Raw genomic sequence first — 144179 nt, forward strand, 5'->3', positions numbered from 1 at the left:
TGCCCTACTTTAGTTCTCTTTCAGGTAGTTGTAAAGGATTCCCAGATGGCTGGCCCCCATCCAAAATAATATGCTTTCAAATCGCATCATCTATATACTGTGATGAGGCAGGGTTGAGAAAGAATGTATCTGGAAAAGAAATACTGAACATGATGCTTTCTTTCTGCAGCTTGTAGTGTAGCTGGGAATGGTATTGTTTACACATGATTACAGTATTTGTAACTCATTATGCCTGATACACTTATCATTGAGGGATTGCAAAAGAAGTGCAGTTCCAGGGGGGAAAATATAACTAAATGGACACTGATGTTAAAAAAGTAACATTGTTTAGAAACAAGTATCTCTAATTTTGTTACTTATACTGCCATAGATTATTAAAAGGAAAAACATTTTTACAATCTAATTCACATTTTACATTTGTGCTCTTTGTTTACCTGTTGCATTTCAGTCCCCTTTGGACAATGAAATTAAGCTAGTCAGTTTCATGTTTGTATCTAGTCAATTTTAAATTTCTGGTTTTCAGAACTTTCCACAATGCTGTAATGCTTGCATTGTCAATGCTACAGAGAAAGGTTTTTTGCTTAGTTTTAATCCTGTTTTTGTTAAAAATAAAATGATTGAAAAGATAATGAAATCACTTCTATTAATATTAGGCTTGAACACAGTTCATCAACAGAGTAGAACAGTAGTGGTTCCACTGCTTTTTGGGCTTTGCATGTTTTGCAAAGGAGAGGGGTAGGATTAGGCTATTAGGACTCCCAACCCAGCAAACATTTATGCACGTGCTTAAATTTAACCATGTGCATAAGTATTTGCACAATTAGGGTCTCATGCTGTGAGGCTGAGGTTTTCAAAGGAGCCTAAAGGAATCCATTTGAGCCTAATTCCCTTAAGCACTTTTAAAAGATAAGTGCTGAATGGAACACTTATCTTAACATGTAAGGTCCTGATCTATCACTATGTGACCCATTCTGCTCCCATTGAACTCATTTGGAGAGCTGCTGTTAATTTCAGTGTTGTAGGACTGGGCTCTTAATAGTGGAAACTAATTTTATTTCTTATTCTTCTACCCTCTGCTTCTTATGAATATTAAGATCTCAGGCTTGTTGAAATAAACATTCACCACCAAATGCTCATGCACTAAGAAATTACTAAATACACCTCTACCCCGATATAACGCTGTCCTCGGGAGCCAAAAAATCTTACCGTGTTATAGGTGAAACTGCGTTATATCGAACTTGCTTTGATCCGCTGGAATGCGCAGCCCCGCCCCCGCCCCGGAGCACTACTTTACCATGTTATATCCGAATTCGTGTTATATTGGGTCGCGTTATATCGGGGTAGAGGTGTACTGCCATTGCAACACTGAGTTGATAAAATAACTGCTCCAGTCATCAACATGCCCAAAAAAATCACTTTGGAAATCAGCAGTGCACAGTCAGGTGATAGTTTTGTTTGCAAATTAGGAATTTAAAGAAATGCTGTGGTAAATTAGAAGCTCTTTGGGGGCAGGGTCCATCTTTTGTTCAGTGTTTCTAAAGTAACTAGCCCAATCAGGTTCTGGTTCTTGACTTGGACTCCTAGATACTACAGTAATGCAAATAAATTATTAATAATAAAATAATAAATAATAATTAGTACTACTAATAATAACAACATCCACAGCAAAACAAATGTTGGCAAGAAACTCTCCTCTCTCACAGAAACTAAAAATGAGCCTGAGTTAATGTAAGGTCACATAGCATTATTATTATTTTGATGGAAAAGAACCAAACTAAACATTTAAAGTCAGATTCTCATTTATAGTTGGGCCCTAAAGTGAGTGTGTAGTGGGGCACAGGGGCTGTAGTGAAAATGACAATCAGTCTTCAATTCAAAAGAATTCTGCCTTTCCAATGTCCAATGCAAGTTCCTCTCCATCATAGTAGTGAAAGGGTTTGACTCTTTCGGCACATGACCAATGGAACGTCTATGCAGTTGCACCAGAAAAAACTCCCTCTCCATGTAGTAGAGGCCTAGAATCCATGTGAGCTGTTGTAACTCATGGGATATAGTAGCAATTGGGGAACAGCTCTGTGTCATGATTCATTCCCCTGCCCCTTGTGAGATCAGGATTTGACTCACAATCCTTAGTTAGCCGGAACTCTTCTGAAAGGACTGGGAGTTTTTCCTGAGTAAAGAATGAGAATGGAGAGTGCAGTCAAAATCATCGTCCAAAAAGGACACACTAAGAACACATCAAGGCAGCAGAGGAGGAATCGCATTCCTATAGGAAACAGACTGCTACTTAACTGAAAAGGGATATTACAGATTATTTGTGGTTACAGCCACTAACAAGTATCTGGGTTGGCCTGAATAGACTCATGAACTTCTTTGCAATCTATGTTCCCAGCGAGAAGTCTGGAAGTAACAAAGATTCATTGATGTGAAAGAGAGGGAAATTTTTAATAGAAGAATCTCAGGAGCCAGCCAAAGAAGCATTATCTTGTATTTATTAAAAAAAAAATCTGCAAATGATGAAATTCAGAGGAGAGAGAGAGAAGCGAATTTTCTTCTTTGCCTGGCCCGTGAAACTAGTAACAAATAGAAGAAAAAACACATGTAAAAATGTTTGGAGACGAATCCAAATGGTGCTGCAGATTTTCAGTGCTCCTGAAAATCAAGCCGTCTCAGGACACTGAACTTTTCATCCTAGAATTCAGACACCCACACCGCTACTCAATAGATACAAGCGATCCCCTGCAAGAGAGCATATCAGGCATTCCGGTGTGATTCTAGAATTCCAGTATTTAGTGATACTAGGCACTAGACCACATAGCTGTTACAAATGGAGCAGGATTGTATAAACTTTGGACAGATCAGGTTAGCAAAAGTGGACTTTCCAATCTGGAAATGAAATTGAATAGCAAGATAACAGCTCAGCCATGAGCAAGAAGCAACAAAAAGACTGGCAGAAATGGGTGGGAGAAGAAACACTTTGGGCTTCTGTTTGTAGGAAGCAAGTACTGTATATGGGTTACTCAGGAAGGATAGCCATGCTCCCTTCCTGCCTAGTACCACCCATTTTGGGGACTGGGCTGGCCTTGTACATTCAGAAAGCTCCCCTGGGGTTTTCTGTCTGGGGTGTCCTTGTCCAGGGTTTATGCTAGTGTAGATACTGGGTGAATGTAACTGAGACATTGTGCCTTCTTTCTAGCCACCTTATGCTGAAGCATTTTTGGAAATTATACCAGTGTCTTATAAGTAAATTGCAATGATTGAGCTGTATCTTTGTGACTCCTGACGCTGAAGAGCCTTCAGTATATGGTGCAAATCAGTATTTAGGAAACGTGTTTTCAAAGTGGATCTTTGAACCTGCTGGACCGTGTGATTTCTCCTGTGCCATTTGGATCCATTGTATAAATACGGAGTTTGGCGTGTGCACGACACTATAAACCATATAATTGTTTTTATTAGAGTTCTGTGAGTTTGGAGGTACCTGTTCTTTAATTACACTTGGCAAGCTTCCAAGAAAACTCTGCTAAAATGTACTATTTGCAAAGCCTTAACGTGGACCACCCACAATGACAGCTTTTATTTTCCTCCTATTAGTGATGGACATTTTTATTTAATTTTTGTCTGCGTGTATGACAGAGCCCACGTGTACTGAAGCGCAGCTTCTCCCCTGTGCCTTTTCTGTCTATGGGTTGTGTCAGTATGCTACGGCAGCAACTTGTGATATTTGGCACTAGTCCAAATGAATGGTATTTGCCCACTTTCTAGGTTGTCTTTTTTGCTTCCTTGGTTTGGAATTCCCCTTTTAAAAAAAGGTGGTGACACTGGAAATGCAAGTCAGTTAATCTCTTCTAAAATCTAAGCATTAGCCTTCAGCAATCACTGAAAGAAAACTCCAGACGATTGCTTTGTGAAGATTCTGTTTATCAGCCACAAGTACCTAGAGGTACAGTCTTAGTTCTGGTCCTGAGCTCAGATCTCCTGTGTAGCAGGCCATAGCAAGTACAATACTAACATATCAGCAGGATGACTGGAACTTTTCTCTCAATGCCAGAAAGTGGGATATCCAACAAGCACAAATAAATGTGTAGAACTAATCAAATTAGGATGGACATGCTGTGCAATACAGTGAAATTCATGGAAGCAGAAAATTGCTTTTAATATTTGTAATCAAAAGCTTTTATTCTGGACAGTAACAGCCGAGTGCTACGTGCTAGTTAGACGAAGGAAAAATGTAAACACAATCTCTTTGATTCCACTGGGAGTTTGGGGTGCAGTGGGAATGCGGAATCAAGTCCCTTCCCCGATCACCATGATTCAAAAAATATGCAAAATTAATTTAGGGGTTTATTTACAGAAACTACTACAGTAAATGGTGGTGAAAGCCTATTCCACAGAGATTGCTCTTTGCTGCTTGGAGTTTGTCAGGATTCATAGGATGCAATCCTAGAATTGTGGGTTTAGAGCTCATTCGAGGAAATAGATTCACTTCTAACATGACATTTTTGAGACTTCTGCAGAGTGTAGAATTTAATACAGAGACTGGGGAAACGGTGGAATTTTATTCTAGGAATCTTCTGGCCCATCAGGCTCATAAATTAATAGAGGAACCATATTAATTCAACCAGTAGATGTTTTTGTTACTTATCTGGTTTCCGTGTCAGCTGAAATATAGTTATCTGTAAACAGAATAGCCAGTGGCATAGTGTAGCCCGTGCCATATGTCACTAAAGAATGCAATTAGCCATAATGCAAAAACAACATTAATACAGTGTCTCATGTTATAAATGGCACAATGGCAAGGACTCTTGAAATATGCTTTTTTTGTGCTTTTGTCAATACACCAGGCTATCTTTTCCCTTTCTCGAGACTTTCACAGATAGATTCAGACTTCATGAAAGTAAACAAACAAACTGAAAAAAGCATCGCTCTCACTAAGAAGTACCTCTCTTTTAAAATTCAGGGTGGGAATGCAGACTAGAAGTGGATGTGCTCATAACAAAGAGCAGTAGAACCGAGGGTAGAGGACGGGGTCTACTGCAACTTCTGTACTTTGGGATCATCTGGGGATCATTTGAGCTTGCCTGGTGGAAGTTAGAGCAACTTTAGTGTTAATCTGACCTTGGCTGGAGGTGTCCAAAGCCTCTGGGGATATGTCTACACTGCAGTTAAAAATCTGTGGCTGGCCTGTGCCAGCTGACTCAGGCTCGCAGGGCTCCGGCTGCGGGGCTGTTTAATTGCAGTGTAGACGTCTGGGCTTGGGCTGGAGCCCAGGCTCTAGGACCTTGCGAGGTGGGAGGGTCTCAGGGCTTGGGTTGCAACCCGAGCCAGAACGTCTGCACCGCAATTAAATAGCCCCACAGCCCAAGCCAGCTGACACAGGCCAGTGGCAGGCATCTAATTGCAGTGTAGACATACCCACTAAAGGCCATGGCAGCCAAGAATAGCCAAAATGCAGCATGCTCCAGCCACGCCCCCCTTCATATCTAGTGTATGCCTATGTCTGGGGCTGAGAGGTAGGCCAGCAACTCTCTCTCTCTCTGCTGGTGGGGGAACCCCCTTATTCTGGGGACATTCCCCAATGGAATATGCCTTAGGCCAGCTCCTCAGCGGGTATAAATCAGCACAACAATGGAGCTACATTGATTTATATCCATTGAGCATCTGGTCTCCTGCCTTTAAAGTGTGGTATGAAATGGCCTTAGGTAACACTGACTGTATTCCTGGCACTAGCGTTACATCACTGTGTAGCTTTCCTTTCACCTCTGTGCACCTCAGCTTACTCATCTGTTGCTGGAGTCGAATAATATTTACCTGCCTTGCAGCAGTTTTGTGTGAATAAACTACATAAAGTTTACAAATTGCCTTGAGATTCTTGGGTGAAGGGTGCTACAGAAGGGCAAAGGATTGTGATTAGCTGTAGTGTGTGTGACTGTGACTGTGTCTCTTCCAAGCTTGTGACACAATACTACAAGGACTCCGGAGGCAGCCCAGCAGAGGTTTATTGAGGGTGGTCATCCCTGTTGGTGGGGGAGTGGGGGGAAGAGCATTGACTGCAGTAATCCCATTCAGACCAGCAGCAAGTCCCAGGTAGAAAAAATACCCCAGGTCAAAAAAGGAACACAATAGTCTTAGGTAACAGAGTAAACACAATAATCCCACCTTCCCTCAGGGAGGCTCTGACATCTAGCACAGTGATTCTCAATCAAGGGTCTGGGGCTACCTGGAGGGCTGCAACCAGGTTTAATGGGGTCCGTCAAGCAGGGCTGACATTAGACTTGCTGGGGCCCAGGGCAGAAAGCCAAAGCCCAACCACATGGGACTGAAGCCCGTGGCTCCAAGGTCTGCCACCCAGTGCTGAAGCCGATACCTGAGCAGTTTAGCTTCACGGAGCCCCCTGTGGCATGGGACCCAGGGCAATTGCTCTGCTTGCTACCCCCTAATGCTGGCCCTGGCTTTGATTTGCAGGAAAAAAGAAAAAGGTTGAGAACCCTTGATCTAGCAGTCTTTGGTTGGGTCCTGGCCCCAGCCAGGCCTTCTTTCAGTGAGCTAGCACAAGAAATCTGCTCTCCCTCACAGCCTCCTCTCAACTGAGCTGTCTCTCTTCTTTTAATGCCCCCCTCCAAGCCTGACAGCTCTTGCAGATGAAACAGGATGGGGCTAATTGAGCCCAGAGCATCTCATTAACCCTTCCCTGGCCAGTGTGGGGTTTGTACACTCTTATATCACACACTTTCCCCCTCATAAAAGTTCCCAGGGTCAGTTCTCCTCCCCGCGCTCCTGGGTGAAATTCTCTGTCCTGTGTTATGCTGTAGGACAGACAAGATTATCAGAATGGTCCCTTCTGGCCTTAAAATCTATTAATCTATGAATTGATTATAAAGAGAATACTTTTCAAAGTCTTCACTTTCCAGGATGTCTAAGAGGGTCTTGACTAAGACGCTGCTCTGTGCAAAGGGCTTGATTCTGCAAGAGTCTGGAGCCAAAGAGTGCTTAGCACTTCATGAAAGTGCCCCGAGCCCTGAAGCATCAAGCTCAAAGAGCTCTTAGAGAAACAGCTGGGAGAATACCTCAAAAAGTTCTCCCAGTATATTGCCCTTTTGAATACAAAGCCCACTTGCTTTATCATTGCTCATGCCCTGGTTGTGTTTGACTACCAGGAATATTCCAGCCAATGTGTTTCCTAGTAGGAAATGATCATGGAAACAGCTGATTGTAAGTAAAATTTGCAGGAAACAAATGCTGAATTAGCAAATGCCAGTCTTTGCTCTGATTATAATAATTACAGTCCTACATTCAGGAAACAGAAACAATACTATGTGACTTATGTGTCCAATCATAAGTAGCCATCATTGCCCCATTTTCAAATTTCATCACATCAAACTAATCGCAAACAAGAAGAACAAAAATTAATGGTACAAGTAATCCAGATAGATTCTGAACAACAAATACACACATGAAAAAAAATCAAACTCCTAGATAAATTGCTGAAAGAGGAAGAGGCTAAGACTGTAAAATAATGTAGTGCTATGAATTATCACTCAGCTCCACTCAGTGGCAATGCATGTGTTGTATGATAAAGAATTTGCTCTAACAAAGAAGCCAAAGCAAACACAATGGCACAGAGTCAGGGCATATTTGTTCTGCATGCTTGTCAGTCCTGTTCCTGTTAATGTGAGTTCTGAATGTGTTTACAGCCCGTTATCATTACCCGACTGCTAGCACTCATGGATTCTTAGGGGAAGCGTTAAATAAGCAAAAAGTCAAGAAAAAGGAATATTTAAAAACGAGGAAAAAAGAACCAATCGTTTAAAACAAACCCAATGGACTAGATGGTGACTTGAACTTCCTTTGTACACTAGGAAATATTTATGAGTAAGAATCCCCTTACATCTCTGCATTGGCTACCCAAGGTATTGGGGGTGTGTGTGTGCAAGAGTAGACAGAAGAGTAATTTGGAAAATTTTCATCAAAACAGTTTTCTGTGGGAAAATTCCATTTTGACAAAACCAAAATTTTTCATGAAATTGCGCTGATTCTGATGAAATTGCATTTAGAAAAAATAACCTGTTTTGACATTTTCAGAATTAAAAGTTTTTTATTTTTTTAAATGACTTTTCATGGTAAAGCTTACTATATTTTATATTAGTGTGTATACATATAGATATAAAATTAAAAAGTAAAAAGGGTCAACTTGAAATATTTCACATTTATTGAAATGAAATGTTTTAATGTACACAAAATTATTTCTTTTAACTTTTTTGCACTTTTTTTTTTAACTTCAGCTTTTAATCTGGGACAATTGTTTTCCCCCCAATTTTTTTTTTTTTTTTTTTGGTGGGATGGAAAATCCGTTATCTGCCTACCTCTGGTACACGTAGGTAGGCACCCTCTTGCACCTGCCCAAAGCAAATAGATGGAGAGACCATGGGGAATTGGTGGAAGCTTGGCTCTACCTCCACAAGTTGCTGGCCAGAGCAGCTGAGGTGGGAGTGCGGTAGTCACTGACAGCTGGCATAGGCCATCAGTAAACTACTGCTCCCCAGAACCAGGGAGAATTGTGATTCACTGACTGAACTGTGGTATGTTCCAACAACACTCTTCATTATGGGCTGTATCCTTGTGACAAAATTTACCCCAAGGACAGTGTTTAATTTGTAATGAAAGAGGTACAGGCGCTCAAGCAATTTTTTACATTCATAACTGATGCAACAAGCCTAGAGATGCTGGGGCTCAGCCCTGGCACAAATTAAGCCTGGCCCAAGGACGATATTGTTATTTGTATTGTTGTAGTTCCTAGAGGTCATTGTACACACAGGCAACAAAAGATAGTTCCAGCCCCAAAAACACTTACAATCTAAATAAGAGACAAGAGACAACAGGTGAAGACAACAAATAGTCAGGGGGAAAGCAAGGTAATAATGAGACAAAACCAGGTAGCATGAAAAGTAGTGGTAACACCAGCTGCCTAAACAGAATAACAAGTTCAATAACTGATTATATCAGTATATATATTATATACACCGCATATAATTCAGATATGGGGAGGATATGGGTTGACGATATGAATTGAAAATTACTGAATAGTCACTGCAAAAGTGTAGTGAAGTGATCATCAAGGGGTTAACTGAGTTACGAAGTGTATTACATGTTGGACACATGCTCCACCCTTTCCTTATTTGAACTTCCTGTTTAGTTAGTGGATGTTTGTAGTTCAATAAAGCAGCATGTTCCCAACCTGCAGTAGTGTGCAATTCCTGTGCATTGGGCAGTCCCTTTACAAAATGAAACTGGTATGTGTCCTTAATTTCATGATCCCAGAAAGATGTAGGTTTAGCAAGGTGCATCATTTTGCTACCTTGAGTCACAGTGTGAAGTTTTTCTTCTCTACCTTATTATATGGTAATTCTGTTTGCCCTAATTCCTCCTAATATTTGGGAAAATTGTACATACAGTCACACAATGATTGAATCAGTTCTCTTCTTTTATTACTATTACAAACTGAATGTGCTAAATCCCCAAGGTGAAATCCTGTCACCATTTATATAAATGGCAAAACTTCAATGGGGCAAAGATCTTGTAGTGGTTATAGGTTTTTATCAATTCCCCTGCCTGCTGCAAAAATTGTATTTTTTAACTCTGTAAATAAAATGAATAAAATTCAAAGCAGCACAACCTACTGAAAACAACCAAACACACCTGTACAGCCAGAAGACACAGTAGGTAATGGACAGTTGTACATAACTGGTCAAATGTATATCTTCTTCTATAGGCCACAATTCTGCAAGGCACTTAAGCATGTTTTTTAAGTGAATTTCTGAACTGGGGCCATGGAAAACTTGCATCCAATGATTTCTTTTGAATGTTCCCAGCGGGAATCACAGAAAGATCTTGAAGGTTCAGACAGAAGAAAAGACTGTGTGGTAATATATTTAGCAAGGTGATAATGCAAACCACTGGGAAATATAGAGAGGTGAAGGGGAAATTACATTCCCTGGCTGGGGAGTTATGTAATGTTTATAGACAGGAAACAGTTGGGGATATCCCCCTGGTCTGTGTGTCCAACCTCCTGCCCCCAACCAATTACAAAGAAAGCTCTGGTGAAGAGGTAGATCAGGGGTCGGCAACGTTCGGCACGCGGCTCGCCAGGGTAAGCACCCTGGCGGGCCGGGCCAGTTTTATTTACCTGCTGACGCGGCAGGTTCGGCCGATCGCGGCCCCCACTGGCCGTGGTTCGCCGTCCCGGGCCAATGGGGGTGGCGAGAAGCCGCGGCCAGCACATCGCTCGCCCGCGCCGCTTCTCGCCGCCCCCATTGGCCCGGGACGGCGAACCGCGGCCAGTGGGGGCCGCGATCGGCCGAACCTGCCGCGTCAGCAGGTAAATAAAACTGGCCCGGCCCGCCAGGGTGCTTACCCTGGCGAGCCGCGTGCCGAACGTTGCCGACCCCTGAGGTAGATAAAAGGCATGTCTTCTCAGATATAAGTTTTCTCCTTACTATGTATTGGTGGTACTGCCAACACTCACCTCAGACTCCATGTTGCTCCCTAGCCTATGTGCCAACCTGAGCAGCTCTTCCTCTAGGATTGGCACAAACTACCAACTGTTTATTCTCACAATGTGATCTTTGAACAGGGCTTGAGTGAGATTTTGAATGTCCCAGTGAGATACACATTGGAAAACCATCCAGCACAAAAGGAAGGTCATGAGATAAGAGATGCAACTCAAAGTGCAGCCAAACACATCATAAACGAGTTTTGTATCAATGACGGAAGTCAGCTTCTTTATGGAAATCAGCATTCAACATTACAGTCCTCTCTTTCAATACTCCTGTTGTGGCTATATTTCTCTCTCCCTCTAACCCCCCCCCCCCCGCCATATAGTCGAATGAAAAATAAGGGTATTCGCTCTCCAAATGAAGGAGACTCAGAAAGCTGGATTGTTATTACTGTGCTCTTTCTCCTAAACCAGCCAGGTTAACCGTATGCTTGTGCACAATCCCAGCTCAATGATCTCCCCCATCCCCTGGCTTTTTTTTAAAATTTGGAAATAATTACAAATATTTGTGCTAATGCTGATAACGAATAGCCCAGTTACAAAACATAACTAACAATAAGGCAGAGACGGTTGTATTACCCTAGCCCAGGAGTCGGCAACGTTTGGCACGCGGCTCGCCAGGGTAAGCACCCTAGCGGGCTGGGCCAGTTTATTTACCTGCTGACGTGGCAGGTTCGGCCGATCGCGGCCCCCACTCGCCGCGGTTCGCCGTCCCGGGCCAATGGGGGCGGCGAGAAGCCGCGGCCAGCACATCCCTCTCCCGCGCCGCTTCCCGCCGCCCCCATTGGCCCGGGACGGCGAACCGCGGCCAGTGGGGGCCGCGATTGGCCGAACCTGCCACGTCAGCAGGTAAATAAACTGGCCCGGCCCGTTAGGGTGCTTACCCTGGCGAGCCGCGTGCCAAACGTTGCCGACCCCTGCCCTAGCCCCTGCGAGCCCAGTCAGGGACCCACATTGTGCTAGGTGCTGTACAAACACAGAACCAAAAGACAGTCTGGGATTTGCACTGGGTGTAGGGATAATCGTGCCTCGCACTTGTGTAGTCTCCTCTGCCTGAGGCTCTCAAGGTGGGTTTGGTGGGGGCACAGTGGGGTAAGCTGGCATGGCAAGGGTAAGGATCCAGGCTAGCTCCCACCCTCGGCCCCACTGAAAATCAATGGGGGGGGGGCTTCCTGTTTATGCCAGAGCTAAATTTTCCCACCCCCTCAGTGAGTTGCCGAAAGGGTCACCCAGCAGGTCAGTGCCAGACTCCAGCGGAACCCAGGTGTCGGGGCATCCCCCCGCCCCTCCCCCCTTATCCCGGCAGCTCGGAGCACACGCGGCTCCCGCAGCTGGGGAGGGAGGCTCGCGCAGCCGCTGCTGCCTCCGGATTGGCCCGCGCCCGCGCTCCCCCTCCCGCGTCCCCCAGGCCCGGGGGGGTGGGGGGCTGAGCGGAGCGGGGGCGCTGGAGCCGGGGCTGTCATTTGTCTGCAGCAATTTAAACCCTGCGCGCCGGCCGTGGCTACCTGCGAGCCTCTCCATGGGAGCCTCCGCCCCGGGGCACGCTGCGGGCGAGGCAGTGGCTCCGCAGTAAGCGATGCGGGGCTAAGAGCCCATGCGACCATGCGGGAGACCCGGCCGCTCCTGCTGGGTATCTGTGGGAGCAGGTAACATGCGAGGTGCCCGGAGGATCATGGACTGGCTCCTGCTCTTCGTGTGGACGTTACCTGTGGCGGTTCTCAACAGCAGCTCCATGCAATTCCTGACCATCCTGTGGCTTGGCGGCATTGCAAAGGCAGGTCGAGAGCACTTTCTTTTGCAGTCGCCTGGAGTGCGTACATGCCAGGTGGCGGAGCCGTTTCTGGTGCCTTCTCCCTCTCTGCCTTCCCTTGTCCAGTGACTCTCGCCCAATACCCCCTTTTCTCTTTTTTTCTCTCTCTTGCAGACCCTTCAGCTGTGCTGCCTCTGTTGCGTGTCTTTTGCAGCAGCTTTAACCAGTGACAGCAGCAGCAGCCTCAATGGACTGAATCATGGTTTGTGTCTATATCTATATCTATATTTTAAAAGTGCATGCAAGCGTCTTTGTGAAACGGAACATCCAACCTAACCCACAAATGTTGGTCCTTCTTTTCAATGAATATAAACGGAACCCAGGCATGCTGCTGTAAGCCTACATGCAGATTTAAGGTGCCACCAGACTCCTTGTTGTTTATGCAGATTTAGTATCTCTAGAGCATGGGCAAAATAAATAGGGCACAAGCTGAAAAATGAACAATAACAACAGAGACTATTTTTAAATGCCAGGAAAATAAAATAAAATGGCAAAGAAACAAAATTTCCATTCAATTATGGAAAAAAAAATAATAGAAAACCAGGGGGAAATAAACCATGCAACCCAGGCTAAGGGACTGTAGCAATCCAGGAAGGAAAAACAAAAAAACAAAAACAACCATCTTGTATAAACAGGATTATTTTGTTGTTGTTGTTGTTCCCACGTGGCAAAAAATAGTGTTTTGATGTTGTTACCTTTTGGAAGCTTGCAATATCTCTCTCTATATATTTGCACTTGCTGAGAGTGATAAGTACAGTGCAGTGCGCACAGGTTTCAGGAAGGGAAAATACTGCTGCAACCCATGTCTGCTGGGGGATTCCCTTCTTCCAGCAGCTGCTTGCATTTTTGGCTACCAGCCTGCTTAGTATCCTGAGCTTCTGCCATTGATTAACACCACTTAAGGAAAGTGAAAGCCCTTGATGTATTGTTTCCACTGTCTAGAGCAAAAAGAAACCTATCACTGGCTACGTTTTCAGTGTAATATGCACCCAATAAAATCAGTTCAAGGCAAGGAGATTAATAGTATGCAACATCGGCTACTATATAAGAACATATTTTTGTTCTTTATCAGGATGTATTTCAATTTAAGAAAAAAATTATTATCAAAGATATGGATATCTTTAGGCATTCTGACCAAGATACACATCAAAAGGTAAGCAGTGTTAGGAAGTAGGCTACTTAATATAGTGTTTTAATGTAAGCCATGCTGTCACTTGCAGGAGTATCTGCAGTCCTGATTCAGCAAAGAACTTAAGTATGTACCTAATTTCAAGAATGTAAGTAGTCATCACCCTGTGAGTAGATCAATGGGACTACTCATGTGTTTAAAGTTAGGCACATGCTTAAACACCTCACTGAATCAGGCTCTATATTCTTCTCTTCTCCAGATATTTTGAGTCGATCGTATTTTTCTTCTCCCAGATATGCACAGAATTTCTTTCACATAATTTAGCCAAAACAACTGAATGACTGAATAAAGGTTATGAGGTAGTATGTAATCTCTTTCTGCTGAAGGTCAGTTACGATTTGAAACCTAGTCTAATCAAGACACTACAAAGAGATGAGGTCTGACTCTGTTAAGGAATTAATAAATTAATCCTTTAATCCAGTTGAACAAATGGAACAATTCTACATAAGCCAATGTTAAGCCAATACGAAGGCTATAATTTTGCTACACTCTTGGAAAAAAATAACAACAACTACATACAAAACCCCACTCTTCCCATGTGACAGCAATTAATATAGGGGGAGGGGGAAAATCTATAGACTTGCTGGTGATGACAAATGTCTTCACAAGAGTGACTGTGGGAAAGTTCACAGCTATGATAGTCTGTCCCTCTCAGTGGGGCAGAAAGGAAATAAACACTGTATTAGAGTCTGTGTGACTTACACTGAACAGCTTGGAGTTGCTTTAGATGATTTTATGCATGCATTAGATACATGTAGCCCTTGGATCCTTGGTGCCATGCCCTAAATGAGGAAACTTCATGCCACTGTGAAAGTCTACTGCATAAATGAGCGCTATGTTAAAAAATGACATACGCTTTATTCATTGAGTACAAAGGCTGATGGTCAACATTTTGCCATTACAGATTACGTATTTGTGACACCTGTCGAAGTGGATTCCAGTGGATCATACATCTCACATGATGTTTTGCACAGCATTAGGAAAAAGAGATCAACTCAAAGTTCAAAGAGTTCCTTGCACTACAAATTTTCAGCATTTGGACAGGAACTGCACTTAGAACTTAAACCTTCTACCATATTTAGCAACAACTTTATTGTCCAGGTACTTGGGAAAGATGGAGTCACAGATTCTCAGGAACGTGAAGTTGAGCAGTGTTTCTATCAGGGATTTATAAGGAATGATAACACTTCTTCAGTAGCAATATCTACATGTGTAGGCTTGGTAAGTGTTTCGTTAAAGCAAATTTAGCATTAGATTTTCATATGCAGAAAATACCGATTTTGATTAAGTTATCAGATTCCTGAAACATACAGGATAGTTTTCATGCCATGGACCATTTTACAGATTTTCCTAACATCATTAGCTGAACTAGCATCATCATGTTTAACAAGAGAGCTTTAATGATAGATGATAAACTCTGTCTTTGTCTCACTACTGGTGTTTTTTTTTGGGGGGGTCACAATTTTTAAGAAAAAAACCCAGTTTGATGGCAGATGTGTGTAATAAATCCAGGAGAATTTTCATCCATTCTCAGAGCATGCATGATAGCTGTATACAGTGTCTAATTGCTCTGATAAGGTAAATGCCCTTCTTGCATTTGTGAGTAGTCTGTATTCTTGCTTCTGTGTTTGGACTACTTATGCAGTAAAATTTGCAAGATCAGGCCATAAAATTATGAGAAAAAAATAAACATTATTTCTAGGATTGTCAGGTGCTTGAGGGAGAAATCTGGCACCCAACTCTCATTGAAATCCAATAGGAGTTAGGTGCTTAGCTCCCTTATACTACTTTTGAAAGTTTCAGCCTTCATTGATTAAAAAGTCTTACACTCAGAACAGGGTTCACCAATTAAGTATTTTGCTTGCAGTATTTTCTGTTTACCACTGTGTTTTCCAAAATGATGAAAAAAATCTTACTAACAGAAACTTTTTTTAGACTACATTCTACATTGTTTTATCCCTAAGGAAGTCTTCATTGATTCATTGGTACAATGCAAAAGAACATCAACAGAGTTGAATAGCTCTTGTTATGTCCTAGGATAAAGGTCTTGCTTTCCATGCAATCCTCCTAGAAAAAATGGCTGGTGTGCACCATGGTAAATATTTGGATTGAAGCAATAACATTCATGGCATTAGAGTATCTGAGGGGATACATGGCTTATGAGGTCAGTTAAGATCTGAAATCCAGATGAGGTGTTGAGTGAATCTCCAATTCCTTCATTTCAAGGATACTTGGATATATGACAGTCACTAATGTGTGACAAGACAGAAGAAAGATGCATTGAAAACATTCATTTACTTTGAAAATAAATACAGTTTCATTTAGCATTTTCCTATTCAGCTCCCTGGAAATGGTTGGTCCATAAGGAAGAACTGTAGGATGTTGTTGAGTGCTGCTTGAAATGGGCTGGATTATACTTTGAATGCCATGTTGCTTTTTCTTTGTTAGTAACAACTACTAAAAGGAGTTAGCGTCATCTATTTCATCCAAGCAGTTGGGACGGGCTTTTGCAGCAGGTGCTGGGAGTTGGAATGAAGTTTTCTTTGTTTTTTGTTATGTTTGTAGTGCTGATGATATCAACAATGATTGAGGTGTTGGTTTTGTTCTATTAGAGTGGCTTCATTTCTACGATCACTAACTTTCTTTATATTTGTTTGTAAACCATTTTCACTTCCCGTCATGTTTGTGGTTCCTCTGAGGTAGATACCATATCACTGAGAAGTCTTACATTTTGTTATTACATTGTTACATTGGGTAGGCTTTGTATTTAACAAATGCATTATTAGAACTATGCGGAATAATGTTGAAATGTGTTGATTCTTGTCTGGAGAACCAGGGCTCAAGTCTGCCTTAGGTCACAGGGAAACTGAGTTAAGCAATTTTACCTTAGTCTGAGATAGACCTTTGGTCTTGTACCACTGTCTCGCTGTACAAAGTGTCATGACTGGCAGTCTTTGCTTAGGAGACACCCAGAATTTGAACAGAAGGGAGTGAATATTGTGATTGAATTGATTTTATTTTGGCAGAGCATGAGGTGCTTTCCAGTACCAGGCTGTCTCCAGTCCTGTCCATGACTTTTCTGAATTACAAGGCTCACTAGATTTGCCCTAATAATAGATATTTTAAACTGACAATTGTAATTCATCTTCACTCATAACCTACTCCTAACATGTTATAAAAACTGCAACCATGCTTTTTTCCCAACCATATAATAACTTCTACACAACAAATGAATAGTAAAAATAATCAACAAAATTCTCAGTTCCTGAGTTTACTGGGCTGCTTGGCTTAGAAATATGCCATCATCTGTCTGTAATGAAACCACCAAAATCTTTGATTGCAGTCCAAATTCAGTAATCATACATGAAGTCTGGACGCTGTGCTGTGATCAAGGCTACCTTGTGAATAGCCTCTATATCCTCTTTGCACCAACTACTTTTGTCACTTGGTTGCCCTTCTTTCCTATTTGCTTTGTTCACTGCAATTAAACCGAAAGTGGTGTTTCTTCTATATGGTTGGTAGCACTAATCTTTCCATTGTTCCTTTCATTAGCAGTAGCTTCCCTACAATAAAACTGCAGTGACCCATTCTTTCAAGCCTGGAACACCACAATGTGATTTGGAAGCAATTGCATTTCAATAGACTACAGGGACTCTTTGATCTAATTTTGTGGATGACCTACAGTATTCAGTCATTCAGTTGTCTGTTATATGCCACTGCCTGCGGAGTGGCAATGGACTGTTATGTTGAGTGACCCTAGTTGAACAGTAAAAAGGAGCAAGGATTTGTTGCTTTGCTGTAGACTTGCTAAGAGAAGTTTATATTGAACTATATGTACCTCAACAAAACCTTGGCATATAGCTTAGCAAGTAATAAAATAGCAAACCCACATATATTTTTTTCATGTTGTTTGTAGACTGTGACCAAATTTTGCCTGCTGTATTAAAGTCAACTCAGGTACATGGATGTGACGGAGGGCAGAATTTGGCCGATGACTTTTATTTGAGAAGATGGAAACTCCTATGTTCCTAATGTCTTCCTCTTTGACCTCCCTAATACCCACATTGCCCTCATCAACCTTATGTGTGCACGTGCACTCTCTCTCTCTCTCTCTCCAGCTTTGCCCAGCACTCTGATGACATCACCCTGTCTTTAATCCTCCCCCTTTGCTCCCCATTATGTATATACAGATTGTGTACTTGTCTGTAAGCTGGTTGGGACAGGGACTGTCTGCACTGTCTGAAGAACAGGGAGTTTAAGTGATTCATCTGAGGTCACCCAGTCAATCAGTGCAGAGTAGAAGAGAATCCAAGTGTTGTAACTCCCAGTCATGTTGTTCTTAGTAATCCTCTATATTTGTCACATGTGGGTTTACAGAGTAGGACACATTCCCCAGCTACGCCAGTCCCCTTTTCCCCTATAAAGTCAAACCACCATAGAAAGTTTACGCTGTTGTCCAATACACGAGGCATTGAAAGTAGGGAAGGTTGTGAATGGATTACTCATTTGTAATCACTTCTCATTTCTGTGGATGTTACTTTCTCTGTTGGGAGATACTGCGTAAGAAATGCAACGTAAATGCCTCTGGACGAGAAACCTGGAGAGAGAGATGATTTTATATTGGTGTCTGACTAATAGGAGTTCTCCCATGATTGGTCATTTTGGCTGTTTCCCACAGCTAGTTTAAGTTAGTGAAAAGACTGCCTTTGACTTCAGTGGGCTTTGGATCAGGACCCTATCCTTGGGCCAAATTCAGCACTAAGCAAGTGTGACATCACTGAGGCCAGAGGAGTTGCACCTGCTTACACCAGAGCTGAATGTATGCCTTTCTCTCCCTTTTATTTACGTACCTCAATTAGGGCAGTGAAGAGCCAACTTCATGCATTAGCCAGTGCCCTCCTTTGTTTTTGGTAAGATGTGATTGAATCTTTCATTACGAGGGGCCTCTTTCTCTTGTCTCAAGTTCTGTTGTGTTTGCTGGTGTCTAGTCAAGGGAAGAGAACAAGGAGGAAAGGATGAATCATGTTACAATCACTGAGCTGTCAGCAGAGTCTGTGAATAAAAGGGTGGTTGTAGCACTGAGAGATAAACAGGAGATGTATTAATTCAGTGGGAGTTGTGTGTGCATGTCTGAGGGCAGGACTTAGTTCACAGTATCAATGAAGCCACAAAATTAAAGCTTCTCAGTGCAGTCTGGCCACCAAAGAGGCTTGCAGGGAGAGTCATGCGCTTGTGCAACTGAATGACTGAGAAGAACCCCATATTAGCATTATTGAAGTGACTCCAACAACACCTGTTACTATAAAGGTTGTGTTTTATGTCCAATTAAATATACCGAGACATATCCCATGGTACTTACTCAGTCAAACTGCCAGTAAAATCAATTGGCCAAATTCTGCTCTCACTTACACTGGTGTACATTGAAATTAACTGTTGATTGCATGAAGTTGCTTTAGGCTTATACAGGTGCAAAAGGACAGAATTTAGTCCAGTAGGAGTTTTGGATGATTAGAAACTGAGGATTTGACTCATTCCCAATAGTATTATTAGTCTATCCACGAGTCAGTAGCAGATACTATAATTATTTCTCCATTATACCAGAGCAACATGAACAATTTGAACTGTGCTTGAAATGTACAATGTCCCCCTGAATTCACCCCATGCTATAATAGCATGAAAGAGGAGGAAAGAAATTTTCATTTGTCAGGGAAATCTTCCTGACCTTGAATAGAAGCCGCATCCTTGGAGACATTTAAAATTGCACTGGGCAGATCACTAGACAGTGCACTGCAGGGCTGAGGGGGCTGAGCTCGATGTCTGGGCCAGTAACTGGCCTTTTCCATCTGTGTGTGCTCGACCCTGCACCCATTGATTTCAACAGTCCAGGATAAGGCACTCTGATTCTTCTACTGCTTTCACGGTGCTTATAACAAAAGTAATTGAGACTTAGGGTTTGGTAGTGATCTGCCCTCAGTGGGCAGGAGGGAAAAATGTATACTGTGCCTTCACAGTTGGGGGCACAATGGCCGGGTTACTGCTGTCATTGTATATGAATATGGCCCAATTCTCCATGAAGTTCCAGTTGAGTAGGTGCAGACTCTACATAGGGCTCTACATGGACAGAGTGGTCCTTGAATGTGGCACACATTCAGAGGACTCATGCTTATAGGAACAATTTAGCCCTCTGGGCCATATCCTTTCTCCACTACCTTTGTACTGCAGAAATGGCCCAGAGAATGGAAATCTGCTGCAGCTTCTCCTACAGGGGTGTAGAGCAGGCATAACTAACTTCTGTGCCAATTCTCCTTAAGCTCCCCGAATGTAGGAGGTGTGTTGGGGCAGGGAGAGGCCACAGCTGGAGTGCACTGAGCTTCCAGCAGTCCCTGATCCATTGGGGGTAACCAGTGTAATTTAGAGAAACCCTTAGGCTGTTCTGAGTTACACCAGGGACACATTATAACCAGTTTCAGGACCAGGAAGCAGCACTGTTTTTGCCCACCGTCTCTACCTTCAAGAGTCTGGCCCTCAGTCTTGATTTATCATTACTTCAGAATATGTGAAGGGGGTTTATATGGATCAGTTTCTCTGTCTAGCCACAAAACAACAGTGTTTCGCTAGCTATATCAAAGACTTCCCATGCAACTTTGTTCCCACAGTTTTCCTAGCTAATTTCAAGGGAGATTACATTAAAATACCATACTAAAGGTCAGGAAAGGATGATATGTCTGGACAGAGACTTGACCTCCTAATGACGGGATGCCTTTGATGTAAATAAGGATTTTTATTTTAAACTGAATTTTTTTGACTTGGACTATAGCACTTATTATCCATTGCTCCTGAGACTTGGGAGATGTTTTTATCTGCTCTTATTGTAAAAGATTTTCAGAAAAAATTAAACACTGTTGCTTTTTTTTTTTTTTTTAAAGTGGCAATTTCTACAGCTCACACCAATAATTGACCTATACAGGATTTCATTTTTCCCACTTTCAAACAGTGAATTTAGTGCTTGAGAAGGAGCCAGATTAACAGAACCAGAGAATAAAGCTGTCTATTTCCTCAAAACACAATGACAGCCTGGGAAACAGTTGTTTAAGTTGCCCCGTCACCCATTCCCACCTCAAGGGCTGTGTAAATGACACACTGTGGTGCATTTTCTGCAGCAGCGTATTGGAATCATGACAGAGCATTGGTTCTGCTCCGTGCTCTATGACACAGTCCACTTAATTAAACAGATTTAGTAGTGTCTCGGGCCTGGCCTTGGAGGTAGCCCTTCCCAAAGCATAAGAGGGCAGTTCTTTCCCCAAAGGTATTCATTCCTTAACCTCTCTGTTAAGCCAGTTCATCAATTATGATGCTAGGTTTTTGTGATTTGGACACTTAATTGAATTGAGAACATGACTTGGTTTCATATATGCCACCCAAGGGAGGGCATGTCCAGTGTGTGCTGTGATTGACAGTTCATTACCAACTCCCCGAGTCATCCAGTCCTTTTGGGGACTTATTTCTTGTAGTCTTAGTCATAGTGTATGTTTAAGAAATATATACCGTTGCCATCAAATCTTTGGATACATCATTCAAAGCTATACATTGTGTAAGCTCTTTGGGACAGAAACTGTCTTGTTGTTGTTGTTGTGTGGACAACACTAAACATAGTGGGGCTCTGATTCATGATTGGGGCATCTAGACACTATCTAAATAGTGTTAAATGAATTATTATTATTATTATTTATTATTCATAAGATTTGTTTGAACTCTGCAATGTCTGGACATTGTCAGGATAAATCTTGGGACGGATGCCCAGCAGGTGTAAATCTGCATAGTCCCAAAGGTGCTGTAGATTTCCTTATCCGTGCTGCTAGTCGCACATCTGACTAGTCAAGCTGGCAGAATTTGAAACACCGGATTGATTTGCCATGGTTTAGGCTCATTGTTTACTGCTTCCACTGCGTTCAGTAGCAAGAGTAAACAACATACTAAGTCATTTCCACACCGTTTATATTTAATTTCACATTCTGGTTCTCATGGGTAAACTCAATGTTGCTGGCGTTTCCATTCACAACTTCTCAGGGGATTGTTTAAATTAAAAAAAATCTATTTTCAATTAATTTGTTTTTCATGATTGCAAGACAATATTTCTTTTTTTGTTGGGCCACATCCTTAGTTGGTGCAAATTGATATTGCTCCACTGAAGTGGAACTTGTGTTTGCTACAGAATTAACTTGAGTGGTGCCCCAACTTGAGTCCCATCCACACAAAGACCCTTAACTTGAGTATAGTGGCACTTTTCACTTGCATTGGCTGGCCCATCGGGGGGCATAGGCTCAACCTCAAGTTGGCACAACTCGTCAGGCGCTAACACAGCCACCCTGTGGAGCTCCAGTGAGGCCTGATGGAGCTCTGCCCATTGCCATCATATGAAGATCTGACCCATTATATTTTGGATTGGGAGAGCTCCATCTACTAGAGCCTCCCCTGGGATAGTGCTTGGGGTGTGCTAGATCACTGGGATCCAATCTGGATATGGATAGAGACCTCTTTAATGTTTTTAATGAAGTAAATACTAATGGGAATTGTGTGATCATGGGCAGGGGTGAAAGTAACTGAGGACACTTACCGGTATGGGGGGGGGGTGTCTCAGGTGGAAGGGGCAGGACTGGGGGTCAGCATCCCCCAGCCAGCCCTTGGCCTGTGCCGCCTGGGGCTCCCGTGTTGATTTAAAGAGCCCAGAGCTCCAGACGCCGCTGCTGCAGTAGTGGCATCCAGAGCCCCGGGCTCTTTTAAATTGCCGGCCCCAGGGTAGTTGCTCCCTTTGCCCCCCCCCCCGCCCGTCAGCAGCCGGGGGGGGCGGGGGGCAAAAGGGGCAGGGACGTTAAAACGCTGCAGGGCCCCCGACAGGGGAGGCAAAAGGGGCAGCGCTTTAATGTGGGCTGGGTATGGTAGTAATAATAGGGATCAGACTTTCCTGGATGCGATAGCTGATGGATTCCTTCACCAACTAGTTGCTGACCAACAAGAGGGGATGTCATTTTAGATTTGGTTTTAGTGAGTAGTGAGGCCCTCATAGAAGAAATGGTTGTAGGGGACAACCTTGGTTCGATCGATCATGAGCTAATTCAGTTCAAACTAAATGGAAGGCTAAACCAAACTAGATCTGTGACTAGGGTTTTTGATTTCAAAAGGGCTAACTTTAAAAAATTAAGGATATTAGTTAGGGAAGTCAGTTGGACTGAAGAACTTGTGGATCTAAAGGCAGAGGAGGCCTGGATTTACTTCAAGCTAGGGGTCGGCAACGTTTGGCATGCGGCTCGCCAGGGTAAGCACCCTAGCGGGCCGGGCCAGTTTATTTACCTGCTGACGCGGCAGGTTCGGCCGATCGCTGCCCCCACTCGCCGCGGTTCGCCGTCCCGGGCCAATGGGGGCGGCGAGAAGCGGCGCGGGCAAGGGATGTGCTGGCCGCGGCTTCCCACCGCCCCCATTGGCCCGGGATGGCAAACCGCGGCCAGTGGGGTCAGCAGTCGGCCGAACCTGCCGCGTCAGCAGGTAAATAAACTGGCCCGGCCCGCCAGGGTGCTTACCCTGGCGAGCTGGGTGCCAAACATTGCCGACCCCTGCTTCAAGCCAAGGTTGCAGAAACTATCAGAAGCCTGCATCCCAAGAAATGGGAAAAAACTCATAGGCAAGAGTTGTAGACCAAGCTGGATGGGCAAGCATCTTAGAGAGGTGATTAAGAAAAAGAAGAAGGCCTACAAGGAGTGGAAGATGGGAGGGATCAGCAAGGAAAGCTACCTTATTGAGGTCAGAACATGTAGGGATAAAGTGAGAAAGGCCAAAAGCCATGTAGAGTTGGATCTTGCAAAGGGAATTAAACCAATAGTAAAAGGTTCTATAGCCATATAAATAAGAAGAAAACAAAGAAAGAAGAAGTGGGACGCTAAACACTGAGGATGGAGTGGAGGTCAAGGATAATTTAGGCATGGCTCAATATCTAAACAAATACTTTGCCTCAGTCTTTAATGAGGCTAATGAGGAGCTATGGGATAATGGCAGGATGACAAATGGGAATGAGGATATGGAGGTAGATATTACCACATCCGAGGTAGAAGCCAAACTCGAATAGCTTAATGGGACTAAATCGGGGGGCCCAGATAATCTTCTTCCAAGAATATTAAAGGAACTGGCATATGAAATTGCAAGCCCATTAGCAAGAATTTTTAATGAATCTGTAAACTCAGGGGTTGTACCGTATGACTGGAGAATTGCTAACATAGTTGCTATTTTTAAGAAAGGAAAAAAATATGATCTGTGTAACTACAGGCGTGTTAGTTTGACATCTGTAGTATGCAAGGTCTTGGAAAATTTTTTGAAGGAGAAAGTAGTTAAGGACATTGAGGCCAATGGTAATTGGGACAAAAACCAAAATGGTTTTACAAAAGGTAGATCGTGCCAAACCAACTTGTTCTCCTTCTTTGAGAAGATAACAGATTTTTTAGACAAAGGAAACACAGTGGATCTAATTTACCTTGATTTCAGTAAGGCATTTGATACGGTTCCACGTGGGGAATTATTAGCTAAATTGGAAAAGATGGGGATCAATATGAAAATTGAAAGGTGGATAAGGAACTTGTTAAAGGGGAGACTACAATGGGTCGTACTGAAAGGTGAACTGTCAGGCTGAAAGGAGGTTACTAGTGGAGTTCCTCATGGATCGGTTTTGGGACCAGTCTTATTTAATCTTTGTATTACTGACCTTGGCACAAAAAGTGGGAATGTGCTAATAAAGTTTGCGGATGAAACGAAGCTGGGAGTTATTGCCAATACAGAGAGGGACCGAGATATCCTACAGGAAGATCTGGATGACCTTGTAAACTGGAGTAATAGTAGTAGGATGAAATTTAATAGTGAAAAGTGCAAGGTCATGAATTTAGGGATTAATAACAAGAATTTTTGTTATAAACTGGGGACGCATCACTTGGAAGTAACAGAGGAGGAGAAAGATCTCGGAGTATTGGTTGTTCACAGGATGACTATGAGCCGCCAATGTGATATGGCCGTGATAAAAGCTAATGCGGTCTTGGGATGCATTAGGCCAGGTATTTCCAAGTAGAGATAAGGAGGTGTTAGTACCGTTATACAAGGCACTGGTGGAATATTGTGTGCAGTTCTGGTCTCCCATGAATTCAAACTGGAACAGGTACAGAGAAGGGCTACTAGGATGATCCAAGGAATGGAAAACCTGTCTTATGAAAGGAGACTCAAAGAGCTTGGCTTGTTTAGCCTAACCAAAAGAAGGCTGAGGGGAGATATAATTGCTCTTTATAAATAAATCAAAGGGATAAATATCAGGGAGGGAGAGGAATTATTTAAGCTTAGTACCAATGTGGACACAAGAACAAATGGATATAAACTGGCCATCAGGAAGTTTAGACTTGAAATTAGACGAAGGTTTCTAACCATCAGAGAGTGAAGTTCTGGAATAGCCTTCCAAGGGGAGCAGTGGAGGCAAAAGACATATCTGGCTTCAAGACTAAGCTTGATACATTTATGGAGGGGATGGTATGATGGGATAGCCTAATTTTGGCAATTAATTGATCTCTGACTATTAGTGGTAAATATGCCCAATGGCCTGTGATGGGATGTTAGATGGGGATAGGATCTGAGTTACTACAGGTAATTTTTTCCTGGGTGTCTGGCTGGTGAGTCTTGCCCACATGCTCAGGGTTTAGCTGATCGCCATATTTGGGGTTGAGAAGGAATTTTCCTCCAGGGCAGATTGGCAGAGGCCCTGGGGGGTTTTCGCCTTCCTCTGCAGTGTGGGTCACTTGCTGGAGGATTCTCTGCACCTTGAAGTCTTCAAACCACAAGTTGAGGACTTCAATAGCTCAGACATAAGTTAGGGGTTTGTTACAGGAGGGGGTGGGTGAGATTCTGTGGCCTGTGTTGTGCAGGAGGTCAGACTAGAAGATCATAATGGTCCCTTCTGCCCTTAAAGTCCATGAGTCTAGTTGACAATACTCCTTTAAATAAAACCCTGAATCTGACTTGAACTTTTTTGGATAAATACATTACAAGCAAGGTTTTCCTCTGTCTTTCTGATTATGTCACTGGGAGCAGGAGCTTTGGTTCTTTCTTGCCTTTTCTTATCCCATTTCAATCCAAATTCTGTTGCGGCAGGTCTAGCATAAATTACGATGTGCTAAAGGCATTTTCCATTGATTTGCACTGACAGTGATTTGATCAGCTATGTGATGGGCTGATGAAAGCAAAATTATTTTTGTTTCAAACAGTAGAGCCTTTTTGAAAATTTAGATGTAGAATTTAAGGAAGCTTGAAATCATAATACTTGGCATTAATAGAGTGTTTGTTAAATGGAAATCTCACAGCAATTTATAAACAAATTAATTAAGCCTCAATACATGCCTATGAATTAGATGTGTTATCTAAGAAGGTAATCCTGGCATATTGTTGTTTGGAAAAAGTCATGTAACATATTGTGTGCAGTATTGTAGCTGTGTCGGTCCCAGGATATTAGAGAGACTAGGTGGATGAAGTAATACCTTTTATTCAACCAGCTCCTGTTGGTGAGAGAAACAAGCGTTCGAGCTTAGACAGAGCCGTTCTTCAGGTCTGGGAAACGTACACAGAGTGTCACAGCTAAATAGAAGATGGAACAGATTGTTTAGCACAGCGGTTCTCAAACTTTTGCACTGGTGACCCCTTTCACATAGCAAGCCTCTGAGCGCGATCCCCCCTTATAAATTAAAAACACTTTTTTTTATATATTTAACACCATTATAAATGCTGGAGGCAAAGTGGGGTTTGGGGTGGAGGCTGACAGCTCACAACCCCCCCATGTAATAACCTTGCGACCCCCTGAGGAGACCCAACCCCCAGTTTGAGAACTCCTGGTTTAGCATAAGTAGTTGTAACAAATATGTAACAAGTTAGTAACTCTCAATTTACCTCCTCAGAAGTCATTAATATTGAGGGCTGGAGAAATGCAAGCCAATCAGATCATATATTCAAAGAAGGGACTCTTGAATGGCTGCTGCTGGAAACAATTATTGCCCTATCTTGTGATTCACAATTGTTTTTCCTCATCCTGTAAGTTAATTTATCTTTTATAATATTCATCTATAAGGTGGGGAAATCTTTCCAGCAGTTTATACAGTAAGATGTAAATTCTAGTCTACCTGTTTGAATGATTACAACACTGAAATAAATATATATATAAAAACAATAATACTTCTTGTCCCTAAAGGGAAATATTGACCAAGGAGAATATCTGAGGTCAAGAAATATTAGTATTGACTTCTATAGAAGCCAGTATGTACTTATTATAAAACAAATGGAATGCTGCAAGTCAAGTGTAGTGTCTGAAATAGTCCACATCACACCAATTTTAATCAAAAAGTAGCTTGGCAACATGCCATTGGCTGCCCTTGCAGGGCTCTTGGCTATCTAAGCTGGCGGGATGTTGTTTTTTTACCCTTTTGTGGCATTAATGTTTCCTGATTCTCCAGCTCTGTCGTATGCACACAATTTTAGCACATGTGGCTTTATCCTTTGAGGTGTTGGGTCTCTTTGTTCACAATGGAACCACTTTAGTGCATCTGGTTGCCCTACATATGTTCAGTGAAGCTCTTCTGCATTGCAGCTGATTATTACTGTTCATAGAAATGTATTTATAAGACTTTTCAATGGATTTACACAAAACACACTAGACCTACACTAATGTTTTCCTTTTGTTTTTGCAAACCACTGCACAGTATGGCATCCAACTCATTTAAGAGAGTAATAATACATTCTGTGCATAGCAGATACGCAAACAAAATATGGATCACTCCTCAGACCTGTTATCTTTCTGCCATGAGAGAGAATTGTTTTATAAAACTGAAATAAAATTAGATTTTCAAAGACAAAATTAAAAACAGGTCTGATTTTTTTTTCTCTACATACATAATTATGTGAGTGAAAAATATGAGTTCTAGGCATTTAAAAATAACTATGTCTGGAACAGGCTTGTTTTATGTACCACATCTTCATTATTGCTGTGGTTGTTTTTTTTTTTTTTTTTTTTTTTTTTTTTGGTAGGAAGTCATTATCAGAACCATAAGTTTTAAATTAATCTAGTCAAAATCTCAGGAAACATTTAAAGTTAATATTGTAATCGGAAATGTAGTACTGTAGGTAAAAATGAAAATGGTCACAGTGAAGGAAATCTGTGAATGATGCAAAACTTCGAGACAGTAGAGTGGTGGGAAAGTTTGATTTAAAGGAGCAAATTTGGGTTCGCAACACTTGTTGTTTTCACTTTTGACATCTAGGAGTCCGGTGGCATTCACTGGTTCCAGTGAACATATGTATGGAGATTAGAGCTCCAGTTCTGGGATGTGGTGGAGCTGAGCTTTCTGTAGCTTAGTGGGGGTGGTAGAGGAGACAGAGGGGACTGCATACCTTTGCACTTCCCAGACTGTACTGTCTGCAATAGCTCCCTATGTCGTCCTCCTACAGCCCAGGCTAACCAGAGCACCCTCTTCCGCCATCTGGCTTCTCATTGTTAGGGACAGCAGAACATCCCTATGTTGCCCTCCTATGTCATCAGGGATATTGCCCAGTGTAGATAATTGCTGCCTTTCTGACTCCTGTATGCCCACAGAGCTTATACTGGGTTGCAGAAGACCCCAGAATCAGGGCACTAAATGTATCAGTAATCATAATTGAATTCCTGCTTGAAAGCTGTGCCATAGTGCATCTTCGTCCAGCAGACAGGTCATGATCTAAGACATCAGAAGATGTGGGTTGTATTCCTGGCTCAGGCACAATCTTGATGAGTAAACTTGGGCAACGTGCTTAAATCTTTATAAGCCTGATGTTCAGAGATTCTGAACACCCACGACTCCAGCTGAAGTCAGTGGGAGAGCTGCAGGCACGCTCCAAACTCAGACCCTAATCTGGCTCAGATTCTCATTTGTAACGTGGAGATAGTGATGTTTAATACTTAGACTGTTTTGAATGTGTAGCTCTCAAAGCACTTTATAAATGCACTATCATCAATGGGAATTTTTTGAAGTTTGCCATGAGATCTTGGATTCGACCAGTACTGTCAGTTTTTCCAAAAATAGGGCATTCTTATTGGGACAGTTCCTTAGATGGAAACCTCCACTAGTATGAGTTTAAGCGTAAAAATACATTAGGACACAACAAACAATTAAGCAAAGCAGTTATATTTTCTCTGCAGAACAAGCAAGCATGAATTACATTTCCAGAGATAGTTTAATAATTCTATTTGCAGTCATACTGCAACTATTGTAATTTGGAGGTGAATTTTTTTTTTAGCTTACTCCTGCACTGTACTTTAGGGAACAGTACTGCACTGACTATCTTTTCTTGAATTTTTAGAATTCTGTTTTTCTTGAGCAGGCTAATTCACGTACCAGTCACAGTTGTAAAAATATCAGTAATAAATACATTTCCAAGTTATATTATATGCTATGAAATCAACATTAGCAGGGAAAGTGTGTTGGGGATATTCAGTAAAAGGTAACTACAGCCCAGCTAAATTCCACACATAAGCCAGATCCTCAGCTGACATAAATCAGTGTAGCTCCATTGGCTATCAGACTATTTGTCCATTAAGTCTGATATCCTGCCTCCAGCAATACTAGCCAGTACTGATCACAAGAGAGGAAGGAAACGAAAAACAAAAAAACGCCAAACAAAAAAGTGCATCATTTTCAAAGACTAGGGTAGATACCTAAATAAGTGGTCTGATTTCTAGAGCTGCTGGACATCTACAGCTCTCATTGATGTCACCTGATCTATAGCCCTTTCAAGTCAGTAGCAAGACTCTTGTTGATGCCATTGGATTTTGGATCAGGTCCTACATAGGGAAGAGTTTCCTTCTGACCCTGCTGTGATCATGTTACACCTTGAAGCAAGAGATGTACCATTTCTGTAGCACCGATTATTACCTGTATTATTTGGTTTAGCAGAGAGACATTGTGCACAGCTGAAAAGATTGCTGACTCATCAAGAAGGTGTGGAATGCTGGTAGAAGGACCTGACACAGGAACCTCGTAAATAATCCAAGGTAGCACCTTATTTTCAAATTTCATTGAATCAGAAGTGAGACTCAGGAAAACAGCCTACTGAAGGACAAGGAAACCCATCTTGCAGGCTGACCCCGTCCTGTTCTCATGGACTGTCCTTACTGACTAACAATAGGGAGAAGTGAAACCAGGCAGGAGGTCAGACAGCCACCCTGAGAACCAGCTGCTGCTGCTACTATTGGTAGACTACACTGAAATGCTTGGCATTTGATGCCTGGCCTTGCCAGATACACTTCAGTGCATTACTGTCAATTGTATTGATGCTGCAGCCGGAGTATAGCGAGAGGGGGAGTGAAAGGAAATGCACTGAGAACCGCCAGAAACCCTAGGAAGGGAAGCCAAAGAGTAAGTATAATCGTTTACAGGGCCAGATTGTGCCCAGCTCCTGTTCAAATCCTATTGAAGTGAGCACTCCAATTCACTTCCTTGGCCTTTGGATCAAGCCACAAGTGTACCAGGGCAAGGAAGAGTTTTGCCTCTGGACAGTTGTACTCACATGAGTACAAGGACTGCACAAGGCTATTATGCCTAGCCAGCCTAATGGGAAAATGGAGGCTGCAGGACACAGCCTCAACATCTTCCTCACTGGGCAGGAGAGCTGGATGGCTGCAGAGGGGAGGGATGTTGCACCCTCTAAAGGAGTACTGCAGATCTGGCATTCCATGCCAGGGAGCTCTGGGTGGCTATTTTACAATCTGAGGCACAATCGCTCCTGCAGCTTTCTGTGTCCTGGGCTATTTCCTTCAGCACGGTGCCATTCACAAAGAGTGCAGAAGCATTCTTGGCCAAGTAGCACACATTCAGTGCAAGTGTCATTGAACATCATATTGTACCAATCAGATCGTGACAAAGGGCTGCTCTCTCCATAAGCCCGTGTGACAGAATAAATACCACTGTAAGGACAGTCTGGACTGAGTCAGCGAGAGAGGCTGACAGACTACAATGGTGAGCTGAATCTGGGGATCAATCAGACTTGGGACGTGATGCGCTTTACATTGCAACCCTTATATCAACATGTTTGTGGCCTTTGGGATGAGTCACCCTGACTACTGGTTTGGTTCTTTTTTTTTTTTTTTTTTGTAATTTCCCGGCCTTTTCTTGAAACCCTGTTTTATGGTATCCAAAATAATAACTTGACAGTAAACAGGATGGCAATGACTTTGGAGGAGTTGAATTTGGTTGTTGTGGCTGTTCAGATGTATCACTGAATAATTGTGAAGATTACCAAGTGAAAAAGTAAACATGACACTTTAATAAGTGGAGAGGAAAAACAGAAGGAAAGAGAATATTACTGCTACCTTAACACTCAGTATATGAGTGCCCCAGAGAGAAGGACTCTGCTATATAAACCAGCATATATTCATGATATAAATCAATATACTGTATTTCCTTTGCCCTGTTTCCAAACTGGGTTAAGTTTTGGGCACATTTGTGTGCAGACAGGCACAGGGCATTTGGCTGTGGTGTTAGATTTCATAATCATCTCCATATACAAAAGCACCTAGAAGTCCTGCAAGATGCTACATCCTCTTACATGGTTAACTAACTGCATTAGTGCCTCTGGATACCCTACATATATTCAGTAGAGGTTTAAATGCTAATCCATATATATATATATATATATATATATATAATATGACACACTGTGCATCTGGTATGCTAATTAATATGAATGGAGATATATATTTAAATGGCACCTAGTATACCAGATCAATGCTAATCCTTTACTTTTGCTTTTGCAAACCACAGCAAAGTGTTGGTATCCAACCCCTTTAAGACTCTAACATGGTCTGTAGATAACTCCCATGTAATGCTTCTCAGCACTGTTATCATTTTGCCATTCAACATAATTGGTATATCACCAGAATAAAATGAATAACGTTTTTAAAAATATTTTTTCTCTACACACATAATTATATCTCAGTTAAAACAGTGATTTGCTGGGCATAAAGTGCTCCTTGTAGTAATTGAATTGATGCATAGCCTGTGTGCATATAAAAAAAAATATTACAACTGCTATTACTACAAGGAATACTAAAAATGTATTATAAGGAACCATAAAATGTCCATTAATTAGTTTTATAGCACAGTTAATGGAATTTATGAAGAATTAGACATATATTTAGGAATGGCAAATTCATATGAATTCGTAGTGATAGAACACATTTTTAAAAAGAATGTGATTCTGTGGCCCACCCTAATCCTTTTGGTGAATTCAATGTATAAATACAAACTGGAGACAGTCAAATATGGTATCTCAGGGTGAAACTTTCAACAGGATGGGGAGTGTAGTTTAAACCCAGTCTTATCTCACTCTACTCCTACTGCATGATGGTTCTCAGCGAGGAAATTTTTGATTGATTCATAGCAACTGAAGTGCAGTTTAAAATTACACTGCTTTTAATTTCCTTGTTCCTGACAGATAAGGAGGGTGGGCATTTCCTGATTATATGGTATAAATTCAAAGCATTTCAGTTCCCCTGGGTGCTATTTGTGACTAATTTACTTCCATAGAACTTTCGCATTGCTGGTTTTATAGTGTGGGAGGAGTGTATGCTGTGAAGAGAGGAAATGTTTCACAACAAGTGGTCCTTCTGGATTTTCCTCTGTTTATGTTACCACCTGGAAAGAAGAAAAGGTGGAATAAATGACTGATGCTCCAGATGGACTGCCTGAACAGTCACATCTTTAGTCATGACACATTAAGTTGAGCAAATTCATGCTGTGAAGTGGCATGATGGAACAGAATTGCACTTTAACTTCTAGCAGCACGACTAAAGATCACAGACCAAAACACACAGGGGCAAACACTGCTTTGCCTCTCGAATGCCAGCAGTCCCATTGAAGTAAATGAGAATGGAATTCACTTTAGCCAGATAAAGACTGAATAATCTGCCTTTGGGTGGTGTGTTGGTTATTAGACTGAGGAGGTGAAATCCATCCAACCACCAACCTGGGACCTGGGCTGCAGGGCAGCTACCTTGTTGCTACTCCAGCCTATAGCTTGGAGTAGCAGTGGTAGCTTCCTTGTAGTGTGCAAACATGGATCCAGTGGCCTCTCTCCCACCTTGCTCCCAACCCACCTCCATTGATACCTGTTAGGCCAGTGCAGAGACCACCACTCTCCACATCCATTCTGCTGGCATATAGCCCCTTCCACATAGTGCCACTGCAGGGCTTAACTGGGGCATTGAATCTTGACTCACAGAGCCACTGAATTAACAGGACTGCCTGTTTGTCCACAATGATTCCAGTGCCATTGAACTACAATAGAAGGCTTGACATTGTTTTGTTACCTCAGCAATGTTGTGCAGGCACAAAGGCTGGTAGTTTCAAGGGTGCCTGAGGGACTCTACTCCTAGACTATTACTATGAACACAATAGGTTAAATAGTTATGTTATAATTAGAATATGTATTTGAGGTTAATATTCAGTTTCTCCAACAAGAAATGTTACGGAAGTGTAGTATTTAGTACACATCCAAAGAAGGATGCACAAATAAAAATGCTGGGGTAAATGTTCAGCTAGGCCTCTCCGAGGTCCCTATATTTGTGAAATTATGCGCACACATACTGGCATCCACATTTTGTAGGTGCATATACCCACTATAAATCCAAACTCTTGCACACTTTAAATATCCTAGCATTTGCACACATAGAAATGCTGGACTGACACCTGCAAAACACATGGATGGCAAAGGGTTTTGTGAGTACACATAGGTTATTAGTGGACTTAAAGTACACGTGAAAGTCTTAGACCCTGTCTATATAGAGTTTCTTGCACCACAGTTTGAAACCAGAATGAGCCACACCAATGCAAGTTCTTTTTAACACTAGTGTAGCACTCCCACCATGGGAGTTTGCATTGAAGCAGCTGGTTATGCAGATGTGAGTACATCAGTGCACAAAGCCTATGTACGGACAGAGCCTTAGTCGATGCAGATGTTGGAACCTGTAAAGGGTGGATGCAAATATGATGTTGTTCAAGTGATCTTTGCAGGTGAAAAGCTGAGCAGAGCCTTTTTCACCTTTAAACTTGGACGTGCAATGTTATGCATGCACATTTTTGACATTTTGTCTGCCATTCGTAAGGCCACTGGAGTGCTTTGGCACACTGACTTTTTTCCTTACTAGCACACCAAATACACCATGATTCACAGCCAAGTATTCCAGATGCTTCAGCAGCTAGGCCCTGCAGCACTTCTTCAACTGCCTTCAGCTCTCACAGTGCTCCAAAGCCTTCCAGACCTTGACCCCCATTCCCCAGCTGCATGGAACCTTATCCCTTCTCCTGACCTATGACTGTTCAGCAGATGGAAGGTTAGACACTTTGGAAATTTGGTCTCCAAAGTGTTTCTGCTGAAGATTTTTAATTCTCAAGTGTCCTTAAAAGATACGTTTTAATACATTTTCAGGGATGAGGAAGATATTGCGTACAGCAAAAGGTAGAATCTCTTCATAGACTTGCAGGAGAGAGGTAAAGTTACATGAATTCACATTTTCCCTGTTCCCCTCCATATTAAAGAGTGCAATCAAGATGCAGTGTTTGGATTTGTGATATTAAACAACAAATGAGGGCTTCAGAATTGGGCCCCAAATAATGACATGAGAGATGGGCCTAAACCCCGAGCCTCTGAATACCCACTGAATATTAAGGATGTTCAGTATCTAAACCTATGTCACAACTGTACAATTGGTAGAATACTGTAGGGAGTTTGAAATCTGGATCCTTCTCCAGATTTGACTATTTTGCCCTGAACCCATCTCTTTGTTACATCGGTTCTCACTGTGTTAAACTGTCCACAAATTCCACACAAAGTATAGATGGTGAGACTTCCATACATTTGTACTGAAGTTAGAAACCTTTCTAGTAGATCTCTCTTCTTTTTCTTTAGACCAAACTGTTATTAGAGCTGGGCAAATAACGAATGTCAGCTGACAATTCTGAAAAATTGTTAAACCCCCCCCCCCGCCAACAAAAAAAAATAACCAAACAACTTTTGAATTGAACCCAAACCAAAAATTTTTGGTGAAGCAAAACGTCTAAAAAATATGTAAGTCTGTTTTGCTCCACCTGTAAATGAAACGTTTTGATTTCGTGTATTTAACATTTTAAATTAAAATAAAATAAAATTAAAGGAAATTTTGAAATAAAAAGTTGTTTTGAATAAAAAAACAAAATGTTTAATTTCAAAAGTATCAACATGATTTTTCTCCCCTAAACAAACAATTTAGTGAAATTGACACAAATTTGTGAAACTTTTCAGTTTCACTGAATCTGCATTAGTGTTGGTAGAAAAATGTTGCCCATCTCTACCTATTAGAGAGAGAGAGAGAGATTCCCTTGGGAAAAAATATTGCTTCCCAACTTTTTCCATATCATTCTCTCTCCATGCACTGGGAGTCTCCTGCACCATTGCAGGTTCCACAGAGCACCGGTGGTCCATGTTTTGGGAACCCAATATACCAGACAATACATTTAGAAACAGTTTACTGTGTAAATGCTTTCATCAAGAAATGCAGTTTATGTGCTTGAACCAAACAATGTAACAAAGCTTTGCTAGATGCAATGGGAACTAAAGACTTCCCCTCTTGGACTGGCTTATGGACCTTTGTAGAAATGGGGACTTTTATCTTCACCAATCAGCTTCTTTTCCATCCTCTGTTCCTCCCATCTTCAAATCTCTATAGGATTCAATGTGGCTGATCTCTTCAACTCAGTGAAAGGAAATACATAAATGCTCCCACACAGTTTATCACACTTTTCATAACAACAATCCCAGCCAAACAGTGTGTTGTAAAAGTCGCAGAATGTCACAGACGTATACTCAGTACAATATGTTACACTGAACGTACCCTTTCATTACCATCTTAGTCTTATGGGGCATTTAAAAAAATAGGCTATTATATGGGTCTGAATCACAACCACATGTCTGAAACCTGTAAACTTTGAGTGTTAGGAATCCAGAGATGGCTTTAGATCTGAATGATGTGGTTTCAGCCTGTCTCTAGATACTCTGGGCCAGATTCTCAGCAGGGATAGACTCTGTGGTTCAGCTGATTTCAATGAGACTACCTTGATTTTCATCAGCTGCGAACCTGGGCAGCTGGTGAAATCTAATAATATTGTTCCAACAACACAGAGAGTTGCAGTGCAGTACTAAGCAGTTATAAATTCTTGGACAGTCACCATGTGATCAAACTTCTGCCTACTACAGAAGTTGTTCACTGGCACTTTATTGAAAATTATTTCATAGAGAGTTTTCTGGTACACTAATATTAATATTAAATACATCCTCAGAATAGGCCAAATTTACCCAGGGGGTAGCTTAATTGATTACAGCAAAGTTGCACCAGGGATATATTTGGCCCATGTCATCCTGCATTTCAATTATTATAGGTCAGTTTTTGCAGAGGGTGACCCGAAGTAGCATCTGTAATTTTGCACCTGTGTTTGAATTGTGGCAGCACATCTAATTACTTGCCAGTGGTAGCTACTCGATTCTGGGTAAAATAAGGTCGAGGTACAAGAACTCTTCTGTGTGCCCACAAATCATTTTGCTCACATAAAATTAGGAAGGCATATTTTAGGGGTGAAAATTGTTCTCTCAGAAATGAGGCTTGTTCATGACATAGAATCAAGATAAACATCTTATACATCCAGATTTTAATACAAAGCATGCACTGGAATAAGGGAGTTATTTGTTAAACTAAACTGGATACGTTTCATGTGGCTTACCATACATCTAAAAGATACAGCTGTCATTTTACAGGTTTCTCATTTTGAAAAGCCATGAGAAAGGGATGAAATCTTATTTTAAATTAGTGGATCTTCAGCAAAATAATGGTGCTGTGCCGTGCAGATTTAGCACAACTTGAATTGCATCCAAACAGAAATAAAGTTTTACCACTTTATCAGAATTCAAAATCAGAATGGGATTCAGCTGCATCTAGAGTTGTATGCTATTTCACATGGGTGATTACACGAAAACAGAGGGAGTGAAACTGAAGCCCCCTACACAGATACCAAGTAAGCAAGCTTTGTGTGGGGATATGAAGTGGAATAACCTATCTTAGGTACATATATGGTTCCCATCATTGTAGTACAGGGGTTGGCAACGTTTGCCACGCGGCTCGCCAGGGTAAGCACCCTGGCAGGCCGGGCCAGTTTATTTACCTGCTGACGCGGCAGGTTCGGCCGATCGCGGCTCCCACTGGCCGCGGTTCGCCGTCCCGAGCCAATGGGGGCGGCGGGAAGCGGCGCAGGCCGAGGGATGTGCTGGCCGCCGCCCCTATTGGCCCGGGACGGCGAACCGCGGCCAGTGGGGGCCGCGATCGGCCAAACCTGCCGCGTCAGCAGGTAAATAAATTGGCCCGGTCCGCCAGGGTGCTTACCCTGGTGAGCCACGTGCCAAATGTTGCCGACCCCTGTTGTAGTATCTGAGCTCCTCACAATACCCCTATGAGGTAGGGAAGTGCCTTTTTACAGGGGGGGAACTGAGCTACAGATAGGCTAAGTGACTAGCCCAAGTCACATAGACTTTCTATGGTAGAGCATGGAATTGAACGTGGTTCTCTTAAGACCCAGGCTAGTGCCCTAATTTCTGAACCATGCTTCCCTTCCACGTGTCCTCTGTTCCGGGGAGGCGGTGTGGTGGTAAACCAGATGTGCTTGTTTTATGGGTGATACTCCAGGCCTACCTGTTCTCCACAGAGTAGCTTGTGGCCATTGTCTGGTGTAACGAACTCATCGCAAGGGGTGTTTCAGCGACAACAAAAATTTAAAGGTTGGGAACCACTGATTTAATCTCTTAATAAGTAGTACACCCAGACACACACATAACCTGAATTCATAGTCTGGCCTCTTTGTTATTGGAGCTGGCTGAACTATTCATAGAAAAATAAAATTAGGTGAGTTTAGTTGGATGTGTTTCATTGCATGGAATAATTGCAGAGCAGACCCTGGCCCAGATTCTCTGACAACAGCTAGCAGAGTACCACTCTGGTGCTACACTGCCCACATCTTGCAGCCTTCAGTAAAGAGGATGTAGCTGAGGAAAAGAACACAAGGCCAAAGCACCCTTGTGCTCTGGCAATCTCAGCTGCAGGAACAGCCCCTTGGTGCCCTTGCAGCTGGTGCAGTTTAAAGCAGCCCTGGATTGAGAGCCCCCTTGTCTTCACAGACAGTGCACTGCCAGAAGCCACCTTTACGTTATATCCAGGGAGATCTAGTATGAGCACCTCTCCTGGTCGCATGTCATGGGGAGAGAGGAAGCCAAGTCACTTCCAGTTTTGCCAAATCTCACAATTTGATCATGAGTCTCATGACATTGGCTGTCTTTCTTAAACCCCCAACTGCTGCAATCATGTGTTTACTTGAGAATCTGAGCAGTCATTAAAAAACAAACCAAATACTAACAATAATAATTAATAATAATAAACAAGTACATTTCTAGTCCTCCTGGTTGTAGAGAAAAACTTGAAAAAGCCCCTAAAGGCTTGGGAACCAGAAGGGAAATATGAAGAACCACTATTTTTTATTTGTAAAACATTTCGTGATTTATAAGTCATGATTCTGCAGAGCCTGACTCCTGATTTTCAGTGTCTGGGGTTGTATTTCTGATGCAGAAACACATTCCTATTTGGAAACATTAAAGCAAGCATCTGATGAATGCTAAATAGGCATTATGTAAAAGTATTTGCAACTAAGGTCTTTAACAGCTGCCAGTAATTCTTTAGCCTAACTTGTTCATTTTCTATTTTATTATTTTCAAATAGTTTTTGTTACTTTTATGTCTGTAACAATTATAACAGGATAAAATTCACAAAGAAAATATAACATTCATAGCACACATCACAAAAACCATTAGGACAGATGTATTCCATCCATTTAAGAACAGTCAGCCATACACACCAAAGAAATATAATCCTAATAATACATTTTTGTTGCACCTATTCACTGGGGTGGACGGAATAATTCACAGCATATGCTTTATTGTGGGTGAAATTCAACCCTGTTCAGAGGTACAGCACAAGACCTACGCCTCATTTAAGTCCTGTTTGGAGGGCTTTAGTGGGACTTAAATGGTGCGCCAGCCCAGTGCTGGAACAGGGGTGAATTTTATAGTCTCTTGGAAGGTGGTGTTCTAATCATCCTGTTAGCACCACCTATAGGCCCTGATCCAGTAAACCACTCAAGCATATCCATAGCTTTAAGCACATGAATAGTCCCAATGATTTAGTAATGTACATCCTTAAATGGGCTGCTGGATCAGGGCTTTAGCTAACCTGCATCCTTATGTCTAGTTTTCTTGATGCACCATAAGTAATTAATCAGCTGTAAGACAACACATGACAAATACTGCACTGTCTCCAGGGCCGGCTCCAGGCACCAGCCGACCAAGCACGTGCTTGGGGCAGCACCTTGTAAGGGGTGGCCAATCTTGGAGTGGCGGGGGGCGCTCGGGTTTTTGTTTGTTTTGTTTTGGCGGGGCGGTGCTGGGGGGGTGGGTTGTTTTTGGTTCGGCGGGGCAGCGCTCAGGGTTTTTGTTTGTTGTTTTTGGTTCAGTGCGGTGGTGCTGGGGGGGGTTGTTTTTGGTTTGGCGGGGCGGCGCTCGGGGTTTTGTTGTTGTTTTTGGTTCGGCGGGGCGGCGCTCGGGGGGGTTGTTTTTGGTTCGGCGGGGCGGCACTGGGTTTTTTGTTTGTTTGTTTTTGGTTCGGCGGGGTGGCGCTGGGGGGTTGTTTTTGGTTTGGCGGGGTGGTGCTGGGTTTTTTGTTTGTTTTTGGTTCGGCGGGGTGGCGCTGGGGGGGTTGTTTTTGGTTCGGCGGGGCGGCGCTGGGTTTTTTTGTTTGTTTTGTTTGCTTTGTTCTTGGTTCGGCGCTGGGGGGCGGGGGGAGGGTTTGTTACGGCAGGGCGGTTTTTTTTTTTTTTTGCTTGGGGCGGCAAAAAAGTTAGAGCCGGCCCTGACTGTCTCCTTTCAGATAACGTAAGTGAAGCATTAGTACATTCATATAATAATCCCACTGCTTCCTGTTTGTTTTGTGATGGGTTTCAGAACTGTCATAATGAATAGAATATCTAGATTTTATCTTGTCGTCACTGGGGCCTTGCTTAAACAGTCCATCCCCAGCCACCTATATAACTGTCAAACCTAACTTGGATCTGTTGCTCATAGCTAATTGACTTCTGGATCCATTAGATTAGAACAAGCAAGAGAAACATAGGTTTCAGCGGGCAAGTTTGCTTGTGTTCATACTGCTGTGTTGGGCCAACTGTGATAGAATCACTAATGATCCATATAATCTAGGATGCAACCCGTCAGACTTTTTCACATTTATAGTACAATTTTTATTATATATATATATATATATATATAATGTCATTTCTAATGTTTAGTCTGCTTGTAAGGCATAAGAGGTGCAGATAGATATGAGCAGGAATCCTAATTTGCATTTGCTGCAAAGCAATAATCTTAGTATTATTTCTAGAATATGTCATCATTACCTTGCAATAAATGTCAGATTAATATATTTAAACACTGTTGAGGCAGGTCAATTACCTTAACCAGAAAAGCAAATTAGACTATTTCAGTATTTGCTACATGTTGATAGAAGCAGGATGGCACAAAGATGTTTTAAACAAGTTCAGTCAACTGCAAAAATACAAAGGCACTATTCAGAGATAACTTTGCCTTTGTTCATATAGGAATAATTAAAGGCAAGCAATTTTGTTACCTTGGTTCAACAATTGCCAAACGTTCTGAATAATACTCGTTTTGTGCAGTTTAACTGAACAGAGTAGTCTTTCATGATGAACTTAGAATGGGGGTTTTAAGGTCCCACTCTCCAGGGACCATTGATTTGGGATAGTAAAATGCTATTTTGTTAAAATATCTTAGCATTTTAAAGTTTAAAAATATAGGCAGTAAGTCAGCTATGTTATGCTTGAAGAGAGAGTTCAGTATTTTTATGATTCATCTGGATTTGAAAGAAAATTTGACTGCAGTCAACTCACAATCCAGAATCGGTGGCCAGTGGCTCTCATTTTAATTTCATGTTAAAAATATTTTAGTAAGGCACGTTGGACATTAAGTTAACCTAAATATTCAGAAGGAGGGGGCAGATCCCCCAAGCTACTGGAAATTAGCATAGCTCCACTGAGGTTATTTTCACCAGCTGAGGACCTGGCCCAAGAAAGTATCTTCTGGACTTTTTAATTTCCTAATTCTGGTATCATCATCAACAAATGCTACCCACAGTGCAAAAATCTCAACACTTTGTCTGAGGGATGGGTGAATTTGTTTGCATAACATAAAAACTCGGGCAAAGTTTAGTTAACTTACACTCTTTGTTTCTGTGTTTTTCAATGCCCACATGCCTTAGCATTACCTGGTTTGGCACGGGATCTAAATGGAAATGAAAATTCTGAGCATAACTCGTAGAATCTCTGACCTGAGTAAGACAAGTGTACTCTTGGAAATCTCATGAGAGTCCACTCCTACAAAACCCCGGGCCAGATTTCTTGAATAAATTGGTTTGAATACATTCTGAAAAATGACGTATGTGGAGAAGTCTGACTTTAGAGGGAGTTCCTGGGTGTTTGGTACTTTTAAAAGTAGCTCACTCATTTAGGAGCCTAAATATGGGTTTGGGAGCCTCACTTTAGTCAGCTATTTTTGAAAATCATGAGTTGTGTCCCTAAAATTTAAATTTGTAACCATGTTTCAAAGCCTACTGAAGTTTATCCTTCACTTCCTTTTCATGTCACTTAATTGCAAAGTTCAGTAGCAATGACCGCTTGTTATCAGCTTTGGTGAGCCACCCCTGCTGCTTTGCTCAGGCTGCTTTGCACTGGCTAAAACATGCTTCACCTAACCTACACTTTCAGCAGTTTAGGTTCCTACTTTCTGCTTTGCCAGATATGCTGCTTTTCATTTTCTTCCACACCCGAATTTGCTGATTTGATTAGGCTAGCTAAAATGTTCATCTGTGGGCCCAGACCTGACAGGTGCTTAGCGCCCCAGCCCTCATAATGCCATGTAAGGATTCCAGATCAGCTTAATCTATTTTTGTACTGTAATTTCATTAATTATTTCTCTTATGTCTGTAGTATCGTTTCAGTCATGCATATTTTATAGACTACCAATTCAGCCTAACCCAAAGCATATAGTAGGCGTGACAGTCAGCTTGATCACAAACTGTCTAAAGAGAGGAGAGTTTGTTACTGGATTGCACACGTGGTGTTGGGCTGCTTTAAAGACCTTTGTGTTAGGATGGAGTGGCCACATGTCTATGAGGGTCAAACCCAGAAGAGGAATGCTGGGTGACTCAGTGGGACTTAGCACCTCCCGGGGGCTTTCTGGGAGTGTGCATGCTCTAGTCATACCTTCATCCTTTAAGGGCTTGATCCAGAATCTGCTGAAGTCAATGGGAGTTTTTCCACTGACTTCAGTGAGCTTTTCAGGCCCCAAATGCATGCATAATGCAGTGCCGTCTTTGTATAGTCTTATTTCCTGGCCAGGGTCCTTCCCCATCTCTGTGAGGGGGATACCACACTCTGTGGCTATAGCTTGAAGCAATGGCTCTCCTCCATTTCACATTGTGGCTGACCCCTGCATAGAGGTACAAGTGTTATTTTGCAGAACTCTCCTTCTGTTTGCACACAGTCTAGCATATGGGGTAGGGGACAATGTTGGCCATAAGGCTAGTAAAAGTTGCTGGCAGGTAGCTTTAATTTGTGCAACTGGCTTAGGGTCCTATGGAGCTCCACCATGCCCCCATCCTTCCTCCCTCTTCCAGAGGGCAGACACAGGATCCAGACCTGTCATATCTGAGCCAGCAGGGAGTTCGCCTCTGACAAGGAAATTCTCTGATAAGCAGTTGAGGCCCTTTGTGCCTTCTGAGTGTGCCAAAGGGCCAGAAACTGAGTAGAGAATCAGGCCGTAAAACTACAACTTGAGTGACACTAGGATGAAGTGCAGCCAATAGCATTCCCTGAGCTTTCCCTCCAGTCTGAGTGAGAAAGCATGCGAGCATTCTGTGATGTGTCAGTGTCCAGATATTATTATGATGGGAATTCAAGGAATGCATGTACCTTCCCAGCTAGATTTCTGCTCATTTTGGATAAGAAAAACTATATTTTTTTAGATCATCTTTCCTCTCAGGAGGTTTCCATTGCAGGGAAGTTCTTCATTTATCTTTTCCTTTTGCTGTAAGCACAACAGAAAGTTGTACTTTTAAGTTCAGTCTGTTTCTGTTATGGGCTGTATCTCTTGTTATGGTTAATCTGTGTTTGTCTCGATATTATTTTGTAGGAACTGTACGTTGTGGGAAATAGCACAACAAAAGGCACTGGACTTATGCCCATTGAAGTCAATCGAAGTCTTTAGACTGACTTCAGCTGGCTGTGGATCAAGCCCCAAGTCAACTGCTTTTTGAAATAGTATGTGCAACATTGGAGAACATTTAATGGGTTCAAAAGAGCTCACACTTAACACTCCCTTAAGAAAGATTCTTCACGCTGATTGCATCCATCCCTATGCAATGTTAAATTGTTTATTCACTAAGTGCAGTGGTTGCTGTTAATATATCAGGATTTTCTAACTGTTAAAACAAAGTGGTTATAGGCTTTTTAATAGTTTCAGATGTGCATGCATAACGTAACATCAAATGAAGTGTTATAGGAAATAATTACTGTTGCTTAGAAAGTTTTTGTACATATATTTTAGTACTCTGGTACAGTCAAGGTGCTCCTGTTATCATGCAAAGAGTAATTGTACTTGACATAAGTCTGTGCTAGGTAGTTTTATTTGTTTAGCAGATATTGCAGCTGAGATGTTTGATTGTCCTCTGTCCTTAGTTTTGAATTTCACATTGTTTCATTTTTTACCACATTATCTGTGTCTGGATGATGAATCTGATGTAACTCTTAATGCATATGGATGAGCTGTTGCCTGTAATTTAATTAACACATAATGAAGGTGGCTTTATGGAAATATGAAATCCGTAGCCACAATGCTTTCCTCATGTGGGGAGGGGAACAGACTCCATCTCAAAATCTCAGTTTTTAAATATAGACAAGAAAACAAAAGTTCTGAGAAGTCCACTCCAGGACGATGCGTCTTTCAGCTGCCACTGCAGTGCATATCACTAAGGCCTGGCCTAGACCTAAATATTAGATGACCTAGCTATATCGCTCACCGCTGTGAAAAATTTTGCTCCTATGTCACATAGTTAGGATGACCTAACCTCCTCTGTGGATTCAGTTTGGTCAGTGGAAGAATTCTTCTGTCAACCTAGCTACCACCTCTTGGAACGGTGGATTAGCTACATCGATGGAATCCCCCTTCTGTCAATGCAGGAAGTATCGATGCTGCAACAGCTCAGCTGCAGTGCCCTAGCTGTGCTCCTGTAGCACATTCATACCATGGTCCTACGGCATCTGTGAGACGGTGACCATTCTCCACTCCCTCTGATGTCACAGTGGAAGTAGAGTATGTTTGTAACCTACTGGAAGTGTTCCATACCTTGCAACATCAGACATTAAGGGCGCAGTCCAGCTTCAATGGGAGTTGATTCAGATTCTAAGCACAGAGAATACAAGATGTCTTGCATGCTATTTCAATGAGATGCAAATCACCCATTCTTGGAGAGAAAACATTTTAGGATGTGATGTTCAAACACATTCAACTTCGGTCTAACTCTTCTACTGAAAACAGTGAAAGTTGTACCAATGACTTTAATAGGAGTGGAGTTAGACCAATGCTGAATGTTTTTGAAAATCCCACCCTTAATCCCTACATAGTAATATAATATGAGTGAAGAAATCCTAAAGCAGATTTGCTTTCTATAATCACCATCTCCAGCTTTCTTTATGAGGTTCTCCTTCCTTTACCAGGAAAATCTTGGACAAATGCCTCAGTGTTAATACCCCAACAATATAAAATTTTATTAAGAAACATCTCAAACTGAAAATTTCTTTAGCGGATCAAAGAACTAAGCAAACAATGAATAACAAATAATGTTGCCTTTTTTGTCTCGTAAATTATTTGCAAATAGACTGCAAGTTTCTGATTGACTGATTAAGAATTTGCTGAATAATTTCTATGAATGATTCTTGGTTTTAAGCTTGTTCACAAGCTAATACTGGATGCTTGAAATTTGAGCTGTTTTATTTAAAGACTTAGGCCAACCTTCCCGCCTTACATATTCCATCCTAAATCCTATAATCTACCTTTCCAAAGGTCTGGGAGAGAAGATAGTCCTTACAGTGTTTCCAGAAGGATAGCAAATTTAGGTTCCGGTGGACCAAGGTGGTAGCAAATTTCATTCAAAGACTTTTTCTGGGCCTTGCCTAGGTAAGCATTTTTCTTCAAACTTCTCAACTGGTGCCACTCCCCTTGTGACAGAAACAGTGAAAGTGTAGATTGTCTGCCGGGGACCGGGGACTTTTAACCACTGTGTTGTTTGGACTTGGTGAAAATGTCGACACTTGTAACTCTGCTTCCTCTGGTGGGGCTATGACAGTGAGAAATTTGAAGACAAACTGTAGTGTAGTCATAGGCATGTAGAATGCCCTGCCCCTTCTCGTCTTAAAGGGTTGGATCTAAAACACACTTAAGTAAATGGAAAGACTTCCCATTGACTTCAGTGAGCTATGGTTAAGCTAAGATTGGGTATGCACTTATATTAATGCTGGTCCTGGCAATACAAAGACCTAGCTTCCATTTATCCATGATAATTTTTACTAATTATACCCACACATCTGCTGAAGTTGCTAATGAGGAGAAACGAACTGGATTTAATTCATGACTTCACTTAAACGTCACAGTTCTTTTGAAAACGTTCCAAGCTAATAGAGAGATTGGGCTAGAGTCTCTCCCCTTGTTTCTGTCCCCATTGCACTGCTCTACCAGTGAAGGGTGGCTCTTAATTAGCCATCTGGGAATTATTCTGGCATGGGAGAGTCTCAGATGACATAAAGGTAGCATAGCTGGCTCCCCACCTTAAACCTGGCATAGGGGATCATGTCAACAGCGGGCACATCAGGGGAAGGCATCTGTGCTCATTTCTCAACTGGCATATACCCTTTGAGGACCATAACCTACTAACACAAGATTGAGCAGCCCATATGCTACTCTCCTTTACATCAGGTCTGAAGCTAAAGTAGTTGCTGCTTGAGAATCAAGGAGTTGTAACCACATACCTAACTGACCACTTGAAATCCAGTCCAGTTTGTGCATCTCCAAGAAGGAGAGATCGGGGCCAATATTTTGTGAATTATTAGAGATCAGTTAAATATGAATACTGGAAAGTTGCTCACAAATTGTAGAAATGAACCAGCAGCCTATCTTATAAAGACTGATCTGTGCCGCAAGACTGCATGAAACTAGATGTTGTGTCAGAAAAAAGAAAAAGTAGATATTATTCATCTTTCATAACACTTTCCAATTGGAATAATCCTTTCTGATTTACTTTAAAACCCAAAGGGAGTACATCTCATTTGAGGATTCAGCCCTGGTCTCTGCTGGAGAAAAATTTGCAAGGGCTGACTGAATAAGGTTTTTAGGTCACTCACCAGCTAGTTACAGCACATGAAAATCATGCAACAAAATGAATTCAGCACATGGGCCAGAATTCAATTCATCACACATTTCTGGAATTCTCAGTCCACCCTTGTGATGTTAAATATAGAAATTACATTTGGGACTAAAACTTGATGTACATTAGAGATAGTTTCTTACAAGGAAAATGTAGAAAATCCTCTATTCCATATGGTTTGAATAATTTATTAAATGAATCCTGTAGGGGTAATTTCAGACGTGGAAAGCTTTAAAATGGAGAAATAAAAAACAGATTTACTATGTTTCTGTTTTCCAATAGAAGCCTGTAAAATCAGTTAGCAGATGCCTAGCTATCAGTGCTGAATAACAGATGATTGCATGGAAGGTCTCTTCTTGCCCGAACTGCATTTGAATTGTGTCAGTTCTAAATATCTGATGACATAAATCATAAGGATTAAAATATCTGTTCTCTCCCCTATGCGGAAGTGCTTTGGCTTGTCCTCTTGTGATCTGACGATTGAAGATTGCCAGTCCATTGAATTGGGCAAGCAAACTAGCTAAATTCTATATGAGAAGTTCCTCAGTCCTGATCTTTCATTGACAGACATGTTATTGCCTCTTCCTTATAATATGTTGAGCAAATATAGGCTGAATGTTTGTTCAATGTATGTTGAATTAAGGAAAGAAAAAAATGTCTATCACAATATGATCTCTGTTTATGTTCAGAGCAACTTTTGGGAAGCAGAAGATTCTCACAATTAGTGTTATAGGGAAGAGTTATTGTTAAAATCCTGGTTGAGTTGTCCATCTATAATAATTGGTAATTGACCACAAAGGGGAAAACACTTATTTTCCCTCTATTTGGAAAAAGACAGTAATGAATGTCAATCAGAGGGCTGGTGTCTGATTGGTGAGCAGTAAGGACCTGTGTAACTAAAATTCCTGATAAATCTGTTTCTTGTGGATATATTTGATATCAGTGATAGCATTAACTTAGTAGCAAACACTACAGTTAAAGCAATGAGGATTTCATTTACAACTCCCTATTTTCTGAAAAATTCTCCTCCTGGAATGAAGCTGTGGAAGTGCAGAAAGGTCCACAAATCCCAAAGAAACCCTGGTGAAATCAGGTATTGGTTGAAGTCCCTCTTCCTCTTTATCCTCAAGTCCTAGCCAGTCTGCACATAGGAGCTCGTGTAAGAAAAAAAAATCAATTTCAAGATGGGTTAGATGGCGCATATCCAAAATGTGCAATGCTAGGAGCATAGCTCTATCATCTAACATCAGAAAGCATTCTTTTCAAGGAGAGGTGGTATCATGGGCTGAGAGAGCTAATATATCATACAGAGTGGTTGCACTTGCTTCTCTGCACATACTTCTGGAAGCTGTTCATAGAGCTGAGTGGTTCTCAGGGGGATGCCACTTTTGGCAAAAATGCCTCAGTGACCCAAAATAAACTTTGTAAGTAATATTACATATGTACTCATCTAATCAAACTTTTTCTTGCCCCACTTGGCTACACATTAATATTTGCTGCCTCCATCTCTTGGGTTTTTACTTGGTAAAAAAGAGTGTTTATTACAACAGCTTTTACAAAACAAGGGAATGAACAGCACAACTGGTTTATGAGTTGAATGTAAATACTTCCTCATTGCTACTCACATTTCTAATGCTGCCTCTGATCCTGGAAACACTTAAGCATATGTGTAGCTTTATTCATAGTTAATGTACAAAAAATACAGCGTATTTCTCCCCAACCTTATCTCTGCCCTCTAGTCACAATGAAAGGGGAAAAATGTGCTAAACACAAAATGTGTTGGTAAAAATCATTTTCATCTTCTCTGGGAGCACAGTACTAAAATGACCTAATCATAATCAAACTGTTACTGAGTAGCATTTCTTCAGGGTAGTGTTAAGATTGTTTAGCTGCTTTGCCTTTCCATTTCCATACCTGAATGTGCTCAGATTTCTTTAAAACATCACTATAAATTGGAATTTCCTGCGCTTGTAGTACTTTGGAATAATTACAAATACCTCTAGAAGTTTTTACTTTTAATTTACTAATATGTACCCTCAGCCTGAACACCATTTTAACATAGAGGGTTTTTTTGTTTTGTTGCCTTTGAAAATACATATATATCGGTATTCATTTTTACTATACGTTGTGTAGCAATCCTGGTTAATATTTAATGTGATGATAGTAGTTTAGTGCTGGTGAAAGGTGATGCACTGACAACCCTGCAGCCTGAAGTCTTCTATGTATTCCACAGAGCAAGAACTTTAGGGCTCGGGTTGCCCCAGTAACAGCTGTACAACATTGCCCCACTAATATGTCTACTCTATCTTGAAGGAACAGCCTGAAGGATGGAGAGGATATTCATTGGCCATACTGCTTTAATCCTGGGTTTCTGTGCTGAGGTTGAAAAAAAGGTGCCAATTAGTGGCAGAGACTTTTCATATTTTAGGACAAAATTCTCCTCTCTGATCCACCCTAGTGACTAAACTTCTACCATTAGAGACGAAGATTCTGAGATTCTTTGAGAGCAACTGCAGCATTGTCTTGGACTAGAGTCTTCTGGAACACAAGGAAATTGCTGGGGCATGGAGTTCCATGATTGGTTAGAATGCAGCACAGCAAGTGGAATGGAAGATTAGCTGCTAAGGAAATCTGTTGCTGTCAATTAGAATAGGGGGTTCAAAGATTTAATTTACCTGAATCTGATGTCACAGAGTGTTGTTTCCTATGGGAATCTGTTAATTGTATAGACCTCTTTTAAGAATCCAAATGGAATAATTTGCTTTGACAATGTTCTAAGCTATGCTATTTTTTTAAAAAAAAGTAACGCTGTGCTTCATAAAACCATCTGTAGAGGAGCGGACTCACCCCTGCGGCGCCTTCTGCTGGTCACTTCTGGGAATTAGCTCTTCCAGCCTCCGGAGTGCCCTCTGCAGCCCGGTGATCCACCTGTCCTCTTCTGGCCCCCGTGTCCCTCCCAGGACCCGGTGCCCCTATTACTGGGATGCTGCCCCCTGGCAGTACCCCACAGATCTGGGTCTCCCCTCCCTGGGGAACCCCCACCCACTATCCCTACCTCACCTCAGAATAAGGCCACTGCCAGCCACCAACTAGCCCCCGCTCCCTGGGACAGACTGCAGTATAGGCCGCTCATCACAGGCAAGGAGGGTTTGGACCTGCTGTCTTGGCCTAGCCCTGGGCTGCCCTCTGCAACCCCCAGTACCTCTTGGCCTTCTACTAGGCCGCAGCCTGGGGCTTTCCAGGCTGGAGCTCCCCAGCCCTGCTCCACTCAGGTACTCTGTCTCGAGCTTGCTGCAGCCAGGCCCTTCTCCCTCTGAAAGGTGAGAGAGACTCCTGAGCTCCTGGCTCCCAGCCTTTTTATACAGGCCTGTGGCTGTGGCTACTTCCCCAATCAGCCAGGGTTTTACCTTGCCCAGCCCCAGCCCTCTGCAGGGCTTTTCCAACCCCTCCAGGGCCGGAGCAGGTGTTCACCCCGCTACACCATCTTTGTTCCCTTCTTGTCTATGCAGCACAATCTCATTCTTCCTGGCCCTCTTCTACTGCTGATGATGACCATATATCCAGAAAACCAGCTTGCAAGCCTGACAATGTGCTAAAAGGCTTCTTTTTGTATAAGTGACTCTGCAATTAAGAGAATAGGATCAGCTACTTAGAAGGAACCCAGTGCTCGCAAGTGGACATAAATATATTGTTGTCAAACTGCAAAATATAATGTTCGTTTTTTTTAATTTGCCTTTTTTTTTTTTTAGTCAGGTTTGATAAGAATGCAGGAGAACGAATTCCTTATATCTCCATTACCTCAGCACCTAGCACAGGAACACAACTACGCATCACCTGCTGGACATCACCCTCATGTATTATACAAACGGACAGCAGAGGAGAAAGTGCACCGGTACAAAGTAGATTCCAATTCCAATCACTTTTCCCCGGGTCATCACAGAAATCACACACACCACAAGTATCATGATCAGGCGAATGATTACCACCATGGAAGGTTTCAAAAGCAGCATTTTTGTGGACGTCGAAAGAAATGTATGTAAGGAAACTTTCTCTCTTTGTTTGAGATAGTAGTTCTTAGAGACTTGTAGGTGCTTCTTTTAGTGTGGTTTGTAACCACTGCTCTGATGGGGGCTGAGTATTTTAAATAGTGCTGCTAACAGAGGAAATGGCCAAAATAGAGGGCAGATACAAGGAGCTGGATCATGCATTTAAGTTTATGGCACTGTCCATCACTATTATTACAGCTCCACCACAAGTCAGTGAGTGACTTTCTTAGGAATGTGCTGCTCAACTTAGAAGATCCCTTGCTCTGGTTTTCTTGAGACTGATTTATCTTTTAATGGGCCATTCCTTTTTTTGCTGGTACTTTAACACCACCTCTTCTGTACAATTATTAGTGCCAACTCCCTGCTCTATTTTCTCTTCATCTGAGATATGTGATTAGTCTGGAAGATGGAGGAAGGGCAGTAGGAATCATTGATTTGGCAAAGGAGGGGGAATAGGTCTTTCACAATCCACCATTTGATAATGAAGTCATCAGCAACTGAGATGATTCAACCAGAACCTCCCAAGTAAATTGTTTAATAAAATTCTGGAGTCACCTCTTAAAAATGTATTGAAACTACATTATCCTACCAAGGTCCATTGTGAGGCCTTCATTAGGCCCTCAACTTGAAGAATATTTAGGAGCTCCTCAAGAATCCTATCGCTATACTTCTTATGTTCACTTGATTCTGTTTGAAAGCTGATCTGCCTCTGGTTTGAGTTTCAGAGCCCCAACAATTGAAAACAGTAACTGAAAGGGTTGCATCAGCTAAAATATGTCCTCCCCAATTCCTACTTGAGTTCGGGGACAACAAGAGGGTTCCTTTTTGAAAGGGAAAATAAAAAGGGTCTGGGGAATGGAAGGAGAGGTACACACAGAAGGGAAGAGAAGAGGAGAAAATGGGAGGAGAAAAGTGAAGGAGGAAGGAGTGAAAGTCTCTGAGCGTTCTGCAGGAAAATACTGATCTGGTTGAGAATTACCCTTTTAAAGATTTAGAAGTCTTTATATTTTCAATCACTTCAAGTTTTTCTTCAATATTGCAGGTCTCTCTGCTACTTTCTTCCTCCTTCCTGCTAAATCTCCCCTAGTCTAAGAAGCCCCAGTACCTAATTTTTGTACAAACCCATGGTCATCCAGTTTCAATCCCCCCCTTTTTTTACTGCTATACAATGACTAATGTGAATTGCCGACAGCTTTACTTTAGAAAGTGAAGTGAGGAATATTTCATTAGCTCATGGTCTTCTCATTCTCCGTGACCATCATGGCATTTTTTGTAAAGGTTGTTTACTGATTACAAAACCCGTATGATATTGATGGCTTTGATAGAGAGAGTTCCAGGCTTTTCCACGTTGGCCATGTTATCTTATATGGTCCCTATTCTTGTAGTATCCTAGCCCCTCACAATAGTCAATACATTTATCCTCACAGCACCCAGTTGAGGTAGGAAAGTGCTGTTCTCCTCATTTTACCAGCGGTGCAGAGGGTAGGTGATAGCAGGCTAGGGAACTGAACCCAAGCCTCCCAGCCCCTATGCTAAAGTCCTAGTCAGTGGGCCTTTATCCCTTCATGTAAGGGACAGAAAGGACACACAACTCCCTGTACTTTCAAGGGGACAACACAGCAGGAGTAATTTGGACTTGTGGCTAATGCTCTTGCAATTAAAGTTAACAGGATTTTGAAAGTAAAAATGGTACTTTACTGAATCTGTATCCAAACATGGTACTTAAAGAGGAAAGGTGGTGCTGTACGGGGGTTGGTTACACTTTGAAGGTACGTAGTTGCTTATATTGCTGAATAAGTTTCACTGGCCTTTCTCCTGTTTGTTAAAGCACTGGTTTCTCTACTTTTTCATGTAGCTTGGATATAGCTACGGCTCCCTCCCATTTAGCAATATAGAAAGGGAAGGACGGCCATTGCTACTTGACATCTATTTGCGATCCCAGGTTGAGCACCCCTATGTTAAGTGCACAAAATTAAACTTTCAGTTATGTTGACATTTGTACTAGTGATTGAATTAAATTTAAGACTTTACAAGCACAATGACTTTAATAATGCTGCGTGCAGGAATAAGGCGGGTTACAGGAATCAGGAACAAGACCTTTATATAAATAACACCTGAAAACTATGTTAAAAGAACATTAAGGCTGCAAAGTCAAACACCCAGAAGTTAGGAAATGCTAGAACGATAGTTGCTCAAACAGCCGTAGTCCAGCCCCATTGTGCCATATGCATTATGATGCAGTCTTTAATTATATGATCACTTGCTGTTTTTTCCATCAGACCCCTGCCTCATTCAGTGCACATGATGGACAGTGCTCACTTAATGAGAAGCTATTCAATATTTTGTTTTCTCCTCATTGTTCAATCCAGGGCCCCATGCCTTGTTCACTGTACACTATTCAAACCCTGCTCTGAAGACAGAATTACTAATTTTCTCATGGGTTTTCTATGGTGTTCATTGCTATAGTAGCAAAGTGCTTCACAAATATTAATTAATCCTCACAACAGCCTTATGAAACTGTCCCCATTTTGAAGATGGAGAGCTGAGGTTAAAAAATGTCCACTAATTTTGGTTACCCAAGCTGATGCGCCCATGGCCTGATTTTTCAGAGTACTTGGCACTGTATCAAGCTTTTTATATTCAAAGCGCAACTTCCATTGACTTCAATAGGTGCTCAGCTCCATGGCCTCAAGATAGGTCTATGTAAAATGAGCAACACACAGTTAGTGACCACCTGTGAAAAGTTTGATGTAAGTGACTTTCCCAGTATCACACAGGAACTCTGTGGCAGAGCAGGGACAGGGGACTTCAGAGCAGGGACTGCAAGTCCACAGTTCTCCAGGGCAGCATCAACAGCCTTAAACACAAGACCTTCCTTTCTCCTCCTACCATCCCCTGCCTCATTCACTACAGATCTTCCAACTTCTGCAACAAATGAAGAGAGGGGTGCTACATACAACAGCCATCTTCATTATACATCCCCAGAACAGGTCCATCCAGGGCATTGAATGAGGCAGGGGTCCTGTGGAAAAAAATAGGATGTGATGATACAATTAGAGCCTGTAGCATAATACATATGCACAAGGGGGCTGAATTAAGGTAGCACAGGCAAAAGGTACGTGACGGGCAGAAGGGCCATATCCCTGCTCCAACCAATGGTGGTGGTGGCTCTAGAGTTTCTCAATGACATGGTTATACAATTTTTTTTTTATTATAGGCAAAACAATGTATTTTTCCTTTACCACATTCTTGGAAACAGGTGAACCATTTTAGCTGAAACTCTCCAAAACATTTCAGTCTCATGTAGACACCTGGCATGGATAATTTCAGCCCCAAAACAGGGTCTTCTAATGGGATGCACCAGGCAGCCTTAACTGTAGATGGCCTATAAAACAGGGTTAATTAATCCCTAATCCAGAATCAATCCATTTTTGCAGTATAGGAAAAGAGATTATTAGTATGGTGCTGCTTGCAGAGGTATATGCTTGAAGACTTAAAGCTTAACCCTTCTAACTTTCTTTAGTATCTATGTTGAGCGTGCAGTTTGTAAGCATGAGAGGAGCCGGTCAGCCATCTTTCAGATATGTCATCACAGGCTAAATAGTTTGGAGTACAAGAGCTGAACAGATCACGTTCCGTAAGTCATATTTGAGAAGAGCTGCTTCTTCTTAATAACTTTTAGTAGTAGTAAAGCAGGTGAAAAGGGGAGGAGAGTCTTGGCAGTGTTGCTGATGAGAGCCACGTACAGTACAGGCAAATATAAAAGAGACTTTTTGTGAATCAAGTGCAAGCCACTTGTACTGCCTCCTAAACACGGAATTGCTCTACATGGGAAATAAACTATGCATTTCGCTGGTAGGTGATGCATGTCTTTACATGCTTTCAAAAGAGGAAACTTCTCTACATTGTTAACAGGATAATAATTCCTGATTGATATTATAACTAAAACATCTTTCATTCATTCATTCGTGGTTTGAAATATAGTTCTGATTAAATGAATTCTCAGACGTAAAGCACTAGGGACATTGCATTGCTACAACTCATATCTGCTAAATACCAGCATATTGATGCCTACAGCTTGTTCACTTAGAATATTAAGGACCAGTCCAGCATTTATTACTATTATTTACTTTTTGTAATATCTGTAGTGCCTGGGAGCCCCAGTCATGGACCTGGACCCCATTGTGCTACTTGCTGTACAAACACAGACCACAGAGACACTCCCTGCCCCCAAGAATTTACAGTCTAAGTAGCAACTAAACAAGTATAACATTCCAAACACCACAAGCCCTGGGAGGCCATAGATCAAAGCTCCATCTGAGCATAACTTATTCAGCTTTGAGATGGCCTGCCTTAGAAGACTCTTAAATGAAACGGATTTTGGGATTGACAACTGATGCAAATAAGCTTCCCTGCTTACCATCCTGTTTCCCTTGGATTCCTGGTGTCCCCGTGTGATCAAGAAGGAGGTAGATACCAACCTAGCTCTGTTGTTGGAGTAACTGTCAGACACAGTCATAGGCAGGGCTTCTAGACAAAGGTTGTTGTTACATTTTTTAATTACCTGGGGCTTCATCACTCATATCATGTTTCATCCCTTTTGCCATAAAGATTTGCAAGGACAACTGTTGTTATCTAACTAGCATTTTCAAATAGTGACCAGTGGGCTGAATTCTGGTTGCCAGGGGCACATAGGCTTATGCGAGAACATCCATAAGCAGGAAGAGTATGGAACAAAGATTTTCTGCCCTAATTCAGGCTTCCTCAAAACCCAGAGAGAGGGTTGACTCTGCAGTCCTTCCCTACACAAGTAGAAGGCATGGCAAGCTTTATTTCTCAAGAAGTATGGACCGCATGTTTATGCACATGGCTTCTGATCCAGCAATGGTCATTATTTTTCACTCTCTGAATATCGTGCTCCAAGCAGGAGTAATCCGTGCGGAGCTGTTGCCAGTCAAAATACAGGCACACAGGAACTCTGCTTTTGCAGCATATCTAGTTTCTGTACCTATTTGGAGGCTTTTATTAAGGGAGGCAGAATCTGGCCCATACGCTATGTTTGCAGTCAATGCAGCAATGTGCAGGAAGGTGACAAAATGGTCAAATAGGATATAGCTATTCAGGCAGAAATACTAAGTATTTTCCCCTGCAGCACATGAAACTCATTTTACTAGATTATTTCTTTCCTCTGAATTGCTTATTGTATTCAGTTTTTTTTCTTAAAGAAGAATGAATCAGATCTTAATTAATAATGTATTAGAAGAACTCACCAGCTTACAGGCCATATTAATCAATACCTGGCTCTTGCACAATATTGTAAATTCATGTAGGGCTCTATTCCCCAGGCGCTTTACTATCTAACCAAACTGCTCATAAAAATGACCCGTTTTGAACCCTTTCCAAAACTGTGTTCTGTTTCTCTTTAGACACACCTAAGCCACCCACCGAGGATACATACATCCTATCAGATGAATATGGAAGTTCAGCAAGGTTCAAAAGATCAGCTGTTAAAACCCAGAAAAGTGGAAGTCTGAATGTTGAAACGCTTGTTGTGGCAGATAAAAAAATGTTGGAGAAGCATGGCAAGGACAATGTAACCACATATATCTTAACAGTTATGAACATGGTAAGAGCTGGTGTAACTGAAGTGCCATTGGTTTTGTACTCATCTACAGCTGTGGAAAACCTACAAGACAACCAGGAGCTGGGGCTTTAAGAAAAACACCCAACTTGGTGAGACTTGTGATAAAATCACAAAAGTTGGCAATACTAAAATCTCTGCTTGTTAAATCGATTTCTGCAAGTCCACATGTGCCAGCCTAGAAATCCCACCCTGGTTTTGTGGTGTGGGAGGAGTTGGGATTTATAATTATTCTGAATGTTTTTGTCAATTTTGCTAATGTAATTTCTTTTAGAATTAGTGGGGTTATATATTGCTCATCGTGTCTTTACTGGCCAGCTTGTAGCTTTACAACCTGCTCTGAATATAAGATAGTACATAGCAGATGGGGGCAGACTGGAAACTTCTATCTCAAAGCATCACAGTTTCTCCCTGACTCCCCACTTCCGCTGGAAGGAGAAGTGGGAGTAAGTAACTTCATCCCTACTTCGGCTGATGAGAAGGTGGGGTGAAGCCAGAGCTCCCCATACTCCTTCCCCCTGCCTATTTACTCCCCACTGTCTGCAGTGGGGAGTAAATAGGCAGGTAGCATGTCTTGAGTCACAATCTAAGCAGGGCCGAGCCGGGGACTCTACTCCCACTTACTTCCTTGCACGGCTGCCCTAGTGAGCAGAGTGGGTCGGCCAGCTCTCTTCTGCCCCATCACAAAAGCTTTGCTTTATTTCCCCTCTTTCCTGCTGCTGGAAAGAGGAGTTATTTGTGTGGGCAGACACAAGAGGATTACCTGCTCTGGCTTTGATCCTGCAGAACTAGGGCCTGATCCAAAGCCCATTGAAGGCAATGGGAATTTTTCAATTAATTTCAGGGGGCTTTTTGTCGGACCCTTCGTGCACATTTCTGTTAGATTGAGGTGGGGCTAATCCTGCAATGTGCTGAGTTCCTCTTGACTGTCATTGAAAGTTGGGTCATGATAACTCATTAATTATCTTTAGTCTATTTTTATTACAGATGTATTTATTTATTACCCTCTCCTACATATTCATGCAGGTTTCTAGTCTTTTTAAAGATGGAACAATCGGAAGCGACATAAACATCATTGTTGTGAGCCTTCTTCTTTTGGAACAAGAGCCTGTAAGTGGTGTCATTATTCTTTGTTAGCAGGGTGTATCTGACATTGTTCACAGGGAATATATGGACAAGTCCATGCTATGCAAAGAAAATTCGACTGAGGGCTTGTCATGACATTATAAACCACAAGATTCAAGGGTGAGATTTTATGACATCGCCAGAACCCTTGATGTTACATTTTCCATATTTCACTGCTCCTAGGTTTTTTTAATAATAGAACCAGGAGTTTAATTAACTCCCCCTTTACCCTTCAGTGTTTCTGACTATTACTATGGAATCCCCAAGTATTTTATAAGGGCTGTTGCCTTCAGTAGTTCTTCATCTAGGACATATTTTTATCAAGAAAACCAAATCAAGAGAACCAAAGACACTTGTACCTCATGCATATTACCCAGTGAAAACCAAAATGGGCACAAATTCACAAGTGAAATGATTTCCAAAAGGGGAAGCCAAGCCTTGAAATCATTCACATTGCAATTAAAGTTTAAAAGAGTTTATGAATAACCTCTTGCCATTGAAATACTGTGGGGGATTTTCGAAGACACAGTTAGGTGTCCAACTCCTACTGAAAGTCTTTGGGAATTGGGCACCTAATCTCCATCCGTGCCTTAGAAAATATCCCTGGGCCTGAGTTTCTTCAGCTTCATTTTCTAATTATGATTGATTGATTGACTTGAAATAGTCATTTCAGGCAGGTGTGTCAAATACATAGTGACATAGGAAATGGAGAGATGACATTTCTTCACATCTGGTCATATAACCAAAGTAATTCCCCTTCCCCCGACCCCAGTTCTTCTTTCTTCAATCACCTTCCTCAGCTGCCGGTAGAAGCATCTTATTTCTGTGTCTATGAAATATCTGTAGGGTGGATTAATGATCAACCATCACGCGGACCAGTCATTAAATAGCTTTTGTCAGTGGCAATCTGCTCTGGTTGGAAAGAATGGAAAGCGTCACGACCATGCCATCTTGCTTACAGGATTTGATATCTGCTCTTGGAAAAATGAACCCTGTGACACTTTAGGTATGGTAAGAAAATATGCTCTGCAAAACTGATGAATGTCAATTGACAGCATCTCGAGTAATAAAAAAAAGAAAATCCCAGTATTGTGGCTAATGAGAATGTTTGAAGATGTGGTAAAGGAATAGTCAAGGTGGAAAGTAAGATGTTAATGAGAGGAAGGATGGTCCAGCCATTAGGGAACTAGCCTAGGACTTGGGAGAATCACGTTCAGATCCCTACCCTGCCACAGACTTCTTGTGTGACCTTGAGTGTGCCTTTTAGTCTCACTGTGCCCAAGTTCCCCACCTCTAAAATGGGGAGAATTCCCATTTTACAGATAGGAAACTTGGGCACAGAGAGGCTAAATGCACTTCCCTATTTCACAGAGGTGCTAGGAGAATAAACCCATTAAAGACTGTGAAATGCTTTGAGATTACTGAAAAGCTCTATATAAGAGTGTTTTAAAAACTTTAAAAAAATAAAAATAAAAATAATCAAATTGCCAGTCTTTTGGCCACAGCCAGAGAGACCTTCAGAAGACATCTTTTAGGATCTCCACTGCATTCAGGGAATTTTCTCCATCACTGATCTCATTTTGCATTTCAAAAATACATCTGGGCCACATGTACCTTCTTTGTTCTCCCTTCAGAAAGGGAGTGACCTTCAGAAAGGAGCTGTCCCCTTTTAAATGGCTTTCTCAGCTGACTTGACTGATGTCAAGTCACCTGTGCTAAAAATGAGCCTGAATTAAAACTTGTGTAGGCCTGCACCTGCGGAATGAATTCCTTCTGGATTGGGCCCCAGTGTGTGCATATGTAGATGTGTGTATAGGCACATGTGTGCACTTCTCTATACACAACTCCCTTTTTTTGTTTGTTAAATGTAGCTCTGCCTACAATTCCTGGTGTTCCAAAATGACCATGGACGGAACTTTCCCCACACACCAAAATAAGCATGTACTCACGAAAGCATGTAGTATCCATCACAATGAGATGTATGTATCTTACAGTATTTGAAATAACATCTGTTCTGCCTTTCCCCCTCCCCCAGGCTTTGCCCCTATTAGTGGCATGTGCAGTAAATACCGTAGCTGTACCATCAATGAAGATACAGGTCTTGGCTTGGCTTTTACTATTGCCCATGAATCCGGACACAAGTAAGCTATTTTTCTCGTGAGTCCTTCCCCCTATATATATTATAGATAAATAAGTTTATATATATTATAGATGAATCTTTTCCTCCTGTATCTATATTATAGATAAACATATCAATGAATGGAAATTGAATGTCTGCTGCGATTATGAAAAAGCTGATACCCCACTGAAAAATTCTGTAGATCATTTACAGAGAGGGGTCGTGTGGCTAGAACAGGGGACTATTGGAACTCCTGGATTCTATTCCCATTTTAGATGTGTATCCTGTTAGAATACAATAGATGTGTCATATTTTGTAAGCACCATAAGTCTAAATCATGATCATCCACTCAGCTGCCGTGAGTTGAGGAGACCCTACTGTGGCATATCTTGCCTGCAGAACACAAAAAGGGGGATCAATGCCACTTCCATGTCACTGTTCTTACCTCTGTAGGATTCTATGGAATCTCCTCTACTGAGTAAGAATTAGGGCTCCCTGGGATGTGAGGGGAGTATCCTAGAGTGGTAAGTGGAGGAACTGATGCCCATGATGCTGTTCTTCCTTCTTGTTGTGGCTATTCTAGTTGATAGCTGTGCCAAAGTGAATCTTGCCTGAAGTACCTGAAGTAACTGTACGGCATGAGTATACTCCCCCAGGGAGGGAGATCTTGTCCCGGTGGAGGATTGACTGCCTGGGTCTTGCCAGAGAAGGAAGGGACACAGCAGATAGCAGTGTGGAGGAACAGCCCCTTTGTGTGTGATTGGATCGTCTCTGTCCCAGCAGATCCTGGGATTCATAGGGTTTAGAAGCCATTTCCCTACCATCCTCCTTTGGCTCTTACTCCTCCCCATTTAGGGGATGATTTGGTGGAAGGTAGTCTTTATAGAGAGGTTCCCAGGCCACTTGTCACCTTCTTGCAGGTATTTCCACTGGACTTTGATTTCTATAGTAGTAATTCTTCCCATTTTTCTAAGATCTGTTGATCTTTTGCCACTAACATTAGGTGCCTGCCATTGATCTTCTATTCTCTTAGATGTTGACATACAGCATCTATTCAGAACTTTTCCTTTGTCAATGACAGCGCTACTGGATTCTGCTGTTCACTTGTTACATGAATCTCTCTGATTCTGCATGACTGAACTGGGGCTATTCAGTTTTCATTGTATAAATATACTCTACAGCATACAGTATGACCTAATGTCTACATGAGCGGCCCTTTCACAGGTTTCTGTACATCTGAAGGGAAACAAGGAATTAGGGAATAATCCGTCTCTTAATGAAGTCAGTGGGAGTTTTGCCAGTGATTTCAATGGGACCAAATAAGTAAAATATATAGGGCCTGATTCTTCTCACTTACATCAGCACAACTCTATTGACTTCAGTAGAGTTCCTCCTGATAGTCACAAATGTGAGAGGAGAATTAGGCCCATGGCTGCTGTTCTAGAATTATTCTTCTCATATCTTAATTCTCTTTCCTTCTTGTTTGTTTTCTTTGTTCTCTTTTAAGTAATATATTTGTAGCTGTTAAGTTTTGCTCATCATCTCTACTGCTTTTCTAATCCTTATATTCTTTGGCTTCTCTTTGATTTACTTCTGTATTTCTGCATCCTGACAGGAAGGATGTCTTTCCAAACTAAATAAATATAGCATCCTGGAAAGATTGCCATCTTTACTCTACAATAACAGGTAGAAAATTTCCCTGCTGTCATTCATCCAAGCTTGTGTTCCTGAAAGAGCTTTGTATGGGAAAAGCGGAATTTGGCAGCAATGGTGCCTCGAAGCAGACCATCCTTAGAAGTATTGCCTGATGATCTTATTAACAATCAGGTAGCAATACTAGGCGGGAAAGTGCATTTGAAACAAATACAAGATTTCATCATATAAATGCAATGGACTTTAATATTAGGCAATATTAAATTAAATATTAATATTATTTCCTTCTGAAAATCAATGTTACTACTAATGTAATCACCATTTAATTAACAGCTCCAAGTACACCCTAAAGATTTGCATTTGTGAAATGGTGATTCACAGGTATGAAAAACATCTATAAATGAAAAAGTGTGTCTAGTTTAGTTTTACTTATGGGGCTCATGGGCATGCATTGCACATAACTTGCAAAGCTGTGCATCATAGGAATGAGTGGCCTATATCACTCTGTGAAATGGGGCTGAATGAGATTATGTAAGAACAGAATGTGATCCTTTACATATGATTGACCAATGCAATGGAATTTCCCTACCCTGTACAGGGAGAATACGCCTGTAGCGGGATTCATCAACTTTAGGGCAGGTTTGTACTGCTAGAGAAGTGCAAAGCACAAATATAGCTGAGGATCTGGCCCTGTAATTCCCAGTTTATAATGGTTTTAAGCAAAAATCTTCATTTATTTTAACATAGGTTTTATATGCAAATTTCCATTATTCAAGACTACTGAAAGCAAAAAAGAAAACAATACCCTGTGGGAACACCTGTAAGTTCTGGTCATTTCAAATATTGCTCACATGACAGACCAGTACACGTTCATAGGAGTCAGCACAGTCCCTTGTGCATTCAGTGTCTTTTCAAGTCACTTATTATCTGACCCACCCCTCTCCCCCGATCTCGGTCCCATTGAAATCAGGGGAAAGTAGTGACCCAGATCTAGGTCTGAACTTCGTTTTTGCTCCTCTCTCCACAGTGAACCTCCAGACTTGGGGAAAGTTCAGACCTCTGTCCAAAACCTGCTGCTTTTCTAATCCCTAATGATCCCGACTATAAATACTGGATTCATTAAAGCACACAGTGTGTATCTGATAAACTGGTGTGATTGTTCTGAAGTTGTTGAGGTTTATTGTGAAAATACTAAACTAAGGATTTCTTACTATGTGTATTATATACTCGGTAGATCACACTGGCTCCTCGAGAATGGCTATTATTGTTATACATTTTTATGGTCTTCTTTAAATAGTTTATGTTTTTACCTGAGCGTTTAATAGCTCTTTGGGGAGTCTATGGTCTATTGTGTCATTGAGCATTAAATCTGTGGATTCTTTGGCTGCAAAGCAAGTGAACTAAATTTTTATTCCACTAACTATTAATAAAATATTTACTCAACTGGGATTTTTTTGTCCATTTGCTGAGTGAACAATATTTCTCAGCAGGGCCAGATCCTCAGCGGGTGGAAGCAGTATGGTGGGCCTATACTGATTTACAGCAGCTGAGCATCTAGTCCTCCCTCCTCCCTCCTCCGCACACACACACAACTGCCAGTGCACCAACTGAAGCAGGAGACCATGAAATTTCTATTCAAAACACACTGAAATTCTCAGATGTACAGTATATAAAATAAATATAAAGTAGAGAAATAGAAAGATCTGAAACTATTAACTTTTGTGTAGCCATAAATTCCACATTTAGCATTTTAATGGATGTTTTATCATTATTTATATGGGGGTAGTACCTACCCTATTCAAATCAGGACACTATTGTCTAGACATCTGGCAGAACATCTAGTAAGAGACACTCCCTTCACCAAAGAGGTACAGTCTAAACAGACAAGATGTACTATGGGAGGAATGGAAAAGCAGGACAATGAAAGGAGAAGTGAATCGCCCAAGGTCCCAGATCGTGTCAGTGGCAGAGGCACTCTGAGCCTGGGCTCTGGCTCAGGTTTGAGCCTAAGCCTCCCTTCCATCCATGCACAAATCAGTCTGACTCAGGTTAGCAAGCACTCAAGGCCTGGGTGCTAGGACCCTGCTGGGGGGATGAGTCAGAGCCCAAGTTCTACTGTGACTCCGGTCCAAGTCCTGTCATTTTGCAGTATGGATGCATTAGCACAGCCATGAGACCTGAATCCAGCAATTGTAAGCCCAAGTTTACAATGTAGTGTGCACGTGCAAGCAAGTTCCCAGACCCGAGTTTACAATGTAGTGTAGACGTACCTAAATAGAACAGGTCTCCTGACCCCCAGTCCAGTGCTCTATCCACTAGACACACTGCCTCTGTTGCATGCTGGTTCATATTTGACTGTAGTTGAATATGTTTGGTTACCCCCTCAAATTAGAGTGGCAGGATGAAGGTTCTCTATGAATAGACTGTGAAGATTCACAGTCTTGTAAGCTGAAAAGAGACATATGGGGTGAAATTCTGGCCCCAGTTAGTGGGAGTTTTGCTATTGAATTCAGTGGGGCCAGTACTGCACCCATGGATTTGTGTTGCAGATTTAACATGTCCACTTGTGAATGAGAGTTCGATGCGCCACTAGCATAACTCAGTCCACATCAGTTGTGTTGCATTTGTTTAGCAATTGCAGTAGGTTCTGCGGTGTGAGGAAAAAAATAATCTCCTCTGAGTAGAGCAGGGGTTGGCAACGTTTGGCACGCGGCTCGCCAGGGTAAGCACCCTAGTGGGCCAGGCCAGTTTATTTACCTGCTGACGCGGCAGGTTTGGCCGATTGCGGCCCCCACTGGCTGCGGTTCGCCGTCCCGGGCCAATGGGGGTGGTGGGAAGCCGCGGCCAGCACATCCCTCGCCCGCGCCGCTTCCCGCGGCCCCCATTGGCCCGGGACGGCGAACCGCGGCGAGTGGGGGCCGCGATTGGCCGAACCTGCCGCGTCAGCAGGTAAATAAATTGGCCCGGCCCGCCAGGGTGCTTACCCTGGCGAGCCGCGTGCCAAACGTTGCCGACCCCTGCAGTAGAGGAATGAGCCCACCACCTTATTTCGCATGGGCCACCAAACAGCTGGTAGATGATAATTGTTTCATTAGCAAACTGATGTGCAGGAAAGAGAACTTTATTAAGCAGGCTGAGACACTGATGTTACATGATGATGTTCTGGTGTTTGTGTACTGGCAGCCTGGGGGTTTGATTTATGTTCCTGAACCCCTGATGCCTCGCCAAACTAGATTTCCCCTGAAACTCAACCTTCTTTATCCAGTTCCATGTATTGTACTCCAAGAATAAATTTCAATCTCTATTAACCTGGGCTTGACTAGTGACCATTTGTTGTGTTCATTTATTTCTGACTTGTGGACTTTGTTGATAGAATTACTGCTATAAAATAACAGCGTTTCTTTCCTCCTAAAAGCTGTCTCTTGTTTCTGGCATTTTGTTTCGGGTGCCCCTCTCATTTGTGGTTCTCTTTCTAGCTTTGGCATGATTCACGATGGAGAAGGAAATCCCTGTAGAAAAGCCGAAGGTAACATTATGTCTCCCACGCTTACAGGAAACAATGGGGTGTTTTCCTGGTCTGTATGCAGCAGGCAGTATCTGAATAAATTCCTCAGGTAGGTCAGATATAAGTCAGGATCTTCCAGAGGAGGGTGGCAACTCTTAGAATTGGCTTTCTGGTGCAAATACTCATGATTAGAAATTAAAATTTTACTTTGGTGTGGATTTCAACTCTGTGAAAAAGGCCAATACAAAACCAATGTACTAGATGAGCCCACAAACTTTGGTTTGTGTGGGACATAAGTGATATTATAGGCCTCTGTGCTGGCTCTCTTCATAGGAATGAATTTCATCCTCTGTGAATATGCTGTAATATTCACTTGCATTTCGTTCTTTCCCCAGACGTTCTTGTCAAACAGGTTTATTAGAATATTAGTGAAAAGTGAATATAAAAGGGGTGCTGACAGGAGAAATGAATGAATATTTGTGGATTTTTTCCTGACCTAGTCATATCTGATTGTCATGCCTTCAATAAGCATATTTTACAGAGCTGCTGAAAAAAAAGGTATTCCATTATTTCCCTAGCACGTTGGTACAAACCATGTATGCTGATAAAGGAGCAGCCTTTAGTTTTAGCATTTACGATCACCAGAATTGCAATCTCTGCAACATAAGTTTTTGCTTTTATTACATGAACCCCACAATGGCATAATATGCATACATTGTCATTAAATATAGGAGTGGACACTTAGATACCAAACTGGTTTACCTGACTAGGGGAAAGGAAAGATGACAGAATTTGGGGTGATTTTCTCTGCCACAGTAAGTAATATTGCTATAGGAAAATTATTAATCCACGTTGGGGCATTCAAGCATTTAGTATGGCCCAACAGACACATAGTTGGAAGGCAAATTGTAGGTAGATTGAACTTCCATACTCATGGAACCACAAGCACTAAGGAGGAAGAATGATGGATAATAATATGGAATTTTGGCTTTAACATGTGCGCAACCAGCCAAAAACACACAATGCTGATTGGTCTCTCAACTAAAACTCTGTGGCCTTTTTGTATGGCCTTTCACATGAAGAAAACGCAGAAATGAGACACTGCACATGTAGGTTCTGCATCAGATCCTGTGTTGCACTTCTGGAAAGCGTAGTCTAGGGAGATCTCCTTGCTCTTGGTTACACTCACATAAGGAAGGGAGAATAGGAAATTGACACCATTTATATCTAATATTACCATAATCCTAGAGCCTGGGAATTCCTGCTTCCTAAAACTTTGCAGGTCAGGCTACCAACAAGAAGTCAACATCTCTTGGCTTCTGCAGCAAGTATTCTCATTCAGTGCATGCCTACAATGCTCGTGAAAGGTACTGTATGCAATAGCATGTGTTTTTGCTGTTCTGTAGCAAATAAAAGTCTTTTTGATTAAAAAGCTCAACATCATGATTAATAAATATACGTTCTCATTATAGTACAGCTCAAGCTGCTTGCCTGATTGATGAACCTAAACAAACAGGACAATATAAATACCCTGATAAACTGCCAGGGCAGATCTATGATGCTGATACCCAGTGCAAATGGCAATTTGGAATGAAAGCAAAACTATGCAACCTCAGTTTTGTGAAGGTACCTGTTAATATCTTTTTGACAAAGTTAGAACTGACATTAGAAGACTGTAATGTCCTATAAATGAGTGCAAGGAGTACAATGAGCAACTAGGTCTGGATTATTTCTAAACCTGAAATTGCTTGGCATGCTTGTCATATGCTCTGAAGGCTCTAGCCTGTTAGGGAGTTTCATGACCCCAGAGGGAGCTTCAGAAGGGACTGTGCCTCTGAGATGCAAAATCTTTCCAGGATCCACAAAAAGCCCAGGCTGAATGCACAAGCTTCACCATTCATTAGGATGCTACAGCATGCTCTTTTCTCCAGTGACCAGGGTGGTGTGGCTACAACTCAGGGGAAACTAAGTGCTCCAATTGTGTCACTTGTACAGAGGGTGCAAGGAAAGGAAGATTTTATATGTTCCTTCAGTCCTTATTCATTTGCAAAAAGCCCTGGCACAATATAGCTCCTCTTGAGAAGATTATTTCAGAGTAATAAAAATGCAGCTTTCCATCCTTAGCTTTTTGATGTAGGATGTAGTCATATTAACCCATTATTTATGTAGGTGGCTGTTCTGGCCCCTTCGATTTCTTTAAGAAAGGTGTTCTGTTAAAATCACAATATGGTCATTCTGACGATGTGTTGTCATTATTAATTATTAGTATTATTCTTATGGCTATGCTGCAACATTTGGGATTATTTTATGTTAACCAGCATTTTGCCAGGTGACAACAATTTTTTTATACACAGTCTTTCCAAACATTTCATGTGTGTTTCAAGAAAATTGTTTCCCTCCACATTTTTAGAAGGCCTGTAGAGTTGTTCATGTTCTGCCCTTGGAGTTTTAATAGCTAGTTGGTTCTTTTATAGTCTCACCTTGAAAAGACAAGAAAATAATCAGAGAACCAAACTTGAAAATGTTCTAGAAATATGAAGTCAGTAGACCAGCGTGTATCATTATGCTATAAAACGTAGAACTAGTTCTTCTTTGTTCAGAAATGGGTCTAATTCATAGGGCTTTTGTGATAGCAAAGGAATGCTTTGATGAAGTGTCACTCATGGAAAACTTCTAGACATCAGCATACAATGGGGGAATTCTCTGATTTTTTTCTAGGATATATGCAAATCACTCTGGTGTCATAAAGTAGGTCATAGATGTGAGACAAAGTTCATGCCAGCAGCGGAAGGGACAGCTTGTGGCATAAGTATGGTAAGTTATTTAATTAGTGGAGCTACAGTATTGTAACTTGTTTTAGAATACAGTGGACCAAGGGCCTGATCCAACTCTCATTTAAGTCATTGAAAAAAATAGAATGCTTTTAATAGGAGTTAGAGCAAGGCTGCAAATTCATTCCTGGCAGAAGCAGCATATATTTTACTGTAGAGGCTTATGCCAGGAATGAATTTGGCCCATAGTCTATAGATGTATTATCTTTATTGATCAGCCTGTTGGAAGGAGTCTGAGGATATGTTCATTTGCTTTACCATGACACTGTAATTGCAAGTATGAGAGATAATAATAATCGTTGCTATTGGTGTGTGTGATTCAATAATTACTGATATTTTATTTTACTGTAACATGTAATTTGTATTAGATATTGTAATTTTCAAGAGCCTGATTTGTTTCCTTGCTGTATTTGAGTATTTTTCTTCATTTCCCCCTTTCTCTTATTGCAATAACAGTAAATTAATAGCTAGAGGGGAAAATGGCCTCTAATTTTTATATGCCCAACTTTGAATGTCTGGGGCTGATTTAGAGGTGCTAGGCACCAACAGCAGCTGTTAACATCAGCTGGAGTTTTTGGTACTCATCACTTCTGAAAATCAGACATAGAGTATCTGAAGTTGGCCAGCCAAAATTGAAGCACCCAAAATTAGAGACCACTTTTTAAAATTTGGTCCTCAGTCATTTCAACATAGGCAGAGACTCAAAGCTAGACAAGTGCTAGAGTTTTTCTTTTTACATGTCATCTTATTTATCTTGTTACTACCCAGGGCCCCAATCCTGCTAACACTTCTGTGAGCCATCCCATTGAATTCAATGGGACTGCTAATTTATATAGAGTTAAATGAATGCTTAAGTGATGGCAGGATTGGCACCTGGGTCTTTTCTTCTCAGCAGCCTACTAGGTAGCACCAGCTGTGATGGGACATTTGTTGACATTCTTTTGACAGTGGTGTCGAAGAGGTCAGTGTGTCAGATATGGAGATCATGGACCCAAGCCTGTTAATGGCCAATGGGCTGCGTGGTCTGAGTGGTCCAAGTGTTCTCGGACCTGTGGAGGTGGAGTCACCTATCAAGAGAGACACTGCAATAACCCAAAGTAAGACATTGATGTGGAAAGGTATTGTTTTTATAATAATAATTTCTGATACAACAAAAAAGGGGAAAGAGTAGATTTTGTTGCAAATTCACATGGGGGTAACTGCTTCTGAGACTCTCAGAAAGCTCCACAGTACACTGTGAGTAGTCAGTTACAAATCAGTAGGATGGAGAGCTCTGAAAGAGGAAGGATATTCCGATGTCAGGGACGGAGGGCCTGTCTAAAGCCCACTGACATAAGTGAATAGACACCCATTGACATCAATGGGTTTTTGATCAGGCCTGACTGAGTTTTAAATAGAACTGGTTGAAACATAGCAAAATGTTTAGAATAAAAAAGGGTCAAAATTTTGGCAAAATAAATCCCATTTTTTGACCAGCTGTAGTTTTAAAGTAGCTCTAATGTCTATTTTAATCTATACATTTTACTGTAATATTGTGTACATGCTCCCACCCTGCCTTCCCAGCTTTCACTAATGTATACCTTAATTGGCATTTCTGTCCAAAAGGCAAAGATTACATTGCCCTATAGATTGAAAAAACCCTCTCATTGCTTAGAATTACCATTTCAGATGAGTGATGAAGTGCTATCGATCCAGCATTTTTCCCAAGCATTCAATTCGGTTTAGCTTGCAGGGAAAAAAAGGTTCACTGGTTTATTCTGGACACATCTCTAGACAGGCATAGACACACATGCTCTCCATCGTAGTCAATAAAATGATTATTTAAACCATGGCCAATAAAAAGACAAAATATGACAGATTTTATATGAAACTGTAAAGTAGCATACACACCTACTATATAATGTTATAGTAGCAATATTCACACTTCACATTTTATATTATGGGAACATGTGGGTTAGTTATAACAGTCTCTGTTGCCCTTCAATTAATGGAACTAATCCTTAAAAATCTATGGCAGGGCACTTGCTTAACTTTTCTGTTGTGTCTCAGTGTTATTGGATAGACACAGGATTCATGGTATATATGAATTCACAGCAGTCTCTAGATGTGCACAAATGGGTTCTCAATGGAGAATCACATATACATTTGAAATTTTTTTTAGATTGGTCCATTTGTGTCACAGTTTTAATGCAGGAAGATAGATTTTAGTTTTTATGCTGAAGTTTCCATGGGATCTATGTATATACTATCTATCTATCTACTTAGTGCTCTTTTCTCAAGTTCTTGTATGGCTATCTCAGCACAGCACAGAATACAGAAGGGGGACCTCTACTAATTGAAATGTTTCAACTAGCTTGAGTACTTTGATTTACATTTCAGCCAGTGTTATAAGTAAACCATTCCAATAGGAACCGTGTGTGACTGCAATATATTGTATTTAAACCATCATTAAGAAATGTGTGTTATGGATTTTGGTATGAACACGTTATGTTCAATGCCAGTAACTTGATCTTGTCTCTACCTACTCTAATTACATTATGCTAATGATAATTCACTTAGAGCCAAGAGGAGTAACTATAAATCTCTATTAGAATTAGACTTATGAAACCCCAACACTATAAAAAACACTGTCTACAGAACATCCTGTTCCAGGATGAACAAATACACATATAGATGTATTTCACATCCCTGACCAATAGTGCTTTTAAAATAAAGGTGAATGCATTGGAAAGTAGTTGTTAACTAGTTGCAATGTGGAAACTGTATTCACTGTATTCTGTGCATGTGCACATGCACGTAATCCTAATGATTCAGACTTAAATCTTCAAAATTCCTGACATTCATTTCTGTTTCCCAAATCCAAACTGCATGTGAAAAACTAAATTTGTTTCTCCCACTTTGATTTTTCAAAGGTTTTGGATGACACCAAGGCATTCAGCTAATTTAGCCTTAACTGTTGGTGAAATTCAGTCTTCAGCATCATGAGTATGCCCCACTGAAGATTCATTTCAGCCCTCAAAATAGGGCTTCTAAATACATGGCCTGATTTTCAAAAGCATTGAGTCTCCAGTGACTTCAGTAGGAACTACTGGATGTTCAGTGAGTTTAAAGATCAGATCACTTATTTGGAGCTTAAATATGAAGTAAATTTAGATTCCTGGTTTTGAAAATCTTTTCCTGTTTGTGTGCGCACATCTGTGTGTGAGTATGAGTCTCTTTCTGTAAATAATACCCAACCAATTCAATTTCCTTTTTGTTGACACTTGTAACACAGTCACTGTGGTCCTGCCCTAGAGTCTTTTGAAACATAGTCTGAATGACAGTCTGAGTTAAGCATGAATTTACACTACCAAACACCTACTGAGGTCAGTTATAGTACACTGAGAGCTATGCAGATTTGCTAAACTCATTACGCTTGTATAAATTGCCACAGCATAATTTTAGGGATCTGGTTTTCATACATCACAACATTTTACAATTAAGGTAGTTTCCCAAGAAATAGATTACATAATTTAATAGTTCAGCTGGTAAAGGGCCTAAATAGTGCCCAAGAGATTTAAGTTAATACCTAAATCATATCAGTGGGATTGCGTCCTACCTGCTTCATAATTGTGCACTGGTTGCTAAAATATTAGAATACAGTTTTAGGCATGTGCATAATAAAAAGACTAAAATAATAATAATAATGTATTAACTAAAACAACTTTTTATTCTTTTGTATTCAATTATTTTAAGAATGATAACAAGCACTGAAAATTTAAAGTAATGATGCAGTTTGAAACAGTAACTAATCAAATTTTATAAGGACTGTGAAAGAATTCTATAGACCATTGACTTCATATAGGAAAAAAAGGCACGTTAGCATTGTAATACTATTAATAGCATTTGGGCCTATGCTGAAGTGTGCACATCTAGATGTAAACTATTCCAAAATTTGAAGGAGTTTGGAGCCAGCACTTCATGGTCTAGTTACCATTATTAACTGTACTGCATTGAATACCATCTCTGTAAAGAGCAGTGTACAGATCATTGCAGTGTATTGTTTGTATTCCATCTGTCAGCTTCAAGTGAATAGTCATCCCAGATCTTTTAATTGTTGTCACATCTGCTCCAACAAGGTATTGACTACATGTCTATTTGTTTTTGTTTTTTGCAGAAGATGTGACTTCATAATCAATCATTTAGCTACTACTATAATGATGGAATGTGCATATGGTAACACATATATATACCAGTAGGGCTGCTTAAAATTATTTTGGAGTAGGGGCATTGGCTTTGCTATGGGTATCGCAGACGGGCAAATTCATTTAAGCCACACGAATAGTATTTTAATACCTTAGGTCTTTTTTAAAATGTGTTATTTATTAGTACATTTATTGGAGTCTTTGTGCTTGGACTCTTTGAGATGGTTTATAAATTAGTCTTTGGAGTCTATTCTCTGCAGCCCCTACTTCAAAACTTCTTGGGTGGTTTGGTATCCCCTTCGTTCTTCCATTGTCTGAATCCAGAAAACACCTAGACACGTGAGAAACTTTACTCCTATGTGCGAAGTTATGAATGTGTGTGTGTGGATCAGGGCCTTCAATTGTAAGCTCTTCGGGACAGAGACTGTGCACTCCTATTTGTATTGTGAGATGTGTAGTACACTATTTGGTTCTGCTAAATAAACAAAAACAACAATAATATCATTTGATTAGTACATTGAAATTTACATGGATATCTCCGCTTAGCCTCTCCCCATCCTGAAGATCCATAGGACAACAAAGCCAGCCTTCTTTTTTATAAAGATTACCCCTTCCACATAGTAACAGCTCAGGGTTAGATTGTGGTTAGCCCTAACTTAACACCTGAGTCCTCTTGGACAGCCCATGTAAGGGCTTCCCAGAGGTGAGGAGTCTTCTAATTAGTTTCTCCCCTTTGGGAGTGACTCATTGATAAGGGGCAGAGACAGGTGAGGAGTAAACAGAACCCTACCCATACCCTACCTCTCACTTACTCACTGACCAGCAGTTTGGTAGAGAGTGGAGTATTCCGCACCATTTAAAGGTCTGTAGCACAAATGGAAAACTAGAATGCTTCTCTCGGTGTTCCTCTAGGTTGGTGGAGCTTTTTACCATCCTCAATTGCAGGGCTGGGGCTAAAAGCCACAATCTAATCCTAAATTATTCTGTTATTTCGCTTGTTTGGTGACTTTTACTTGGGCAGGGACTTGCTTCCTTTCCCCCACTTACATATAGAGAGTCTTGTTCCCTATGCCAGAGGAACTAAAATAAATCATACATGCTGTAAAGGAAAGGCATCTGAACAGAAATGAGTATGGGCCCAACAACTTTTCCTACTTTATTCAGGCAAAACTGCCATCTATTACACTCAGTCAACATATATGCTATCTGAGCTGAAGAATTGTTTTGGCTGAATTGAACGGCTGCCAATCAGGATGGGAAGCATGCCTTAGTTCACTATAGGCCCAGTGTTAAGATGGCTAGTAACGATTCTAGTCCATCCCCGGGTGAGGTCAGTGCAAGATTGTTCCCTAGAGCACATTTCCCTAGTGCTCTGCCCAGTTTTAAATGGGCTAACAGATGGATTTCCACCATTTCCTTTGAGAGACTGTTCTGTAGTCCTGTATTCACTAAAGACTTCTGAAAAAGCCAGCTATTGTATTGCCTTCAAAGCAGTAATGCTGATTCAAGACATGAAAACAGACTCCAGCTTGTTTTACAAATGTATGAGGATTAGAATGTGGGAATAAGCAAATAGTATAAAATATAATTGCAAAATGCACCTGGAATCTCTTATCCATATTTTACCTAGATGTCCCCTCAGCATCACTCCACAATGGATTCAACAGGAAAGTGTGTTAACATAAGTTACAAGATATACTGGACGTTTATAATACAGTGTGTAGGGATTTAAACAAACTGTTCCCATTATCTTAGTTAGGAACTGTGCAAATACTGCACCAGGTACATTATTCTGAAAGTGTTTCCCGTGATGTTTGTGTAACATAGCCAAGCCATTCACTAAAAGACCATAACATGCATTCCAAGTGTGTATTTTCCCTAACCTCTTAAACCATCATTAGACAAATGTATGCAGGTGCAGAATTGGAACAAAAGTCTACTTACATCTTTTTCACTAGAAACAAGGCTAAGTGGAATAATACAAAATACTTGACAATGGTTAGGCTGCTGGTTTGCTGAGAACACAGCTTATCATACTGACCAATACGGTCAGATTGTTTCCTTGTATGTCCCTGTCCATCTGTCTATATCCATCTATTTTCTCTTGTATTATATTTAGACGGTAAGCTCTTTAGGGTAGGGACTGTTTTTTTTGTTCTGTGTTTGTACAGCACCTAGCACAGTGGGGTTCTGGTCCATGCCTGGGGCTCCCAGGTACTATGAAAATATAAATAATGCTAACAACAATAATAAAATCATATAGTTTTGGGCACAGTGGTATACTGGAACACTGCAGAATTGTACATTGAAACCATAACATCAGTAGATTTCTATATAGATCTGCAAGGAATAGAGAGGTGAATGAATACAGTAATCAACTGATCAGCTCTCGTAGGCATGCTGAAAAAAAGCAAGGCTAACATTTTTAATTTGTTTATATTTATATACACCCAGCTAGCAGTTAAAAATCTGATTATATAATTAATATATGAATACTAGCAAACTAATGATATAGTTTATCTTCGTACTAGTCCAAATTTAGCAAAGCATCACTATTCAGAAGGGTATTCAAGTGCACAATTAAAGTCCATTGAAGTCAGTGTGCCTTAAACATGTGTGTAAAGTTAAACATGTACATAAGAGCTTTCCTACATCAGAACAACTGTGCACAATCCCTTGTTCTCCTGTAAGAGTTGAGCTGCTGGGTAACTATTTAAAGGAACATTTCTACATATCGTAGTTTTAACAATATCAGAATGCAATTGTTCATTCAGTGTATGTTTGATTAGTTTTATGTTATCTGTTATTTTTTCCTTTATTAACAACTATTATGGTAAATAATTATTGTTACATACATGAGAATTCCTGGATCACAGTAAACTGAAAACTGGCATATAGCAAGTCAGTACATTGATACTGTTTACTTCCGCAGGTCAGTAATTCTGAGATCTGTAATTGTGTTGACCGATCAGATCATACATGCAAATAAAATACCCTGACTGGCAAGAGTTTAATTCAGTGAAAACAGTATTTACTTCTAGATGGGCACATGGTTAAATTGATATATAATGATCCAAGCAGATAGCGTTTGTTGACTACTTTGCTTGGTTTTGGTGATAATTAAAATTAATTGTATCTTGAGAGAAATAGTGACCGTTTGGGTCAATAAGTTGTGCTGTTTAGCTCAACAGAAGTCAACAGAATGGTGCTTCTTAATGAACTGTCATTGAATGTATTTAACAGGTGTCAATCACATCCACTTTTGGTTTTGCAAAATATTCTTTTTTCTTTCTTTGTAGGCCACAGTATGGTGGCAAGTTCTGTCAGGGCTCCAGTCGTATTTATCAGCTTTGCAATATTCAGCCATGTCCACCCAATAGTCTGGATTTCCGTGCCCAGCAGTGTGCAGAATTTAACAGCAAGCCTTTCCGTGGATGGTACTACAGTTGGAAGCCCTATACTAAAGTTGAAGGTAATTTGGCCATGGTTCTGATTGACAAAATAATTTGTGTGAGGCAAGCTACCATGTTATAATTCATTGATATTTTCTGGGCCAAATGCAGCCCCTCTGTGAGTGTGTGGAAATCCAGGGAGACTTCTGTGGAGCTGCACATGCTTTCTAGCAGGGTTGAATTTGGTCTTCTGTGTAACATCACATGTAAGAGCCTGCAAAGTTGGCTTTGATCATGAATTTAGATCTCTATCCTCTGTTCCCTGACCATGCTGTCCCTCACTTTTGTTTTATATTGCCTTATTTTTGTTAAAACAAAACAAAAATAAAAAACCAAAGCAAACCCAAACAACAAACCACCTTTTCCCACGAATTTCTCTATATGGGAACCACCAACTCCTACAATAACATGCCAGAATCTTCATTCATTTGGAATGTTCTCAGATTTCTAAATGTAACAGTAAATCAACCCTTTCAAGTTCCTACTGGTATATTCTCATGAGAATTGTTGCTGGGGCTTTATAAGACTCATAGCTCAGTAAATATTCCTTCTCTGTTGCTCAAGTTTAAGTTTATTTTTCCTGCATAAGCCTCAATTTTGTAAACATCCAGTATCATTATTAGGATTTTATTGGGTAGTTAATAGCTACAAATACTTCCCCGTAGTTTCAAAGCACAGTGAATATTTGTGATTGCTATTTCTTAAACGAAAGTGGCGGGTATATGTCATATTGTGGCTGCTTTGTCTACAATTCACAGAAGTTGCCTTCAAATATCTTGAGAGGGCATACTTTTACATACATATATATTTTAAAATATGCTTTTATTTGTGGTCTGTTTAAATATTCTTTAGAGGATAGTCAACATTAGCTGGGAATACAATGATTTAAGCCATCTTTATTTATACAGACATGTTATAAGTAGTTTGAGTACTGGTTAGAAGCCTGCTTTCTGATCTAGCCATTGTGGGTGGGAGGAATGTGTAAAGTTAAAGAGGAGTGATCTAGTTGGCGTGGGTCTCAGAACTAGGTGGCAATATCTATTGCATTAAATCCTTCATATGATGTATCTTGTTTAATATTTACTATCATGGTGACACATTTATGTTAAACAGATGGGCCAAGATTTTCAAAAATAGGAGCCTACTTTTAGGCATTAAGGAAAATTTTTTAAAAAGCACCAGAGGGATTTAGGAGCACAAGTACTGTTGAAAGTAAAGAGGACGTACACACCTAAAGCCCCATATGTGCTTTTCAACATCTCCTCCTAAGTCTGTATTTAGACTTAAATATGTGGACTGATTTTCAAAACTGCTGAGCAGCTTTTATCTTCAATGGAAACTTCTGGGTATTGAAAATTAGAATACTTGGGGTATGTCTACACTGCAAAAAAACACCCACCTCAGCAAGTCTCAGAGCCTGGGTCTACAGACTCAGGTTCACATTACAGCACTAAAAATAGCAGTGCAGATGTTCCTGCTTGGGCTGGAGCTTGAGCTCTGAGACATCCCACCCCCCCTCTGAGTTTCAGAGCCCACGCAGGAATATCTAACACTCTATCATGAGCCCTGTGAGCCTGAGTCTTGAGACCAGGGATCTGAGACTCACTGACGCGAGTGTTTTTTCGCAGTGTAGACATACCCTTAGTTAGAAGCCTAAGCATATATTTAGCAGTCTAACTTTAGGCTCCTGTTTTTTGAAATCTTGGCCATAGTGCTTAATATTGATAGTAAGTGACTCAATAATACTGTCCAGTCTATGAAAAGCAATCATTATAATATAATTATTGAATTTTCCAATATTGAACCAATCAGTTCCCTTGTAGGCATAATGTGTGTTCTGTGTATAAGAAGGACTTGATTGCCAGCTAACTGTGCGTAGGGATGGCCCTATATCAAATGGCACCCCAAGCGAGGAGTGTCTTTGGCACCCCTCCCCCCCCGTTTATTAAACTTTTGAATACCTTATTTTTTATTGCATTTGTAGCCCATTTCACAACTTTGATGCACAACTTGCATGCATGATTTATCCCTGTCATATAAGACAATACATTTGCATGCTAGGATCTGTAAATCTGTATTTATTCATGCCATATATAAGCAAATAAAAAAAAAGTTTCCTCTAATCTTATAGAAACTTTTTAATTTTAAGAATAGCTGAAATGTACTAACATCAAGAAACTGAACTATGCACCAATGTTGGATGGACCAGTATTAAATAGTGTTACAGTAGGTGACAGCCTTAGAATGTTAACCCTAGTCCTTTAGTTCAAAAGGTCTGTGTTATTCTGTTTCAATTATTTTCCCATCAGATTTGCCCCTTGCTGCTAACTAGATTGCAACTGAACTTTTCGCTTCCTATACTGAGCTCCTGAAGGCTTCTTTGTAGGCATCTTTCACTTTCTACAGGGGAAAACAGACAGCAATACGGAGAGCAAAAGTCTATGTTCCGCAGTCTTAGGCCTGGTCTACACTAACCCCCAAATTCGAACTAAGGTACGCAACTTCAGCTACGTGAATAATGTAGCTGAAGTCGACATACCTTAGTTCGAACTTATCGCGGTTCAGACGCGGTCCACACGCGGCAGGCAGGCTCCCCGTCGACTCCGCGGTACTCCTCTCGCCGAGCTGGAGTACCGCAGTCGACGGCAAGCGCTTCCGGGATCGATTTATCGCGTCCAGACCAGACGCGATAAATCGAACCCAGAACTTCGATTGCCAGCCGTCGAACTACCGCGGTAGTGTACACCTGGCCTTAGAAAGTCATCAAACATTACGTGTTAAGCATGGCAAAAGTAGTAACAGTATTTCTTTTATTTTGTTACATAGATAGAGGTTCAATAGATATCTCTGGTGTCTCATTAAATATCTCCTTTATGAGTCACTATTTGCACTCTTCAAATTTTAAAACACAAGTACACTTTCACAATTACACAGTAAAACAAGGTTCACAATATTGCATCTGGGCTCTCACTTCACTTCAGTTAGTAATTATATCTCACTGACTGACTGGCTATTCCCTGCCCCTTGTATACCTATGAGGGGATGGCTGACAACATTCTAGGAGGTTTACTCCTGTGGGAATTCTGCACCACTGCGCATGCACAGAATTCATGTCCCCCAGAGACTTCTTTGCTTTCCCACAGAAAAATGACTTTCTGACAGGGAAGCAGCAAGAGCAGTCACGCACCACTCCCTATCAGCACAGGTACAATGTTTCAGGCATCCAGAGCAGCCGGCAGAGAGGTAAATCACCACGGGGCTGGGGACACCCCAGCCAGGGGCTCCTACCCTGAGCCAGGATCAGCTGCTAGTCCCGGCTGGGCTGGAGAGGATGGGACTTCCTCTTCCCCTGCAAGGAGTGGCTGGGGCTATGACAGACCCACCCCCAGAAATCTCCCTCAGCTGCAGGACGCTCAGCATCCACCCCCGCTAAGCCTCAACAGGTACATCCAGAACCCCCTAGCCCTCCATACCTGAACCTCAACCCAATGAACCTCAACCCCTGCACCCAGATCCCACCTCTGGACCACCCACCACTGCACCACCCCCTGCACCACCCTGAGCCCCCACATCCAGACCCCCACACTACTGACCACCAACTAGCTGCACCCAGACCCCCACCCCACCAAGCCCCACTCCCCCACACCCAGACCCCTCCACTGAGCCTCAACAACCTTCACCTGGAACCCCCTGCAGAGTCCCATTACCCCTGAACCTGGAACCCTCCAATGAGCCTCTGTGCATCCAGATCCCCCCACACCTAGACCCCCCGTGAGCTGCCTGCACCCAGATTGTCCCACACAGAATCCTCTCACCCCACACCTGGATCCCCACACATTCCACACTTGGATCCTGCCTGGTTGAGCCTACCTGCCTCACACCTGGTGAACACCTGGACATGGCCCCAGGGTGTTTCTGGGGTAGGCCCAGGCCTTGTGCTGTGTCAGGGTCAGGTGCAGCCTCACCGCTGAGTCCGTGTCCTGGGGGTGGGGAGGGCTGCAGGGTGATCTTCCACCTTCATGCAGCCAGTGGCCTGTGCTCCCCATTGCCATGCTGGAGCCTCTGAATTGATTTATTGACAAATAAAACTTGCAGAATTTTGAAATATTGTGTGCAGAATTTTAATTTTTTTGGTGCAGAATTTTTAAATTTTTGGTGCAGAATGCCCTCAGGAGTAGAGGTGTGAGGAAAATGTAGTTCTCAGAAAGTCTGGAAGGTTCCATGAGATTCTACAAAGGTCCCCAAAATTCTAGGAGGTTAGTGAAAAATGAATCCAAATATGGAACACCTGAAACATGTTACTTCAAACATTCTATTTTCCCTTTTGTAGCTAACAAAGCCCGCTGTCCCCCCCTCAAGCCCAGCACCCCAGGTGGTCACATGGGTCACCTGCCCCTAAATCTGGTGCTGGCTGTGTGGATTGCTTTGGGGGGGAAAATGTCTTTTGAATCGAAATGCCAGCCCGCAGTCTTAGCTTCCAAATAGGCTGATCATTTGTGCCAACTTACATGCTCTCTGTTTTTAATTGAAAAGTTAAATGAAAATATTACAAATCCCCAGCCAATCTTTCTTAATAAAAAATGAAACTTGAAACTGTGGACAAGTGGCTCTGAAATTTGAAGCCACATCAGCAACAGAGGTTGGAGAGACTGAAGCAGAGCTAATGGAATTTACATGTTTTCATAATGGTATTGGATTTTAATTATATGTCCATGTGGATTGCCAAATCCATGTGTTAATTTAAAATAACAACATATAACCTATTGTATTTGTCTGTTCTACCCATTCTGGGGTCCTAAAGACATGATAAACCACTCAAGCACGATCCTTATGGTTTCAGTTGTCACCAAGACTGCAGGGTGGAATTCAAGCATTATAGGTGTATAATAAACATTCCATTAAACCCTAATATGAGTTAGATCAATACAGTCACACAGGAAATTCTAATAACCCACCATAGTTATACAATAACTTTTCCTGACTGACCACATCACATGCAGAGTTCATAAAATGTATGCATAGCTGCATAGCAGCTCCATGTCTATCACAATAGTACTTTGTACCTCATTGTGTAGAACATAAGAACAGCCATACTAGGTCAGACCAATGGTCCATCTAGCCCAGTATCCTGTCTTCTGACAGCGGCCAATGCCATGTGCCCCAGAGGGAATGAACAGAACAGGCAATCATCGAGTGATCCATCCCTGGTTGTCCACTCCCAGCTTCTGGCAGTCAGAGGCTAGGCATACCCAGACCATCGGATTGCATCCCTGACCATCTTGGCTAATAGCCATCCATGGCCCTATCCTCCATGAACTTATCTAATTCTTTTTTGAACCCCATTATAGTTTTACCCTTCACAACATCCCCTGGCAATGAGTTCCACAGGTTGACTGTGTGTTGTGTGAAGTAGTACTTTCTTTTGTTTGTTTTAAACCTTCTGCCTATTAATTTCATTGGGTGACCCCTGGTTCTTGTGTTATGTGAAGTACATAACACTTCCTTATTCTCTTTGTCCACACCATTCATGATTCTGCCATCTCTCCCCTTAGTTTCCTCTTTTCCAAGCTGAAAAGTCCCAGCCTTTTTAATCTCTCCTTATATGGAGAAGCTGTTCCATACCCTTAATCATTTTTGTTTCTCTTCTCTGCACCTTTTCCAATTCTAATATAATCTTTTTTGAGATGGGTCGACCAGAACTGCATGCAGTATTCAAGGTGAGGGTGTACCATGGATTTATATAGTGGCATTATGATATTTACTGTCTTATTATCTATCCCTTTCTTAATCTACTTGTCTCTTCATGTTTTCAGAGGAAGATAGATGTAAATTGTACTGCACAGCTGAAGACTTTGACTTTTTCTTTGCAATGTCCAGCAAAGTGAAAGATGGAACCTTATGCTCCCAGAACAAATATGATGTTTGCATTGATGGAATTTGTGAAGTAAGATAAACTGAAGTTTCTTTCAGTAACAATGTCATTTTTAAGTGAACAATTGACTCCTTAATAGAAAATGCAGCTGTTACTTGAAATTCCCTTGTGTCTGAGTCCTTCACTTCTGCCTTTTGCTTTCAGCAAGTAGGGTGTGATCGTGGACTTGGTTCAAAAGCTGCTTTGGATGCCTGTGGAGTTTGTAAAGGAGATAATTCAACATGCAAGTCCTTTAAAGGCCAGTACTTGATCCAGCACAAAGCTAATGGTAAGGAAAGCTGTTCCACATGATCATCAGCTCATTGCTCAGCTGGATCTCCATGTAGTATATATGACTCTTCATTAGGTCAGTGGCTCAAGGTCCAGATGTAAACTGAAACTCACGGGGAGAGTGAGAGGAGAGTTCATATCTCCGCTGTTCCTAGGCTACAAGAAAACTATGACCATAAGTTTTCCTTAGTTAAATTGCAAGTATTTTATTGTTACTTAAGCCACTTTCCACACTCACCTGTTTTTTAAAGCAGTGGTGGGCAACCTGCGGCCCATCAGGGTAATCCGCTGGTGGGCTGTGAGAGAATGTTTACACTGACCGTCCGCAGGCATGGCCGCCAACAGCTCCCAGTGGTCGCGGTTCGCCGCTCCTGGCCAATGGGAGCTGCGGGAAATGGCGGTCAGTATGTCCCCACGGCCTGCGCCATTTCCTGCAGCTCCTGTTGGCCGGGAATGGCGAACTGTGGCCACTGGGAGCTGCGGGCGGCCGTGCCTGCGGACAGTTAATGTAAACAAACTGTCTTGTGGCCCGCCAGTGGATTACCCTGATGGGCAGTGTGTGGCCTGCGGGCCGCAGGTTGCCCACCACTGGTTTAAAAGGAAGAGGGTTTAATGTCGCAGGTGAGTGAAAAATATCTGAATTATTTTGTCTTGAATGAGCTTGTGGAAGATATAAAAAGTTGTTCATAGACTAATGACAAACATGCAGATGCTTCTTGTTCTATTAGGAACCAGAAAGAATTTATATATATTTTGTGATGTACCTTGATTGGAACAAAAAGAACAGGAGTACTTGTGGCACCTTAGAGACTAACAAATTTATTAGAGCATAAGCTTTCGTGGGCTACAACCCACTTCTTCGGATGCATATAGAGTGAAACATATATTGAGAAGATATATATACACACACATACAGAGAGCATGAACAGGTGGGAGTTGTCTTACCAACTCTGAGAGGCCAATTAAGTAAGAGAAAAAAAACTTTTGAAGTGATAATCAAGATGGCTCAGTACAGACAGTTTGATAAGAAGCAAGTGTGAAAATACTTACAAGGGGAGATAGATTCAATGTTTGTAATGGCTCAGCCATTCCCAGTCTTTATTTAATCCTGTGTTGATTGTGTCTAGTTTGCATATCAATTTCAGCTCAGCAGTCTGATTGGAACCTTTCAGCTGGGTTCTGTGGATGGGCCAGTATTTAGTGTGCAAGTCTGAGACTCAGGAAAGTCATCTTCAGTTGAGAGAGGAAGGATGGGCCAGTGGTTAAGATCCTAGTGGAGGGGTTGGGGAAACCCAGGTTGAATTCTTTGCTCCCCCACAGACTTCTTATGTGACTTTGGGCAAGTCACTTAGTCTCCCTTAGTTTTGCCATGTGTGAAATGGGGATAATAGCACTTCCCTATCTCACAGGCATGTTGTGAGGCTAACTACATTAAAATTGTGAGGTGGTCAGATGGGACCATGTCAGTAAGTAACAAGATGTAGAGATATAGCATTCAAATGGTCTGAGCAATTACAGAAGCAATAAGCCACTGGGAGTTTATAGACCAAGTGAGTTGTAGTGTGTGGCCAGATTGCAAATGGGTGAAATTTTGGGTGAGGGCCAAGCATAAATCCTTACTGTATGCATAGGTAAAACACAAATTCATTCCAATTGAAACGGCGTGTCTATAAGGCAGATCCCCAATAACTGGAAGATCTAGTTCTGTATAAGACCTTGCACAAACTCTGTATTTTGTTGCATTTCACCCCAAAAGTGTATTGGTCCTGTTATATTATAGGTATTACAGAGAAAACCTGGTAAAACAACTGAAACAGATTGATTGTTCCTGATATGTATTAAAAAAGAATTTGATTTTTCTTGTCTTGTCAAGAAGAAAAAAATAATAGAATTCCAGGGACTCATTCACCCACTGAGTTGCTCTAATTATAAGCTGGTGTAGAACCTTTAAAATCAATGTTACACCATCATAAATCTAAAGCAACAATTTGATGGATCAGGACCGCTGTCTATATAGTCCCTGGTTTACTCAAAATAGGGAACTTTGTTTTATTACAATTGGGAAAAATATTGCTTAATTCTTTCATTGTAGACTATTATCCAGTGGTCATCATTCCAGCAGGAGCACGTAGTATTGAAATCCAGGAATTGCACATCTCCACCAGCTATCTTGCAGTGCGCAACCTGAATAAGAAGTATTATCTAACAGGGGACTGGACAATTGACTGGCCAGGAAAGTTCTCCTTTGCTGGGACAATTTTTGATTATCAACGCTCTTTTAGTCATCCAGAGAGTCTATATGCAGCAGGGCCAACTAATGAGACGCTAGTCTTTGAAGTAAGCTTTCTTCTATTTATTCTATCATTGATGTCTATTACAGAATTAGCCATGACAGCTTTAGCTCAGTGCTGTAGCTCTCAGACAGATTAAAGAATAGCATTGAGTCATGGTACTATTCAGACTTAATTGTATAGTCATGCTAGACTGAAAGGCCTTTCACCAGTGTGTCGAGGTCTGGGATTTAGTAAACTGTCACAAGGCTAGTGAAAAGGAAAATGTGTAAAACGCACTACACAGCATTATTTCTCAGTTGCCACACAACTGTAATGGAGATTATAGGTTCATTCAATAAATGTTATACAATAAAATTCAGTGACGTGCAAACTAAATACCAAACAGCATGGTAAAGCGTAAGAGCCACATTTTCAAATATTTCTTCTGAAGCTATATGCACATACAGGCTTTTGTGCATGTGGATTAGGTCATTGATTGTCTAAACACTACTCGTGGGTACCTATGCAATTTCCATTCATGCAGTTTTGTACCTAACACTATGTGGGAAAGAGGGTGAAAAAAAGATTTTTCACAATCAAGTCATTATCGCCTGGTCTGTCTGCCACGTGTCCTGAGTCAGAGATCAGTGCAGCAGAAAGTGAACTTAGTGCTCATATCATTTTTGGTTTGGTTTCGTTTTAGAATTGCAGCACTTTTGCTCTTGGTAAGGAAAATCCTTTTCCTACCGAGTTGCTTTACCAGACTTTCCTTTAATGTGTCCCAGAACACTTGATGGCCAACTGCTAGTTGATGATAGTTACAGAGGCCCTAGTTACATTATTTTCTCTCTTTCCCTGGAAATCTCTGACAACTCTCTGGAACCTCCAGCTTGTCCATTTGGCATGTTTTGACTCATCCTTCACTGTCAGAGAGGGGAAGCAGCTCTTCCCCTAGGGAATTCAACTCTCTCCCACCCCGTGCACTAGTGCTCAGATTAGATCACTACGAAAAGCATTATTTTGCCTTCAGTGCACATGTGGAGGATGACGTTCAGTGTTGTACATCTTTCTCTGAGGCAGCCGTGTCTGGTCCTACACTCCATTACATTCAAAATACTTGTAATTTGAAAAAAGTGGTATCCTGCTGAAACTTTGCAGCGATGATTAACAAGTCTAGAGCTTCACATCTCACCTCTCCTTCATTCCTTTGTGCAGTAAAACGAAGCCACAATAAAGTCTCTTTACACCACAGTGTGAAATTTCTGCTTTCTTGGCTTCGTTCAGTATTAGCCAGACCTTTACATTTATTTAGTATAGTTTTTATCTGGAATATTTAATAGTTGAGTTAAGTCTTACTTAGTCTTTAAGGCTCTAATTCAGGGAAATATTTAAGTCTGTGCTTAATTTTGTCCTTAAATCCCATTGAAGCCAATTGAAGCCAATGGGATTTAAGCCCGTGTCTGAGTGCTTTGGTTTGGGAGGGATTGCTGAAGGGGGCCAAAAGCATTTTCTTATATTACAGTATATCTTGATATTTTGTGCTTTTTAAAAGCTACTAATTTCTTTCATTCTCTGTATGTTTGTCTATTGACATGAACGTTTTAGCCTTAGGAGTGAAACGTTTCAGACGCGAAGCCCGGTCTGTGCAGTCATGTCCAAAATAGCCTTATACCAAAGCTACTAGTATATGTACAAATACTAAGAAATAGTACACTGAAATCTTGGGAATCTAATTAATTATAATGCAGTGTAATTTGAGCTATATTGTTATAACCCTGAAGACTGAAGTATGAACAGTAAATTGACATAGAAAGTGATCTGTTTTGTTGCAGATTATGCAAATACTCTGCAAAAATATATTTTAAAAACCTGGTTTTAATGCCAGATAACTCGTCTATTTTCATCCTATCAAATTATGCTGAAGAGCTTCACTTAGGTTTAACATTTAACTTCAGGCTATTGCTCCTATGAGAGCTTATTTAAACTTCCCATGTATTTTTATTGAAATACCTACACTACTAGCATTGGCAACCAGGGATTTTAATGACTAGAAAAGTTACAGTGCATGTAGGGCTATGTATTCCAAAAATATATAATCTATGGACTATTGTTAATATATATATATATATATATATACTCTCTATAATTTAAGTGACATTCAATGGACTTTATTCTTAAGCAATGCGAAGCATGTTGCTTTCAAAGAGGTATACTATTTTGGCTCCATCAATTACTCTAAGCTATGAAAAAGCCAATCCAAAATATAAACAAACACAAATCCATTATTAGAAACCAAGCCTGCTCCTAAAATGTAACATGACAATTTACTATTTCAGTACAAATGATGAAGCAGATCCTGCTTCAACTATGAATACCTAAGATAGGCAGACAGCATATCACAAGCTTGGGGGCCCAACCCTGCCAACATTTTTCTCACAAGGGTAGTTTTTATTTCCATTAAATAAGCATTTGTAGGATCAGGCCCTTATATATTGACAACTTTTTGTCTAGAAAATTGAGTGTTCTTTTTAAAATGTATATGATACTTTATATACAGTGGTGTTGTAGCCATGTCAGTCCCAGGATATTAGCGAGACAAGGTGGGTAAGGTAATTTCTTTTATTGGACCAACTTCTGTTGGTGAGAGAGACCAGCTTTCAAGCTACACAAAGCTCTTCCTCAGATCTGGGAAAGGTACTCAGACCTTTCCCAGACCTGAGGAAGAGCTCTGTGTAGCTCGAAAGCTGGTCTCTCTCATCAACAGAAGTTGGTCCAATAAAAAAAATTACCTTACCCACCTTGTGTCTATGATGCTTTATTATTGTCAGTATTCTTCCAAGACCCAAGAGCAATTCAATTACTAGTTTCTGGAGAAGATTTCTGTAGGAGGGCACAATGAGTGCTCTTGTAAAAACCCACAGTGCATGTATTACTGGCATTTGCATGTATAAATTGAGTAAATGTATGCACATATAAAGGAGTGAGGTTCCTACATCTGTGCATGCCAATGCAAGATTTTGTGAGTGCACCAGTTGCATCTTCAGTATGATCCTTTGCATAGTAGATCCAGATTGCTTGAGCTTACTTATCTGTGCATTCCAGCACTCTCCAAAATGTCTCTATGAGATCCAGTTTGTACAGCATGAACCATGTTTTAAGAGATGGGAAGGTGATTGAAACAAGATGAATTCATATTACATTTTTTGTTTGCTGACAATTTTTAAGATCCCTGGATTGTTTTTCTGTCACATACATACATTGTTTCCTTTTTACTTTCAGGAGATAAAGTATTAAAAATCACTGAAGGCCACATTAAGGAATTACCACATTCCCTCAGTAAGGGGCATCACACACTTGCACAATTTGGTCCATAGTTCTCCTTCTTTCTCTAAACGGGAAGTATCTGGGATCAGCCCTTTATCCCATTACCTTAACCTGTGCCTGCCTGGCTGTGCTGGCTGCAGCCCTGTGGGGCCAGATAAAGGTTCCATCCACTCCTTGCCCCTGCCGCCTCATTCCCAGCTTATCTATTTAGATAAGGAGTAGCAGAAATGTGGATGCTGCTCTCCCCTTGCCTTGTGATGTGCAAGGAAGCAAGTGGGACCTTATGCCTCCTTACTTCCCTGCCTGGATACATTAAACAGTGACAATCTTGCCCTAAGATTCCACTAAATATTTCATGAAAAATGCACCTAAGGGATTTTGGTTTTCCAAAATCAGACTTCAGCTGAGCACCTCATTTAATCTAAAACTTTACAGTATTCATTAAAATACTATTCAAAAATTGGTGTAAGGGAAGAAAAGCATGATGCAGTGCTTTTCATATTTATATTGGAATATTACAAATATATATATAATTATGGGAACCAGTCATACCAAGGAAGACAAATGGGAGTGAATCTATAATTTAGCTGGGTTGCGGGGGGAAAAATACGAACTTGCATGGCCAACTATTTTTTGGTGGAAGAGAATAAAATTGTGATGAGAACAAGGAATGAAATGCATGAGGGCAGTGGTGTTTCATTACACGGTTTGTTAAATTTGCAAGAGCTCAATGAGATTTCAAAATCCACCAGAGCTTTTCCAGATAGGGCAGTGCGTGGAATCTCAGGTGGTAAAGTGCGGCAGTTACTCTGTTATGCCAGTGCTTCTTGGAATCAGTGCAAAGTCCTGAAGTTACAGCTAGTAATATTTATAGTCTGCTGATTGTGGGTTTACAGAAGCCAATGAAAACTGAAACAACAAAAGCCCAGATTCACTGTGGATTCACAACCTAGTTCCCCAAATGGCCAGATTTTGGCTGGATGAAAAAATAGACAAAGCTTTATGGTGGTAGAAATGTGATAGTTAAATGATAATCTGGGATCAGGAATTAATACTAGGCTTTTAACATATGGTTTTGGTAAGGCAATTGTGTCATCTTAAGTGGAGACATACTAGAATATTTTTAAATGAAGTTCAATGCTCGACACTATTACATTTGTCTGAGATTCAGACATAGGTAATTTAAGGTCACCTGGTTTCAATTTAAAGAAGTTGTCAGCGTTTTTCAAAGAATTTAGCAAGAGATTTAGCTCAAGAAAGAACTTATTGTGGGTTCAACACTCCATTTGCCTAGTCTTAGAAATCAGGCCTGACAATGGTGGGAAGTAAGCATTGAAAATATGTTCTCCGTATTAGGTTAGCATCAGTAAGCAAAACAGCAAGGAGAACTTGGTCATCAAAAATTATGCAGCTTTCCAAAGGAGCTTGCAATGGGTCACTGACTTCCAGTGGCTCAAAACACTCAGTCACTCTCCACCATTGGCTAGAATTGTGGGTAAGGGTTTAAACTAAATGCCACTATTTAGTGGGAAATTTATCATAGATGTGAGAGAATAAAGTAGCTTGACCATGGATGGATAAATTGATTGGAATTCAAGATAATGTGATAACACATTTGCCTATTTATCAGTGAAATGTGCTACCATATCACCTGCTTTATATCCATATGTGAAAGCACAGTGACTTTCTCAGGATGATATGACATAAAATAATTGGGAACCTTAAAGTCTTCAGCAAACATACCTGAGATATTGAATCAAGGAAAAAATGAAAACTCTGTGAAAGAAGATGGGTTTCAACAGCAATAAGTAGCAGATGGATGGGATGTTTTACAAAGAGGCGAACATTCACAGGAAGAGAAGGTGAATGTAGCTTCAAAGCAGGAAAAGATGTCTAATTAAAACCAGTAAATCACTTCCTCTTTGTTGGATGGGGAAAAGGGAAAGGAAGCCAGGTGGAACGACTTTACTGATTATCTAGCTGCCACAGGGAGACAGCCAGGTTGCAGTTATAAAGCGTTACATTTGTTATTAGCTACTAGATGATAAATTTGTATTGATTTCCCCTAAAGAGAAAGTGAGTTGAAGAGAGCAGAGATGTGCTTATAAGATACAGATGTAGATCCTACATAAGGGATAAAAGGATCCTGCTTTAGTGAAAAGAGATTAGCTGGACAGTATCCCTTGAAATCTTGCATTTAGCATGTGAACAGTAAAAAGAAGGAGACACAATAACAAAAGAGGATAAATCTGAAACAGCTGCAAGTAGGAATGAAATCATACAGGACTTTCCAAGGATACCTCTTGTTGATTTTTAAATGACCTTAGAGGAATTGGCGGAAGAGTCCTGATTTCTCACAAGCTAATTGTAAGATATTATGATGCCGTCTAGAAATTTTTAAAAGGATATAAACCCTTGTGTTTCACAGCTTAAGCCAACCACCAAATGATAGGTGGAAGAAAGACCCTTCCCCTTCTGTAGTTGTCCACTCCAGGGTTCTTGTGCTTTCCTCTGAATCATCTGGTATTAGCCACTCTCAGAGACAGGGAACTAGATGGACCACTCCAGTATGGCGTTCCTGTATTCCTAATAGGTTTTTTTGGCAGACTCCCCCAGCATACAGTACATGAGATTCTGGTCTCCTTTACACCGGTGAAAACAGAGTAAATTCTGTAGAAATCAGTGGAATAACTCAAGATTTATCGAGGTGTAAATGAAATCAGAATCTGGCTCGGTATATTGAAAATTAACAGGAAGTAAAGTTTTTTTGTATAACTAAGCTGCCAAAGAAATGTATTTGATTTGTAACCTACTAGGAATGCCAGTCCATTAAATGTCAGATTGGTTCATGATAGGTGAAAACTGCAATGATCTTTCCAAGAACTCCACCAGTTCAACAAGATACTAATTTTCCCCACACAGAAGCCTGCAGACTTATTGGTCTACCATCACTGGTGATACCTCACCTATAGAAATGACCAGTCAGTCCCAGAGATGGAAGTGACCACAAAAATCTGGATCCATACTTAAAACTTCTCAAAACTTGGGTGAGGTAGGATTCAGCATTTTGATTCAAGCCCATCTTTGAACATTACACAGATGCAGTATGAGAAAATATCAAAAATATTAGTGATGCTTGCTGGTTCTAAACAGTTGACAAAATGAATGATTATTTCCATAAAGGGCAGGTAGGCAATAACTAGCATGATAGCTTTATTTGGTCCTTGTTTTAAAATATATTTATTTCTAATTACAACTTTTGTCTACCTGCCCTTCACAGAAATAATCATAGTTTTCTCGACTAGCTACAAGCACCATTTTAAGTTGTCTTGTATATCATGCACTGTCAGGCTTTTATCTTAAGTCAATGAAATTAATAAATATATTACCAGTGGCTTAATTTATGCTTGTTACATGAAAACCCAGTTTAAAACTAAAAAAGCCAGTCATAAAAAGGATGTGTTGATAGGCATTTAAAAGGTTTGACTCACAAATTTAGGTATTACATGGGAAACCTGGGATAGCAATGAAAAAAGGGCCTTAAACAGAGAAGCAGATGCACAGCTGGTTTAGAAAATTTATTGTTTTAGCTTTGAAATCAAAATTAGCAGCAAAAGAAAAGGTTTATTTACTCAAGAGAATTCAATTTATCCATTGTTTTAACATTTTATGCCCTAAGCAAAAGCTGCAGTTCTCTTTCTTCAGAATAGATTTGGCAGATTCCAGCCATAGAGCCTGTGGTTTTCAGACTCAAGAAGCTGTAAATTTTATAACTCTGCGCCCTGCGGTCCGAGCTGCTGAGTGTTGTGTCTGAAGTCAGGTGGTTGGTGTGTTAAAGGTAGACATTAAACAGTTCTACAGAGGACCTGGAAATGTTTAAGAAGGTTGTTTGCCAGCTGTAAATTTGGGAGCAAATGCCAGTTGGCTGAAAAGTCTCTGGAATGAGTCCAGTTAAGTAGACTGAAGCTGGAGGTCTTTCCAAATTTGTAGGTCTAACAACTTGGCTATATATGCAGACTTTAAATATTGGGTTATTAAGGAAGGGCTTTATAGTGAATGTTTGAAAATATGACAGAAGAGCTATGTATATGCTTGTTTCTTTGGCAAATTGCAACTTTCCTTGAGGATAACTTAGATGAACATTACACAATACGTTTAACATGACTGCCATGGAATATAAATTATATTTATGCAATTTTCAGTTGTACAATACCTGGTCCGCAATATTTTAATACAGCTAGATTATGTCCCCTGTTACTAGGCTGAGCAGGGGTATAAGGAGGTATTAGGTCCCTCTCTCCCCTTGCTCAGCATACCCAGCTCTTACATCCAAATCTGATGCAGAATGCAATCCCTGTTCTCCCAGTATCTCCTCCTGTGATCAAGTGATTAAGGAGTGTTCTAACTTATGCTGCTTACTGGCCAGAATAGCTGAGCAGGTATAAATAGGGAATTAACATGTAGCTTTTCACGGGCTGCAGTCATTTGTTCTCCTTTAGTCACCTTCCCCAACAGCTTCTCACACCTGTTTTTAAAACCATCAGCAGTCCGAGGCTGCATGTAAAAAAAAAAAAAGACTCATTTGCAAAAGCAAACAGTTGTAGAAATAAATAATATGTCATCAGTATTGGCAGTGCCATTTAGCATCAGGGTCCTATTGTGCTGGGCACTATATTATTACACAGTGGACATGATCTTGTGTCACTGGCACCTTTCCTCTTGCGGGAAGGTCAGACAAGGTATGCTATTGTTACAAAAGGGGCATAAAGCCTTTATGAATCAATTTACAGGTCATATGGCAGCATTTGGTCACCTGAGCAGGGTCACCGAATGGGCTAATCAGAGCTATCTCTGGAGACTGCAGTAAATATAAAACATCCCTACATGTAAGGTCTTTGGGGCAGGGACTGTCTTCTTTGTTTGTAAAACATGTAGCACAGAGGAGTCCTGGTTCATGACTGGAACGCCTACATGCTACTGCAATAGAATTAATAAATAATAATAATTAGTATTATTGAACTGCTTTTGTATGCCAACAAATCCTTCACAGTAGCCTTTCAGTTTCTTTTATAGGCCAACCTGGTAGCAAGTCAGTGGCCTGACATGACCCATTGTAAGACCCTTACTCAGTTGCTTATATCTTTGCTAAACTTTAATCATTTGGGCTGAGGTTTCTACCTCAGGATTTGGGGGTGGGGGGGGGAAGGTTTGTGTTCTTTTTTGGAAAATTTCAGCCAAAAGAGTTTAGCCCAGGGGTCGGCAACGTTTGGCACGCGGCTCGCCAGGGTAAGCACCCTGGCGGGCCGGGCCAGTTTATTTACCTGCTGATGTGGCAGGTTCGGCCGATCGTGGGGCGGTGGGAAGCGGCGGCCAGCACATCCCTCGCCCGCGCCGCTTCTCGCCGCCCCCATTGGCCCGGGACGACGAACCGCGGCGAGTGGGGGGCCGCGATTGGCCGAACCTGCCACGTCAGCAGGTAAATAAACTGGCCCGGCCCGCCAGGGTGCTTACCCTGGCGAGCCACGTGCCAAACGTTGCCGACCCTTGGTTTAGCCATTTCTGAGTGAGGATAGAGGCGGGGCGGGGAGGGGGGAGAATAATGTTTTGACCATGTTAAAATTTTTTGGTGACCTTTACTTGGAAAGCTGTAGCACTCCCAGGCTTTGGAGCAGGGATTTGAAATTTGGCATGGAGGGGGCCTTTATGTCAGGGATTTTCCCTGTGAAAATCTGCCCAAATTTGGCCAAGTTATAAAAAAAAATCACAGTTTGTGCATGCTCAGAAGAGACTTGCCAGAGCACTGTAGCTAAATTCCCCAAAGATTCTGTCTGCACTGAGCATGCTTCAGCCAGGGCTGAATTGGACTTTCCCTGCAATTGTAGCTCTAGGATGCTGTGGGCGGGACATGAGCACCAGAACGGAGATCAGGATTCTCAATGTCCCCTTCTGATGCCCAGGCAGCAGCGTGGTCAGTCGCACATTCCCAGAACATCAGACATGGGGTGCTAGTGGATATGGCATTGGCCTGCCCCTGCTGGCATGACCTCACACGCACAGTACATGCGAGGTCACACTGCACGAGGGATGCCATTTTAAAGACTGGGCATACCACTGGCATGGCCATGCACACATGCTGTGTAAGAGAGGTCATGGTGTCAGGGATGTGGGAGCGACACATCATACATTATGGTGTCCCCCACGTCCGGTTTTGTCTCAGTACAGATGGAGGACAAATATTACAAAAGCAGGACTGTCTGGTTTAAGACTGGATGAATGGCCTGCCTACCAGGCAGTGAGAAGGAGGAAATTGCCTGATTCAAATGCAGATGGGACAAGATTCAGACCTGGAGTGGTGAGGGAAGTAGATTGAGTCAGGGAGTCTGGGTGAACGGGAGGGAGACTGCAACTGGAGGTTGACAAGAGCGTGAAATTGGACATAGGAGTTGGGGTGGGGAGTAGACTGGGGCTTCCTGGGCAAGGAGACTGGGACTGGGAGTCAGTGAGAATGGAGAACATGGGTGAGGGCAACTGGAGGTTTGGGGGCAAAAGAGATTGAATAAGGAGCCTGGAGGGGAGAACTGGGAGTGGTTGAGCATCAAGACTGGGGACAAGAAGCCAGCAGGGCAGGGGGAACTGGGACTGGAATGAGAAGCCTGAGGAGTGGAGACTGGCACTGGCAGGGCCGGCTCTACTGTTTTTGCTGCCCCAAGCAGCGCTCCGAATTGCCACCGCGGCCGGTGGGGGCAGTCTGTGTGCCATTAGGGCGGCACGCGCGTTTCCGCAGCAGCGGCAATTCGGCGGCAGCTTCTGTCTTCAGCCGGAAGACAGAAGCCGCCGAATTGCCGCTGCAGGCAGCTGAACATAGAAGCTGCCGCCGAATTGCCGCCGCCGCAGAAACGCGCGTGCCGCCCTAAGGACACATAGACTGCCCCCGCTGTCCGCGGCGGCAATTCGGCGCGCTGCTTGGGGCTGCAAAAACACACGGACTGCCGCCCCTTGCAGATTGCCGCCCCAAGCATCTGCTTGGAATGCTGGTGCCTGGAGCCAGCCCTGGGCACTGGCCAAGTGAGGAGAATGTGACTGGGATGAGGAGCCAGAGGTGGGAAAGAGACAGGACTGGGACAGTGACAGGTTGGAGGGGATGGCTGAAGGGGTCAAGCTTGGGATAAATGGGCCCACTAGAGCACACTCCCTTGCAGAGGCTGGAATGGAACCCAAGATCCCTGCATCTCAATTCCTCTGCTGTCAGCAAATATTTGAGAAAACCACTGGAAAAGCTGTGTCTCTCATCCCTCTGTAGAGCTGGTCTACATAGCAATTCGCAACCTACTATACTCTGGTAGCTGAGGTGACAAGGATCTTTGTGGTGGATCTAAAGGTTCCAACCCTGCTGGTGGCTCGTGCAGGTGTCAATATGATGCTACATGATAGAATTTCAGTTTATTCAGTTTGCTTTTTTAAAAACCTAGCAAATTATACACATCGACACATTACAATAGCGTTATTAAGGTTGCAAAGTCAAGCACTTGAAAATTAGGAAATGCCAGAAATAAGGTTGCAACACTAATTTTTCCCTCCTGCACCCACCCCGTGCATGTGCATTATGATACAGTCTTTAATTATATGATTATATGCTATCTTTTGAAAGGACCCCTGCCTCATTGAGTGCACAGAATGGACCTGCTCTGGGGACAGAATAGGGCTGTACCGTGAAGGAACGTGTTGTCTGTAAGACTCCTGCTTTATTTGTTACAGAAGCTGGAAGGTGTGTAGTGAATGAAGCAGGGCAGTGTAGGAAGAAAAGGGATGGTCTCACATTAAAGGCAGTAGAATGCTGCCCTGGAGAATTGGATTCTATCCCTGCCTGTGCCACAGAGTTACTGTGTGATGCTGGGCAAGTCACTTACACCAAACATTTCACAGGTGGCCACTAATGATGTGTTTCTCATTTTATGAAAGTCCAGCTTGAGACCATGTGGCTGATCTCTCTCCGCTGCAACTGAAGTCAATTGGAATTGTGCTTTCAACATATAAAGTGCTCTATGATACCTACAATGAAAAAATCAGGTCCTAGGTGTCTCACATCGGGCACCAAAAATCAATGGACATTTTTGACTTAAATCTCTCTGTGCATCAGATTCCTATCAGTAAAATGGGGATGATACCACCCTGTGATTTTACTGGGGTGTTGAGAAAATTATTTAATGTTTGTGAAGCACTCACATGCTATAGCTACAGAAAAGTCGATGACAAAATGAATAGTTCTGCCTTCTGAGCATGGTTTGATCACTGTGCAGTAAATAAGGCATGGAGCCACACATTAAACAACGAGGATAAAACTAAATATAAAATAGTGGCTCATAAAGCAATCATCACCCGTTGTGTGCACCAAAAAAGGCAGGGGTCCTGTGGACAAATAGTATGTGATCATGTAATTAAAGACTGTCTCATAATATATATGCACAGAAAGGCCAAATTAAGGTTACACAGACAACCTTAATTCTAGTATTTCCTAACTTTTGAGTGTTTGACTTTGCAGCCTGAATAACGTAGTTTTTCTGAGTATTATTACGAGGTGACACTTGATTCTATCTTCATATATATATATATACTATAAACATTAATATTGACTATTCTTTAAAATGTGACAATGGATAATTACTTTAAATACTATTACACACATGCATACAAAACGTATCTTAGTGTTGTCATGAATCAGACTCATAGCCATATGTTGTTTCCACCACTGGTTTCACATAAAATACCCAAACTTAAACTCAACTGAGTATTAGGTGTTTTGTATCTGAATCTTGCAATAAACCAGAGTATGCTATTATTCTGCTGGATGAACATATTTTGCCTGTTACAGACCTGAACTCCTATATTCCCAGTTTGGATCAATATCAAGATTCACAGACCGAAATAAAATATCTGGCTAGTAGCAATGGAAAATATATCATCCATTTTTTTTTCCTGCAGATGTAAATAGCACTCTGTCCAGATCCTTCATATGTTCAACGTTATTGCACTGAAGTTCGTGTACATTCCTTCTAAATTTTTCACTGTCATGGGTCATTTCTTTTTTCCAATATATACATTTTCAGAATAGTTTAAATCCCTTGTCTTCCTTTAAAAAACTTTATTATGTTGCTCTTGATCATAAAAAGATAAAATAAAAGTTTGCTGCTGGTTTTTGAAACCCCTCTGTTTAGCAACGACTTCTACCTACATAGATCTACTTGTGCAGACATTTGGTGATACTGACAGCCCACCATATTTTACTAATGTCCCTGAAGTAAGTTATTAACATAGACTGGAATCCTATTTTAAACTGTAATGCTTATCAAAAACTGTGGTTAGGAAGTGAAGTTAACTGCACCTGTTCTATATCTTTGTAGTGGCCATGTTGTTCAAGGAATAAAACTTAATAGAACACTGTAATTTTAGAAGTATTACATGCGAGTGTAATTTTAGAAGTATTACATGCGAGAGACAGTTTCTATTGAACATGGATATTAGTGTATTTTAGCTGCCAAAACTCCCCTATCTAAAAGAAATGTTATAAAATGGAAATTTCTGCTTCAATTCAAATTTGAGTTCAAATATGTGTCAGGCTTTTATGAAGCTTGTAATTTTTGTTGTTGTTGGAATGACTGCAGTAAATTTTACGAAGTTGTTCCCATGAAAGGTGCAATGCAATTCACCAGTAATATATTAAATATAGTGAAAACACACATTGAGGAGACCACCTGAATGAAGTGGCCACTGCATTATTATAATCAAAAGACATGTTTTCTATAAAATGTCTACTGTGGGCCAGGTCTTAGACCAAAAATAGGATGGGCGATATGCCAATGCACAAGGGAGCGATACAGACTTCCCCATCTTAGACATACTTGGGCAGATCCTTGGCTGGTGTAATTGTCATAGCTCCATTGACTTCAATCACCCTCTGCCCCACAGACTTCTCACCAGCAACTGCATTTGCTGTGGATTTACTGTGTGACTATAAGCATGCAGGAGTACCTGTTTAGCGGCAAAATAGCTATTTTGTGTCCCCAGGATCCAGAAGCAAGAGAGACATCTTCAACCCCATCGACTCCAACCCTCACCCACATTCCTCCTTCACTCACTCAGACTCTATTTCAGCAAGGTATTTAGCATGGAAGCAATAGGACTTAAATGCCTTGCTGAATTGGAGTTCAATGCTGGAAAGGATCAGCGAGCTGAACCTCCTGCATACCACAGGACATTGAGTTTCACCCAGCATCAGAGCCTGTGGCTTCAAGCAAGCAGCTGAATCACCACAAGAAAAGTCCAGTACCCGTACAGAGCCCCAGTGGATTCAGGGATCCATGTTTTAAAGAGGCATTTATTCTGAGTAGCCAAAGAACATGTGGGGCAAGACCATACTGAGAAAAATATTTGTCATGGTGCTCTTGGTGTCACCTCATACTAGCAGATGCTATTTCCACTTCCTGAACCTGATCTAACTCCCACTGAACTCAATGGGCTCTTTCCATTGACTTCCAAGGGTGTTGAATCATGGCCCACATTGCATGCACTATTCCACTGTGTTCCCTGTTACATGAAGTGCCATCTCCGCCAAGGTTTGGAACCAGGACATTTCAGTGTTACAAAGGTGCATTGTATCCGCAGGAGTTAGTTCTGAATACTCTTTCAGAAATGTAACATGTATAAAAATACTCCATATAGACATCTTTAAACGTTCTCAGCTACCTTAGGTCTTCCAGAATTTGCATATTTTTAATTCCCCTCTTTTTCCCCCCTAAACTCTTTAGATCCTGTTACAAGGCAAAAATCCAGGTATTGCTTGGGAATACACATTCCCCAAGATCATCAGTGAGAACAAGACATCTGCCAAAAGACATAGCTACTCCTGGGTGACAGTGCAGTCAGACTGCTCAGCTTCCTGTGGCGGGGGTAGGTAGCTCTCCTACATCCCATCCTTACTTTCTTTCATTCCTTTTTAAAACACACTCCACTCCAAATCTCTGTAGCTTTGTAAAGGTCTAAAGCATCATGTTCAGGAGGCAATATAGAGCATGTGTAAATTTAATCCCAAATAGCTGAGTTCATCAGAGTCTATCTCTGAAAGTCCATGTAGCTGAATGATAAACTTTTTCTCTTGTTTTCCAGGAAACATTTTATTATACATTTATTTATTTTTTCTAAATCCTGGAAATTCTGTCATTAAACCTAATTCTGGGACGAAGAGTGGAGACAGGCAATAGGCATGGGAGAACACGTAGAAAGAAAATCTAAGCGAGGCTCATGTAAATATTTTGTAAGTTTCATTGACATATTTACCACCAAATCAGTGGAACTACTCATGGAGTAAGGTGCTATTCAGCATGAGTAAGGGTATCAGAATCTGCCCCCCGGAGAGTAGCATACAGGTAAAATCTCTATTTAAAAAATAGATAGCAGTAGCCACAAATGCCTCTGTATTTCCCAGATTTCTCTTTGTTGTGCCCACAGACTGTATGTGAAGTAAGTTACAAAGTAGAAAAGTAAATCTATGGAATGCTCTTAAACCATTTGCAGCCCCAAAATCAATGGACTATCTGTATATGGAATGAGCCTAGTATATGTTCCACAGAAAGTTTCAATGGGATTATTTGTGTGAAGTAGGGTGAGAAGACTTTGGCTCAGAATAAATTCACTTGCAATCAAGAGCATACAGCTGTTTTGCACATTTACCAGAGTGTGTGTCAGAATTGCTTCATCAATTCAGAAGGCCCTGAAGTTCCAAATGGTTTGGGTTCAGACAAATGCAGTTTTCCTATGATTAACTCTTAATATGTTGAACTGATAGGGAAAGTTCCCAATTGACTTTTTCCAACAAATATGGTTCAAAGTAGATATGCACCAGGAACAGCAGCCTCAAAGAATGTAAAGATAGCTGTAAAGGTAGAATAAAAAGTTGACAAAAGGGTTTGATGGACAGTTTCTAAATACTCGAGAAAAGCTCTAAGAAATTTTCTCTGCTTGTTTCTGCAGGTAGATGGAACTCAAAGAGGGGCTTGGTGTTTGAGTCTTACATTTTGCAGAGATCCACCTGTGGTTTTAAATTCTGCCAATACACTGTTTGTCATAAAAATGTTATATCTGACTTCAGTGGCAGCCGTCACACCTATATTGCAGAAAAGTGAATTAACATTAATACAAGTGGCCAAATTGGCCCCACCCATTGACATCCGTGGAATTGTACTAGGGATGAGTCTGGTCTATGTTATTTAACCTTCTACACTAATACCCTAAATATAAGGAGAAAATGTAACAATTTATTGTATTGTATTTCTTTTTGATATCTCCTTAGGGCACATTACAGCAAAAGCTATTTGTTTACAAGATCATCGTACACGAGTTAATTCCTCCTTTTGTGGCCCAAGGACAAAGCCTTTAACTGAAACAAAACTATGCAATGCTAATCCCTGCCCAGCATAGTAAGTGTTATTTATTCCTGTAGCGTTACTGTGTGTTTGTGTTTGCCATACTTTCTGATAGGCACATAGAACTGTATATCCCGCTAATTGGCTGAACCCACCACAGCCATGATTGTTATATGAACTCAGCACATTTAGTGAAATTTAATGGGATTTGTTTCCCCATCCAGGAATATGTTGGTGGGATAAGTCAAAAAGTTTTGCACTGTGGAATGGCCTTGTTTTAGTTAAAGTCTATAGTTTGTAATACATTTAACACCCTTAAAAGTGGTCCAGTAATCGTTTGAAATTTCCTGCAAAATTTTAAAATTATAACACAGGACATTAAATCCAAATGGCAAATTATACAGTAGAGGCACAAAAAATAGAGATAAGGTTTAAATAGCGGTAGCGTATCACGTGAGAGCCCCATATGCCTGCTTCAGCAGTTTCTTTGGGTTGCCTTTAGCCACACTATTGTCTGAATACTAATTTTAAGTAATCTTCCTAACCAAACAAAATCTGTTTGTATGTGACTTATCTTCTGCCAAATGTATTTTTATCCAATGGACTCAATTTCTTATAGACGGAAAAAACAATCTCTGATGTTTCCAGCAGTTTTTTTTAGTTATTTATAAATGCCTTCATTTTGACTTGGCATTGTCTTCATATAATGTTTCTAAAATATAACATTTATTTTAATCATGCAACAGGGCCACGTATGCAACTGCCTTACTATTAATGGGAGCTTTCCATGTCCTTTGAAGCTAGTATATCATACATACTGCTAATAAGAATTAATGGTGAATAAAAAACATTTTTGACATACAGCATCATTCGTCCATGCTACATTAAATTGATATTCTCAGATTCAGTAGTTTAAGATTGTATAGGGCCATATCTTCAGCTGGTGAAAATAGCTCCCTTGAACTCAGTGGAGATTATATCATTTAAGGATGTAGTCCATAATGTTACAGTGTGCAATAGCTTCCAATCCACTCATGCTGTAAATGCCCAGATATTTACAGTAATACATGACATTGAGAAATCAAAGAATAATAAGTGGTAAGCAGCAAATAAAACATATATAAATTTGGTAGGCATAATAGGCAAGAGAGAAAGACAAATGTGTCTTACTTATCATTTAAGTCAATATGATATTGACATGACATCATAAAAAAAGAAGACAAAACTTTAAGGTTCAAGGACAAATCTTTACTGCACAATGAGGACAAAGTATCAGAGGGGTAGCCGTGTTAGTCTGAATCTGTAAAAAGCAACAGAGGGTCCTGTGGCACCTTTAAGACTAACAGAAGTATTGGGAGCATAAGCTTTCGTGGGTAAGAACCTCACTTCTTCAGATGCAAGTAATGGAAATCTCCAGAGGCAGGTATAAATCAGTGTGGAGATAACGAGGTTAGTTCAATCAGGGAGGGTGAGGTACTCTGCTAGCAGTAGAGGTGTGAACACCAAGGGAGGAGAAACTGCTTCTGTAGTTGGATAGCCATTCACAGTCTTTGTTTAATCCTGATCTGATGGTGTCAAATTTGCAAATGAACTGGAGCTCAGCAGTTTCTCTTTGGAGTCTGGTCCTGAAGTTTTTTTGCTGTAAGATGGCTACCTTAACATCTGCTATTGTGTGGCCAGGGAGGTTAAAGTGTTCTCCTACAGGTTTTTGTATATTGCCATTCCTGATATCTGACTTGTGTCCATTTATCCTCTTGCGTAGTGACTGTCCAGTTTGGCCAATGTACATAGCAGAGGGGCATTGCTGGCACATGATGGCATATATAACATTGGTGGACGTGGAGGTGAATGAGCCGGTGATGTTGTAGCTGATCTGGTTAGGTCCTGTGATAGTGCTGCTGGTGTAGATATGTGGGCAGAGTTGGCATCGAGGTTTGTTGCATGGGTTGGTTCCTGAGTTAGAGTTGTTATGGTGCGGTGCGTGGTTGCTGGTGAGAATATGCTTAAGAATGAGGACAAAGACTCATTAATATGAGAAGGAATAAAATTACTACTCAGTTCATGTGGTAAGAATACACAAAGGCATCAGAATTGCATACTATTATGATTGGAGTAAAGGGCTGCCAAATCTAGTCATAATTATTGAGCTTATTTGAACTAATGGACGATTATCTTGGCTATGTTTCAAGAGTCTCTTGGAAAATGGCAGTTTACAAGAGGGCATAAAGCAGGTTTATTGCACTCTTCCATATGAAAAGGTAGATTTTCTAAACAACTACTGTACGTAAGCTTTTAAAACTAACTATTTCTTTTTGGCTGGTTTACCTATCAAACTGATTAGTACCATTAGTATAACTAATTAAAACATATAGAATTGATTAGAACCAGGACTTTTCCAGAAGCATATGTTTCAAGGTAGGCTACAAAGGAGAAGACAGTTCTTGAAACCTAGTATTGACCAGATTTACTTGAAATAAGTGTTATATTATTTTCCCAATTTGAAAAAAACAAACATTTATTTCCTGACAATGCTATTGTCAAAAAGCAGAGAGAAAACCAGGCTGAGTGAAAGCAGGTTGTTAAGCAGGATGAAAGTCTCAGGTTTTTCAGATTCCCACTAGAGAGAGTTAAAAGGCAACCTCCATGTTTCTTTATTGCTTCCTTAGAAAAGCCTTCCAAGCTTTCCATATCTGTTTCCATATTTAGTCCAACAGCAGCAGACCACCACAGTCCTGAAATTGTATGGAATGTCTAAGGTGCATGACGTGTGTGTTAAAATTCCTTTGTCCTTAGATTTGGTAGCTTTAAACTTCCCGTAGCTTTTGGTACCTAAAAATCTGGATTGTGATTCAGGAATTCTTCTTTTCCCAGAGGAAATCTTCCAAGGGAGGTGTCACGCATTTTTAAACATGCAAATTAATTTTGATTTCACGCAGATCTGAAATACAGTCCAGTGATATGGTGCTCAACTTCCACATAGTTACAAGAATTCAAATACTTTCTGTTTGATATAAGCAGCTGCTTTGGTTGCCTTAGGGCTTGTGCTGTGATAGTGCATGGGAGAGTTGGTGGCCCATGCAGTTGTGAATTAAAAGGGACAATCTCCATGGTTCATATAATGAAAAAGTATGAGAATACCTGTTTTAAAAGATTCAGTTTAAATTCAGTGCTTGATATTGGGAGAAGGTTTTGAAGACTCATTAATTTGATTGGATCAGTTCATGGTTCTCCCATAGGCAGAGGATTTGTTTATATGTTTCCTTGTGCTCCCTCCATCTGTTTATTGCATCCACTTGCTATCTATAGTCTTTCATGTAGATTGTGAGCTCTTTGGGACAGGGACTGTGTCTTTGCTATATGTCGTACACCTAGCACAATGGGGCTCTGCACTCTAGGTGCTACTGTACTACAAAGAATATTACTCATTTTCAAACGTGAACCCCGACTGTGCAGTTCAGCAATACATCTGAGGACCCTGTGTGATTTTTAGTGACAATATGCATCAGTGGACCTTGTCGAGTGATTGGAGGATATATTTGCCCAGTAGTAGTCAGCCGGTTAATTTGATACAGTTTTATTTAGATTTCAGAGAATCTTGCTGGTTAAGCTGCCAAAAGTAACTTGTCTCAGGACATCGTCTAAATCCTCTGAACTCTAATGACAGGGTTGTTGAATTTAGCAAGCCATTTCTTTCTTGCTTTATTTTAAAGATCCACAGAACTTTGTAAACAGATTTATTATCCAAAGCAAAGACAAGATAACAATTGAGAGGAAGACTAGAATTGGGCAGCACCAAGAATATATGTAGGTCCATGTGCATATATCTTCCATGTCTTTATACATTGGGGGTTGCATGCATAGAGGCTGAGCATCTGCAAAACAGTTTTTGAAAATTTGGTCCTTAGTGTTCTCCTTCTGCCATACTGGCTTCTCCTTCAGAGTCTGTTTTGGTAGGTCCTCTCTTTCTTTTCCTACACTTCTTTAGGGTTTCACAAGGTTTTGTCCTTGGCCTCCTCTTCTCTTTCCAGTCTCTCATTTGCTCACAAGCCTTCAACTAATATCTCTACCTGGTCACATCTGACCTGTTTTACTCTACCATAACTTGTCCCTCTCTCGGGCTGCTCCTGCTGGAAGTCTCACCATCAACTAAAACAGAACATGGCTTGAACCCACCAAGTTCCACAATATCCACCTGTGTAACAGCATGAGAATTTAGCGTGCCCTTTGTTCCTCTCCTCTCTCCTTCTGTTTGTTGCACTCACATGTTGTGTCTTGTTTCATATTAGATTAAACACTTTTGGGGCAGGGAATGTGTCTCTCCATGTGGTTGTACAGTGTCTAGCACACTAGGATCCTTAATCCTGATTGAACCTTAGGGCGTTGCCACACTGCAAATAAAAATAATAATTACTGGAAGTTTTTCCTGAGCAAGGGCTACGAGATTTATTCTTGTTGCATTTCAAAATGTTCTTTGCAGATAGATTGCATGAGTCTTGCACAGGAATCTTGTCAAATTATCTAACAGCAACACCAGTCAAATGGATTGAATAGATTGGATTTTGCATTTGAACTTAGTCCTTGCTATACTGATTGTACAGGGTGCATTATAAGACATGTGTTTGTAAGAAATAAATTCATTCTCTCCTGTAAGCTGGTCGACAGGTGAATGGAGTGTATGCAGCAAGTCTTGTGGTGGAGGGCAACAAAGTCGCCCAATTCAATGTGTCCAGAAGAAGACTTTTCAAAAGGAAGAGGTGGTAGCACATTCTCTTTGTCCAGTCAGCACTCCAGCCCAAGTACAGATATGTAATGCCCAAGACTGCCCACCTGAATGGAGCCCTGGACTGTGGTCTCAGGTAATTTAGAGAAATAGTCAGAATGTTTCCTTTTGCCAGAATAATAGAAATATTGGTACTGAGTCCAGTGACAGAGGTAGCTGGAATGAACGTGTACAGAATAGTTTTCTTCACATAGTTGTATCCTGCCTACTTTGGAAGGTCTGTGTAGGAAAATAATAAGGACAATCTAATTTGTTTTTAGATAGCGACCTTACTAAAAGAAAAAGCATGGCTGGTATAAGTGGATGCATGGACTTGCATCTGCCTACCCTAATTTGGGATTTGTCCCTCAATCAACAGAGAGAAAAGGAGGAGCTTCCTAGTACACACAAACACAGCCACAGGATTCTCTGGTTTTCTGAAGGACAAGACTCTGGTTTCCTTACAGTCCTAGCCCCTGCCCCCCACCCCTTTCTGACATTAATTCATACAGCAATATTAACATTTCTCAGAGGAGAAATATCAACAGAGGTACCACTAACGGAAAAAGAATGGGGTTAGAATGGCACATGAGTGCACATACACATTTTTGAAATGCGGGCAGATGAAGTTATGTTTTACTCAATGATACATGTAGTAATCACATATTTACTTTTGTTAGTGTGGCCCATTCCAAGTAAGTAATTTAGTAGTGCAGTAAATTACTATTAGTGGCATAAGTCAGTAGCAATGGGCCCCCAGGCACATTTCTGTGTGTACACACCCTTTTTCAGAAATGTATGAAAAGCATGAACACTCTGAAGTTAAAAACTCATTTCTGCTATTTTTGCAATGTTGCTGGTGCTGGCACATAGTGAATGTTAATTTAAGGGTAAATGAACTGCTGCGAGAACTGATACTGTGGATCTATGTCAAAAGAAGCAAAGTCCATTTTAAGTTCTTCTGTCTTCATTTAATGAGCTACAAGAGTGATATAAATCTGTTGTAAAAACTACTGTTTTTTAATTCTAGTACTCTTTGTGAGAGTTAGAGAGGACTGGATCTAGGTGGTCACTGTCACAGAGGACATAATGCCTTTTGAGGAGAACAGAACTTCTCATTATCCTATCACATTGCACAAGAAGAACAAAGCTACTCAGTGGGCTGCAGTATTAAAACAGTCAAAAGGAATTACTATTTGTTTTTCAGTGTATAGGCAAATCTCTGGAATTCACTGTTGCAGGAGGTTATGAAATCAGATATTATGGCTAAATTTTTAAAGAATATGGACAATGTTTTCAACACTATCAACGTTTGCAGTTACACAAACAAAAATAAAGGAAATAAAATATCATCCGACAGGACTTAAATTGAGTCCCTGCAATGAGTTGAGAAGGAAATTGGTCCACAGATACACGATTCCCTAATTGGCAAGATATATGATAGAGGTTTCTGAGACTAAGGTATATGGATATCACCTTTTCATGCTTTTCTCTGAAACCATGAGGCTAGAAACTTTCTTTATTAAAAAAATGAAAGCTGAGCTCCTCATATATTCATGCAGCTCCAGCAACCGGTTCTTTAAGAAAAAACACCAGTTATCATACAAGTTGGTGACACTGGATTGGAAACTGCCAGAAACTGTAATTATGCAAGATCAAATGAGCCAATGGTTAAATGTAGTGGCTCTTCTGAATGATACTGCAAAGTTGGATCCATTTGGCTTTTCAGATAGATATAAAGATATTGGGTCTGATTTACGCTGCAGTACTCTGGTTTTATGCTTATGTAACTCCACTGTGTTCAGTCCCATCTTTTTACCCTTTTCAATCTCTTAACATCCAGGCATCCCAACTGGGAGACAGGACAAATATACTGTAAACTTGTAATTTATCTTAATTTTAAAAATAATAATGCTCTTCTCCCTTTGAATAAGCTAAAGACAATTATGTTTAAAACTTTATTTAGCTTTGGTCCTGAGACCGAAGGACAATATTTATAACCACAAAGGTATCAAACATCAAAAGACATGTTAAAAGGTTTTGTATTTGTAGAACTATTTTGTAAATGGTTTGTTTCTGCATCTTTTTCTTAGAAATAAAAGTGTCAATTCTAGTCCCCAATACCACCACCAGCTGGGAGTCTTACAGGATGTATCTCTGATATCTTAATGAAGGTTTGGGGTGTTCAGTTTTTAACAAAGACTTCCTTTGTCCACAGTATTCATTAGTTATTGACGCTAAACAGTTATCAACAAAGATAAAAAAAATCGAAGAGTGTTTAACAGTGGGACCTTTCCCTTCTCACTTATTCATCTTTTACTTTTGGCTTTGGTGTTGTCATCTCACTAGTCCATGCAGTCATCAAGGTTATTCAGGACCTGAATTTTTAATGTTAAAAACAAATATAAAAATAGCTTTTCTTTGGGGCGAGGGGGAGGGGTGGGCAGGGCTTGAGAACCTTTCAGATTTTCTTTTACATCATACAGAAGCAAAAAGAAAAACCCAATCTTTCCCCCTTTGCTATACATCTGTGAATTTGCTGTTTTGGTTTGGGATTTCCAAAGACACTTAAGAAAATTAGGCAAAACTCCTATCAAAATATAATGGCAGTTGGGCACATAACTTCTTTAGGTCTCTCTGAAAAGCTCAGCCTCCGTCTATCATGTTGCAAACTCTAAATAAATAAATAAATAAAAGTGTATCCCTCACAATGTCAAATCTCTTCACAGACAGATAGGGAGAACGCAGTTCAGTTTATGGGAAGACCACAAATCCAAGCTTTTCAGCGACCACAGGTTTCTGCGCACTGAGTTTGGTTAGAATGTTTTAAAAATGTCCATAGTCTAATATGCACTTTGGTAGCACAGTCCACAGGCTTTTACATGCATATTACTAACCCAATGAACTCTGGTAAAAAAGTAACAAACAAAGCAAGTACAGGATGGTAGGAAATCTGCAGTTATCTCAGGGCTTTCACAATTCTGCAATTTCTGCTCTAGAATATATTCAGTTGGTCCATTTTGTTTCAGCCACAAAAAGCATATTTTAGATTTTAAATCAACATAGTAACAAACAAAAAAATAAGAATAACTCAATATTTATAATGTTTTCTAACCACAGCCAAAATGTCCCAAGTTCCAGTCATGGCTTTGCAAAATAACTTGCTTTGTGGCTTTGGCTAGCGCTGGCCCTAGCATAAATTGGAGCAGCTGGCTGTGGCCCTCAAGGGCCCAAACACTAATTGAGAATTGGAAGAGTACAGCTGCCATCTACCTCCTCCCATCCTCTATGCCAGGGTGGGTTCGGGTAACATAGGAACCTGCTAGTGTAGCTTTACACTTGCTGAGAGCTCCTTTCACAGGGGGGATTCTCAGATGGGTAGTTAGGGCCAGTTTTCAGCCCCTTTGTGTTGCCAAGGGCTGAGAGAATCTCTCTCTCTGCTTCAGTTCCCCATGTATAGGACAGAGAATGCTTATCTTCCTTACTGGAGAGCTGTGAGGGTTAGTTAAGGCTACACAATAAAATGTTTAACTCCAGGTTTGAAAAATGAAAAGTGCCACAGAAGTATGTTTATTACATTACATTTTTCATAACAGAATTACAGGTTTAAGTTAACAGCAGTGGCTACAGATAAGATTCATTATGGCTTCTGTGTTCTGCTGTAAATACAAAAATGTCAATTTTAAGTGCCCCAAACACAAATGAATATTTCTTTCTGCCAAAGTGTTCCAAGACCTGTGGGAGAGGCATTAAGAAACGGGATGTCCACTGCAAAAGCACCAGCCCTTCCAAGCTGAAAATCTTACCAGAAAGTATGTGCAGCAGAGATCCCAAGCCAGAATCCCAACAGACCTGTGTACTAGGACGATGTCCCAAAAACGATCGGCTCCAGTGGGTGGTTTCTTCTTGGAGTGAGGTACAGTACCGCAATCTGAATGACCGTCTTGCTCTCTGCAGAGCTCATAAAAGAGTACTGAAACACTAGCATGCACGGAGTGTATGAGAGAAAAAAACATGCTATGGATTCAGTAAGGGTCATGATCTGATGAAAATACAAACTCTGGATCATTTATAAGAGCTTTGCCTGTAACTAATATTGTCTACATTTTAAAAAATGACTAGTAATTTGTAGCACCTTACTTTTTAGATGCCCTACTTAAAACATCTGGAGAGACCTGATCTTCAGAACGTGTTAGGGCACCTTCCTTCCCTTTAAGGTGTTTCCATTTGGGCGTCTAAAGATTGAGGCACTCAAAGTCAATTTTGAAAATTTACGTCTTCATGTCTCAAAACACTTGGCTGTATCCTGCTGTCAGTTTTTATGCCAGACTCCCCCGGCTTCACAGTGGTTTCCAAGATGGCAGAATTCATACTAGTATAGAAACATTTTCCCATAATCTTTATGTTTTTATTTTCCACGATGCATTCATATTCCACAAAAGTTTGTCCAGGCTTTAGTGGAACTGATATTAATTTACGGCAATGTATTATTTTAAAAGCACGCACTTCATTTTTTTTAGTGCTCAGCCTCCTGTGGCCCAGGTATTAAAAAGCGGGAAATGAAGTGCAGCGAGAAAAGCATCCATGGAAAATGGATCACTTTCCCTCAGCGAAGATGTCGGAACATAAAGAAACCAAACATAGAACTAGAAGAAGCATGTAACAGAGGAATTTGTCCATTGCAGAGGTTATACCGCATGGTGTCCGGATGGTACTCCTCACCCTGGCAGCAGGTATGAGAAAAAAAGTCAGCCTGGGTTATTTGGAGAAGGTTACTCCTTTCCCTCCCACGTCAGTGCTCTCCATTCCCAATGGCACTTTCTCTTTTGGCATTCATGGAGTCAGTAGGGAGTGTACAGTCCCTTCTGTGTGGTAGATTTAACATTGTTCTCCCACTATTGGTCACTGTGGAATGGAGAACCTCACATTCACCATGTGGGTGAATATACCCTGAATGACCAGACCAATAACCCTCCCAGTTCAGTCCTCTTTGAACACAACCACACATTGTAGTTAGCTAATGTCAGAGTTAGAAATATCAGGCCAAATTCTGTTCTCCATTACATCCATGCAGCCCCATTCGGCTAACATGGTAATAGGGCATGATGTAACCAGTGGGTGGGAATGGCTGGTATGTAGGGCAGTCAGTCCAAAAAGTCCACTGGGGCATGATGAAGCCAGTTCGCAGGCAGCATGGGTGTTTGGTGAAACACCTTCTGAATCATGGGTAATGCCCAGGGAAACTGCACAAGCAGACCATGCAGAGTTATGCAGCCATTCCAAAGAGAGGGCTAGAACATAGTATAATCGGCCATAATGGGACTGTTGCATCTTAATGTTGATAGCCCACAGGTGTCTTCTGCATATAGTCATAAGAGCATAAGAATGGCCATGCTGGGTCAGACTAATGGCCCATCTAGCCCAGTATCCTGTCTTTCAACAGTGGCCAGCGTCAGATGCTTCAGAGGGAATGAAAAGAACAGGGCAATTATCAAGTGATCCATCCTGTTATCCAGTCTTAGCTTCTGGCAATATTCCATAAAAAATCTTGGACCATGCCGATATTTTGGTATGATGTAGCTGGTTCCATATTCCTGCATTTTAGTGTAGCTAGTTCCTTTATGCTAAAATTAAAGAATCTCACCTGTTACTTGTGGTGTCCCTAGCCTCTGCCAGAAGCTGGGAATGGGCTATAGGGGATGGATCACTTGATGATTACCCATTCTGTTCATTCCCTGTAAAGCATCTGGCGTTGGTCACTGTTGGAAGACAGGATACTGGGCTAGATAGACCTATGGTCTGACCCAGTATGGCCATTCTTAAGTTCTTATATGTGCTGCAGCTGCACTACATTCTATGCCATTTCCAAATTCCATCTTTCCATTCTTCTTGAAAGTGCACTGTAGATGAACTATATCTATATTCTCAATGTATTAGAGCATCTGCACAGATTGTCTGGATTCCTTAAATACTATGATTATTTACTGGATCAGCCTGTATTTGTTTCTACATTCTTGCAAACAAGCTTCTGTATTTCTGGAACTTATCTACTTTATGAGTCACATATCTATGAGACACACATTCGTTTAACATAGTATACTTGTTGTATACTTGCAACAATGTATGCCTGACAGTTGTAATCAGATGATACCCATCACATCTTTTCATGAAGCACATGCAAGTGAAAGACTCACTCACTTTATAATACTTCAGAGATCTTCTTGAAAATACTTGTTTTTTCCCCAGATATTTCCACAATTATGGCTTCACTGGGAATTTTACCTGCGTTGGGACAGCACAACTCGGCCCAGAGAATCAAGTTTCAAAATAGATCAGCACCCAAAATTGGGGCTAGATTTTCTAAAAATCTCATCTCCCATGTAGGTCCCTAAATAAGGAACCAGATTTTCAGAGGTGTTCAGTGCAAGTTGGATACTGGGCTCTTTTGAAAATCTGGCACTTGCTTTAGTGGCTCAATGGGAGCTGAGCTCACTTGAAAATCTGGCTCTGTGGGTGCTGAGCTCTTTTGAAAATTTGGCCCTTAGGCTCTTTACAATTTGTAGGCCTCATCCAAAGCCCTGGACAGTCTTTCCATTGACTTTCGAGGGCCTTGGAAGACCATCTGTGTTATAGAATGTGGCTTCTCATCTTTCCTTTTCTGCAGTGTACAGTAACGTGTGGTGGGGGAGTGCAAATCCGGAGCGTGCAGTGCCTCCGGCAGGGGCAACCAGCAACTGGGTGTCTGCCACATCAGAAACCAGCAGTGTCGAGAGCCTGCAATACTAACTTCTGCCCAGCTCCAGAGAAAAAAGGTAAAACACCAAACTCTGAGTTGTGAATTACATTCAATGGTGGGTTTGATTGCTTGGAATTGTATAGCCCAGGGGTCGGCAACGTTTGGCACGCGGCTCGCCAGGGTAAGCACCCTGGCGGGCCGGGCCAGTTTATTTACCTGCTGATGTGGCAGGTTTGGCCGATCGCGGCCCCCACTGGCCACGGTTCGCCGTCCCGGGCCAATGGGGGTGGCAGGAAGCCGCGGCCAGCCCATCCCTCGCCCGCACCGCTTCTCGCTGCCCCCATTGGCCCGGGACGGTGAACCGCGGTGAGTGGGGGCTGCGATCGGCCGAACCTGCCGCGTCAGCAGGTAAATAAACTGGCCCGGCCCGCCAGGGTGCTTACCCTGGCGAGCCGCGTGCCGAACGTTGCCGACCCCTGGTATAGCCTGACAAACATCACCTTTGCCAGGAATAGCTGTGGGGTGGGGTTATATCTTCCTGTGTAAATCCCACATTTTTCAGTATCACCATTGCGCTCTGCAATATATTAAATTCAGAAGTGCATCACCTCTCTTTTCACAAACAGACATAAGGGGCTAACTTCTAGGTCTGATATGTTCAAGAGGGGACAGATATTTTTAAAAGCAAGAATAATAAAGGATATGTACTTTTTTTTTTTTTTTGCAGTTCAGGTTTGAGTTGTTTCTCTGTCTCTGGTTAAGTAACGATCGGGCTGCTCTGTTCATTACCTTAACTTCCACCCTCTTACAGTGCATTCTGTTGATGGGAGCATCCCATAGAGACATTGGCATAAAGTTAAAATAGTGACTTTTCTGTACAGCAGTGGCAAACTGTTCTTGCTGCTGCCTCATAGCTTCAATTTTCTTTCATTTGTCTCTCTTTGGCTCCCAAGCCATGATGCATGATAACAAAAGTAAGACTCAATATGTACAACCCTGAAGTTTTTCCTGTAGCTGTCACTTATGGCCCAGTTATGCATTGTAGGCCCAGCTTACAGTGCTATTCATCCCAGCATCCCAAAGTACTTTACAAACAATTCTCAAAAGACCCCTGGTAAGGAATTTTAGCATTATTATACCCATTTTACAGATAGGAGCTGAAAATAGAGGTGGTGCCCTGGTTAAAAAAACAAAAGCCAGAGCCAGGTCATAGCTGACTTTCTTCAGGTCCTAGAGCAAGGTCATAGCAGCACTTGCACAAGAACACAGGCATCCTTACTCCCTGTCTCCTGCTCTAACCATCAGACAATATTCTCTCTCATCCATATTGACTCCTGAAGCCTCACTGTGTGTGGAAAATCTGTAAAACACATTGCTATGTCAGCCACCAGGCCTTTGGGAAACATAATATTGTATGAGCCCAAGAAGCAAGACAGATACAGAAATAATATCAATACTGTTTTATTTGCGGGGTGTGCAAAGTACATCCTCAGGATTCATCAGTCAGCTGCAACTAGCCTGGGTTGGAGAAATGGATGAATCAGGCCTAACAGGGATAAGTAAATAACTGAACGAGTTTGAAAAGTGACTAAACAATTCTAAAGACTCAGAAGTTAGTTCCAAATCTTCTGGGAAGTTCTGCTGTGCTTCAGAATTTATTTTGTGAATTTATTAAATCACTTTCTGTCATGGTATAGCAAACCCATCACCCCCCAACATGCCTCCCCCCAGCCATATTTCATGTCTGGGCTGGTATCTGTTATTCATTTTGGTCTTGGCCACTTTCTCTCCCTCCCCACAGCTGTAGAAGCTCTTTCCCCTGTTTGGTAACTGGTTCTTCAGACTCTGGAGATCAATTATCTCTCCACTGCTCTCTAACTCTCCATCCAAACCCACGCATGGAGAAGGGGCCAGCTGTGCTGCAATCACATGGAAGCAAATCACTCTCAATTAACAGCCGCACAGCTCCAGCTCTGTGAGCCATTAGGGAGAGACCGTGGAGAAGAAATAAACATTTCAGGGAGCGTTATCATGCTCTCCTAGACAATTTGGGTCTCCCCTCTAGCAATTTTTTCTCATTTTCATCACTCTACCAGAGACAGCAACAGGTACTGTAACATATAGCCAGTAAATCCAAGATACTTGGAGCATCTTAAAAGAAAAACTGCATTTTTTAAAGAAATTGACATTCATGAAAATGAGGGACCATACTAACTGGAAGCAATGGGAGTCTTTCCGTTGACTTCAACAGTCTCTGGATTAGGTCCTAAAAGTAATTCTTTTCCAGTGCCTAAATCCCATCTTCAAAAGGGACTTACATGCCATGGGTTCTGTTATGTTCCATTGACTGTGAATGCTCCCATGTGCCTAGGTCACTTTTGAAAATGAGACTCAATCACTTTTTTAAATTTACCCTAAGTGACTTAGGAGCCTGACTGGGTTGGAGAATATGCTGTGAGAACTTTCCACTCATAATTCTGCATATGCCTCTCAGTTATCACTTGCAATGCCCTTCCCCCTCAAGTCATAGTCCTCTCTTGAGCATTCACTGTCAGACTTGGTAAACTGTGTGGTGGTTTTGTCTTGGTATGGTGGATAATGGGCCAAAAGATGCAAAGCTGGGACCATCTCCTTCCTACTTGACATTCAAATTGGAATTTGAATGCTGGTCTCTAGCGGGGAAATGCTGCAGCAAGGTATGTGCCACCTACTTCCCAGAGTGCAGTTTGTCCAGCACCAGTCTGTTACTATGTGATGTTGCTTGCAATGTGTTATTGGGGGGAAAAGCATTTTATTAGACAGTGACGTCTCGTGTCAGATTATGTGTCTCATGCATGCCATCTTTTGAGGGGGTTTCAAAACAAAACACTTAACCCTTCTTTAAAAAGAAGACAACACAGGGAAGTGGCAACTAATAAAACAGAGGGGTGTGTGGCTGTGTAACTCTGGTGTTACAGATATGAGGGAGTCTGTATGGTCTGAGAGTGAGATCATTTTCTCTGTGCCACCCCTTTAGTAGCTGATCTGAGAACACAGGCAACAGTAGCTAGATTTTTTGAGCAAGAATCCTTGTAAATTCCCTTTACTGACCATGTGTACAGTAGTTGTGAAGGCAGAATGGAATGTTTTCCCATGCTCATTTAAGAGTTCAATTTAGCTATAAATTTTTCTAAACCTCACTTAAAAGTCTTCATGCTTCTCATGCGTTTTGAATTCGTTTATAAATCATCCATATGAATCATCACTATGTACTTTAAAAGAAGCATAAAGCAGCGACTGCAAACACATAGAATGGGATGGCCATGAAATATTTGTTAACCCACTGGGCTGTATGTGTGTGAATCATATACAGAAATAAATGAAGCAAAAAATTCATCTGCATTTTAGTGTCTGTTTTTTTTTTTTAATTAAAGGTGGGATTTTCAAACACACACAAAGTTGGCCTAACTCTGCTCCCATTAAAGTCAATAAGAATGTCACCACTGAAGTGGGAGCAGAGGAAGGCCAATGTTAAGCATTTTTGAAAAGTCCCACCCTAAATTACCGTGTCATATAATCTGATAAAGAGCTTGATTATTATATTGGGGCCCCTGTTCAGATTTTAATGAATGAAACATGAATATAAATGACAGAATTTAGATGTCTCCCTATTTGAAGATGCAAACTTGGGGTCTCAAAAGTAGGGACCTTACCATAGATTTTGCTTTGTGGATGCAAATTTTAACCCTTCTGTGTACTTAGGCTTAGATAATTGAAACTGAACCCTCCTCCCCGCACCTGTAAAATGTGGGTACACATATGTACACAAGAAATTTTGTGCACACACATACAGAGCTTGTTGTCTGAACATTTAGATTTATTTCTGTAGAGTATGTACATACACACACTCTCAGAGCCTGAACTATTTTCTCTGCAGATCAAAGAAAGGGTAGAGTAATATTCATTAGCATAGGGCTCAGAGGTGGACCCATTTGTGTAAATAGTTGGTTTTATTGCAGTGGTTATAATCTGTAAAATAATATAGTGATAAGGGATGAAATCTTGGCTTCAGTAAAGCCAATGGTGAAACTCTCATTGACTACAGTGGGCCAAGAATGTCACCCTAGGATATTTTTAAAGTGTTGTGTTATAAACTATTTCATTTACCTCTCATAATGCCAGTGTATTACATCAAAAGTAGAGCTAATAAATTAAAAAGAAAGTGATACACCTCTACCCCGATATAACGTGATCCGATATAACACAAATTCTGATATAACGCGGTAAAGCAGTGCTCTGGGGGGGCAGGGCTGCGCACTCCGGCGGATCAAAGCAAGTTCGATATAACGTGGTTTCACCTATAACGCGGTAAGATTTTTTGGCTCCTGAGGACAGCGTTAGATTGAGGTAGAGGTGTACTAAAAAAGAAGTGTACACAAGGCCTCCTTCTTCTTTAACTGGAATCATCCCTTGTGTTTACATCATCGGCAAGTGTGTACAAATCAATAAACTGAAGTACTGCCTAATTTGCAGAATTGCTGAAATACACGCTACACATATTGATTGGATTTCCCTCTTTCAGATGATCCCTCTTGTCTGGATTTCTTCCCTTGGTGTCATCTGGTTCCCCAGCATGGTGTCTGCAACCACAAATTTTATGGCAAGCAGTGCTGTAAATCATGCACAAGGAAGAACTGATTGCAATATTTTATTGCAACCCTGCAAGGTCAGGATTCTCCCTTTTGGTTTACATTGAAATTCAATTGACTTTAAGGCAGGACCTAGTGCCACATAAGCCACTGATGGAAGAGAGACGTACGGCAGAGTAACTTTCTAGGGGACTATCTGAGGTACAGTAATTGTTAGATAAATGGTGATCCAGGACTGGTTTTTTTGCTGACCTCCCTAAAGTACAGAGTAGTATGGATCACTTGAACACTCCCAAGCAAGGGTCATTTCTTCCCATCACTCTTTAAATATGTCATTTTGCTCATCTGGATAATTTATCAGAATGTGAGCAAAAGAGATTGAGAATTCCGTGCCGGAGGTTACACTGTGGCAGTAGAATATATCTCAGTCTATCACCATTGCTTCTTTTCAGTATTTGTTATGATAATGTCCGTTCAAAGTAAGGAGGTTTACTACCGTTCTCATGAGAGAGAGGTCCATATGGCTGTTGCTCGGAGCATGCAAAGTGTCACACATCACAGATGTTGTGATTACAATAAGTAAATAGTGCACTACTAAAGTAAATGGTGCTTCTGTATTACACTTGCTGCTGGAAAAGCAAGTTTGGCATCATACTAATGTTTTTATTATTTTGAAAAATTACACTTTCTGCTTAGTGTAGAAACTCAGAGGTGGTTAACTAGCAACTTGAAATGTATTCCTAGAAATATTCAGCCAGTAGAATATGTGGGACTTTTAGTATTGCTGTGTAATACAAGTAAAATAGAATTTCACATTTTGACTAACTCAAGGAACTCAAAGATTTATTGAGCTCAATGGTTATATTGTTTTCAACATTCTAAGCACGTTAGGTAAGTTATTTTATGGTTTAAACTTGATTTTTTTAAATAATAAAAGTTCAAAATATGTTTTTCAGAAACTAAATTGTTTAAATGCCAATATGCTGAAGAATACCTTATTTTTATCTCAACTTTCTCTGCAAATTTTGGTTCATCAGTTAGCAAAAGAGAAATAGCAGGAATAGGATAGTCTGTTAATTCACACACACTTCTCAGAATGGTTAACTCTTGATACATGAAATATCATCAATTGGAAAAAATAGTAATCTAATCAGAAAAATCAAATTCAATCATATTTTTAGACATTTTGATAATCTTCAAAATACACTTTTTTAGGTCAGGCTCCTTAAACATTTTATAGCACTTGCAATGATATTTGTAGTCATTCAGTATCCAGCAGTCAATAGATATCGTATATCAAATGGTAGCATTTAAAATGTTTCTGCATTGGAAAAAACACCCAATCTGTTTGCCAAAACCATTGTAACTGAAACAGGGCTGTGTCCTACTGTAATTTTCTGGGGAGTGGCTATAAGGGACATATTTATCTAATTCCACCCAATCCCACAACTTCTTTTGATGAATGTAGCTCAATTTTCCTGCTTTTTAAAGTATCATTTCAAACTAGGATTAGCCATCTCAGCACTAATGCCAGACAGTGGTCAGTTAAAATTAGCAGTTCCTTTTGCAACAATTTAAATGAAAAACATGTATTCTCTGATACTTTAAGAAATGTTGATTGGAAACATATCTCAATCAGCTAGGCTCTGTCTTGATATTGGACTTTGTATAATTATAACTATTTTTTCTTGGAAAACTGCAAGGGTTTTTGTTTTGTTTTGTTTTTATAATTGTGTCCTTTTATTATTTGATGTAAAATAATTAATTTATTAATGCATAGCTTTTCCTTTATATTTCATCACTTACTTCCTTAAGTAAGTGACAACAGTTCAGAAGAGAAAATGATAGTGTCAGAAAGTATGGATTATGGTGTAAAAAAAGCAAAAATATAAGTGTAATATTTAATTATTTTATAAGTTTTATAATAAAGTACTCTAACTGTTTCACTATATTTGGAATTGTACAATTCTTGAATAAAATATGGAGGCTATAAATAGATGCAGAGTAATGTAAATGGTGTATGTGTTTATCTATACTAATGCAAATAATCCCAGATTGTTCTAGATTAAGACAAATACAGTATCCTAGCCTGACAAGCCCCATGGCCCCTCCCTAACGCCATAGTCCCACCCCTGTGCTGTTGACCCGCCTCATGCTGTGGATTTACCCAAGCCTGCTGTGGTAGAAGGAAGGCCCGCCCTTACAAGAACTGTCTACTGGACGGATGTAGGGGAACGACCACTGCTGGCTGGGCCCTTCCCATTCCACACAGCATTGCTCCCTATCTCCAGCCCTTCTTATCCAAGACTGTGTGTGGGTTTGGGAGAGACTCCCAACACCACTCTAGCAGAGCCCTGATGGGGTGGCTGCAGAAAGGGCCCTTGTCCAAGTGTCCTGAGTCAGGATGATGTTTGTGAGGGATTCCCACAGCAGTGGGTTTGAGTGTTAACAACTCATTATGATGAATGGGGCACAGGTCACTCCTCTCAGAGGTATTGTTTCAGGCTCTGCAAAGTCAGGTGGACATTACTGTATCAGTAACATTTGAGTCATATTTTCAAGCTTTCCTTTGCCAAAATGAGGGCTAGAAACAGTCCCTCCTCCCACCCCCCCTATGATGCCAGATAAAGCATTCCATTAATTCTGAGGATCTGATCCTGCAAATAATTAGCATGTACATAAATTTACATATAGGTATAGTACCATAAAGAGAGACAGGGCTTCATATTATGTTACAGACATATTAAGATAGAGTGTATGTCAAAGTACCATACAAGAGAGTCATGGGAGAATGGCTGGATTTTTTTTACCCTTTACTTATATCCAGGACAAGTGAGAATCTAGAAGTCAGCTGCCAATATCATAGAATCATGGAAGATTAGGGTTGGAAGAGACCTCAGGAGGTCATCTAGTCCAACCCCTGCTCAAATCAGGAGCAACCCCAACTAAATCATCCCAGCCAGGGCTTTGTGAAGCCGGGCCTTAAAAACCTCTAAGGATGGAGATTCCACCACCTCCCTAGGTGACCCACTCCAGTGCTTCACCACCCTCCTAGTGAAATAGTTTTTCCTAATATCCAACCTAGACCTTCCCCTCTACAGCTTGAGACCATTGCTCCTTGTTCTGTCATCTGCCACCATTGAGAAGTGGTGAGCCTAGCTCCATCCTCTTTGAAACCCCGCTTCGGGTAGTTGAAAGCAGCTATCAACTCCCCCCTCACTCTTCTCTTCTGCAGACTAAATAAGCCCAGTTCCCTCAGCCTCTCTCATAAGTCATGTGCCCCAGCCCCCTAATAATTTTCATTGCCCACCGCTGGACTCTCTCTAATCTGTCCACTGTGTAGTGACTATGGATTACACTGAGATTCTGAGATAAAATTAAGAGAGTTGCAACTAGGACATGATAGTGGGAATTCAGTGCAGCAGGATTGATGCATAACTTTCAGGAATTAGGCCAGATATTAAATTCCACTTGAAATTGGAAGGACGTTCACCTTTCTGGTTGATCCATTTGAAATGTACCATAGTTTACTCAACAGAGTGAGCACAATGTTTCTGCCAATTTGACTATGTAGGGTAAAAGGTGCAGCTTGTTTGCATTACTATTGTGCAATGAATGGAGTTTAGATTTCAGACATTAAAAGGGCCTGAACTGATACAGCTTCATGGTTTTATTAGCATGATGGCAGGACAATCACAAAAAAACCTCCTGTGTTCAGGAGGTCATGTTTGGTTCATTTGTTCTCCTTGGACTATTTGCTTTTTCATCAGTTAGCAGTTGCACTGGGTAAGAAACTGCATTTGCTATCAAGAAAAATCTCCCATTATCTTACTTTACTTGCCTGTAGAGCATCTTAATATTTTTCAGTAGGAACTTCCAGTTGTTGGGACAGAAGTAGCACCTGCGTGTGCTCAGTTTACATGCACAGAAATAAAATAGGTCACTGAGGTACAATTGCACACTTTGATGAAAGATGAAGTTGAATATAGTGACTCTCCCTTCATCGCCATAGAGGACTCTGTATTCAATAGAACGTTATGATGCTCCAGTGTGTGTGTTTATCTGCAAGGCTGGGGGAGGATGGTGGGTGTCAGTCCCTTCTCACCAAAAAGCAATGTTCACCAGTATCTCCCTTTGCACCCCACCAGGCCCAAGTGTTAGGAGAGGGGCCAACAGATCTGCTGTCTATACCTCCAATAGCTGTTGGGGCTACTGCCATCTAATATCTACCACTGAACGCTTCCGAGATGTTCCAAAGCTCTGAGTCCCCTAGTTCACTGCTCAGCTATTCGGGCTGAGCACTATGTACAGGATTTGTTTCAGATGCACACTGCACTTCGGAAGAGACTGCGGTTTGCTCAGGGAGCTTTCCTATTTTAGCTTTTTCTCATTACTTATTCCTTGATGACACCTCAGGGGGAATAAGAAACTAAGGCCCACCAAGCCTTTCCCATGACAATAACTTGTAGGCTGATGGAGATGCTGTTTGCATTATTTTTGTTACTATAAATTACCCTAATCAGGGGTTTCCAAACCATTTCTTAGGGTGGACTCTATCTGAATAGACTGTCCCATGGACCTCTTTCCCCACCCAACTGCATAGGCCACCCCCTTGCCTATTCACCATCATATGACATCCCTGTCAACACTTGCTTACATGGAACATTTATGTTAGGATGATATTTAATGTGCTGTTACTATCTTTTAATATTGTTTAGGTCAGGAGGTGAAAATAAAGGAGAGTTAGAATAACGTGACCAACCATCTCTTGAATAATCACCACCAACTGCTCCATTGAGCACAGTTTAGGAGCCACTGATTTCAGTTATTTATTTCCACAAAAATTAGGATGCTGAATTGTGCTCTACTCTGGGACAGCCATTTGGAATTAAAATAGACTGACAGCTGTCAAAGCATAACAGCGCTGGAGCCAAACATTGGAAAAAAGACAATATTGCATAAATGTGTTTTGTTATGCTGCTGGATAAACCCCACATTAACATATATCAATATATAGAATTGCTGAACCCTCATGCTGATATTTGGTTTAAGCTTGGCAATTTTCAATGAGTTACTTGCTCCAAGGCTCACTTTACAAAGCAGAATGGCAGTTTTTGAAAGAGGAACACCTGCATTTCCCATAGTCAGATTTCATCACACTGCTGAAACTGAACAGATAGTTAATCAATGGCTTGATTGTTTTAATCAAACTCAACTACCTGAGGTGCGTGGAAGTCATGAACTGTTGCTGGAGGCAGATGAGCATTTTGCTGTATGTGGTTTTACAGCAACAGGAGCCAAATTGCTGGTTTCCTTTTTAAAGTGAATCCTGTTCAAAAGCATCAACACAATAAATTACCGTCTTTATTATTTCTATTGTAATAGCCCATAGATGCCGCACAATCAATGACTGGGGCCCTACTGTGCACTGCACACATACAATGAAAAGACTGTCCCTGACCCAAAGAGTTACAATCAGTTACATGATGAGAAATAAGGAGTGGATGCACCAAGCAGACAGGAGGAGCACAAACTAAGTGAGATAATTATGATTGTGTAATAAATCCTTGGTCATAGTACACCAGCTGCCTGGCCATCGTTGAGCATTTTGTGGGCCTCACAACACAGGTGAATTTTAAGTGGGGATTTGAAAGAGCACAGTGCATGAACCATTGAGTAACGTAGCTTTGTCTTTAACTTTAGAAAGCAATGCACAACACTGCCAAGGTCTGAGAGGATAACTGAGGAGAGATGGAGAAACAAAGTGAGATAAGCAAAGGAGTGAGTCAAAACAAGAAGGGAGTTAGAGATGAGTGCAAGTTAGGTGCTGAGTCATAAATAGAGGTAATGACTATCAGGAGTGGAAATTAATAAACTTAGAACATTCAGGGAGTTATCCTGTCAGTAAACGGACTGCAAAGAGCTCTTGGCATGACAGGATGTCTCAGTTCCATCAAAAGACATTTGAAAATAAGAAGTTATAACTGCCAGAAAGAATGCCCTGAATGCTTCACTAGCCAATCTCATGTGAACAAGAGCCAAATCAGTCTTGATTTCCTGCACAATGTATGACACTCTTCACAGAGGTTCTCAATCTGTTATTCTTCAAAACTGCTGAAGAATGTTAGTCAATGCTGAGATGTCATGCCTGGACCTTCACTTCTTTCAGAAGTTTTACTACTTGGGGTTACAAACATTACTTGACTCCCATCAGCATAGCCATTGACTGACAGACTATAGGGCAGATCTGTACTTTTGTCTTGCTTCATCTGTCTGCTGAATTTCTGCGGAGTCGGATCCAGCAGGCCCTTTTAATGTTTGGACTTGCTTTTGTTTAACCTCAAGCCACTTTAGCTCATCAGCCCATAAAAGTGAAACTAAAGCAGAAGGCTAAATTAATCAACTCAATAGCTAACAATTTGATTTAAATAATGCAACTGAAAGACTAATATGGTATAAATAAAAGTGGCAACATGAGATGGCAGAATAAACAGTTTAGACAATTTCACTCATTAGTAATGGCCATCCATTGCGGCTGCTTTCTTCCACCACTTATAGTTATGCGGTTAATTCTAACTAGTAAAAATACATTTTTTGTCCCTCCAGACCATAGTGTACATTCATTTTAAATCTCTCTTTAAAAAAAAAAAGCAGCCCAAACCCAAGCCTACATGTAAATTAAGTTAGAGTCTGAATTAAAAACACAGTGTCAAGAACAGTCAGAATTCAGATAGCAATTCAGTCTTTACGTTTTCCTTTTGTGTATAGGTATTGTAATCTATAGGTGTGATACACTGTTGGTATATGTTGAGAGCAGGAACAGGGAATTAAAATGTTTTTGGGCCATTTCATGCAAAAATGGTAGACAGGAGGAGGCGGCTTTGCATTATCTGGAAAAGTAAAGGTATTTCCTTAAGAAGGAAGGCTTATATACCAGACCTCAGCTACGGGTCTCAAATTCAAGCACAAGGGAAAAATACTTCAATAGTTTCTAATGGTTCATGCCAAATAATGTAAGTAAAATGGTGAGACATAGTTTAGAAAACCACCTCCCATAAAAGAACTAGACAACCTCATTGAAGTGATTTGAACAACCACAAATGAGCCTAGTGGTTTGGGCAAATGATGCATATGGGAAAAAGAACACATCTGTAAAAGTGTCACTCAGTACCTCTATCTGCTCCCTATCGGAAAGAGATGAAAAAGACTGTATGGGTTGCAACGGACAGATAAAGAAATAACTGTACAGGAAACAGTCTTCTGGACCTTCATGGAAGAATATTTCAGATTGTGAATGACACAAAATTCAGTTGGTATTGATATTTGTCATTATTCATTTATATTGCAGTGGCTCCTGGAATCCCCCACCAAGACTACTTTCCCATTGTGCTAGACACAGTGTCTGTCTCAAACAGCTTACATTCTAAATACACAAGACATGCAAAGGAAGTAGTCAAATTTCCATTTTACAGATAGGGAACTGAGGCACAGAGAGCATGAGTGACTTGCCCAAAGTCACACAGGAAGTACATGGCGAGGCTGGTTTGGATCCCAGATCTCCTGAGTCCCAGTGCAGAGCGTTAACCTTAAGACCATCCTTCCCCTTACATACCATGAAAAATAAGATCTATCTTTCCTATAGTAGCTATGTAATATTTCATGCAATGAAATGATACATTACATATTTTTATAGCTGAACATAGATAAAGTATTCAACCACAAAGTGACTCGGTTTTAATGCCTGAATGTTGCCCACAGAGGCAAAGACATTTAGATAAGCCTCAACATTTGGACTGATCCTCCAGGATTAAGTCAAGCCACTGTCACCCAATATTTCAGCCTTAACATGGAATTTCTGTGCTTGTCAGGATTTAAAATGGTCTCTTAGCATCATTTAAATGACTTAAGGTGGCTGAGGATGAATTTAATTTTGTTTTGGTGTGACAATGTTCATTAATCCTCTCAGAATGATGTATGAGAGCTGATAGCTTCTTTGGAAAAGGTTTATGGGGATTTTTATAATAGAAATATTAGCTCAGATCATTGCTTTCCATGGAAAAGCAATCAGGGGGGAGGGTGATAGGAGGAAGCTTCTAATAAGATTCCCTCCCTGAGATCTCTCCATCTCATCCTGTCTAACAGGAAAGGCCTCTGGGCCCACCCCAAATCAGGTATGCACTGCACAGGGATGCCTCCACATTAGCTGTGGACCACAGGTGCTCTATTGCAATCATGCTAACAGGGACTTGTCCAAATCACATATGAGCCTAGGATTGCAGAAGGGCCCCAGGATTTTCTGGCTAATTTTCAATGTGATTCAGCCAGCCTCCAGCGGTGGTCTGCCCACTCCCTGCTCGCTACCATTGTAGGAGACCATGTCAAGAGTTCTCTGCAGGGGCCACCGAGATGGGGGACAATGATATGGAAGCACAAAGTTCTCCTATGTGGAAGGGGGAGAGAAATCAACTCATATACTGTCCTGTCTGGATGCAGATCTAGGGACATGACCCAGTCCATTAAGAAAAGCTACAGGACCCATTGAGAACTACAATGTGCCTATCCATACTGGAAATCTACTAGGGCAGGCTGAAATCTTTTCTTTTCTTCTCTTCATCATTTTTTTTTTTTTTTAATTTTCAAAAACCAAAATTGTTTTGGTTGTTTTTGGTTTCCCACAAGTGAAAAATGTTCACTTTATTTCTGTCAGAAAAGCCAGAAAAAGTGTCCAAAGAAATGAATTTTGATTAAAAATAGACCAATTTTCATTTTAAAAAACAATATATTTCATCCTGTTCTACGCAAGGGAACACGCCTGCCTGGGTTAGTCACGGTGTTAATGACCTATTGTTCTTTTTCTAAAACAATGGAATCACAACAAGACATTTACCATCGATTTTTCCCATCTCCTCAAATAAGTGAACTCATTAAAGAGATTGAACTTTCAAAGCAACAATTTTAACAGTATAATTCTCTGGGGATGGGACCTCCAGATCATGTAGTCTAACCTCACGTATATCACAGGCCACCAACACCCCCTAGCCACCTACACACCAAACCCAACAACCAGAATTAGACCAAAGTATTACATCCTTCAGGAAACTAAACTACTGTATGCCACACACGGAGAACAGATGGAACTAAGATGCACCAATGTCCAGTTAATAGGACTGTCTCAGCATCAGCAGTTGCAACTTTTCCATCACCTGTAAGCAGAAGGGCATCTGCTTAGATTCTTTTTAAAATTAATTGTCAAAGGTTCAACTACTGTCTAACGTATTACTGGTAGGGATACTGACAGATCCTCAGCTGGTATAAACGCTATACCGACATCAGCTGAAGATCTGGCCAATAATATTAAATATGCAGAAGAATATTAAGTGAAGTAGCATCAACAGCTTTCTAGCTGACACAACTGCACTTTGCTAGGGTTAAAATCAGAGCAGTTAGGGAAGATTGTTATTCTTAGGGCTGACTTTTATACATCCCCTTTCCTAATTTTCTCATTAATTTTCTGCACCCATTGCTTGTTGGAGCCCAGCCAGCTCCCTTCAACCACCAAAAGGCTGCTCTGAAAGGCGAGTCTGCGCTTCCGTTTTCAGGACATCTTTGTTCTTTGTGTCATTGTAAGGCTCTAAATAGATGGACGAGACACAAACTGGAGGCAGTTTCTTTTTGCATCTAGTGGTTTAAAACGTATTTGGCTGCAAAGAGATTTGTTAATAATCCATGTGTTGTCCAGTCCTTAAATCTTCGTGACTGTTTGGCGCAGAACTCTGTATATCTCTCTTTTAGTTCCATCCCTTTCTCAGTGCATTCCCTCCCTCCCTGACCCCCTTGAAACCGTTGGAGGGGGTGGGTTCAGTAGTGCAGTGTTTTGCAATAATCCCCTTTGACAGAGGAACTATGCTGATTTAAAGTCATGGCTTTGGAACAGTAAGGCCCCCACTGCCATTTATATTGGAATCCATGTACAAGACACTGCTCCCCGTTTAAATCATAACAGTCACATCTAATCAAGAGAAAAGAAGAACATTTTTATGAATTCCCTGAGAAAAAATTCCCCTCAGGTGTAGCTTGTAAGGGTTGATTGGCTCCAGTATCATGTTTTAACTTTTCAGAGTAATCCTGCAGGTTTTGAGCCAAGAATGCTGGCTTTTCATATATGTATGGTGGAGAGACGAAAAACAACCCTGTAACTTACCACAGCTCCACTTACACTTGCAATAGGCAAATTAGTACTCATGACAACCAAAGGCATTTATGTGTATGTGTAAGAGAGGAGTGCAGGTGGCTGTGTCATGCCAGGAAATGAACTAGAGCTGGTTGAAAATCAGAATTTCCTAAACGACTTCTCTCATGCTGCACCACAGTCAGCTATAGCACATTGGTTGAACCAGAGCGGAGACCATGGTGCTTCACGGGAGAGGCTGTCCAGGTAGGGCGCCCAGTCCACAGGGGAGAGAAAAGGCATGAGATACCGAAATTACAACGCCTATGAGCACCATCACAGTTTAGACAAACGCAGATGAAGGTTAAAATGACACAAAATGAAACATTTAGATTCAGCTTGACAAACTGAAAGGCTTTGATCTGGGTCAATCCCCCTCCAAAATGGAATATTTTGTTTAGAGGGAATATTGAAAATGTTTCAGCTAACTCATAATTTCCATTGGGAAATTTCAATTCTGCAGAAGCTGCATTTTCCTTTAAAAAAAAATCTCAAACACTTTGGCAGAAAATTCGTGACCAGCTCTAGAAAGAACCTTTCCTTTTGCTCCACACCAGTAGCAGACTACTACCGCCTATCAACTATCAACCCCATGCTGGTTCAGCTGTGCCAGCCAGCACTTCATGGGGAAGAGGCAAGACAGTGCACATCCCTGGCCCAAGTGCATGTGGAGATAGTGCAGGAGATGAAGCTCTTATAACTCTCCTGTGCCTGCAACAAAGATGCAGGGAGGCTGCACAGGGTTGCATTTGCATGTGGTCATGTTTCCCCTTTATGCTCCTGTGTCACTGGATTGAAGTCAATACGACACCTCATGGTTTTACACTTGCATACAGAAGTTCCTTGATGTGCTAAGGCCTCCATTCAGAAAAGCTCTCAAAAGTGTGAATGTTTATCCAAAGTTTATCTGAACTCTCTTGAGCCTCTGGGGTCTGATTCTCATCTCAGTTACATCTCTGTAAATCAGGAATGACACCACTGAAGCCAATGAAGTTATACCCATGTCAAACCAATGTGTTTAAGGTTGGAATCAAGTCCCTGGACACTACCAAGTTAGATTTCCTCCAGGGTATTTGGGATTTCCTTGCTTCTGGAAGGGCTGGAAATAACCACTAGAACAACTTTCTTGCAATACTTTGGCTCTTCTATTTACACATATGGCTCCCTGTAGTGACTGTCCCTTCAGCTGGGAAGAATGGGGGGGAGGAAGATGGTTCAAGAGATGGGAGATAAGTCTCCCAATCCCCATTTCCTGATCTGAGCAAGAACCAGGGGCAATTACAGTCTCTGATCCTAGGGACTTCACAGGGACTTCTCCCTCCATACATTTCCAGTGGTAGGAAGAGATAGGACAATAGTCCAGACTGTGCACCAATGAGTGATTGTGGCTCCTGCTCTCTCTCCTTGGAACCCACATCCTCAATACAGGGCCGTGTCTTAAAGGACTAGGTTGGCTGAAGGCTGGCACCCTGATCTATAGTGTGGGGAGCAAAAATGAAAAATTATGACCAATGTTTAGTACTCAAGAAGGGCCAGCCAAAAAAATTCATACTCAGTAATGACCAAACTCCTCTGTCCTCACAGTAGGTCCTATTCCACCTGGGTGTCAGTCAAATGGCTGGGTGAGTTCAGATTTTTCCAGGGCCCATCCCTACGTGCAAGCCCACAAGTTGCAATCTTTGAAAGCTACTTGTTAACCTACTGTCGCTGGATATTATAAGAGTCAATGTGCACTCAATATACATTACTTTTTGCCTTGCCCACAGTTTTCACTTTAATATGTCATAGAATCCTGGAAATTGGGAAGCCAGGGAAGCCACAGCCAGCTCACCAAACACCAGCCTTTACAACATGGGAGGCGAAGGGTTCTTATCCTATATAATCAACATGCCTATTCATTTTAATTCTGCCTTTTACATTTTTTCCCTGTCTTGATAACATGCAAGACTTCATTCAAAGGAATTTGATTTAAACTATTGATTTGGATCTATTACTAATGCTCAGCAAGAGACAGCCAGTGTAGCTGGTATAATCTGTACCTCTATATGATGCTTTTGATGGGAGACTGCACTCTAGTGTATGATCAGAATATGACACAATGTTAAACCCTAATATAGTTTGCCAGCAAAAAAGTATGTGTGTTCCTAGACGGCCATCTAGTGGACATGCTTAGAAATGACCCTGGTGAGGACATTTAATAAAGAACTTTTTTGTTAGAAAGCTGGAACTGCTCTATAAACAAAATAATATAACGAGAGATGATTGTCAGTGATTTTCTGCACAAACACAGCATAAATTATTTTGAATTCTTTGAAGTTTAGAGACAGGATTTCTAATTTCTTTATGACTAATTCAGATTGTTTTTTCAGCAATTTATTACTAATAGGCAAAACGTTTCTAGACTTTTAGCCTAACTGCGGGTTTACTAGAAAAAACTAAGATAAATAGACACATCTATACTAGTTGCTGAAAGTAATTTTGTATCTAAGGTGCGTATCCCAGAATCTAAGCCCTGATGTCAGTTAACTCCCACAGCAGATTATATAGCCAACATTTCAAAGGGGTCCTGCTCTGGCCTTCAAAATAGCATGCATACTAGGTGAATTTGCATGCATACTAGGTTTACATCTGCATATTTTTCATGTCAACATTTTTGCAATCATAAACCTCAAATATGCATGTGAAACTTGTAATAGTTCCTGTCAATGTTCCCTCTAATTTTTCCCACCCATGTGTGGAATTAATTTTGTTATGTGCACCAATATGAAGGTGACACATCACCTCCATATTGGTGCACATAACAAAATTCATGTGGTGGGGGTGTGGCCGAGGGGTTCCGAGTGTGGGAGGGGGCTCAGAGCTGGGGCAGAGGGTTGGGGTGGTGAGGTTGAGGGCTCCGGCTGGGGGTGCGGGCTCTGGGGTGGGGCCAGGGATGAGGGTTTTGGGGTGCAGGGTGCCATGGGGCTACGGCGGAGAGAGGCGGCAGGTCCGGGGCTGGGGGAGAGGCATCTCTCCCCACCGCAGCCTGAGCACCTGTGTGGCACTTAATAGGCTGCTGAGCGGCCGCACAGCTTAGAGCAGGGGTTGCAACCTTTCAGAAGTGGTGTGCCGAGTCTTCATTTATTCACTCTAATTTAAGGTTTCGCGTGCCAGTAATACATTTTAACGTTTTTAGAAGGTCTCTTTCTATAAGTCTATAATATATAACTAAACTATTGTTGTATGTAAAGTAAATAAGATTTTAAAAATGTTTAAGCAGCTTCATTTAAAATTAAATTTAAATGCAGAGTCCCCCAGACCGGTGGCCAGGACCCGGGCAGTGTGAGTGCCAATGAAAATCAGCTCGTGTGCCGCCTTTGACACACGTGCCATAGGTTGCCTACCCCTGGCTTAGAGGGAACTCAGGTTCCTGTAAATCGTGTAGTGAGACTTCTTGCAATGGATACATCAGTTCTAGCCAACTATCCCTCCAACCTCCACCTCCCCCATTCCTGTGTTACCCCAGGACCTGGAAGTGAAAATGCTTTAATGCCACTGATGGTTGACCTCCTCCTGCCAATGGATAAAGACCAGACATCCATTCTCATCCTCCTGGATCGCTCTGCAACATTCATCACTGTCAACCATAAGATACTGCTGTCTCACCTGACAGAGCTGGGCTGGGGGTCCAGGGTGATGCACTACAATAATTTGAGTGCTTCCTGAAGGGATCCACCCAAGGAACAGTGATGGTAAACTGTAACTCCACTACTAGACCCCTCACTTGTGGAGTCCCACAAGGATAGATTCTCTCCTCAGTCCCTTTCAACATCTACATGCAACCAACAGGTGAACTGGTCAGATGATGTGGATGAAAGAGACAGCAATATGTAGATGCTATACAGTGTGACCTATACTTGTGACCATACCACTACCACTGGGATGGCTTTTATGAGATCAACTCATGGATGAAGAACAGCTGGTTGAAGATGAACCTGAGCAAGACAAAGGTGATGCTGGTGGGCAGAGGAAACCATTTTGAAGAATTTGCAGCTAAAGTGCAGTCTCTGTGGGTTGAAGATACACTCCCATGATTGGTCAATTCAATCTGTAGTTTAAGATTACTCCTGGATTCTTCACTGACACTAAGAACTTGCATAGCAGCATCCATGAGTAACACTTTCTATCATCTCCATTTGGCTAGGAGACTCCATTCCATCCTGGAGGACAATAACCTGGCCTCAGTTATTCACACCTTCATCAGCTCTTGGCTAGACTACAGCAGTGCAATACTGGAGCATGAAGCCTCCACTGTCTAGGTACCAACTAGTGAAAAACTAGTCCAACTAGTATAAAATTCTGTAGCATATTGCCCCAGGACTACAGGCTACTGTTAGCAGATCAAACTTGTCCTCCGCTTCCTACACTGGCTTCCAATGGGATACCGAACCAAGTTCAAGGTCTTGGTTCTTATCTTCAAGGAGTTCCATAACCTAGGCCCAAGCTATCTAAAAGACTGCATAGAGCTCTTGGATGAAGACTGTGGTTAACAACTACACTCTGACACAATGGAACGCTCTATAATTCAGGCAAAGCTCATTTGTGTGGGAGACAGAACTTCCTCAGGGGCAGTGAGACTGTGCAAGGAATTAAGGACCAACACAGATCTCACTGCCGTCTGCTCCAAGTGCAAGATCCATTTCTTTGACCTGCCTTCTGTAACAAACACAGGTATATTAAACAAACAAACAAACCCAAACTACCAAAACGAGACCTCCATTGTACATGCTTCTCTCACAAGGCAAGTATAAGAGAGCAAACAACATGTGACAGATACATAGTCACATTGCTCAATACACTACTGAAAGGTGCTCAGACACTGGGGAGAAGCACAGTATCAAGACCTCTATACAAAGAATAGAACAGAACGACCCGTTCACACAAGCAAATAGTTTTCATGCACCCATCTGAGTTTTTGAGTATGCAAAATCTTAAGTAAGCCTGGGGAAAAAAGTGTGTGTGTGTGTGTGTGTTTAGATAAAAGCTTGTACATAAAAGTATGCAGCTGCAGTTCTAGAGAATTTGGCCCATTATGTACATCCAACAAAGTTGTGCATTTAAGGCTTGATAGCACTGTGTGGCCTTTTTACAGCACTGTCTACTATATATAGGTTCCAATAAGCATGCAACTTTATCCTCATATTATATTCACTCAGCAAAAGCAGTATTAAGATGCAGCATCCCCAGAGGTTGCAGTTTGTTTCTCAAGCGGTTACAGTTTCTGAGTCTGGGGCAGTAAAGATCATTCTCTATTTACTAAAGCACTTGTGCTAAGAAACCTACTTGTTATTTGAAAATTAAAAACTGAAAGTCAGATAAGCTCTCAGGCACTCCCACTGTACAGAAATGCTCAGTGAGCCAAAGATGCAGTTGAAATGAAATATAAAAGTAATGGAAAACAGCATGTGCCTAAAATTCCTCAGAGTCTAAAAGAAAAACACAAAGATCCCCAATGTTTCACCCTCTATTAATAGCCCCTGACAAAATACTATTGATGGAAGTTTATGTTCACAACAACTAAAACATTAAACCCAGCTAATAATGTTATCATTATAGATAATCGTTGAGATAACGTAGAAATTAAAATTTCAATGCTTTGTGGCTTCAAAAAAGCAGGTGGAGAAATGCTGCTCAAACTCCAAAGCTATTTTCAAAGCACTGGAAGTACAGCTTCTTTGTCTCTTTAGCCCTGAGGTTTTGAATGGTTAAGTCCCTGGATATCACTACTGTACTAAAAATAGCTGGCAAATGCACTTTTAATTTTAATCCCACTGAGAACGATCAGCACTCTGCACCTAATTAAATGCACTCAGCACAAAGAAGTGCAAGGAGAAAGTCATCTCTCATGTGGATCAGCTGATTTTAATTAGGGCTCACTCTTCAGACCTTCCTACCCTCCTATGGTGCAGAGGGCTATAAAGAATTCAACCACAATGAGGCTGAATAGTCACAGTGCTTCCCCCCACCCCCACAAATCTTCCTGTCTTCACTTCTGTGTCTCTCTCTCATTGGTTTCTGATCTCCTGTCCTATTTGCCGTGTCTTTGCTATTTAACAGCGTTTATTACGACCAGTTTCCAGAACTGGGATTCTTAGCAGAAATTTCCTCTAAAGCTCCAAACACACCAAAGCTGCTGCTATTTGGCGATTTCTTTGCCATTAATGCTTTGGATTAAATTGGTCCCTGAACATGGTCCATTTCTGCGTTGGGAAAACTGAATTCATCTCCATACATTTGGGGGAAGAGGACAAGCAGGGTTTGCCCACTCAGCCTAAATGGGGTTTAATCCCTATAACGCATAGCTCTCAGAATCCAGCTTCCAGCACTGACCTTGGATCGCACTATACCAACCAATATGGCAATACAGATTGTTTCTCACTGGTTCCTGCCCCTAAAACATCTCTCCCACACGCAGGAAGTTTTCTCAGTGTGGCAGGGGAAAGCAAACAAGTCAGTACTGACTGCCAGTGTTAAATATTCTATGGGATCCCCACACAAGATTAACCTTTGTGCTTCCCCCACATCAGTCCCACTATTCTTCATCCTTCCTGGGCACAGAGAGGGAACTTGTGCACAGGCCCAGGGAAGGGTGAAATAACCCCCTATAGTGGACTCACTCCCCTTCGCAGTTCTCCATCCAAGCATGCATCCCTAGTAGTTTTTGTCTTTTCTTGCACAGGCGAGGAGATTGTTTGAGCTTTTGTTCCTGTAGTGCTAATATTAATAGATATCCACACTGAAAGAACATGTCTCTTGGGAATGCTCAGCCTGATTCGGATCTCACATTGGTTTTACTTTGCCATGACTCCACTGATTTTACACATTAGTGTAAGCAACAACGGAATCAGACCCAGTGTATGTGGGCCTGCACAAGAGAGTCATGCAGCTTCAAAGTTAAATTGGTAGAAATGGGAACACTCATGGCTTCTGAGCCAGAAGATTGTGTATTGTCTTGAATTCTTACACCGGAGAGTTGTGTTAATTCATTCCCAATGTTGCTGTGCCAGCCTGAAGAGCGCCACTCACTCTGACATGAGAAAGATACTGGACTTTCTATGCTTAGGTCAAACCATGTATAAAATGGAATAAAAACAACAACAAAGTCCAGGCCCTTAAGTCTCACAATTTTCTTGATTTACTTAAAAGAAAATAAAGGTGGCTAACCTGTAACTCTATTCCCAGGAGGAAGTATGAATAACTCCTTGTCATGCAGGGGATGGAAGCACTGCCGATGACGGTGAAGGATTGTTTATATTCCTCTGACACACTCAGCAGTGGCAACAATTGGCTAAAGGGGCTTACATCTAGTCCTCCGTAGGTGGAAGATGGGTTGAGCCTGACTCAAGGGTCTTGGGAGCATGGGCCCAACAGAGACCCCTCTTGCTTCAGGCTATAAACCAACCTCTAACTGATGGGGATTAGAAATAAATGTTTCCTGTAAACTGGTTATTCCATAACTGTTTGGAGCAGGTATTTTCTTTCACTTTCCTCTGAAGCTTTCTGGTACTGGCCACTGCTAGAGACAGGATATAGAACGAGATGGACCATGGGCCCGAATTTCTTTGTAGTACAGACACCATGGCAGACTTCTCCACCCCCGTCAGAGTATGTCTACTAAAACATCTGAGTCTTTTGTGGAATGGAAACTGGATTATTTGTGGATTATTGGGTTGATTCCTGCCCTAATTTATTAACTGGAGTTTGCTCTCCCAGGTTTTAAAGAGGGGCAGCAGCCTGGCACTACTGCATAAGTTGGTGAGATCAGGTTTGGAACAACCAACATTTCACCTCCTGATGTTAGAACAAAGTCATCATATGGCAGTAGCACTATAGTTTAAAGCATAAACCTAACTGACCTGGGTGTGTGGAATTAAACGTGTGTGGGAAGTTCAAAGCTGACACGCTGGCAACCTGGAATATTTAAAAAGTGTGTGGTTGTATTACTAGTAGATTTGATGTCAGATTCTTATGTTATTCTGTGAAAATGAGAGATGAAAGATGATAGCACATTGTTTTTCCATGAATATTCATTTGAATTTCTTGACAAATTCACTTCAGCCAGACTCGGCCCTTTGTATGTTTGGTTTTCACCAACTGTTTTGCATTTGAGATATTCTGGCATGTGGATCTTTGCGGAAAACAAAAATTCAAAGTCATGTTGAAACAAGCACCTACATTCACTGGATAAATTACTTGCAATGAATGACTCACTCCGTTCTAATGAAAACAATGTAGGGAAGTTGAGGATGTCTGACACTTTGTGGAGTGGTAGACAATTGACCTGTCTGAGAAATTGAGAGATATATCTTCTAATTTAACAATGTCACAGACAGCAACATTATGTATGTGTGTATTGTGACAGACCCAGACCAGTGGGGTACAGGAGTCTGGTAGAGGGCAAATATACTGGTCACTGGATGAGTAGTTTTCTGTTCCCTGAGTGACCAGAGCAGGGGCTGCACTAGAGTAATCAGGAACCTGCTAGAACCAGTTAAGGCAGGCAGGCTAATTAGGACACCTGGAGCCAATTAAGAAGAAGCTGCTAGAATCAATTAAGGCAGGCTAATCAGGGCACCTGGGTTTGAAAAGGAGCTCACTTCAGTTTGTAGGGCGAGTGTGAGGAGCTGGGAGCAAGAGGCACAAGGAGCAGAGAGTGAGAGGGTGTGCTGCTGGAGGACTGAGGAGCACAAGCATTATCAGAAACCAGGAGGAAGGTCCTGTGGTGAGAATAAGGAAGGTGTTTGGAGGAGGCCATGGGGAAGTAGCCCAGGGAGTTGTAGCTGTCATGCAGCTGTTACAGGAGGCACTATAGACAGCTGCAGTCCATAGGACCCTGGGCTGGAACCCGGAGTAGAGGGCGGGCCCGGGTTCCCCCCAAACCTCCCAATTGACCTGGACTGTGGGTTCTTCCAGAGGGGAAGGTCTCTGGGCTGTTCCCCAACCCACATGGTGAATCTCTGAGGCAACAAAATATGCCAATAAGCGCAGGACCCACCAAGATAGAGGAGGAACTTTGTCACAGTATACATAACACCAGATACCATACAACGCTAACAAAACAGCTGATAGAAACACATTGAGTGTGGAGATATCTGTTTCGGTCTTCCTGACATAGCTACGGCATGATTTTGAGCCTATCTTGATGTAGGAAAAAGTTCAGTAGTCTGGATTTAAAAGAAAAAAATCTCATCATTTTTTATAAATTTAGGGGATTTCAATCAGGCAGACTGTGAACATTCATAGAAGTGAAAACATCCCACAGCTAATCCAGAACATAAAAGAGGTGTCTGCTCATTCTCTTTGATATTTTACACTCTTCATGTGAGACAGCTCTCTCCATTCATCTCCCCTAGTGGTCTTAATTTTGGAACGAAAGTGTTATATCACAGAGGCAGACTGCTTGGTGAGATGGTAGAGTAAGGACTGGAGATACACTTATGGCATATGGAAAAACTTTAAAGCACAGTAACAGATATTACATTACACAAGAAATGGTTAATAAAAAAATCATTTTTCCTTTGGGAAACGACTATGAAATGTGTTAAAGCAACTGTTCTCAAACTATAGTCTGTAAAGCACTTGCTGGTTGTCAGCAGAAAGATGACAGGTCACATGGTGTCGGCTCTCCAAGTTTCGCCAGCTGCTTGTGCAGATGTCCTTGGCCCTTCCATTGCTAAAGGAAAGCCTTTCACAGCATCAGGAAATTAGAAGGAGAATGAGCTAACATAGCTGCCTCACTAGAGACCATTTCTACATAAGAAAAGGAGAGGAAACAGGAAGTATTCTCAGGAGTTGGTGCCACCTGTAGGAAGGGAACATCAAGGAGAACAGAAGAAAAGTATGTCCGGAGAAGAGAAACAAGAAAATTCATGCTCAAAAATATCACTCCTCGTGAATAGTGAGCAAATGTGGCCTTGCCTTGACCCTAGCTCATCTGAAGCCATCTTTCACTTCAGTGGGGCCAGGATTTCACCTTTTGTCATGATTTCTGACTTGTCTTCTGTGAGCTGCCCAACCCTTCTGTCTAAACTTCCAAGAGCATCATACAGTACATGGCAGTCTTGCTATTCCTTTAAGAGAAAGCTGGAGCCCCAATCCCCCTTAAGTGGTGCCCTACCCATTCCTGAATCCAATTGAAAATTTCCCACCACGTGCTGAACACTCACCATGGAATCCCTTCATTTTCATCTCATATCCCCCTACTTCTGAAGTCCTTCTTCAGCAGTGGTCCCCTCTCTGCTCACTCCCCTTGAGTTTTCAGACTTCAAGAGGTCATTATTTTATTTATGCTGACCTGGCCTCTCTGAAATACAAGCTTCCCCTCCTCCAAAAGGGAGCTCCCCTCGCTGCCTTTTTGTGTTATATAGTTAAGTTAACCAACCCCCCGTAACAAGCCAGCTTCAGTGAATCAAGATTCATGATGCACTATAGCCTTCTCTGGTAAATCAACTCTGACACCTCTTTAAAGTTGTCTTTATATATATACATACAATAAATCCTATATTCCAAAGAATCAGTCTGTCTAGTCAACACTCATACACCAGCATGAGAGCTTTATGTGGGAAAGGAGATCATAACTACATTACAGTAGTTGGAAACATAGATCATTACAGTGGAATTAATCAGCTGGACAAGTCATTTAGGACAAATGTTTCAGGAAGTGTAAATAAGGGCCTGTGGCAAAATAAATGTATGCATGCAGTACATGGGCACCCATATTTTATGTGTAAATGAGCAATTGCATCCATAAAATCTGAGCATGCAACTGTGGGTTTTGCATATGCGGAGAATTCAGTTCTATGGCCTTTAAAAAAAAAAAAACACCATGCAAGTAGGATTCATTTCAAAGCAGGAATTGGCCCGTAAATTGCCCTTATGAAAATATTTCAGTATATTTGTATGTGTTCTTGCAACTTAGTGCATGCTTCAAGTTTAGATCGGAGTGTTAGCCAAATAATAATCAACACTCAGCTAGAATTAAGAAACCAGCTTGTCACAGTAAGGTGACGGAGAAGTTTACTGCTGGTTTGTCTCTATTTATAATAAATATTCCACACTCCTATCATGAAAAAGATGCAGAACATATTTACATCTCCAACCTCCCTTTTCACATACCATCCATCAGCTTGTCCTGGTAAATTCCATAAGACCTTCTGTTCTATTAGTATCATGCCTCCTGGCTCAAAAGGGTCAATGACCTGCCATACAGTATGGCAGAACACACTGTATATCTTTGAAACTTGAGGCTGAATAGATCTAGAGTAGCACAGGCATTTCCTTGTAAGGTCCATAAGAGGCACACAGACAGCTGTTTCAGTGTTCTCATCTGAGAACCATGCCCTCAAAACCCCATGCACGGTGCACACGCCTGAACTCTTGGCTGGCTATGTCCATCCGTTAGGGTGGTATGGTGCCAAATCACAACTTAATCAGCCCCTTACCTAAGTGCTTAGTTGCCACATGACTATGGTCTTGGACACATGACAACGTAAAGGTCATATCTTCCTCCTCCAGAACTGAGCTACTGGTGCCACATGGGTGGTGTCAAGTAATTGGGTCACATTGTAAAGACATTTGATCAAACAAATCCAATACCATAAGCAGTGGAGGAAAGCATTAGGGACTGGCTTCAAAAACGTACTATTGGCCAGAAAGAGGGAATGTGCTGCAACCAGCAGTGGGGGAAACGCACAAATATCATGTGTGGAATGAGAAATTACAATCCATTTAAAACAGGGAATTAACTGCATACACTGTTCTGTATCTGCAAATGGCACCAGCACCCTGGAGCAATGTGTTGCATTGATTAGGTTGTGATTAGTCACTGGAGTAACTTTCTGCTACAGGGGTTATCATTAAAAAGTGTATATATAAAGTCTCACTTTAGGCATCCCTAAGCAGCTATCCCCATATTACTTAAAATGGAAGGTAACTGGGGCACTTCGGGTGCCACTCTCTGGTAACTAGTAAATGCTGGCTAATGTTGGTAACATTGACTATTGTGTACCACAATATTCCTGTTGAATGAAGACTCTGGCGCAGATCTTTGCTGCAGCGGAGATCAGCTCCGTGAAGAAAATGTGGGAGGTGGATCTTGTTATAGCTCTCTGAATATCTACCTGACCTTACCCCTCAAAGGCCAGCTGGAAGTGGTCTCCAAGAATATACCAGGGGCTACAAGGGATGGGGGTGAAAGAGCTTCTTCAATGGCCACTGGGGACTCCCCACAGCTGGGAATTCTCAGAAGGGAAGAAGGGCTAAATTTCATCCTATTTGCATTGTCAGAGTGGCACAAAAGGGATGGTGCAAGCAAGGGAATCTGAGCCCTTTTCATGCTGGCACGGCTGACCTGAATTACCCATGTGGCAGAAACACTGAGCTGACCAAAGCAACTGTTGTAAAAAAAAAAAAAAGAGGCTAAAAGTGAAACTGAGGAAGATGTTAGATATGGTGAAGCCAATGAACAGCATCATTAAGGCGCCAGCCTCCTTGCAACTGGTGTCAAATAAGGATGAGGACTGAAAATAGTTAAGCCAAGATTTCGGCTGCATGGTATTTCGCAGAGGTTAGTGGAATGGAAATGCCTGAAAATCAAAAAGTGATATTGAGTTCTATAGCTTTGGGACTGCAAGACATTGGCATATATCATGGAGCTGCCTACTGCACAGAAGAATTAGAAAGATTTAAATGGCTGCATTTATGCTCATATTTGATGCATATTATTCATCCAAGGAAAGAAAATAGGGCACAAATAACTACTTCTTTCTCTACTTAACATATGATAGCCACAACGGTACATTTTTTCCCCCTCAGCTACTAAGCCAAAAATTCAACCATGCAACTCTGGTGAACTTTCAGTGTCTCTGACAAAAAAAATAAGTTTGTGGGGAAAAAATCAAGCTGCTACTAAGAAAAAGCACTTAATCCTGTAATCCTTACTCATGAAAGTAGTTCTTAGTCATGTGACTTCCATTAAAGTCTACTGGCATGAGGAAAGGTTACTTGTCAGAGTAAAAAGTAGCAGGATTAAATCTATAGTTGGGATTTAAAATTGGTAACAAAATAGAGTTTCTCAAGCTTGAGAGATAAGACAATTCCATACAAAAGCTTTTCATATTAGAACACGAACCGTAGCAAAAGCTGCTGAGAGCACCATGGCTGAAATGATTACGAGGGATTAGAGGAAGTCAAAAGAAATAAATAAGAATTTAAGGCTATTGCACGAAGCAGGGCTGGCTATACAGGAGTATATGGGGGCCTATTCGTAGGAAGGGACAGTGATTCTGGAAGTATGGGAGATGAGGAAAGGAAAGGGTTCCTTCTCCAAAGCAATACAAACCTTAGAAATAGCTTGGACCTGATGCAGGAGTTGGCAAAAGTTTGGAGTGACTCCTGTTTTCTTATGAATCAATTCAATTTTTGCTAAATAACCACGGTGAGGACTCAGTGAACAAGGTGCAGAACAGTAAATTGATGAGTAAAACACTGATAAAGAGAAAGATCACAACAATGTCTCCAAGACAATGACTATCGAACCTCCGGGCCATAGAAGAACCAAGAGTTTATCTGTACTCTTAAACCTTAGGAGTTAGTAAATTGAACCGATGACCCCAGGGATTCATACATTATAAGGCCAGAAGGGACTGTTGTGATAATTTATTCTGACCTCCTGTATAAAACTAATCATAGGAGTTCCCTGAGTTAATTTCCTTCAGCTCCTAGCCTCCTCCTGAAAACACCCATCCCCACAGCAACAGAGCTGACCCCCTTCCAGCTCCCTAGCTCTCTCACAACTCCTCTAAAAACTCACCTCCTTGCCCTCAGCGCTGTCCCTCTACCCTTGTTAGACACTCCAAAGTGATCATGCGGTACAGTCTGCTGAAAGGAAGTTAGTTTGTGCACGGAGCAGCACTCTGTGAAATGGTGACATATTTTGGATGATTTCACTCCTGTAAAATGTAGCTTTTTCACAAAGTGCACTTTTCCCACCGAAACATGAAGATATTCCCATTTTCATGTTGTCATGTGAAAGCCGCTGTTCATCTGAACACAATTTACAAACAAAATATCACATTTTTGCAATAGATTGCCACTCAAATATAATCCCCCTCCCCCCCAACAAGAATGACCCTAGCAAGTTTATGGTGCTTTACTTCTTCAAAAGTCCTTTATGACCATTATAAAATTAATTATCCTTCTCCACACATATCGCAGTAGGGAAAGTTGTATTATCTCTATTTTCCAGCTAGGGAAAAAAGGGAGAAAGTTTAATCAACACATGTAGGGTTGGAGTATTGGTATCAAAGGCAAGATTAGGACTCAGGAATGCCTTGCTCCTTAATCCTGAGTATAGTCATCAGAACTATGCTACATTTTGGCTTAAGTATTTTAGCTTCTGGTGCTGGCAACACAATAAAATCTTTCACTGAACATTTCTTTTAAAACAATTTTAAAAGGGGCAACGGGAACCAAGCAAACTGCAGACTGAACATCAGGACTTAAAACATGCAAGAGAATACGTAGCATGGAAGACAAGAAAAACCCTCAAGCATATATGCTGCACTGTAGGTAAAACATCTTCTATATATTTATGGGCTACACCATGAAGCCCGTCATAGAAGCACTTTACAAACACATGAATAAATAAATTAAAACCACCCAATATAATCAAATAGCATTTTCCCCATGTTGGAGAAGACTAAGATAGCACAATGTGGCACTACATCGAATCTCTGACATTTAACAAATCACATGATGTAATCACTAAAGTCAGGAAAAGACATATGGAGACAAGTGATAGATGGCTAGACAGACAGAAAATCTCACCCAACATTTTATCTCCCATTTGCTTCTCCCTGTAACTGTCATTTAGCACAATCAATCCAAACCTTCCTATGGTTGGAGGAGACGGGATAAATAGCGTTTGTTAGCGTGCATGGTGTTTAAAAACAAAAAATGAAAGCACTTGAGAGCAGAGACTCTCCTCGATGGGAAGTATTTGTTTTTGGTTTCCTTTTTTTTTTTTTTTTTTTTTTTTAAGTTCTTGATTTTTTCCCTATGTTTCCCCATATTGGTCTCTAATCTTGCACCTAGAAGAACCTGTAAACAACAGCAAGAGACAAACCAAGATGAGAGAGCTGACAGAAGGGACAAGGTGACTTTGAAAAGAAGAGTTCTCTCTCTTTGTGTAGCTTTCTAGTATCATCTGCAGCAATATGAAAAGCAGTAGAAAGCCTGTGCTGTGCTAAAAGTTTTACCATGAGCATGTGTTGCAGACCGCACTATACTTGCAGTATATGGTGGGTAAGGCGTTCCTTTCTCTTTCCCATCAGGTCTAATCATGACACTTGGCCTTTACAGAGTTCCTTCTACGAGAGATCTCAAAGCATCGTTCAAATATTCATTCATTTAAATGCACATCTCTCTTGTGAGGCAGATATGGGAAAACCAGAAGGTTGAGAGTTAGTGTGTTACTGGGCAAGTTACTGAGCTCAATACAGAGTTAACTGGGTGAAATTCGCTGGCTTGTGTTATATACTGGAAGTCAAACTAGACTGTCTAATGGTCCCTTCGGCCTTAAAATCTGTGAATCATGTCCTGCTCCTACCCAATTACATGGGGGAATGAGACTCCCCAAACACCCCATGTGGTTGGGTAGGACATTCCAGTATCTTGGGTGAGGAGCAGCTGAGCAGGGAAGGGGGGAGGAGGTTCATGTCTCTGTCTCGCCGATGGACTGATTAATGATTTGGGAAATAAGTCGTGCCCTGCAATAACTTACTTTCCAGGAGGAAGAGGGGAGCAGAACTTACCCTGGGGCAACACAGCTAGACACTGCCCATTATCTCAGGGCTGACGGTAAACTCATGATCTATCTACCCCTAACCAATTTGCCTAAGAACATTCACAGAGCTGGGAATAGAACCCAGACATTCCGACTCAGCCCCAGCCACTAGATCACCTACTGCCTCCCTTAGCTAGTTATCCTGTCACATTGAATCCCTCTTTAACAGACCCAGTGAAAAGCAAAGCAAATTCATTTCCCACCGGATTAGCAAATCATGAATAAATTCCATGTTATTGTTGTAAAGGGAAGAACAATTGCTTCCTATTTTAGGAAAGAAAAACAGCCATACCTGCATTTCAAATGATTGAACTGACTTCGTTAGATTTCTCACTTAAAAAACAAACATTTAGTTCCATTTCTCATAGAGGCCATGTGCACTTCCACTGAAGACAACAGGATGGCAGGGAGGCGTGAACCAGTGCAGAATTTGGTACTTTTCTCTAACCATTCTAGTGCATTCTTTATGGCAAAAACATGACATGGTTATTTCAGGTCTCTGCCATACTCAGACACTATGGGGTGAGGCAAAGCCTCAGTTCTGAATTGTCTTGGTTTTGTCAGTGTGAGTGAATGCGATTGCAGCTTTATAGCTGTCAGATACATAGTACTATTTTACTGTTCTGTATCCCTGCCAGACTATATCACCTACCACTAGAAATGCACTGAGTGTGCTGTAAATAACAAGGTGAATACTGCAGGGACTAGGATTTCAAGTTGCTAATGACTTGATAGCGCCTTTAAAATGTACAGCCTCATATTGGGTTGGTGCATAGTCATGTGGCCCCATTGGGAGCACTGCAGGCATTCTATGGCCCCCAAATTAAGTATTATTACCCTCATTTTAGATACTGAATAATGGTGGACTGAGAGCTGAAGTGATTTGCCCAAGGCCACCCAATGCCTGTGGCAGAGCCAGAAAGACACCACAGTCCTAACTCCCAGTCTTGAATTTTAACCAAAGACCGTTTTGTTGAACCTCAGTAAAATAAGGTCATTTCATGAATGAATATAAACATTAGAAAATACAGTGAGAAGTATAAAAACTATTTTTTTCAGAGCAGAAGAAAGCCTTGTGGGATGGATAGCAGAGCATGGACTGTTTTATACAGCCTGCTTTGGAGATGTATTAACTTGTAGTGCACATCACTACCTTCTAGTGAATGGGCTCCTTTGTAGAACTGCCCATGTGTGCAGTAGCAAAGTTCCCTCTCGGTGACTCTGCTAATGGAGAATTTGCATTAGCTGACACAGTGGAGAGCTCCTCTGTGAGCTGGAGTTGCAAAGTTTGCATCCCAGTGCTGAAACTGGGCCTCATCCCACATCCACTGAAGTCAGTGGAAAGAGTCTCCTTGACTACAGGGTGCATTGGATCAGACTCTCTGTGTACCTGGCTGTAACTGCAGTGTCTGCATATACAAAGTTCCTGGATCTTGTATATTGGGACATTTCATCTTACTGTTCTGGAAGGCACACGTGAGACAGAAAGCTGATCCCCTCCTAAGTAAACCTACTTCCTTCCCCAAAACATCATGGAACTAACATGCCATTTGCTGCCATCATATTGTTAACTCTGCTTGTATGTTACACCTCTTCCCCCACCCTGTGTCTGTATTGCCTAAGACTGTAAGCTCTTCAGAACAAGGACCAACTATTCCTCTGTTTATATACCATGCCTAGAACAATTGGGTCCCATTCTTGGTTGGTGCTTAAGCACTGCTGTAATAAACATATTACATGATAATTAAAAAAAAAAGTTTGCTTTTTCCCCTTAGCACCCATCTGACAGTCACATGAATGGCAATTATTGACAAAGGGATGATCTAAGCCTTTGATCTCAAAGTAATTCAGGCAAAAATATCATCACCACCACTACCACTCGTATCAAATGGCCTTTCGACAATACTTCCCTCCCACCCAAGGTACTGAAGTCCTGCTTTGTTTTCATTCTTTACTCTGCCTCTACCTCAAGGATAAAGGCCAGGTTGTGACATTTAGCTATTGGCTCCTTTGGGGATGGTGCATAGCTGCCCTGCTCCGAGGGTGCCATCAGTCCCTGAGCTCTCCAGAACTTTAGCGAACCAGGCATGTTACACGTTACCCCTTGGGAGGGTGCAGCCTGCTCTCCTACTGTGCCCAGCCAGCTCCATAAGCCAGTGGATGGTGTGGAGATGAAGGCCAGGGTGATTTCCACCCCCCGTGACACCAGATGGGATGAGTAACTTTGAGGGGAGATGATGCCTGCCACCATTCCCCCACCTAAGCTCCACACTTGCACTAGAGATAATCTAGCCATAAATACCTAATTCTATTATTTATATTATCGTAGTGCTTACAAGCCCCAATCATGGAGCTCACTGTGTTAGGAGCTGTACAAACACAGAACAAAAAGACAATCTCTGCCTCCCAAAGAGTGCTGCAATAAGCAAAGAACCAAACATAACTGAAACATCTGCCTCTCCCCCAGCAGACAAACTATTGATGGTATCTCTGATCTGCATGATTGAGTAGCTCATGGGAATCAAAGCCTTTCACCGTAACATTTCTAGCTAAGTAGTAACCAAAGTGCATTGTCAACAACTGGCTGCTCTATGGCCCACATGAAATGTCTGTTGGTTGGAGTCCAGTGGACAGTGGTTTTATGTAAATAACCATCACAACTGGCACTTCTCAGCCAGCTCAGTAGAGAGAGCTGAAGGTTCATTGGAATTAGATCTGAAACACCCTCCAACCTCAAGTGATATCTCTTCCACATCAGCAATATTGGGTTCCATGCAGGTGTAACTGGGTGGGGTTTAATGGCCTGTGATGTGCAGCAAGTCAGACTAGTTTATCTGGGGGATCTTTCTGGCTTTAAATTCTATGCCTCTATGTACTTTAATCACATCAGGAGGAGGATGTGAGGTAGTCTGCCACTGC

At 41.4% G+C, this 144179-nt stretch overlaps 1 protein-coding gene across 2 annotated transcripts; it reads left to right on the top strand.

The window, feature by feature from the left end:
- Window positions 1-12200: 12200 nt before the first annotated feature.
- Window positions 12201-115198, top strand: ADAMTS18 (ADAM metallopeptidase with thrombospondin type 1 motif 18). Of its 2 annotated transcripts, XM_065416525.1 has the most exons (23): window positions 12201-12323; window positions 12474-12561; window positions 14453-14769; window positions 50005-50287; window positions 55728-55927; window positions 56969-57052; window positions 57914-58073; window positions 59103-59208; window positions 64316-64453; window positions 65817-65970; window positions 67063-67158; window positions 68124-68272; window positions 74659-74831; window positions 80625-80755; window positions 80888-81011; window positions 83106-83350; window positions 97413-97554; window positions 98954-99080; window positions 103678-103882; window positions 107510-107701; window positions 108306-108518; window positions 110450-110597; window positions 115083-115198. In XM_065416525.1, the coding sequence occupies exons 1-23, from the start codon at window positions 12201-12203 to the stop codon at window positions 115196-115198; spliced, it is 3714 nt and encodes a 1237-aa protein (XP_065272597.1). The 2 variants fall into 2 exon arrangements, with proteins under 2 accessions (XP_065272597.1, XP_065272598.1); XM_065416526.1 differs by lacking the exons at window positions 12201-12323; window positions 12474-12561; window positions 14453-14769 and having other exon boundaries at window positions 50219-50291.
- The last annotated feature ends 28981 nt before the right edge of the window (window positions 115199-144179 follow it).

Source organism: Emys orbicularis, chromosome 14 (genome assembly GCF_028017835.1).
Source record: "Emys orbicularis isolate rEmyOrb1 chromosome 14, rEmyOrb1.hap1, whole genome shotgun sequence".
Taxonomy (NCBI): Eukaryota; Metazoa; Chordata; order Testudines; family Emydidae; genus Emys; species Emys orbicularis.

Coding starts and splice junctions, on each gene's coding strand:
- ADAMTS18 (XM_065416525.1), top strand. CDS start 12,201: ATGCGAGGTGCCCGGAGGATCATGGACTGGCTCCTGCTCTTCGTGTGG. Junction 12,324..12,473: donor GGCTTGGCGGCATTGCAAAG/GCAGGTCGAGAG, acceptor TCTCTCTTGCAG/ACCCTTCAGCTGTGCTGCCT. Junction 83,351..97,412: donor ATGAGACGCTAGTCTTTGAA/GTAAGCTTTCTT, acceptor TAAACTCTTTAG/ATCCTGTTACAAGGCAAAAA.